This window comes from Charadrius vociferus, unplaced genomic scaffold, assembly GCF_000708025.1.
Source record: "Charadrius vociferus isolate BGI_N301 unplaced genomic scaffold, ASM70802v2 scaffold231, whole genome shotgun sequence".
Taxonomy (NCBI): domain Eukaryota; kingdom Metazoa; phylum Chordata; class Aves; order Charadriiformes; family Charadriidae; genus Charadrius; species Charadrius vociferus.
Genome location: NW_009647211.1, coordinates 2,219,472 through 2,323,029, shown reverse-complemented (window position 1 = coordinate 2,323,029; position 103,558 = coordinate 2,219,472). Strand labels below are relative to the sequence as shown.

The 103,558-nt window shown below is 41.2% G+C and overlaps 1 protein-coding gene across 1 annotated transcript; it reads left to right on the top strand.

Moving 5' to 3' along the window:
• The first annotated feature begins 28,379 nt into the window (after nt 1-28,379).
• Nucleotides 28,380-86,534, top strand: MOB3B (MOB kinase activator 3B). Its single transcript, XM_009895885.1, has 4 exons — nt 28,380-28,803; nt 66,206-66,408; nt 69,927-70,056; nt 86,404-86,534. The coding sequence occupies exons 1-4, from the start codon at nt 28,386-28,388 to the stop codon at nt 86,532-86,534; spliced, it is 882 nt and encodes a 293-aa protein (XP_009894187.1). The 5' UTR covers nt 28,380-28,385.
• The last annotated feature ends 17,024 nt before the right edge of the window (nt 86,535-103,558 follow it).

The following is a 103,558-nucleotide window of genomic DNA, read 5'->3' as shown; positions in this document are numbered from 1 at the left end:
CTGAGCAGCGTTTCGTTCTTTCTGGGAAGAGTGCAAACATCACTACGTTTCTTCAGTCAGATGTGAAAAACCCTTAGGCCTGAATCACAGAAAGCAATAAACATGATAGGGAAAGCTCCACCCAGCCAACTTGTTTACCCCCAACTGCAGAGGAAATGTTTCATGCTGCATGTGTTTTTAGAGATCTTTGTCAGTCAAATTACTCTTGGGAGCAAGCCTCTAATAGGGCACAGATGAAGTTGAGCTTAGGGTGAAATTTTAATACCCAGAGCCAAATTGATCTAATAGTTAGCTCCTACCCAAAGACTTGGCCTGTTTTTGTCCTCTTGGGCCTTTCAACTGTTTCAGCTTGGGAAACTAATGTGGCTGAAAAGCCAATCCCCTTCTCTTTCTCTGAGAGAGGTGGTGGGGCAAAGGACAATTTTTTGCCTGCTTTTCTATCTTGAACTGGCTAATCAGAGTAGAGCTGGTGCTGGCATGTAGGGATAACCAGAAGAACATGGCTATTAGCACGGGAGCAGGACTTGCTTTCATCAGGCAGCCTTCAGATCACTTGACATGGTATGGTTAGGCTTGGATGATCTGATCTTGCTGATTTCCCATGGTAAGGCCTCTGAGGACAAAAAAGATAGTTCCTTATTTTTTTAGGGTGAAGCTGACAAATTTGGATCAGGTCTCTTTGCCTTCAGACCTTTCTAAAAGGTGACGTGCCGCTAAGAGGCTGGAAACCTGGTATTCTGAGTTTAGGAGCCTGTGCTATGTAGAAGGCAACTTGAAGTAGTCACGTGATGTTGTCTCGTCATGACATGCGCAAGTCCCATTTTGCAGGAGAGGGCAGCATTAGCTATATTGCAAAGGCTCTCAGCTCCTCGTTTCTAGTACTTGGTTCTGAGACTGGCTGCAGAGTGTAGGACGGAGCAAAACCATTTAAAACAAAACTAATAAAAAGCTAAGAACCTTACCAATCTTAACCTGACTATTCTGTGTGTGCTACAGACCTCTCTTTTAGGGAGTTGATGTCAGATGCAAATCAGTCTGTGTTGTATGTTAGCCTATATGAGTATTAGAGGCTACAAACGTGTAATAATACTATTCCACTTTACAATAGATATATAGATATATATATACAGTGATTCTTTAGGCTATTCTGTATTATCCTCATAATATCAAATAACAGAGTTATTTGTTTCTAGTCACTTATATTGGGTGGAGGACAACTACTGTTCTGATGTAATGAAAACTTCTTTGTGTTGCTGACAAATCCTTTTTATTTCAGCATGGCCGTTTGCTTGTGAGAAATATCTTGAACAGTGCAGCATGACTGTAGGAAGACTGCTAACTGAGTAGTGATGCAGAATTGCCCAGACATGGTGAGGTGAAGATTTAACTATATGTGCCAGGTGTGTTAATTATTTTTAAAATCTTATTTCATGAGCTAATGGAGCCCAGTTTCTGACCTTCTTTCACTCAATTCTTTAACTCCTTCTCCTTGTGTTCTGTCCAAGCTTTCAGAAGGTAAGAGAGAGGACATATTGTAACTAATTTTCAATTCCACAAGTGCTGAGTGAGTAGGTTTTTCATAGTGAGGTCAGCAGGCTTGTTTTCAACCCTGTCCAGGTGCTAATTTTGTGAACTCCGGAGGACAGTATTTATTTTGACATTTGAACTACTCTCTCAAAGATCATTGAAGCTGGATGATGGTTCAGAATGTTATTGAGGGAAGCAAGATAGACAGTAGGACTGTGTAGCATCTTGTTTCTGGGAAATTGGTTGAGAAGTGTAATAGAGATATAATTACATATTTTCCCTTAAAAAGTTGTTTAAAGCTATTAACACACGTAAATATTATGTCTCTGGAATTAAGCATTATTGTCAACTGTAATTGCAGTGGACTTTTGGTAGCACATGTGAACATGTGAAATAAGGTGAGGACAGAGAGTATTGACATCGACTTGGTTTGACAAGAGGAGTAATAACCATGCCAGCTTCTGCTTTTTTGGGTTTTTTTCTCCCCTGCCGGGCAAATGTTAGTGTTTCAGATTATTTTTTTTTTCCCCTGGGGAGATGGTCACATCATGAAAATGAAAGTCTGTCTGAAAGAGCTAGGTGGGTTTCCTAAGACCTTTCTCAGTCTTTGCTCAATAAGAGTTTTTTGGACTATATGGGAGGAGATTGCTTCTGGAATTAGTGAATTGGCATATGTGCCTTTTAATGCAGTACAGTCAGTAAGTAATCTAGGCTTTTGGCACCAGTGCTTATTTTGAAATCGCTCTGCACACGTGACAGGCAACTGAGCAAGGGTAGTGTGTGACAGATCAGTGATTTGGACAGTCTGTGACCCAGTTCACCATAAAGCTTATTTCAAAGCCTAGTGGAATGACAGCTTTAAAGCCCTTGATAGAATAAAGAGTATAGGTTGCTGGGTTTCTGTATGGATACTTGCATGTTAGGCAAAGAGAGAGACTACGGCAAAGTGCCACAACAGGCTTCAGTGCTATGAACCTACTCATCCCAATTCCACAGTGATTGACACTGAGCAAACAGCTACACCCTCACTCTAGAGGCCTAGCAGTCACCTTCCGTGAACCATGATTCAGATTAACTGTATGGATGTGTATCAGCACACGGTTGGAGTGAATATTGAATGCTGCAAAGAGAAAGCAGTTGTGGACCCCAAACCCCCACCTATTTCTAACAGTGAGGTTAAGTTTCTGGAGAGAGAGATGATTTCCCAGAAAAATTAAAAGTGGACTTAGTGAATGAGTCCCCTTTTAGTCCAGTACTCCTATTGTCTGAAAAATAACCTGACCTGGAGACACCCTGAGAGCTGCAAACTTTCCTGTAGCTTCTTTCCTAAATGCTGCTGTTGCTTTTGTAGAGATTTATAGCAGAATCTTAGCAGTAATGAGGAGAGGAACTCAAACCAGTATCAGTGTTTTATTGTCAGATGTAAAACACACACCTACCATGTATCAATATACTGAAGGGGCTAAAAGTTTTTTTTATTATGAGTGCGCCCTTGGGCTGCTGTTTATGCAGCAGGATTTATCTGCTGTGTGACTGTCGTGGTTTAATCCCATCCAGCAACTAGGCACCACATAGCTGTTCACTCACTCCCCTTCCCCGGTGGGATGGGGGAGAGAATCAGAAGGGTAAAAGTGAGAAAACTCATGGGTTGAGATAAAGACAGTTTAATAGGTAAAGCAAAAGCCTTGCATGCAAGCAAAGCAAACCAAGGAAATAATTCACTACTTAGTGAGCAGGAACTTGTTCAGCCATCTCCAGGAAAGCAGGGTCCATCACGCCTAACTGTTGCTTGGGAAGACAAACACCATCACTCTGAATGTCCTCCCTTCCTTCTTCTTCCCCCAGTTTTATATACTGCGCCTGATGTTGTGTGGTATGGAATATCCTTTTGGTCAGTTGGGATCAGGTGTCCCGGCTGTGTCCCCTCCCACTTCTTGTGCACCCCCAGCCTTCTCGCTGGTGGGATGGTGTGAGCAGCAGAAAAGGCCTTGACGCTGTGTAAGCACAGCTCAGCAATAATGAAAATAGCTCTGTATTATCAATGCTGGTTTCAGCCCCATAGCCCCATGCTAGATACTATAAAGAAAATTAACTCTGTCCCAGCCAAGACCAGCACAGCAACATCTCTATATTGAAAGGGTGAAGCAACTGAAATTTCTCTTGCAGATCCCAAACCACAGGGTGTTCAAGGCGAACCCCTGAGATGCACCACTGTTGTGGCAAGTGTGTCGGTTTTGATTACAAATGATGCTATATCAAGTTAAAATAATAAACTAGAAATGTTCTGTAAGAAAAACTCTTGCAGCAGTGACATCATGCTAGTCTAAGGACGAGGGAAGAGAATTACTTTCATTCAGTAAATACAGTTGAGAAAGTAACAGACAGGCTTTCTGGTGGAGAAGAGCAGAAGGTGTCCATACGACACTCCTTGCTTGTTATGTCATTGCGTAAAATGTAAAAATCATTCTGGCTGACCTGCATTTTTTAACTGAAACAGGCACTTCTGGGTCTGAAAGCCTATATTTGAAATAAAAGTCTTGTCTGCTACTGTGCAGTCATCACAGCTATTTTTCTGTTCACAATTCGGATATTAGAAGAAGAGGTGGAAAGGATGTAACTACTTTTATGAAATAGCAATTTTAACACTTTTTATACCCGTCTGAGCTCAGAACAGGTTTCACTTTAACCTAGTACTGTATGTAGTACACTTCAAGACTGCTTAAGTGTTTTTGTAACAAGAATGGAGTATGATCTTTTTTCAGACTGGATTGACCCTGGTGTAAGCAGAACAGCGTTCTGCTTTGCACTGGAATTCCCCCACAGTTCAAAGTCCTCTTTAGTAACTCTTCGGAGCAAAACTGAATAGGACAATTCTTAAAGATAGTTCCCACTTAGACAGTGCTATTCTATTAGTGATGATAGGCAAGAGGACAGCCCAGTAAGCATGTCATCAGGGAGAGATGAGAGGAGAGAGCAGAATTGGTAGTTGCCTCTCTTCTTTATTTATTTCTTCCTCTGCTGTCACTGCTAGAAAGATGCCTGTATTTTTCACCAGTGTTTAAGTCCCAGGCAACCAGGACAGCTGTATGCTGGACTGACCAGTTTGGGAACTGCTGTTAAGAAATCCTTGACTTGTCAGCTGGGCCCTCCACACTCCGTATCAAAGGAAAACAAGTACTGGCACGATTCTGATTACTGACAATACATTTTCGGTCTACAAACTCTTGTGTCTTGGCAAGGTGATGAAGAGAAGTAACTTCTGGGTAACCTGCATCAAATTTCTGTGGTGCTAAAAGGCTAAGGTTTTCCATGCATTATTTCTCATTTTTTTAAATTAAAGAGTACTTTGCTAAGTAGAAGGAAAGTGCTGTTCTGATGTTACAGCTTTTTCTACCCATCTTGTTTCCTTGTTTTGGGCCACCTTCACTTTGTAGAGATGCTGTTTCATCCACAAAGAGTCCATTTGTTAAATTGGTGAGTGGTTTGTAGTTTGCTTTTTAGTTGGTTGTTGGGGTTTTTTTTCTGTAGCTTATGCAGTAGCTTAATTTAAAATACTCCACGGGAAGGGTGTTGACAACAGCTGTTGCCTACCAAGCAACTAATAATTATATGATGCACCTATTCTCTTCCAGCATGGGGTAAGAAGGAAGGGGAACTCCCAGCACTGACTGCTTAGCATTGACATTCTTCTTTTATGGACAGAATTTGGGCTGAAGGATTAAGTCTTTGCATCTCTGTAAAAAGAGTTGGGATGGGATACTCACATAGACCTTTGGACCTTGAGCAGAGGAGATCAATGGCAAGCTGTTTCTAAGGAGTTTAATTTCTTACAAGGAATGTCCTTATAAGTGGTATATACCCTTATAAGAGATTCTTTATAAATATAAAGCAAGTTAGTTATAATGGGGTGTTGAACAAAGTAATTTCCTGAATGAAAATATTTTTTCCTTTATTTTTTTGTGGTTGTGAGCACCAGAAGTGTTATTAGCAAATGGAGGCCTGATTTCTTCCTTCAAAGGGATAGTGGTAATTCAGCTTGGAGGAGATGCGTTTTGTTCTCCTGATCCAAAGAACTTGATGCCGGAAAACCATTCACTGTGGTACAGTCTGAACCAACACCCAAGTTGGAGTTGTATGGAAATCACTTGAATAAGTTCAAACATACAGAGGCCTTTACTCTAGGTGCCCCAAGGTGAATGAGTAACTGTTCTCTGTTAATCACAGACCGAGGGACAGATGTGCTGTGTTGGAAAAAGACACAGGAATGGGAGAGAGGATGCGGGCCCTTGGAACCTCAAGAAATTTTGCATTTTCTTTCATCAACTAAGTTTGCTCCTTGATACCATTTTTCTTTTGCTTCCTCAGAACTTTCCATTTTCTGACAGCGACCTTAAGGAACACCTTATAAATCTCCTCAGTCTAAACTATTGCTGTTCCTTTGGAAAGTGGTACAGTTTCCAGAGCTAAGAAACAGGATAGTGAAGAAGAGGTGACTATCAAGCAGTTGAAGGACTAGAGTACATGCAGGAGACAAAGGTGAACTCATAAAGTAAATCAAAGTCATCATCTGCTCTTCCATCTGTTCCAAAAAATCTAATAAGTCGTGTCCATACTTTTTCCAATAACTTGAGCTGGTGCCTCCCACTTCTACTATTTTCTGCTCTGCTTTCAGGTTGAACATGCTAGTTTAATAATTATGACCATGCCTATTCTAGTTTAACGACATTGAGACTTTAACAGCAGTGCAATTTCCTAACAGGTCAGGGAAAAAACTTCCTGAGGGATAAGAAGATGTCAAGTTTATGCTACTCGTTTTTCTGACATCTTCAAGTCTAGACATTTCATTTCCAGTGTGAATCTATTAGATCCAGAGGACTCCATTATCCAGTGGAAATTGGGACATATGTTGTTTCATTAAGCAGGTTCAAGCTGAGTTAAACAGAGGTGCCAAAGTCTGCTTCAAGAATGTGTTTGGAGTCTAGCTTTACGAACACATGGCAACTCTGAATGAGGCAACTGTGGTTTTATTACTTGGTGTGCTATTGGCCTGATGTGTGACCTTGGACAAATGATTGCTGTCATGTTTCTTGCTTTCACCTGCTGTTCTCAGAACACTTGAGGAGAAAAATATTGTACACAAGAAACAGTGGGATTGGTTTTGTAAAGAATCTTGTGGTTATATTTTACAGTAGGGAGAGGGGCCATTTGAAAACCAGGTCTTTCACTATTATAATAAAGTAGCTTTTATAATCAGGCTTCTTTTTGGTTTATTGTACTCATAAAGACACCAAATACACTTGATTACATTAATAGCCTTTAAAGAATTATAAAGAAGGAAAATTCCTCTTGGGTTTTACAGCTCATTATGTTTGCAGGTGTAGACCTCCTAGTTTGTCTAGTGCTCTGTGCTAGCAATTTACTGGTTTCTGCAATGTCACCAGTTGTGGCTGATTGCAGGGACAGTGTGCTTCCGTTAGGTATATAGGGGACAAAGAGTCCTAAAATGTAATGTCAAGCATGTAGAACACTGATAGCATTTGTCTGTAGTCCCTGAACAAAATCAATTTGACACTACCTGTAAAACACCTTGTCTTGCAACAAAAATGCTTAGGCTGAAAAGCCCTCTGCTGAAGTATCTTGTCCCTGGTGATGGGACAGAATAGAATGAGCTGCTAAAAAATATGGCTGATCTCTTCAGTGCACTGGGGATGCATGATTTAACTCCTTTGGTGTCCTGAGAGCAGAGGAATTAGCAAAAATAAAATTTTACTTGCAAAATCCTTGGGAATTTTGCATTCCTTCCCGACTGCATATCTAGACAGCTTTTCTCTCTCTTTTATGAGGGATTTGGAGGAAGCAGAAATTTGCTTCTGCTTTTTGCTTTAGACAGTCTTGAGTCCTGCTGTGTGCTGCTGTACAAAATACAATGACCCAAATGCAAGTGCCAGGTCACTTTTTCAGGCAGATTTGCAAGTAATGTTATTAATGATGCATCTCTTACCAGTAAAACTGGAGCATAAGCTGAGAGACACCTGTATAACTCAGCCATCCCACTCAGATAGGTTTGCCATAGGGCCAGTCTCCAAAATTGTCAAGTCTGGCTGCTTTCCATTGAGACAGACTGCAGAATCCACACGAGATGATGGATGAGAGTCTGCTGTGATGACCTTGTTAACTGATGTCCTCTTTTCCAGGTACTTCCTTCTGCATCATACTGTAAACTAACATCATAACAAAACAGAACTTACCATATAAATAAAGGCCTGGAGAGACAGCTGTGCCAGTCATCACCAATAGAAACCAAAAGCCTGGCATAGCACTGTTCTCTTATAGGAACTAGTTAAGTTTAAAAGATGGTCATAGCTTGAGGTTTTCTAAGAGAAAGGAAGGTAGGTATAAAGGGTTAATTTATGCTGTAGTAGAGAGCTTCACACAATAGTAGGGAGTGCATATAATCTATTAGAGGATTTATCCTTGAGAGTCTAAATTCAACTGGTTACAGCCTTTTAATATAATGCCTAGTGCCTCATGGCAACCTGTACAATACAATGCAAATAAAATAAGGTGACTAGAAGGATACTGTATTTGTAAGAGCATGGGTGCAGGCCGTGTTAGACCATTTGAATTTACCAGTCATTTGCCTTGGATAGGTAAGATCAAGAATAGCTTCCAGGGAACTAGCAGGGAGGAGCAAGAAGGATATTAGTATCTGGTGTTTTTCAGCAGGGCCAAATTGTTCAATACATTTCCAACAGTGTTGCTTAAAATTTTTTACCGAGTTCTCACCAGCATGTTTGCACTCAATGGAGTTTCAGGTGTTACACACCTTTGCGAGTAAAATTACTTTAATGAAGACCAGGAGGGATTTCTCTTTGCCGTGGTAGTGGCTAATCTGCTTAAATTTCTGAACTCTTTGTTATTTTATATCTTTGTGTGTTCTGTTGATGGAATTGCTATGTGTTTAAGAGGAATAAGTCTGGAAAGAGGAACTTCGAAGTTCCACTATGTGTAAGGACACCACTGGCTTCATTAAGACCATAAAGCTTCCAATGGGATTAGATAGAAAATGTCAGGGATTAGTTTTGGGTTTTTTTATTGTCCTGTAGGTTGTAAGTTATGTGTGTATGAGAATATTAGGTCTCATAATCTGTTGCAGCAATATCATCTGCCGTGAGAGACACTTCTACACTGCTGTATTAAAATTCATTAGAGAAGTATTACTTTTTGTTGTGAAGAGCCAATACAATATTTACATAATAATTATTCATTTCTCAAAATATCAGAGAATGACACAATGTTTTCCTTGGATGTATTAATGAAACCTTGTTTAACTTAAAAGATTACTGTGCTTCTGTTTAGACAGCAGAAAAAGAATGGGCAAAGGAGCACACTCATAATCTAATGATGTGCTAGTGATGAGAGCATGAAGGGATGTTAAGGGTGGGATCTGCAGCTTCCCGTTTACACTGTAAGACTTGCACGTCTGGGCTCATTACTTTAGGCTCCCTTTATCGTCAGAGGAGACAAATGAGCATTTCGAAGTTTGATGCATCTGAATGCATTTTACTTGTCTAGGATGAGATTAATTGTGTCATAGAAATGCTTTTCTTTTCATTAATGATAATGGGAGTCAAGACAAGAACCAAATGTGTCAAAATCTGCGACAGAAATACCTACATTTGAATAGGTGATTCCCTTCCCAAAGGTTCTACCTGTCTACCCTCTGTATCTTACCACTACCCTGCACCTCATCCCAGAAGAAGTAAATTCCCTGGGGTTATGTACTTTGCTGTGACAATAACCCACATCACTTACCTGAAAGTTTTAACTTTTGCCATGTTCTCAGTGATGGCAGTGGCAGCTGCGCTTGTTCCTGTGGGACTACTGTATTTGTCTGTGCTGGAGCCACTGGTGTTCTGCATTAGGGGAGCATTGATTAGCCTGAGCGTACTGCTGGACCAGTGTGCTCCAAAGGGCCAGAAGGCCTCCCCAGTTTTCATGCTCTGAGGGGTGTGATGTAGCGACACTTTAAGGACCGGGCTGGTAATCACAAAACCAACACATTTCTCTCTCCTGGGTGTGCAGTGACAAAGCATCAGTGCTGGCTCGGTCAGGTGGCTTAGGTGATCAGGCTGTGCTTAGTATGAAATTGTCTCCCTGGCTGGAATTGTGTTGTCCCTGTAAATCATACAGTCAAAATTTTTTCAGTCCTAAGCCCTTTCATAATTTAGCCTGTTTTAGGCAATGTCAGTCCAGAGGCATAGTTGCCTTACTCTCCCTTCCTCAGGCTTCCCACCCCAGTAAGCTACTGATAAATAACTGAGAGTTGCTGGAGTTGCTTGTTGGGAGCTTTGTTCATGCACTTACTTGATTTAGTACGTGTGATTGTTTATTATGCCATATAATCTGACATTTAGTCCAGAAAGGTAGAGTTGCTGTGTTATTACTTGTAATTATTAGATTTCTAAGGCAGGGCCATTAGTTGCTCTTAATACAGGCTTATGCTCAGCAATGCAGTAAATTAAGCTGACAGATATTATATTATTGTGTTGTTCATATCGCCCTGTCACTTGTAAATTGTGGGGTTTAATTATGTCCTGATCACTGTGTTTATATTGCTGCAGTAACACTATCAGGCTCTAGTATTAAATTCAGCACAATCTGTACTGGTTTTAATGATTAAAACTAAGCTTGTTTTATTAGCTAAACTAAAGGAAGGAATGTAGAATGGTTCAGTATATTTCATCTGATGTGAAAGATATTTTTCAAACATATTTAGGACTCTTAAATTCCAAGATTTATTTTCAAAAGCAGTTGATGGGAATCACACAAAAAAATCAGATCCACTAATGGTGTGTTTTTGCTATGATTTTTCATGTTGAAAGCCCAAGTCTTTCTTGGCCCTCCAGACTACTCTTACCACTTATGTTAGGTAAAAAGGAGACAGAATTACCATTAGTGGGCCAGTTTAGTACAATATTATGGAAAGGAGCAATTGTGAGTGCATTTTCTGAAATGTTAAGTCCTCATGACGCCAACGCATTGGCTCTTAAAGCTTCATAGTTTGAAGGTCCTTAACATCCCATTTCATCTCATGGTTGACAGGCATAGTATTTCCAGAGGTGGTTTCTTCCTTTAACAAAAATTATTAAAAGGAACTGTTACTACTTATCTTCCACAGGGTTATCATAATGGTTTTCCTCTGGAACTAAGGTTGTGCACTACTAGCAGATACATGTTTAAGATCTGTAAACATGAGTGAATGTGTATGGGTATATTAGCAGAGAAGGACTGATACTCAGTCTGCAAAAAATGACATGGAAACTGGATTTTAAATTTGAACTTAAGTGGGAACATATTTACCCTCAAAAAGATTGCTTCTTTACTTTAAGAAGGTGTTGATCATGAAGTAAATGTAAGTCTTACAAAACAGGATAGTTTTGTGCTATTCTGTGCTCTTTTTTACCTCCATCTTGGGGAAGAAAACCATGCCTCAGTTCTTTTTCTCTGTTTAGAGCAAGTATAGCTTAAATGAGAATTTTTCTTTATACTGAAAGTTTATTCCTGAAGATCTTTCTGCGTGTATGCTAGTGTTTCAACTCAAGGCAGACAGTAGGATAGCAATAGGGGTTGTTTTAGTTTTCAGGGATATTGAGGCCTGAAACAAGGAGTTGATTCCTTGTATTTCCCATAGATGTCCCCTTTCCTCAGTCCATTTCATTATACTTTCACACACAAAAAGAAGTGCAGCTGAACCTATTCACTTGTTTGGGTTGCTGCCTGCACTTTTGGAATCTGTTCCAGCAAACTCTCATCTTTTAATGCTTATGTGAACAGTAGCACAGCAGTGCACCATCTGCATCCTAGATTAATTGTATTCATCTGATAATGTCTTAGAAACCAAAACATTATGAAGTCTTAAGCAGACAAGAAGCATAGTGCTTGACATAATGTTTCCTGTGTTTTTTCAGTGAAGCTGTTCTGTAACATCTGCCTGATACCAGAATAAACCATGCAATTAATCTAACAGTCCTAATGACAAAGGGACGTGACAGATCAGAAGCGAGCATGTAAGGCTACCCCTTACCCTTTAGCAACCGTATGCTGACATGTCTTTTGTGCAAGGCACAGTTCAGGTATGGAGTATGCAGTTTCACAGTCTGATACAGTATCTCTGCCACACAGATGAAATATGAGTCAGTATATCCAAAGACCGCTGTCAACGGGCAAAAGTTTTATGTGTCCAGCCTACCATAGATGACAACTGTTCTGTGGAGTTTTGCAGGGTATTATGTCATTTGGCTTAAGGGGTGTTGGATAGGTACCTGTGTATTAGAAATTAAGTGTTATGTTCTGCCTCCACTGGCGTGTCTCTTGAAAAACTGGAGGTTACATCAAATGTAGAAGCTTTGAAGGAAATCTGTCTTTGTAGGCCAGAACAGCTACATATTACATCTATGTAATAGATGTAATCTGGTTCACTAAATTACATTGGACTTCAAATAGTAGAGTTTGCACGAGGCCCACACAATTTCAGAAGCACCCTTACATTTTTAGGAAGTTCTCAAGACCTAGCAATGTGTTTATAATAAAGTCAATCTCAGTTAGGCCTTTAGAGAAGTCTGGATAGACTTCTGAAAGTTATCTTTTACCTTGTGTTGAAATATATCGGCATGACCATTTAACTGCCATGAGCTTAATTTAACTCCTTTTGTTCAATCTAGTTATCAAAATGTATTTGAATCTGAATGTATGCTTGTATTGCAAGCTGGCTGTTTATTTTTCCATATTCAGAACATTTCGGCTTTGCCTGTTGTTTTTTCTAGTTACTTTTCTTTTAGTAAAAGTAGTGGAAAATGTAGTGCCAGTGTTCATATTTCTTTTAATATAAAGAAGTTAGAGCTGAAAGAAAGAAGAGTGATGATGCTTAGCAGAATTTGAAAAATCCTGATTTCCTGGCAGTAGTAGATTATCCCATTGTAATTATAACTGGTGTAGTCAGTATTTGAAGTTTTCTCCCATATTTGTCATGTTCCTGTATAGTGATCATGTTCTCTAAATTAATATATTACTTATACCACACTTGTCATGCCAGCTTAAGCAAGTGTATTAAAGAATGAATCATGTAGTAGTAGATTTTATCTTGAATTCCCAGGTATGCCACATCAGTCTGGCTCTGACCTAAATGGAGCTAATCTCGTTTTATTTTATATAACTTGTAGTATGTTGCCCTGTTCTTAAAACAGGAAGTGCGCAAGAAGAATACTTCTCTAATTGCACGTACTCCCACACACCTGCAATAATTTAATAATTGAACCTGTCTGCACATAATGATATAAAAAGCAGCAAACGTAGGTGGTTTACACTGCCTTTGTATATTTGCCTGATTGTTTCCCATAGTTGAACCTAGGGTTAGAAACTCAATAGAGGCAAAATGGGATGTAGCCAGCAGCCTTCGCTTTGCTGCATGCTGTCAGCCTTCTAAATTGGTGTTTAGCTGCCACTTAAACCAAATCCTGTTGCAGTTCCTGGATGTGGCTGTGAGAAACACTAAGTAGAAGACTGAAGAAGGGGAGAAAGAAAAAAAGTGCAAGGAAAATGAAGAGGATATTTTGGAACAAAGAGAGGACTGGGAGAGGTAAAAATTCCTTATAGAGAAAAAACAATAGGGGAAAGCATTTCCGAATCTTTGTCTGATCTTACAGTAATGCCGAGATGTGTGTTTTCAGCATATGAAGCAGTATGAGAGAAGCTGCCTATTAACTGCCATCCAATCTGCTGTAATCATACAGATGCACCTCCAGTGATTTGTACTCTGGTACTCCTTGGGTATTATTGGTGGTTTCTAAAGAAATAGCTGTCTAAGTTTCAAGTCTTGCTGGAGCCAGAGTAGTGGTCTGCACGACAGTAACTCCCTCAAAAAATTGCTTGCTTAGAAACTCAGTTGTGTGGCTTGCCCTCCTGGGTTCTCACTTATTTTTCTAAAGAAAACTTGGACTTCTGTCCCTGCCATGTTAGGATACGGATTCAGTCTTCTCAGTTAGTCACCTGGGTGGCATGCTTTTCAGAGAGCAGATGTATTATTATTTGGGAGTACTCTTGGGATCTGTGGTGATTGCTGCCTCAAAAGTTATGATGGCATCTGCCTCTGTAATAGCAGATATTGTGTGTGATACAGCTGGGTTTACTCAAATAATTTGGGACTGGATCAAAACCATAATATATGGAATGCATGGGTGGCAAAAGAGGTGATTGAAATGGGATAAAGAATAGCAGGGTAGCAATGCAATTTCCTAACCATTTATGTATGTAGCAACCAGAATGATGAAAGCATCCTAAAGGGGAGTAGGTCTAAGGCTGTTTTGGATTGATGCCAATTTAGGAATAAATTATAAGTGCTAAAATTTGTGTGACCATAACCAGCATTCTCAGTATTGTTAAAGATTCTGTAAAGTTCTAATGGATAAATTAAAATGTTAAAATAAGTATAACAAAGTAATGTAGTAGAAGTGCTAAATTCATTATCTTCTGGGTGTTGCAGGATGTGTGTTTCTGGTGGGAAGTAGGAGAAGGAAAGAGATACAGCACCTGAGCATGGAGATACTCAACAATATAACCGATACTCTTGTTTCTATTATGATGTGAACCAGGGTATGTTATCTTGGCCATGATCTGGATGAATGGGTGAAAAGCGTGTTTCTGATTCAAGTTCTTCCCATTTGGAAGAGTGTACAAAAGTGAGGGGAGGGCTGGGGTAGGTTGGAAACCTCAGGTGCTAATCACCACCTAAGACCAAGCAATAAGCAATGTTTTGGGAGGATATTCTTTGGTGTTGTTTTTCTTCAGTTAAATACAACTTACTTAATTTATGTAAGGTTCTCCAAATGATCCGCGAAAATTGTATCTTGCAGCCTTCCTGGTAATACTTTTAAGTCAGTTTTCCATCAGCAGAATAATGGATAATGAAGTGCCATATATTCAGATTCTAAAATTGGGAGTGACCTGTTAAAAGAATAAGATAGAAGGCTCAGAGTCTTGAGTGCAGATAGTGCAGGACTGTTTATCCCAATGACTTCTCCACACATTTTGGTGGCTTTCATGCTTCTGATCTCACAAAGCCTGTTTCCTCTCCTCAGTGATCTGGGTTGTTGGTTTTGGTTTGGTTTGTTGTTTTTTTTTTTTTTTTTTTTTTTTTTTTTTTTTTTGCTATGATTACTCTGAACCAACCTCTGCTTCTGACGTCTTAAGGGTTATGTGAGTGTGCAAGTCTTACGAAATCTTGTTTTGAGGGAATAAGAATCTTACCGGTGCATGGGTTATACGCATGTGTTTAGTGTTAATACTGGAGGTGCTGTGAATTCCTCCACTGCTGTAACCACTGTTGGTTTGGATGCGTCTTTGATAAGACAGCCTCTCCTGCAACATATGTTCCCCAACATCTACAGCCTCTTAGTGAAAAGTGCCAGGACTTAGGTGCCTTTTAGCAGTTCCCTCTGAAGCTCTTCTGTTCAGCTCTGCTTTATATGTGAGGCCATAGGATGAGGTGTGGTGGAAAGTGACCTTAAAATTTCAAAGGTTCATTAAGAAACACCATCACAGGACCTCCCTACTGACATTTTAGTTATACCAGGAAATAAAAGTTTGTAATGGTGTTGTTCTGGTCTCTAAGAGAGACGGACACTTTCCTTTTGAGTCACAGCATGTGCTACACTCAAGTGTACAAGCAGAAACAGGAAGCTATCAGGTTTTCTTTTTTCCTGGTCAGAAATTGTTGGGGAGTTACTGAAATTAGGGTGTGGGAAACATGCTGCATAAGCTAGTTCTGTAGAAGGAGGCTTAGCCACCTTGACAACTCCCACCTTCAGAATGTGCCAGCTTCACAGTCAATTTTTAATTAAAATCAGCAACTGGCTTTTAGTTAGAGCTGAACTGAGCAGTGCCAGGCTGTGGGGAACCACTCTAGTTCAAAGCAGAATCCTTCAAATGGCACCTTCCAGAGATAGTCAACTGTGCTTTCCCTGTTTCCTGGCAGCTATGGCTCCACAGACCACAAGGAGTACTCAATTATTTTGCTTCAGAGTAAACTGCTTGCTGTAATGGTCGTGAAAGAACCTCTCTTAACGGACCCTGCTGGTCATTTTTGCATGTTGTATGAATAATGATTTTTTGTTCCCTTCTTTCTGTAATATTGGGTATTTACTGGCCATAGATGTGGGCAACTTGGTTTGAAAAGCCAGTTCCTTAGCTTGCAGTGAAGGAAGTTTTCCTCTTTTTATACCTTTTAAGAACTTTGTCTTATAGCTCTGTCACAGTATTTTTTTTTTTTTTTGTATGGTTAGAAGCAGAGTACTGCCTAATACAAAATATTTCAGGGGAACACAAAAACCTGATCTCAGAGCCAGTGCTGGATGAGAGTTACTCTGACTACAAACTGGAGAGTAATCAAATACTGTACTTCTGCCTACAAAGTGCTTACCACAAAGACTGATCAAAAAAAACACCCAAACCCTCTTTCCAGGTCAGTTTGTGAGTAGAAGTTTGGTTTGCTGTGTTAAATGCATTTTGTTTCTTACGGCATATTGCTACTGCATTGCTCCTCTAGTGCTGGTGCATTATGGTCTGTGCAGAGCTATCCAGTCAAAATGGTCCTGTCTACTTACTATCTGCTAAACTGCATTAAAGGACAGCACATTTTCTTCTGTCCTGTACTCTCCCCAGGTGAGCAATCCTTGTTACAGCAGCAGTTGTATCATGAGTTGGAGAGGAGGCTGGCGGTCCTCAGAGGAGGTAGTTACTATCCTCAATGTTCTTTCCAATATTTAGTGTTTGACATATCATTTCTCTGGCTTCATTTTCTTGCTTTTGTTACATTTCAGGTATCACAGATGGCAAAGAAAACACTGGGTTTTTTTTCCAAGTGAGTCCTGCAAGAGTGCTGATTTTGAGCTCTGGAGTGTGGATGATTACCTCACCTCTCTTTCTAGCCTGGTGTATGGGGGGTGGTGGTGCATGTATTTAGCAGGTTCTCTGTTTTTCCCCTGTGCATAACAGTAGGCCATTTTGACCAAATGATAAGGTTGAACATGATAAAGTTGCAGGGTGGTGATCAGAGTGGTTCTCTGGAGAAAAATCTCTTCAGCCATCAAGTCAGTGTAGTCCTGCAATTTAAGATGAACATATAAATCAACATGGTGGATAATTTATTTCTCTGAATTTTGAAAGCATAGATCATACAAGAAAACACTTCTGACCCCACCACCAACTGCATAGACTACGCCTTGTGACTGCCCGCTGCAGTGGCACAGTATGGCTTGCCAAGGCGCAGGCTACCAGTACACCAGACCCTTGACCTACAAAATTATCATCATTCTCACATCTGTGAAATCTTTTGTATTCTTCAAAAGGCACATGTACAAATATCTTGACTTTATGCCTCCTTGGTATGAATTTGAAAACGTCTGTAATCAACTGTAGTTGCTGCCACCCTCCCTGTCTGCCATATTGATGAGCACTTTGATGCAAACCATGGGAAACAAAGATTCTTTCTGTTGTTTCATCCACTTAGCTTTTCTGATAACCATGCAGAGCTGTGGTTTAAAGTCAATGGATAGGGTCCTACAGCTGCTGGAGCTCCATTTCAGAAGAAGGTTTCAGATGTATGGTATAAATAATTGAAAGATATTTGCAAGTAAATTATTGCATTTTTTCATATTCTTCCATTTGTAAAGAACTATGCATTTTGTCTTGTTTTGATCAGCTCTGCTTTATAAAGACAAATAAATCCTATCTCCCCTTTATTAACACTAAAGCTACCTTTACTGTCCTCCTACTGGAGTGTTTAGTGACCATAGCAATCCCACTCAGTTTTGAGTTATTGGTAGTCAATTTGAGGGGCTGCATCGGTCAGGCTTGACCTCAATTACTGACTCCCATATGATTTTAGGCAAATTTTGTCTCTCAGCAACATGGAGTTAAGGGTAATTTTTTGTAACTGAAAATCACCGTGCCCATGTTGAGAATTGTCACTGTTTGTTAGTAAGGGTGCAGTGCACCAATTGAAGATGCCATAACCTCCTTGCAGACCTTTGCTTTGGAAAACATTTCTAAAATCCTGAGCTTCTTAGGACAGTTGCTGAGGCACTGCATCACCAACATGCCTCTCCCCTGTCCACCCTCCCAACATTAACTTGAGCTTTGGTGGGAGAAGCCAGACTAAGGCTAAAGGGTCTGAATGGATGGCAGCTGACCTTTTTACGTCTGGTTTTCGGTATCTATGCTTGCAGGAAGCCATCTTTTCTCCATGGAGTGTTAGTTATTTGTCTTCGCCAGCATAGTGTATGTAACATGGCTCTGCCTTTGTATCTCTGTTTCCTTGCATGCTTTCCCTGGAGAAAGAAATGAGTGATTTTAATTGAAACGTCACTGAGATGGAATGTATGATTTAGATTTTTTTCCTCAAAGCAGAACACATACATGGTTTTCTAGGGCTAAGATTTAGACCAAAACTAAAATTTCCTTTTAGCAGATAAGCCATTGTATTAACTTGTGCAGAAAGACCTGCCCTCTGATTGATCTTTACACAGAGGAGAAGATTAAGGCCCTGACATGAGGTCTGAGACCATGTTTTTGTATGTATTTTGCTGTTCCCTATCGCTCATATGCCCTAATGGGCATTTTCTCAACAAACTTCAATGTACTTAGTTTCAGGCTTTTGTGTGGGAATTGTATGGGTGTTCTGAGAGTGTAGGAGTGACCAAGAAATCATATTTTAACTCTCTCGTGGTCTACTCAATTGTGCCAGTGTTTTTAAAAGACAGAATGTGGATTTAGCAGTGAATTAAGCTGAACAGAACAAATTGATTTGTGAAGTTGAACCATAGTTTAATAAGGAGTTCTTGTTGTCTTGTCAAATGAGAGTGTTCAGAGTGTAAAAATAAAATTTTGGCTGTGTTGAAGTCAGTATCAGTCAGTCACTGACTGCGGCATAGTAACAAATTCATCTTCGGAAACAGGTTGGAGTCAGAAATTAAACACGCTGGAGGAGACAAATGTGTATTGTCATGGAGAATGACCATGTGATTTAGTTTGTATCTTTTCTTCTTCAAGGCTGTTAAAATTTTCTTACTCCTTTCACCTGTCCTCTGTATATTTTTTTAAAGGAATGAAGAATAACAGTTCCCAGTTGCAGCAAATGCTGCAATAAGCATGCTACAAAAGTGTAACCACCTTACACTGTTGTGGTGAGGGCTTCATCCACAGGGACTGAAAGATTTTGTCAGAAGCAGGGTTAGCGAGCTGGTTTTATTGCTACTCCTACGGCAGTAAGGAAGCTGAACCACCCAGTCCACCAGTATGGTAACTGTTTACAAGAGTGATGACTGTAACAGCAGCTGGCAAAATGAGGCACGTGCATTCATGAAGGCTTTGTTTTATTAGTGGTAGAAGGACGTAGCCAGTCACAAGGGCTTGATAAATGAAGGCAGAAGCTGTTTGTGTACTTGCAGAGAATGTGGTTTAGTGACTGCTTGCACATGTGCTAGCCACAGCTCAGACCAGTAAAAGCCTGTGAACCAGGGGCAGAACTGGAAGAACCCGGGCGTGTAACAAAAAAACAGCATTCAAAGGGACTGTCAGAACTGCATGCTTCACCGTGATCTGTCACTGTCAGACTTCAGCCTCGGTAGTTGCCTGAGCTAAAGGGAGTTCCCCACCTGCTTTAAAAGGTTTGTTAGGTCTGAAATGATCATGGAGAACACTGATTCACTAAGGTGGCCGTAACTGAAAAAGCACTCCCACAGATTTCCTATTCCATCTGTCTCATACTCTGCCTTCCACACAGACCTTTTCTTATGCCGTCCTCTTCCTTGTGCTGTGTGGCCAAGCAGGGGATGAAATAAACAGATTGGGATGAAAAATAGTTTGTTTAATTACTGTAATTTAAGTGTTAGTCTCATACTGCTCTCTGCAAGGGGATCTATAAACACCTGGGCCAGGTATCGTAGGGAGATGGCAAGAAGGCAAGAACATGAAAGGGGAGGAGGTGAGGCAGGACTGACTTTCTACAAAAAAACTGCAGCCACACATAGCCCTGCATGACTGTAAGTCTGAGAGGGTCGAAGACCTTAAATTCCTCAATGAGAGAGGAACAGAGGCTGAACTTCAGTGTAATCTAAACCAGGCATTTTTTGCAGTTTCTTTACTGTAGTTCTGAGAGATACCTATTTCAGTTCCTTAAACTGTATGCTACAGTGAGGCTGTGTTCTGGATTGACATGGATACTTTTACAATATAAACTTGCAGTGAAGAAGTAAGTGCCAGGGTACTCTCAATATCTTTACAGTGATCGGTGTACCTTTCCAGAACTTCAGATGACGTGTAATTACATTTAACTTTTGTAAATGGCACTAGAATGATACTGGTTGAGAGGCGAGTCCCCTGTTAAAATAAAAACATTTATCCCCATGGTGAAAAGCATGCTTAATTTGGGTTAATAAACAGCACTTATCATCTAAAATTTGAGCAATCATATCTGATTCTGCTGCTGTCAGACAGCTGATGTACTTCATTGTAGAAATGACTGCTGTTTAAGTCAGCTTCTAATTGTTTTGTTTTTCTAAGGATTCTAATTTTCCTAAAAGGGAAGAGAGAGTTCTCCTTTTTGTAGTCTGTATAGAAGGGAAATGTGTTGAAAGAAGTGGAATTATTAAGTGGTTGTTAAAAGCATTAGGATACTGAAATGCACTAGTTCTACCTAACATCGCCTCTGAAATATGCTCATGACAAATATGATGAAAATATCGTTAATGGCATTTGTCTAAAAAGGCCTGCAAACATCATGTTTTATCCCCTGATGTTCACCCAAGCCATTGCTGCTCCTTCGCAACAGAGGGACTGACCCTGTTCTTTAGCCATTTATTATTTTAAAGTTTTATCCCTATGAAAATCTCTGTATTTTAGCAGAATCATAAAGCATCATTTTATTCCCTTTGTCAAATATTGCCATAATATTAGCATAGCTTAGAGATATTCAGGCAGAAGCTGATCCAGTATAGTTACTGTTTGTCACATGTTATATAGCTGTCAATTTTTAAAGCACCCAGTTATCCATTGCATTTAGCTTTCCCTTTCCAGTCTTTTACCTTAGAAATGGGGTGGAGTGGTTATTGGTCTAAACAAGAAAAGAATCAAAGGTCATTTATATTTACTTCATTGAGCCTTTGATTATGAAAATACTAGTTATGCTGTTTTCTGTGTCTTTTACAATTGTGGCCTTCATGAGTGTCATGAAATCACTTGCTCCTTTTTTTCCCCCCTATGCACAGTTAAAACAAAGGCTAGTTATTGCATGTCAAGTAAATGAATGTTGCTATGTATGAGAAATGTTTCTGACTATGGAAAGGCTTCTTTCCAGTCTGTGCTTTCCACCTGGGTACTTTGAGGCTTCAGTGTTGGTTTATGGTTATCATGCAGGGGTTAATGTAAGGTAATCCTAGTAGCTTTAGAGGAAAGGCAGCCATGGTATGCAGAGAGGCTCCTGCTTATACTTATTGCTATAGCAACCAAGGCCAACCAACTTTGTTATTTGCCCTGTTGGAGGGTCGGAAGCGGAAAAGCATAAAGGGGTCCCACCTGCAAGGAGGAGCGGACAGGACAGGTGACCCAAAACTGACCAACGAGGTTGTTCCATCCCATCTGCCTCATGCTCAGTATAAAGGCTGAGGGATCAAAGGGTCAGCTCTCTTCCTTCAATGGCCGACGTCTGAGGAGGACTCTGTTCGTCTGCCTGCGATCCCGATCCTGAGTGCAGATCCGGAATCCAGTTCCCGTCCGTCACTGAGTCCAGCCTGGGACTGCCCCAGTGCCAGCCCGTGTCGTGATTGTCATCTCGGGAGCTTGATACGGTTTTGTATATATCTCATTATTCCTTTTTTATTTTATTATTAATATTTCATTGAAGTAGTTTAGTTCCTTCTAAACTTGTAAGTCTCTTTTTCCTTCTCTGCCCCTCTTTTTGAAGAGGGGTAGAGGGGAGCATCTGTCGGTCCCATCTGGGGTCCCCCAGGTCCCCAGTAGCCAATTTGGCCTAAACCACAACAAAAGGGAAGAACTTGGAGAAACCCCAGGAATCCTTTCCTGGGAAGGACTTTAAGCCAAATTCTGATTATTTTTTTCTGGAGTTTCTGTGACTTCTACCACAATAAACAAAAGCAAATTCTTGTCCTGAAGCATCAGTAAGCTTCCTTGCACTGGTTGCTATCATTTACTATTTTTATTTTGTGTATTAATTGACATGTTCTGGGTTTCATGTAAATAACACAGAAACCATGGACAAAGGCTGCAGCAGGACATTGTTGTCCTTAATAGTGATGGTTCTACCTGAAAACTTTCACTGTAAAAGCTGTGGAGAAGCTATCCAAGCCAGCACCTGGGAAACAGACATTGTTTACACATATCTGTGTATACTTCTTCTAAGTCTTACGGTAATCATCAGACATGCCTAATTCTAGGACCTTAGCCTTTATGGAACGTGCAAGATTGTTGAGGATAGGATGGAATGTAGAAAAAGATACACTGAGTCTCAGAACCTGGTTCCTGTGTTTGTGTACTTTTAAGAGCCATTTTCTCAGTAACCTAAATTTGGTTTGATCCTTTTTGCTTTCTCTTTCAACTCTGGCACAACCATAAGGCAAATCTTAATCTTCTTGTGTACATTATAGGTTAGTAAGGCAAGGGCATTTTGCCCATGAAGGTCTTCTCATATCATGAAGTTTTCACTATGAATACAAATAATTGCACGTTTTCTTTTTCTTTGTGATTTCAGGTAAAACGTAGCTGAACTGCACAAATTTATGTATGTAAATAAGATACATGGCATGTTATTATTCCTACTCACTTGGCTGATTTTTACTTTGTAAATAGGAAAAGTGTTTTCAGATTTCAGGACAGGCCTTTCCTTACTCATTCTTCGTACTTCAGTGTGTTAAACAGGGAACCTGTTCATTGTACAGTATAAAACTGGGTCTCAAACATGAGCCTGGAAGTAGAAAAAGTGTATGTTTCCTCAATCAGAAAGGAGAGTGGTATATGTATGTGCCTCCATATAATGTGTTTGCTGCCCCAGTTGTCTGATGTAGCCATGGTAAAATGGCCCCTTGTAGGGACAGTGAAGTATGAAGCCAAACATGAGAAGTCTACAAAATGTTGGACCTTAACAAGATTGTGTGCTTTCCTACAAGCTTCAGCTGGTTTTGGATCAGACTATGCAAGTGCTCAAAATGGAGACTTACATTTTGGAAAGAAAAATGTAAAGATAGCTGATGCAGAGTTGGTTTTCAGACAGTGTCTTGCTGGATAGACAACTTACTATGTGTTTGATGTCAAATCATGTCTCCTCACTTTCTTGGTCAATAAAATGGGAATTATACCAGCTGCCTTCTCAGCAGCCCTCTAAACCTTGCGTAATGGTTGCTAGAGTGCTGTGATGAAAGGTGTGTGTTTATGAACAGTGTGTCATTTAACGTTCTCATTGCCTGTGATTTAATAGAAAGTATATGATGAAATGATATAGTGTGTTTTTAACTCAGCCATGATGGTGATCGTGGTGTGTAATTTGTTGTGGGCGTTTTTTTTAGTGGTATCTGCATGGGTGAGACTGGTTTATTATTTCCATATATTGACTTGGTATACCTGATATTTAGACTGAGTTGCTGTCTCTATATGTGCATGTTTCTGTATGAGGCTGGGGACAGCAGCATTGATTACTGTGGTGCTGATGCCATGGATGAAGCTTCTGAGGATCTGGTTCTCTGTTCTGAGATTATGTCCAAATCTGCAGTTACCATCCTTAGCCATGGCTCTGCCAGCAAGGGAATTCACCCAACTGCGTTATTGATACTATGAAACAGTCCTTCAGGAAAAGCTGTTGATGGTTGTCACACATTTTCAGAAATACATTGCTCTGAAAAGGAAGAAGAGAACTTGAGGTGTTGGAAGGAGTTGTCTGAGCTGCCCACACCATATATGAAGCACCTAGTTCAGAAGAGCATCCAGAAAAATAGCTTTGTATACCATCAAACCAAACACCATGAGCCACAATGCCACTCTTTATGCCCTGTTGTATAGTTAGGACCTGTCATAAAGGATCAGAAGCCTGTTTCTGTCACTTTGGACACAGGTATATGTCAGGAGCAGTTCTGCTAGCATTACTATGATATAAGAGGAGACTGCAAAATAGCTATTAGCAATAGTAAAATCTAATTTTACATGGAAGGAGGGTGGGTGCAACTGTACCACAGATTTCAAGGAGTTATGATCCAATCTAACCAATACCACAATGTTGTTCATTGTGTTTCATCTCTGAAGTAACTCTCCCAAGGTGAATTGAGATAATGAAACTCATTCTCATCAGATGAAAATTGTTATGGAAGTGAAAGTTACATTCCCAGTACTTTAAAAATCATAGAATCATAGAATGGTTTAGGTTGGACGGGACCTTAAAGATCGTTTCCTTCCAACCCCCCTGCCATGGGCAGGGAGACCTCCCACTAGCCCAGGTTGCTCAAAGCCCTGTTCAACCTGGCCTTAAACACTCCCAGGGATGGGGCATCCGCAACTTCTCTGGGCAACCTGTTCCAGTGTCTCACCACCCTCACAGTAAAGAATTTCTTCCTGATATCTAATCTAAACCTACCCCCTTCCAGTTTAAAACTGTTATCCTTTGTCCTATCACTACACTCCCTGATCAAGAGCCTCTCTCCATCTTTCCTGTAGGCCCCCTTTAAGTGCTGGAAGGCTGCTGTAAGGTCTCCCCAGAGCCTTCCCTTCTCCAGGGTGAATAACCCCAACTCTCTCAGTGTATCTTCATAGCAGAGGGGCTCCATCCTTCTGATCATCCCCATGGCCCTCCTCTGGACCCGCTCCAACAGGTCTATGTCTTTCCTGTGCTAAGCGCTCCAGAGCTGGACACAGTACTGCAGGTGGGGTCTCACAAGAGTGCAGTAGAGGGGCAGAATCACCTCCCTTGACATCTGGCCGCACTTCTTTTCATGCAGCCCAGGGTACAGTTGGCCTTCTGGGCTGCAGGATCACAGTGCCAGCTCGTGTTGAGCTTCTCATCAGTCAGCACCCCCAGGTCCTTCTCAGGGCTGCTCTCCAGCCATTCTCTGCCAAGTCAAAAGGTTTTGCTCACCACTTGTTATCTGATGAGTTTTCCTTTCACTAATGCTATGTGATTTTGAAGCAATAGCTTTACTTTAGAAGTCTAACTACAAAGTTTTAATTGACCATAGGTGATCTGGGATGGAATGACAAGCATCTCATCCCTGACTGTGAATTCAGACACAGTGCAGCAACATGTTGGAAGTCTAATGGTGAATGAGTTCCTGCAATGGCTTAGTGATTCAGTCCAAAGCAGAGGAGTGGCCATCTTACCATTAACTACCGCCACTTTATTGCCTAAGCATTAAAGATGCTTTTAAAGTCCACAGACCGGCTAGAGCTTTCCCATTAACTTCAGCCTCTGAAGGATCCAAACCTAAAGTGTCTGTGTTTAGTCTCTGCTGAAAAACAGGTGAGTCTTGTTCTTTTGTGAGTAAAATGAAAGCTTCTTAATTCCAGGGAAGTAATGGTGATGCTGTTTGTAACTGTTCATAAAAGCCTAACCAAGCTGGTTGCTTGAGTGGGGGAGTAAGGCCAGCTGTGTAACCTACAAGAGACCAGTCTGTTTCAGAAGTGAGGGGGCGAGTCTCAAAATTCTTGTTTATTTCTTTTCATTCATTTCTGTTAGTTTCTGAGTGAAGACAAGGGTTAATTAGATAGCAAATACCCTCAAGAAGCACGATGCAAAAAATAATGTTTCAGAGGGCTGATTCACTGCAATATTTCTGTGAAATTCAGGTCATACGCTGTTCTATTTTGTGTTCTTGCATGTGAAAATGCATGAGAAAGCAAGTCTGTCCATCCCCTGGCTTTGCACAGCCTTCAGTTGCATTTTAAGAGAGAGAAAAAAATCAGCTCTTAGTAGAGCTACGTCTAAGAGAAGTTAAACAGTGAGTTTGACTTCTACAGTCCGTTTTGCGCAGATAGTGTGTAGTTTTGTATTTTGTATAGTGATAGAAAGATGAAAGAAGAAGAACCTTAGCTTTTATTTCAAGGTGCTGAACAGCAAACTTTTCAGATGGAAAATGTCTAGGAAATTCTTGTTCTGATTCTGCCTTGGTGTGTTAAAGAACAGTTTCATCTGGCTGCATAGTAGAGTAGTTTTTTTGGATTGGTTTTTGGGTTGTATTTGACCGTGATGTTATGTGTGCTTCAACACTTAATTTCAACATGTGACTCCTAATACACAGAAGACTTCAGATACTGAGTTGTTTGCTGAATGTTTTGGTTGCTTTTTCTCTGCAATAATTGGTTTTATGCAGACTTACTAAATGTATGGAAAGGAGTGGGAAAAAGTACGTATTTAATATAATTAATTATGCTTGCATATTCAGTAGAAAATAACTTTTAAAATATGCTGTCTTCTGTTTTTCTTGGAAAAGGTTTAACAGCAGTGAGTACTGTGCTTCAGAATGTGTCTTTTGAAGATGAGTTTTATTTGGGGCTCAGCTTGTTGTTTTAATTAAAAACTCCTCGCATGTTCTAGTGAATGTTTACAGGTGAGGAAGGGAGTCAAACCAGCCACATAAGAGTGCCCGGTATATTAAAGTGGGAAAAAATTAGTTACCTGAGCTGTAAAACTCTCCAGCTAACATCCTTATTACTGCAAACTGGGACATTGGCTCTGTGCCACCTCAAAGTGTGTCAGTCACAAGCTCAGTCTGTGCAGCAGTACTCACCTATTCTTTGAAAGGCTTTTAAATAAACAGCTGACTGCCACAGAGCATTTGAGAGTTTATGGGTCTTAGTAACAAACAACAAACTGTAGGGCAAAGTTGTCTCTTTAAAGTACCTTCATTTCCTGCCAATAACACTTCACTAAATTGTTCCAAGGCTAGTTTTGTTTGAAGTCTTCTTTCTCTGACCTCTGTCAGGTTTCAGGATCTCTGGATTTAGACATTCAGGATCTCTGGTTTTGAACATTGCTCCAAGGGTCATGTCAGATACGACAACAGTCTCCTTGGAGTTCATCCCTGAACGTCTTATATTTTGCTGGCACAGAAAGAATAACCGTTTAGGAACTCATGTTTGGAGTATCCATCATGCCATCAGCAAAAAGAAAAACAGGCACTTCTCTGCTGGTTTTGTTTAGCTGCTTCTTGCTGGCGACTTGACTGGATGCTGATCTTTCAGCTAATTGGGAGAGGATTTTTTATGGCACACACATTCTGTTGTGTGGGGACGGGGTCTAGCATGCCAGATTTCTCTTTGCTTAGGTACATGTTGTTTTCTTGTGGTGCTTAAGAAAAAAGAAGCACCTTTTTCTTTTCCTTTCTGCCCCTCAGCAAAGCTTTGGGCAACTGTCTTCAGAAGAATTTAGTGCTTTCCATACACAGCCTATTAAAATTTGCATGGATTTGATTTCTGTTAAGGGAAATAGTGGAGCATACATAATCCCATGATGAGAATTCATCAGCCATTGATAGGGTAGGATTTTTGTAGTGCTGTGCAAATTTAAAATATATTGTGTTATTGAATTTAAATAATGCACAGCATGAAATGTTTAGTCTCTGTCTTTAATCATAATCGAGATAGACCCTATCTAGCCTATCACCTACTAATTGCTTGCATTTACTGATGATAATACTCTTTGCATGTACAAGAACAGACAGGGCTCTAATGCAGTACTACTGTATTTTTTCAATCATACTGGCTGTCAAAACCATTCATTGTTGCCAGACTAGGTTAGATGGAACAACACAAAGTCTATGCTCTTCCTTTTGTAAGAATGACAATGCCAAGTATTCCCCTGTAGAGAAGATGAATAGAGCTATAAAGGAAGTGGCAGCTCCACCATTGCTTTCTACTTATTCTACACAGTCCAATAGAAAATTAAGACCACTACTGAATTCCTGAAGGTGAGTCAAGAAAAATAATCATCTCTGTACATTTCTGTGGGAAACAGGAACAATTTCTGTGCAATTTTGTAGGTTTCACTCTAACTAGGTTCTATGAGGTTTGCAAAAATAAATAGCTCATTAATAAAAAAAAAAAACAAATGTGGAAAAATCTTGCTTGGGGATTTTTCTTCCTACAGAGAAGAGCACTGAAGCTATGGTGAATGCTTAGAGGCACCATGGGTCACTTTAGGAACAGTTAGATAAGACATCGAAATTGTCACATAGTATTTCGTCCACTAAATTTATACATGCATTATGTATGGTATGCAGTCATGGTAAAAATGCAGCAAAATTAAAAGGTTGGTTTAAAACTGATGGGAAGATTATACAAGATTTATTGAATTCCCATCTTTATGGTAATTTAAGAGACTCTATTTGTGTAGATATTTAAAGACGACAGAATTTAATTCCTTAATACTTCAAAAAATTAGGCTTTTTTTTTTCCTTTTAAACATCCATCAAGTTAGGGGGCTACCAGTTTTTAAGGTTAGCTTGTTATGTAGTTGATTTTCAGCTCATAATTACTAGAAAATGATGGTAAAACAGTAACAAACTGATAAGGCCAGACTTGAGTTTACCACTAATGTATATTGTTTCCATATCCTTAGGGACATGAAGCCTTTTGCGGAGGCTTTCAAGAGGAAGAGCTAGTAGACTGCTCTGAAGTTGATAGAAGTTTCTCTGAGAAAAAGAGCCACGTGCCTGGAGGACCTGTGATAGGGAGAAACTGTTTTCAAATACCTGCATTAAATCTCAGCTGTGCTTTTCTGCCAGCAGCTGCAGAGCAGAAGATTAGCAGACATGTCCATAGCGCTCAAGCAAGTCTTTAATAAAGATAAGACTTTCCGCCCAAAACGCAAGTTTGAACCTGGAACGCAGAGGTTTGAACTTCACAAACGAGCACAGGCCTCTCTGAACTCAGGTGTGGACTTGAAAGCGGCTGTGCAGTTGCCCAGTGGAGAAGACCAAAATGACTGGGTGGCTGTCCATGTTGTTGACTTCTTCAATAGAATCAACCTCATTTATGGAACTATCTGTGAGTTCTGCACAGAGAGGACGTGCCCAGTGATGTCTGGAGGCCCTAAGTACGAGTACCGGTGGCAGGACGACATGAAGTACAAGAAGCCCACAGCATTGCCAGCACCCCAATACATGAATCTTCTCATGGACTGGATCGAGGTGCAAATCAACAATGAGGATATATTTCCTACAAGTGTAGGTAAGTGCGAGGAAGAAGTCTTAAAGCATCTTGAAACTGTCTTTCATTGTACTAAGCATGTTCTTGTCCCAACCTCATTTTTAGAGATTGTGAAATTCAAGCCTTTAAACAGCAGATAGAGAAGGGGAGGGTGTCTTGCAGGAATAGTGGGAAACATATGAAATGTTAACTGTGGCTACTAGATATGGTGGGATTTGTTAGCCTAAAATGTTTTTATTCTAGCCATGTGTCCCTGGTAAGCCTCTCAGGTTAATTGCTAGGGGTGGTCAGCATTGCATTATTAGCTTGTTGAAAGCAATCATTTGCATTGCCCACTTTGCATACCCAGTTAGGCAGATACAGAATGGATGGAAAGCAAAGCCTAATTAGAGTGGTATTTTCCATTCCAAGTGTGTACAGCTATGTGCAGTACAAGGCAGTGGAGAATCAGGAATGCAGTGAACTCTGCCTTCCCACCCTCTCTTGACTTCCCATCCAAGACTGATGAATTGGGAAGTGAACTATTCTCCAAATTACTGTTTCTAAGACTATATATATATAACTAACAAGCTTTGCTATGGTTAAACCGGAGGGCCCAGATGAGACAGCTGTCAGGGGCAGCACAATTTTCCTTTTATAATACTATAGTTGGTTTTCCTGAAAAGTAGGGCAAGTAGGTATTCCAGTATCTTTGCTGGAATAGTTCCCTCTGGATGAGGAGGACTTTGCAGAAGAGTGTGTTGTGTAGTGTAGAGAGCCTAAATCTTTAGCTGTGGCTGCAGGTAATAAAAAAAGACAGGATGTTGTAACTTAGAGATGTCAGTGTACATATGTAATTTTTACCAGTTTTAGTTAATAAGTCCTGATTCATTTCTTGCACGTGGGAAAACTGGGAGCTTGCTGTAAGAAATGTGAGGTGTTATATATAAGTACCTGGCATAGAACCATAAGAAATATGAAGAACGCTCTTATGTTAAAATTAGTTCAGCCAAATATTTTGCAGTTTGTATGCAGCTAGGGCCTGTGGCTAATTGATAGGTGATACCTCAAGAGGCTGCATCTATCAGTATTTTCTGACCTTTGAAGTACCTTATTCTTGGCCTCGACAGCTATTTGTCCGGACAAACTTGAGGTTTGTTTCACAGTTGCTATCACCTTTCTTCTCTACACTAATAGATAGAAAGAAAGCAGTTACTATATCTTTTAATCTGGACTTTGCCAGCATAGCAAGAAGGAGGAGGATTTCAAAGGAAACAGTATCATATATTTTGTGTGGTGAAAAATGAGTTTGATTTCTCAAGCATTCTTTGTTTTATGTTTCTTCAGAGTGAATGATTTTTGGAATTGAAGGCGAGTTGAATGTGCAGTGAAGTATGTGATTTTTGCTTCCATTGGTGTTTCTGTATTCTTATTACACCAAGTTTCCATCTTGGAGTATTCCAATAATACTTTGTGCTCTTGCAGTTTGCATTTGGAGAAAACATTGTCTGTCTGCAAGCATGGAGAGCAGGTAACACACTGACATGCTGATGGGCTCTACTGAACCAAAAAATAATCTGTAACACCAAGCTTCCAGCTCTAGATGCTCCCCCCTTATGTTTGCAGTAAGAAACATCAGGAGGAACTTTTATCCTGAAGAACTGAATCAGTAAATACCCTCAGTCTCCTCTTTTTCTCCTCCCAGCAGTTCCTGCTGTTGTAAATTAATCAAATCTGAAGAAACTGAGGAAGGGGGAAGACCTGTGGTCTCTAGAATAGGGCTGGACTCTGGTACAAACAGGAATGTTTGATGTCTGAAAAATCGTCTCACTCTGAATTGACCCAAAGGAAGGAGAACAGTCTGCTTGAGCTTTCATGGAGTGGTGGACTGTGCCATGGTTGTATTACAGACTGAGATGACTGGACAGTCCCATAAAGAGATTTTATAGATATCCTTTGTAGCATTATTCTGTAGAGCAGCACTTGCATCCATATTCTACTTTCCCCTCCTCTTGAGCCTTCATTGCAGATACCATAGTGGCCACAGTGCACAGTTCTCATTATCTTCTTGATTCACTGATTTGTGGTATGAAACTGTTGGTAAAGTTGCTTGGGAGGCCTTCGATCTTACAATTCAGAAACAGATGCACACTGTGTTGAATTTGGCATTCTGAGTAACTCTTCTCTCAGCAAATCCCTACTTAGGCACCTGGAATGGTCAAAGGGAAGTTTTGGTCTGTTCCTGGGTAAGTTACTTTTCTTTCAATGGAATCTTTCTGATTTATTTGCGCATAAATCCCCTATCTGTAAAATGGAGATGATAATGTCAGCCAGCCTGAGTAATGCTTATAAAACTGTTCAATGAAATACAGTCACTCAGGATGTATATTGTTACGTGGTTTGGTTTTCACAATTGGATCAGAGAGAGAAGCTTTGTTACTGTGTTGGGCACTGTTTGTTCCTACACGTTCTGCAGCAGCCTTTGGTTAGATGCACCATAGGCTTAGTATTAATGCAAACCTGTATTTTCATTCAGAGAAACTAATGACGGTGAAAATGATAAGTGTTCATTCTTCAAAGCAGTTGAAATAGATCTTAAAAGATGATACAGTCAGATGTGAAAATACAACAGGCTTAGGTATGTCCTTAGTTATAGTACAACAGGTTTAAAGCATTGGGTGGCTGTAACTTAGAGATTCATTTATTGCTTTGAATCTTTGTAGCATATGGTCTGCAGAGAAGAGTTCTGGAAAAAATGTATGTCCAGTGGATGGGATTTGGGTGACTTTCCCATTAGCAAATTAGTTTGGTGAAAAGATCCAGAGTGGGATTCATAGGAGCTGCATGCAGAAACTTGAACACATTTTTCTCAGCTTAATCCTATTAAACTCGTCCTCTTCCATTTGGCATATCCCATGCAAATTATCTAAAAAGGATTTTCAAGAACCGTGATTAAGCGCAGCTTTCATTTAGGAACTACTTTAAAGGAAAATAATTTCAAGATAGGGATAGCCAGGCTTGGTGGGCTTTTTTTGTGTATTCTTGTTGTTCCTCTTGGTTTAAAAAAAAAAAATAAAAATCCCAAACCGAATGCAGTTGAGTTATAAATAGTTATGTATGTTATATTTAACTCGCTCGGTGTTTACATTGGCACGATGACCTCTGGCCACTTATCAGCCTCTGTACTGCCTGTGGTCTGGTGCTATTTCCTCTCTGCTTTCTCCAGTCATTTTGGTCTATTCATTTGCTGGTAAAAAGCCTCTTCCTCCAGCCACTCTCCTACAAATACTGAACTGGCTGGCAAGAGAAAAGGGAGCTGGTATGGGAATGGAACAGCTGTCAAGAATTGTGTGCAGGTGACAAAAACAGGTGCTGTACATTAGGACCACTTCTTTCTATAGCAAAGCTTTAAGGACTGTCTTTGTAAAATGGCCTTGCAACCTGTAGAGGATTTTAGACATGATTATGTCCTTGTTTTTATTTCCATTTTTCTCAATTTCCTTTATCCATTTTAAGTGGATTTAAGGCACGTAAGATGCTGACAGCTCTGGAAACAAGTTCTGAATGAGACCACAGATATACCCTGACCTGTCTCAGCCCTTGCTGAGTGGCAATGTGGGAACAGAAGGGAGGAGAGTTCACTCTGTATGCCTGCTCAGGCCACTCTGGTGAAGCTATCCATATCGGTCCCCAGCACGGATTTTTGTAGTTTTTTGTAGTTTTAGTTAGCTTTAGGGTAAACTCTTTTTCTTCAGTAAATACTAGTTGCTCTTCCAGGCATCTAGTAGTCTCACTATTTAAACACCTTTCAAGTGCTATATTTCTGATGCTCATATGAACAACTTAAATACTGCATAGCCTCAAAAGTACCTTCACTTCCCCCCCCCCCCCCCTTTTTTTTTTTTTGTCTCAAAGACAAGAAAGCCGCTCTCTATGGCTGTGCTCCCTTCAGGCCCGGATTCCCAAAAAAGACATTCAGTTGCTTTAGGTTTTTCCTCTTCCTCATTGCAGCCTTAAATTGGGAGTAATTCTGTCTTGTTTGCATTTTCAGTGAATGGAATGGCTTTTTCTGTTGTAAGAGTCGCTGGGAAAGATACCCAGATATGTAAGGCCACAGGGGATTATTTAATTTATTCTAATCTGACCTCCAGCCTAACACAGGCCAGAGAACGTCACCACATCAGGTCCATAGTTTGAAATGAGAAGACAATCCGAAGACAGAGTTCTGCTGAAATAAACAAGAACACAAACTTCTTTTCTGACTTGACATAATGAAAAGCTTTTCCCAAAGAGGACAATAAAGCAGTTGAGAGGGGGCCGAGAGAGGTTGTGCTGTCCACATCCTTTGGGGTTTTCAAGACCAGGCTGGATAAAGCCCTGAGCAATCTGATCTGATGGCTATATGAAGCAGAAAACTGGGAAGCAGACCTCCCAAAATCTGTGCCAGGCTGAATTATCCTGTGATTCTTAATTCTAATTTCAGCACTGACAGGCTGCTTCAGGAAGAAGAGCTAAACTGATTAGAAATTAATTAAGCAGTTTAAAAGGCTGCAATTTGGCATTTAATGGAAATACAAAATCACTTTTAAGATACGACAGTTTTTGTAGAGGGGAATTTCAAAGGTTATTGAGTTACTCTAACCAAATAGCCTAGTTATGGCTGATCAAAACGAAAACATACTTCTAAAGAGGTTAAAGCCTAGGGCTTCAGCTGAAAAATTAATGGGTCTTTAGAAATACACCGCTTAACTAGTAAAGTTTGGTAGCTGTCAGCTTCAGTGTTTTTGCACAGAGCGTGCATGTGGCACTACTTCCAAAAGACAAGCCCAATGTGTCACCACAACGCACTTACAAAAGCAGACCAAGACTCTGGAGGGCCCCCGTGGATGTGATTCAAAACAACCACTAAATCAAGAACATTTTCAATTGTCTTTTACTAACATTGTGGTAGAATTTTTCTGGTTCTCTAGCCAGCAATAATAGTTACCACTTAGGACAGTTTTCTGCAAGGAACCAGCTGGCTGGAGGTTGTGAATAGAGACTCCTCAACTGCTTTTACTGAGCAAAAGCCTCTTCACTGTACAGCCCGAAAATAGAAGTGTGGTGAGAATGTTTGACATCATTGACTTTGTCTTACAACTATCCCTGTCTTACTGCTCTTCCAAAGTACCAGGAAGTGCCCATGGTGTGGGCGAAGTGGCATGCGCTGGCATTTGCTGCATATACTTTTTCTTCATTCTTTGCATCCGTTGCAGTTGCATCATCTAGAAACAGCCATTGCTTCATGCATACCTGCTCCGCAATAAAAAATGTACAATCTCTACAGCTGGTTCGTCTCCTTCATTTTAAGACAAAGCTTTGCCAGGGGCTGAAAGGAGGGATCACATTGCAGGCTGCTAACTGGTCATTCAGTCACCCAGTGGTGGATGTGTATGGCTGCAGGCTACCAGCTGAAGACTGTTGTAAACTCCAAGCAGTCCTTTCTGCTTGATCTTTACACCTGTCACACCAATGCTGGATTTGGGCTCAAGAGGAATTTTGTTTTGTAAAGCTTATCTTCTTTTCACTGTTACTGCCCTTCCTTGGACATGAGTGTGCTTGCCAAGAGCTTTGAGTTAATCTCTTGTGCAAATGAAATAAAATTCTGCAAGAAATAGACTATTATATGGCTGTAGCTTTCCTCTAGTCATTAAACTTTATAAATTGTGTGCATATATGTATGTTATAGCAAATTTATAGCAACAGCACAGCTATCATCTTAGAAAGTTTGGTGTCTTGAAGTATATGTGCCTGGAAAGTATCAGGTAAATATTTTACAACTAGATTATATGTCAGAGCTTCCTTCTTCTCTCCACTTTTCCCATGGTTCATGATCTAACAGATGCTTCTACATAAACTAAGCTGGTGGATAAATCAACCCACAAGCCTACTAGGCTTCAAGAGTACCAAAGAAGATTGATAATTTTTTTGTTCGCCCCATCTGCATGGGGAGCAATGCAGTTTACTAGACAGCTATCTGTCTGGCCTTCTTAGCTTTGCATTACTTTCTTGCTGACTGATTATATTTTAGAGCAATTGGATTCCCTAATTTTTGTCTGGTATCTAAAAGGTCTTGATTAGTCCAGGCATTCTGCTTATGCCAAGAATAGGGACTGAAGCTTAGGAGTAGTCTAGGCAATCCTCAAGCCCAGTCAGTGTTGGCTGACAGGTGACTGCTCCCGAAGCTATCCTCCCCAGCTGTCTTCCCCAGTGTACCCTCTTCAGCTGATGCTAGACATGCCATTTGAGGAACACGTAGGTCTGCTTCCGGCTCAGATGTATAAATTAACCCATTCTTTAGTCTAGTTCTGATAATAACAGAAAATATGTGCAGTAGCGAATAAGTGTAAATTCTTTAGCATAATCTGCTTTTCCATGAGAAGGATTTGGCACTGCTGGTATGAAGGAACGCTGCCTCACCTAGAGAATGCATATTAGAAGGCTGATGCCTCATATGCCGGGTTTTTTGTGCTATGACAATTATTACGGGCTAAAAAGCACTTTTATGAACATATGGAAATACAGGTCTCAGCAGATCTCTTCCTCCATTCTCCATGCTACAGAAACTTAAAAAAAAAAAAAAAACAACCAAGAAATAAAACCTGAAGTGGTAACCTGAATGGTGGAGGGAAAGCTCATGGAGAGAAGGATGTGTTAGCTGGCTCTGCAAAGGCTGAAAGGTTTCAGGATCTCTACTTAATCTGATACTGCTTTGGGAGGAAGAAAGAAGTATGGAACACCTGCAAGAAGTGGTGTCCCACATGGGAACTGGAGTGGTGTGTCCTGTAGCTTCCATGTCTCTTGTTCTCAAGCAATTTAGCTTTCCAGCACATTGTGATTGTGTACACTGTGGGACATTACTTGAATTAGTCTCTCAGAGGATCTGCAGCACTGCAATTACATCTTCTACTGTAACTGAACTTCTGACCTTCTCTTCAGCTACCTTCACAGCACAGCTGATGTCTATAGCGTGTTAAGTCTATGGCATACTGGGGCTAAGCTTGTGCCCAACTCAAAAGGGGGGAAATTCAATACCTTGAACATGCTTTGCTTTGGAAAGTGGGTTTGTGTGGACTGAGTAGTCTGCATGCCACAGTGTTGTGTGCATTCCTTTCCCTGACAACAAGGAGAATAGCTCCTTATTTGAAAACTTATAAAACAGACTTTGTCAGATATGCTGCAAAGCAAAACATGTAGGAGTAACATTTACAGATCATAATGACTTTGCTGGTTCATTTTTTGGAACTCAAAGAAAATAAGATTCACAAGTGTCAGCTTTCTTAGTGGCTATTTTTTGCCTATGTTTATTTTGCCAAATTTAAGTTGTTAATTACGCTCAGAAATATTGTAGAAAATTCATGGTAGTCTCTACTCCCACAAAGTATTTTCATCCTTAAGGTCAATCTTTTGAGGACAACACTCGTACTTTTGGGGCATGTTACATGCAGAATCTAGCCAAGGAAAGAGACATATGTCAGTGGGGTCTTCAGCTGCCCCAGACATATGGTAACAATCATCAGAATAAAGTGTGGTCATAGAAGTATAAAATAATTTAGTCCTGTTTAAAGTACAATCTCAGTTTAACTTCACTGTGGAATGGCTGGAGTGCCACAGTAGTGTGGTCCTAAGGGAACTTCTGGAAAGCCTAAAGCAAGGACAAGGTCTTCACTTCAGCCAGAGGAACGGGCAGCAATACTGCCTTTAAGTTTGGCCACTTTCTTTCAAATAGAATTTTGGCCTTCTAGATTCACATAGAGTATGTAAATAGAGCAAAATTAGAAACCTCAACAAGGGAAAACTCATTAGTTTCTTTTCAATTAAGTACTCATGTCTTTTATAAATATATAAATGGGTAGTTAAAAAATACACAGTTAAAAACCCCTTGTGTTGATTAAAGCCCTGTGTGAGCCTTTGTATCAAAATAGTGTGGCCAGCAGGACTAGGGAATTGATTGTCCCTTTGTACTGGGCACTGGTGAGACCACACCTCGAATACTGTGTTCAGTTTTGGGCCCGTCACCATGATAAAGACATTGAGGTCCTGGAGGGTGTCCAAAGAAGGGCAATGAAGCTGGTGAAGAGTATAGAGCACAAATCTTATGGGGACCCACTGAGGGAACTGGGGTTGTTTAGCCTGAAGAAAAGGAGGCTGAGGGGAGACCTTACCACTCTACAACTACCTGAAAGGAGGTTGTAGCGAATTAGGGGTCGATCTTTTCTCCTAAGTAACAAGTGATAGGACAAGAGGAAATGGCTTCAAGTTGCACTAGGAGAAGTTTAGTTTGGATATTAGGAAATATTTCTTCAGTGAAAGGGTTTTCAAGCATTGGAATACACTGCCTGGGGAAGCGGTTGAGTCACTATCCCTGGAGGTATTTAAAAGACGTGTAGACGTGGTGCTTAGAGACATGGTTTAATGCTGGACTTGTCCGTGTTAGATTTACAGTTGGACTCGATGATCTTAAGCATATTTTCCAGCATAAATAGTTTTATGATTCTTTAGTCTTAAAACACAAAAACTAGAGTGACATATTCAGATAATCTGAAACATTTGTAAGCACAGTGTTCATCCTATAATGCTGCGGAGGAAACTGTCAAACCGTCGAACTTTATCAGTATTATTTATAAGTGTGATTAAGGCACTTGTGGGCTCACCATTAAAGACAACTGTCGTAGAACATTTCTGTGCCTAGTTATGCAGAAATTCTGTGCCTTGAGGAGCTTACATGCTTGGAGAAATAAAAGTCAGCTTAAATTATGGGAAGAAAAAATTGTTTGCAGAGAAAAGCTGTTTAGTATGGCTCCTGCTAGAATTGCTTTTTCTGCACCAGATTAATTTGACCACTGTCTTCAGCTGAACTGGTAGTGCTGTAAGTGACATGACTAGCCCTTGTCTACATGGCTGCATCTCATGGTTTATCTTTTCTTCATAATTGTGTTTACATGTGTTTACAGTGAAAAAGGCCATACCAAAAAAGTGAAAGCTGGGGATGGTGATGGTGGTTCTGAAGGGATTTTATTTCAGAGTATTGGAGTGGCTCCCCCTTAACTTTGTGGTTGTTGGGTTCACCATTTTGTGGGCACCAATTGTGTCCAGTTTTGGGCACCTCAATACAAGAGAGATATCAAGGTGCTGGAGCGAGTGCGGAGGAGGGCAACGAAGCTGGTGAAGGGCCTAGCAAACAAATCATATGAAGAGTGGTTGAAGGAGCTGGGACTCCTCCTTTGAGGAGGAGGAGGCTGAGGGGAGACCTCATCACTCTCTACAGCTATTTGAAAGGACACTGTAGAGAGGTTGGTGCTGGTTTCTTCTCACAGGTAATTAACGACAGAACGAGAGGGAATGGCTTCAAGCTCCAACAGGGTAGATTTAGACTGAACATTAGGAAAGAATTTTTCACAGAAAGAGTGGTCGGGCATTGGAATAGGCTGCCCAGGGAGGTGGTTGAGTCACCATCCCTGGATGTGTTTAAGAGCCGTTTAGATGTGGTGTTGGGGGATATGGTGTAGGGGAGAACTTTGTAGAGTAGGGTAGATGGTTGGACTCGATGATCCCAAGGGTCTCTTCCAACCTAGACAGTTCTATGATTCTATGATTTTTGTTGTACATGTTCCACTGTAGTCCCTCATGCAGGAGATCAGTATGAATGCCAGTTATCAGAATTCCTCCTGAATTGTGTTGAAGCCAATACAGTTACTTTGCTTGGTAGTAGTGGTAATATAAGGCATCCTTCTTGTTTTCACCAATATGTGTGTACTGCGGGTCATCAGGATCTTTGATCAGAACATGTATAACAAGAGTAGACCTTGCTTTACCTTGTCTTACCATCACGTAATATACCTCATTGCTTTTTATCTAGTCAAACCAGCCATGTGCTGCTGATGCCAGCTAGCACCCAGCGGTGGTAAAGCAAGAAATACTCCGTTAGATTACTTGGGAGTGCACACAAATATTAATTAGTGACCTCCAGGTGGAGTCTCACCAGAGCACAGTATAGGGACAGAATCACCTCCCTTAACCTGCTGGCCACACTTCTTTTGATGCAGCCCAGGATATGGTTGACCTTCTGGGCTGCAGTTGCACATTGCTGGCTCGTGCTGAGCTTCTCGTCAATCAGCACACCCAGGTCCTTCTCTGCAGGGCTGCTCTCTAGCCATTCTCTGCCGTGCCTGTATTTGTGCTTGGGATTGCCCTGACCTAAATGTAGGACCTTGCACTTGGCCTTGTTGAACTTCATGAGGTTGGTATGGGCCCACCTCTGCAGCCTGTCCAGATCCCTCTGGGTGGCATCCCTTCCCTCCAGTGTGTCTATCTCGCCACACATCTTGGTGTCATTGGTGAACTTGCTAAGGGTGCACTCAATCCCACTGTCCGTGTTGCCAACAAAGATGTTGAACAGCACCGGTCCCAAAACATGTTTCCTGCAACATCCTTGCTAATGGAAACTTCAAAAAGTAAGCAGCACAGAAGAAAGTTTGGAAGTATTTGTGTGTATAGATCCACACTGAGTGGTAGAAAATAAAGTAACTGAAGGCACTTGAACAACAGAACAGAAATGGATACTTTTCAGCTTATGCCCCATGCTTCAGTTGAGTGTATGTGTGCTCCGATTCTAAGACTCCCAGCTGTTACATGCTGGGGGACCGCCTGACTTCAGGAAAACTAAAACAAAAATGTAAAACTTTGGTAGGTTGTTCCTCTCTGTGCTTCTACGGGTCTGTCCAAGCAGGGATGAAGTGCTTTCATACACCTTTGTTAACATCCTGGAGGAATCCAAGCAGAAGTCATTAAGTACCGGCTGGTGGCCTTGCACAGCTACAATGCCAACACCTTTATAAATATGACCAACACAAGGCATGTCTGTAGGTGGTGAGTGAAGGCTTTTTTTTCCTTGATAATTGTGAACTGTGTTTTTCCGTCCACTGGTGCACGCAAGCTTGTATTTCTACATGACTTGCTTGCTTGCTCCTAAAAGAACTGTCCGGTGGCTGTACATGTGACATGTACAACTTTACATGTTCATGGTTTTTAAGCACAGTAGAACTCCATCAAGTCTCCCATCTGCCCTCAAGAAACCTCTGTGCAGTGCTGTTACACCCGCAAAAATCTATGTACTGTTTGACTGTTGGAATTGCACATATATACAACAGAAGCTGGAATTTCATTGATGTTCTCTTTCATTCTCCTCTTAACATATGTAGCTGCTGGCATAATTGTTTGTCTTTTTACCCCATAAGCTGAGCAGTTTTGACTGGAACCCGTCAGCCAATGCAGTCCAAGAACTTATTGCAGTGAAATGAGAAAAAAAAAAATGTGCGTCCTGCATATGCCTTTTGGTGTTTAAAGCCAAAAGATGAAAGCCAGTCTTATCAATGTAGCTGTGACAGGGCAAGCACTTGTCCTGCAAAGAGATCTGATCAGTCACAGAAGTAACATGAAATAGTTATCTTCACTCTTACCTTCTACCAGCCATGTGGGCAGAACTGCATCAGCTGTCTTAATTAAAGCAACAGTTTCCTTCTCTATTGTAGCATCCATGTGCCTAAGCACTATGAGAAGCTGGACAGCTGTTGTTCTGCTGCAACTCACGTTAACAACAGGGCTCCCAGAAAAAGCTCTGCAGCCTGACACTCATTCTCGGGCTGAGTTGTGAGCTCTGTGTCACAGGGATGAACAGCTCTTACAGTAAAAATTCTTTGGTTATAGTAAGCCATTATGCCACAAAACTTACATGTGCAGCATATGGACTCTGGAAATATAAAATAATTTTCAGTGTTTGACACTGTTCATACGAGACCCAAAGTCTTGTGGTTACACATTTAACCTCAAAGAATTGTTTTCAAGTAGAGAAAACCACAAAGCCAAGGTCTAAATTGTTCCGTTTTCCCTGAAGACTGACACAAGACGCTCTCCAACAGATGATGCACCACGGCAGTTGGTGCCTCCACATGCAAATGGATATAGGAATTTCCTAAAACACAGATCTCTGTAGTGTTTCATGAGTCTCCTTTTCAAAAGTTTTGCTTTACTTGGAAAATCCTCTGAGCCGTGCTTGGAATCCTTGGAATAGGGGGTAAATGCACGCTGTGGTACCTGGTGGTGACTGTTTTGTATGACTGAGCAGAAAACCCCACTTACACAAAGTCAAAGATGAGAAAAAACTTGACAAATGCTCAGAGCATCTCAGCAACACGGTGCAGAGGGAACAGGCTTTACCAACAGTGCTGACACACAGAATTCTTTTCTTCTTTCCATCTCACAGTGAGTCACATGTCTGAGGAACACCACAGGGGCTTTCCCCTTTCATATGCTTGAAAATATACAGTGGAAACTTATATGTCCTTCTCATAATGTGAATCAGTGGCACTTTGACTCATGAGAAACAAAAGGAAGGTTGCCGAGACATCTGGAATCAGAAATGATCAAGAAGGGAATAATCAAAGTCTGTTAATAGTTGGAAGGTGAAAGGGAGGACAATGAACAGCTTGTCATTGAAAGACAAAACTCTTCTGGATGTGGAAAGAAGTACCTTTTAAGAAGCAGATGTTCAGATGAACTGAGAAACATTATAGTTTACCAATAAATGTGTAGTGTCAACACTGGCATGGTGAAAAAATAGTAATAGTTGTTTGTACAGCATCAGCTCTAGTCAGCCTTAACAGAAAGAGCTCAGCCCTCTTATAGACAAGTCTCTAAAGCTTGAAGCTGTAGTACGCGGCAATGGAGACATGTCCAAACCACATGCTAGATGACATCAGACCTTTTAGTAAAGTGCCAGTGAATATTTGGACATTAAAACAGTACATCTGTTTAGAATTTAAGTGCTTTAAAATTAGTTACGTACCATGGCTGCCTTTCTTTTGCAGTTTTAGGGCTTAGTTTTGGTATTATTTTTTCAAGAGCTAATTGTTGAAGAGCCCTATAAAACAAGGTCAATGTTAATGTTTCATTTGTCAAATAAGAGACCAAAGCTCAGGTAATCAAAGTAGTTTACATAATGTGTAAGTAGCTATTCAGATAGCTCAGGAGATTCTGAGTAGAAGTTATTTTTCTTGGATTACATGGGGGCTTGTTGGTGGATCCAGAAACAGGTAGTGTCAGTGATTCCAAGAATGCTCTCGGTCTGTTCCTAAACCCCTAGCTTTGTGTATGCATTTGGACTAAAGGAAAAGAAAACTGAAAGGCTTCAGAAAGAGTCCAATCCCATGCATTTCTAGCCCTCCAGGAGAATACTTGACAGAGTTTCTGTAGGAATTAAAACTGCAGATCAGGGAAGGGTTTTCCCTAGGTGTTTGTTTACTCAGGACCCACAAGATTAGTCTTTTGAATATTTGGTTCCAGATCCATGGGTTTTGAGCACGTGATTTGCAGAAGAAAGACTATAAAGGTCAAAGCAAGGGTTCATCCAGCCCAATGGAGAATGTCCATGGGAGTAGAGTATAAGAAAAGGGAAAGGTGCTATTTCCCAGCTTCCAGCAATCCACATGGTAGAGGTTGTCTCAAAGGTGTCAGAACATCCTTTGATCTGGGGGATTCTGGCAAGAATGAAGATCTCACAAATGGCAGTCCCACTGTTTTATCTTCATGGTGACTCCCTGTTCTGCTCATTTCAGTTTGCTACTGGTTTGGGCTGTATTGAGAATTTCTGCCCATAAATTTTCTGGGTGAACAAAAGAGCTGTTGGAAGGTTTGGGATGAAGACGCATACCTCTATTTTCCTTTGAAGTGAAGATAAGGGATCTCAAACTTTATGCCCGTTTAGTCTTTCATTTACACTTGCAGTTCCTTTAAATACTTCATAAATTGTCTTTCGACAGGTGTACTTTAAAAACTCTTCATGCCACAATAACTGCCCCATCCAGACTGAAAATGTTTGAATAAAAATCACTGCTCGTTGTAGTATTCAGGTTGTGCTGCAACTTGAGCTAGTTGATTACCAGTTAACTAACAGTATATATTTTTGCTGCAGAGATCACAAACGTCTCTAACTGTCCTAAGGCACAGCAACAGATTGCAAGAAACTTAAAAAAAAAAAAAAGAAAAAAAAGGAAAAGGTACAGTAATCTAGTTGCCTTCTGAGAAACCTTCATCAGCAAAAGAGAGAAAAATACCCCACAACTGAAGGTTGTTGATGCAAAGAAATGGGGTTATTCACTCGTGTGGACATTTGCCACTGGGATTGTGATAAAGTTTTAGTTTTGCATAGTCCATGCCTCCTGCAGGCAATTGGGTTGCAGGACACTGAGGACTTCAATTTGAAAAGCTGCAGCTGCTTGCACATGGGCTGAGAAGCTTTACAGTAAAGCAAGCGATGATGTAAATATTCAAGATGAAAAAATTGTCACATGGAATGTAGCCTTCAGCTAAAATGAAGGATTTCGTTGTTATCTCTCCTGTCATCTGCCCAAGCTTATCCTAGCATGCCTCCTATTATGAGGGCTCAGCTGTAACACACAAAACTTCTTTTCATTTCATTTACTAACAGTTCCTCTTTAAAGAAAATTTAAAAATCTTTCCATTCTCAAAGACAATGACACCTTCCTTGATTTTTTTGAGCAGGCCTTTCTTTACGTGAGTTTTTATAAGGCTAATTTACAAAAGTTACATTTGTATCAGGATCTTGTTTTGTTGGTAGTGCCATATCCCCTGACATTTTTTATCAACGTGTTGGGTTTTGCAAATATGGAGGGAACAGAGCCAGGCTTTGAAAAATGTCATTGACTTTCAGTGAGATTTCTGAATCTAAAATCTGAATCTTTTGTAAAACCCTTGTAAGGCAGACTGATTCCATATGGTATAACTGGGAGCATTAAGCTAATAACTTCTGTCATTGGAAGTCATTCAGAGTCTATAGGCCAAAACAGAGAAACAGAAAAAAGCCCAGTTCTTTTTACCAGCTGCAGTCTGTATTCACTGCTTAGCCAAAGCTGTCCTAAAGGTCTGGGGAAATTTCTCTAACAGGTGGGTTCTTCAGAAACACACCAGTACCATTGTACTCCACCAAACCCAGTTTAGGGGGGATGTAGTATGGGACAACAAAAATGGGTTTCTGCTTTGGCAAAGAGTTCTGTGTCAGGCAGCTGCAGAGATCCTGCAAAAAATCAGAGCCACCTTTGAAAGCTATTTAATTTCTTGCTTGATCCTGTGATCAAACCCACAAAAGCTCAGCTGAAATAGCAACAGCTGATGAACTATACCTGCCTTTCAGCATCGTGGGAATGTATAGCTATGGAGGTCACACATGGAGCTAGAGATCTCATTAGAGCCCTGTTCCTTCAGAGAATTCAGAGTCCCCAATTTTTCTAATAGTTTGGCTTTGGAGTCTTACATGTTCACATTGAGCACCTCCTTTTCAATCTTACTACATGTTATGCATTGTGATAATGTAAACTGTTACCTGCTAAATTTCTGGCCTCAGACTACTAAGTAGACATTGACAAACTTTTCCTGTGATAACTAACTTCCACTCTTCTTCCATCAGTGAGAAAACAAACTGTCCAGTGGTCAGAGTTATATTCCGTCTTCACTGAGGTACACAAAAACCTTGCTGAGCCTGTACCCAAGTTATCTGCACCCCTGAATCTATTCCCAGTCTCCAGACTGTGGTGTTGGTCTGAAGTGGAAGTGTGTCTGCATTCTTCTCCTGCTGTTGCAGAAGGAATTCCTTTCTGAACCTGTCAAGATGCCTGTATTTAGTACTGTTTGATCTAGGACTGGTACCATAATTTACTCTGGCAAAGTACTCCCGCAGTTGTTGGAGTACAACTCCAGATGGCAGTTGTACAGTATAACCATAGTAGAAGTCCAGGCTGGCAGATGGGAACAGGCCTCTTCAGCTCCTAATGTGGTCATGTTTAAATCGTTCCCTATCAGCTCCACTGTAAAGGTGTTCCTTAAAGGCCATGAGTGCAGCATGGTAAGAGAGTGAGCACGCTGGCCCTGATCCTGATGCTTGGAGCTGTCCTAGGCAGAATTACAGAATCACAGAATAATTTAGGCTGGAAGAGACCTCTTGAGATCATCTAGTCCAACCTCCCTGCTGAAAGCAGTGTTGCATAGTGCAAGTTGTCCAGTCCGTGGATGGAGACTCCGGAACCTTTCTGGGCAACCTGTTGCAGTGTTTGACCACCCTCACAGCAAAAAGTGTTTTCTTGTAGACAGATAGTATTTCATGTCTTTTAATTTGCGTCCGTTGCCTCTTGTCCTGTCAGTGGGCACTACCAGGAAAAGTTTGCCTCCTCATCCTCATTTCCTCCCGTCAGGTATTTATAAGCATAGATAAGATCCCCTGAGTCAAGTCTTCTCCAGAGTGAAGAGTCCTACCTCTCTCATATGAGAGATATTGCAGTCCCTTCGTCATCTTTGTGGCTCTGTGCTGGACTCGGGTCAGTTAAGTCCATGTCTTTCTTCTACTGGGGAGCCTAGAACTAGACCCAGAACTCTACGTGTGGCCTCACCGGGGCTGAGTAGAGGGAAGGATCACCATTTTTGACCTGCTGCCAGTACTTTTTCTAATGCAATCCAGGATACTATTGGCCTTTTTTGCAGTGAGGGTGTATTGCTGGCTCACAGTCAGCTTGGTTTGCCAGAACCCAGTGGTCCTTCTCAACAAAGCTGCTTTCCAGCCGCTCAGCCCCCAGTGTGTACCGGTGCCTGGGTTGTTCCTTCTCAGGGGCAAAACTTCGCATTTACCCTTGTTGAACTCAGTCAGATTCCTCTCTGCCTATTTTTCCACCCTGAGAGGTTTCTCTGAACAGCCGCACACCCATCTGGTGTATCAGCCCTCCTCCCAACTTTGTATCATCTGCAAACTTCCTGAGGGTGTGCTCTGACCTGTTATCCAGATCATTAATGAAAATAGTGAACAGTATTGGCCCCAGTATTGAGCCCTGAGGTACGCAGCTAGTGAATTGCCAGTAGTTCAGCCCATTTTCAATCCACATTATTGTCCACTTATCTGACCTGTACTTTGTCAGCTTGTCTATGTTAACGTTATGGGATACGGTGGCTTCACTAGGGTCAAGGTAAAGAACATCAACTGCTCTCCCCATTATCTGCCTAGCTAGTGACCTCATGGTAAAGGCCATCAGATTGGGCAAGCGTGGTGGTTTCCCCTTATAAAGCCATGCTGACTACTTACAGTCGTCATCTTGTCCTTCATGTATTTGGAATTGCCCTCCAGGAGGATTTTCTCCCAATGCCTTCCCAGGGATTGAGGTGAGGCTGACTGGCCTCACATCTTCTCACTTGCCTTTCTTGAAGACAGGAGTGATACTTGCTTTCTTGTGGCTTCCAGGAACGTTTCCCGATCACCTTGACCTTTCAAAGGTAATCAAGAGTGGCCTTGCAGTGATGGACAGTTCCCTCAGCACTTGTGGGTGCATCCCTTCAGACCCTATGGACTTACGTATGTCCAGTTTGTTTTAACTTTTCCCTAACCTCGTCCTCCTTCACTAAGGGTAATTCTTCTTCTTCCATACTTTCCCTTTGGTCTCAGGGGCCTTGGATTTCTGAAGGCCTATCTTATTAGTAAAGACTGAGCCCAGGAAAGCATTGAGTACCTTGTCCTTTTCTGTATTTCTGTATCATTTATCACCAGTTCCTGTGCCCCATTCAGCAGCAGACCCACATTTTCCCTAGTTTGCCTTTTGCTGTTTATGTGCTTGTAAAATCCTTTATTGTTGCTGTTCACTTACCTTGCCAGATTCAACCCCATGGGATTCTTCCAAGCAGATAGATCTCTGAAGAGGTTGAAAGGTGCTTTCATGTAATCCAAGGTTGTGGTCTTGATTTTTGCCCTCCTGTCTTGTCTTAGGATCCTGACCTCCACCACCTCATGATCACTGCAGCCAGGGCTGGCTCTGACTTTCACGTCCCCCACCTGTTCTTCCTTCTTCATTAAGTATCAGGTCCAGCAGGGCACCTTTCCATGTTGATGTCTCTGCTACCTGTGCAAGAACGCTGCAATGCACTCAAGAAGTCTCCTAGATTGCTGGAGCCCTGCTGGACCGTCCTTCCAGCAGATGTCAGGGGGGTTGAAGTTCCCCTTGAGGACCAGAAGCTGTGACTGTTAAACTTCTTCCACTTGTTTGCAGAAGACCTTATCTACTTCTGTTTCCTGAGCAGGCAGTCTGTAGCAGATACCCGCCACAACAGTGCCCATGTCGGTCTGCCTGCTAATCTCGACACAGAAGCTCTTGACTGACACCCGACCTGTCCAAGGCAGAGCTCTTTGCATTCCTAATGCTCTCACACAGCAGGTTGCTCCCCTCTTTGCCTTCCCTGCCACTGCTTCCTTAAAAGCCCACATACCTCCATTGCAGTCATTCAGTCGTATCCACCAATGTTTATAATGTGGTCACTTAGAAGAAGTGTTACAATTTCTGATGTGCTTAAAACTACCTTCTAAATGCAGTTTTGTGTTATAATCATCGATGGCAAACTAGACTGAAACAGACCCTGCCCAAATGTTCCGTGTTGTAACCGGTGGATGGCAGCCCCCCCTCTTTCGAAACCCCTTGGGGTGGCGTAGCTGACAGCAATTCAGAAGTGCCAGGAGCAGTGCTGGGAGACACAGGCAGGTGACTTTCCTCTCTGGGGAGGGATAACAGAAGGTGTGGCAAACAAAATCAGTTTCTATAAAACCTCCTAGAACGTAGCTTAGGAGCTACTTACTTGTTCAAAAAATATTTCTTGGATGATAGACCAATGTCTTGCAGGCAAAGAGAAAAAGAAACATAGACTATAGAAACATACACCATGAAACAAATCACAGAAAAAGTTTGAATGATTTAAAACTAAAAGAGCCTTCACAGTAGTGTGGCTGATTACAAAAAAAAAAAAAAAAAATAGGCTATTGAAGGTCAGGCTTACTAGATATAGATTAATTTGACTTTTTTTTTCTCCAGTAATTATAATGAAAATTCATATAAAACCACATTTTGGTTTTCATAATGTTTTCTTCTTGCATAAAATGGCAATGAACCACATCTTTCTCTTGTTTATATTTTGGCTCTATTTGGCTGCTATGTGTCCCCAGCATTTTCCTCTATAATGTCTACATTCATCTGGTCTAGATTTAATCACGCAGATAGGAATTCAAAGCTTTGAACTTCCACCACCAATTCTGTTCCCTTGGGATTTAAGTTTTGATTTATAACCTATTTTTCAGAATATGATCCCAAAAAAGCAAGTAGTTTGTCTTCCCCTGTGAATTTCCAATACCCTTTGCTGAGCAAAATGGACACTGCTTTCTTTTTTAAACTTTCTATTGTTAATTCTGGGTGACTGAGACAGACAAAGAAAGGAGCCTGAGGACTCTCAGCTGTAAACTCCAGCTTCTAATTCAACCAGCCAGTCTCTGCTGGCTTTGGCAGATGGTTCTTTCTTAGCACAACATCTTTAATGGCTCACTTCCCCTTGTTGGCCAGGGACAAGCTATAAAATCATCTAATGGTACTTAAAGATACCTATTAAACTTTCCATCTGCGTGCTACGTTTGAACTCCACACACTGCCTTTTTACTAACATTATTTTCCCGAGAGAGACAGCCACAAAGCTTCCAATTTATATTTCAGTTGGTTTTGAACATCTGCGTTTTGAATTTTTTTTTTACTTAAATTTTTTTTTTGAAGCAGAAGCACAAAACTCTCTGAATGTTTACTTTTAGCTTTGATAGTCTCAAGGGAAAAAGAAGAGCTTGGAATAGCTTTTAAAATCTCAGAAATTATTAATGAGTTGAGCGTGTCACTGCGTGTATGCCAGAAATGAGACTCTTTGAAGGAGCCCTGCTTTTTGAATGCTCAGAATGTATAAGAGGCAGCATGTGATTCAGGGCAATGGGAGTCTCTGAATCTAAGGCCATACTTATCATTAGCTTCCAGCAGTGTGGTGAAACTTTATTGCCTGAAAGAATAAAGTAAAGAGCAGTAGGAAAGTTGTAAGTTTTCTGTGATCTAGAGAGTGGGAGGAGCTGTGTACAAAAGTCTTATACACGGAGGGCACCAGATTAGCTCTCAATGACGCCATACACCTGTGCACCAAGTTGAGATAGCAGAAAATTATTACACTGCCATGGTTAACTGGCTATGATTAACTGCATAAGAAAGTCAAGCAGGCCAAGGGATTGTTAGTGGGTGAGCTAACAGAATAAGAGGAGTAACAAGCCAGACAGAGCTAAAGTAGATTGTACTCCAGCTTCAGTGGCAATTGAAATTGGTCTGTTCTTCCGAGAAAGATCTAAGCATTCCTGTTACTGCAGGTAAAGGAACAATTAACTATCCTTTTGTTGCTTTACTTTAGGAACAAGGTATTCAGTGTTATCCTGTTGATCTGCTTTGCTGGTGTTTTGTTTTATCTCTTGAATAAATTGACCCAAACATTTTTATTAGTTAAATCCATCTCCTTGATTACATTTTGTGTATGTATTCATCTCCCTTTCCTCACACCCTGTATTTTTTTCACTTGAGCGTTTCCCAGCTGTATGACTGCATTTTGACAACAGTCTGGATAACTGGTCATGATAACGTGGGTATGGCTGTGGCCAACAGAAAGGGTTTCAAACTATGTCTATTTTCAGTAGGCCCATCATCATAGAGTCATTTTCTTGTGTATATCACTTTCTCAGAAAAAATTGTTCCAGAGTGACTTGATTTGTTTTGACTCACTTTCAGCACCTTGTCACATAAACTGTCTCAGTTCACCTCTATGTATAGGGTTTTTCTGTTTTAAGAAGCAGCGCAATTGAAGAATGCTGTATATGAAGGGTTTTCCCCATCTAGTCCTTGCTCTTTATCTGGTTTTGATTAATCCCCTTGAAGAAAGTGGTTTCTTGATCATGATACAATTATGATATTTGCATACTAAAAGCTACTTTGCAATGTTGAGATTGTAGGTGATAAATGCATAAAACTTTGGCTAGAAAAGGAATCAAAGTGTGGGAGTAAATAGTTGAATTCTTCCACTGTGGAACTGAAGAAACTCAACAGTGGAGTTCTGCAGCCTATACTGGGATTTCAGTTGCTTAACATAGTCACAGGTAAGCTGGAGAAAAGGGTGAGCAATGTGGTGGTAACATTTGCTGATGGTACAAAGTTATTCAAGGTAGCAGGACTGGGACTGACTTAGAAGGAAATACTGTGATAGAGGAACCTCATTGTTTTCCTTTCCAGTTCAGAGCACTGTGTGAGACCACGGTACTCACTTTGAGGAACCAGGTCTGCTGGGGTCTTATGGGGTCCATCTGTCAGAGACGGGACAAAGCATCTTTGGTCATAGGCTTGCCAACCTCATGAAGAGGGCTTTAAACTAAAGTTGTTGGGGAAGGGGAACCTCAATCCGTCTGACTCCTACCAGTTAGATCTCAGTGCCAGTGATGGATGCCCAGAGCTTGGGGAAGGATCACAGGTCAGCAGGAGAGGACTTGGAGTGCAGCACAAAGGAATACCAGCCACTCTGCCCAGTAAGTTAGCCTTATTGGAGGCCCAACTGAAATGCTTGTATGCAAATGTACGTAGCATGGGAAATAAACAAGAGGAGTTAGAGATGTGCACAAGCCTGCAGGGTTATGATCTTATTGGCATCATGCAGATGTGGTGGGATTGGAATGGAAGGACACAGGCTCCTTAGGAAAGACAGATAGGGGAGATGGGGAGGGGATGTCATCCTCTATGTCAGTGACTAGCTGGAGTGCATGGAGCTCTGCCTGTGGGTGGAGGAGGAGCTGACTGAGAGCTTATGGGTCAGAATTAAAGGGAGGGCAGGGACAGGTGACCTTACAGTTGGGGTCTGCTACAGGCTACCTGACCAGGAATACCAAGCAGGTGAAGCCCTCTGTAGGAGCAGCCTCACATTCACAAGCCCTGGTCTTCATGAGGGACTTCAACCACACTGGTATCTGTTGCAGGAACAACACAACCAAGCATAAGCAATGCAGGAGGTTCCTGGAGTGCATACCTTCCTTCTCCAAGTCATAGAGGTGCCAGCAAGGAGAAGTGCCATGCTAGACCTTGTTCTCATCAACAAGGAGGGGCTGGTGGGCACTGTGAAGCTCAAGAGCAGCCTTGGCTGCAGTGACAGTGAAACGGTGGAGCTCAAGATCCTTAGGGCAGTGAGGACAGCAGTCTTGTGAGACCCCACCTGGAGTACTGGTGTAGTAGTGTCCAGCTCTGGAGTCCCCAACATAAGAAGGACATGGACCTGTTGGAACAAGTCCAGAGGACAGGCCTGAAGATGATCAGAAGGATGGAGCCCCTCTGCTATGAAGATACACTGAGAGAGTTGGGGTTATTCACCCTGGAGAAGGGAAGGCTCTGGGGAGACCTTACAGCAGCCTTCCAGCACTTAAAGGGGGCCTACAGGAAAGATGGAGAGGGACTCTTCTTGATCAGGGAGTGTAGTGATAGGACAAGGGATAACAGTTTTAAAATGGAAGAGGGTAGGTTTAGATTAGATGTTAGAAATAAATTTACTTTGAGGGTGGTGAGACACTGGAACAGGTTGCCCAGAGAAGTTGCGGATGCCCCATCCCCGGGAGCATTTAAGGCCAGGTTGGACGGGGCTTTGAGCAACCTGGGCTAGTGGGAGGTCTCCCTGCCCATGGCAAGGTGGTTGAAACTAGATGATCATTAAGGTCCCTTCCAACCCAAAGCATTCTATGATTCTATGATTTTATGATCTACATGGATCACTCAGAAATCAGAAATCATTAGTTTTCAGTATATTGTAGTAGAAGTTAAACTTCATGGCAATTTAAATATGCACTGCTTATTTCTCTCTCATTGTCGGGGTTAGAACAGTAAGGATAACCTCATGAAATGAGTTACAGTTTTGCCAGTCCTCACATGCAAAGTACATAAACCAGACCCAGAAGTGTCTAAGAAAAAATACTGTTTGGGTTTTTTTTCTGAGTTTTCTCCAAATAAGTTGTTCAGCGTTTTCTCGTCTTTCTTACAAGAAAATAATACAAGTTGTGGGCAAAGAAAAATGCTAAGTAAATTTACAGCCATAAGAAAATTCACAAAAATAATCAAGCTAATAAAGAAATTTGGTAAGGCATCAAAACTAAATCAGACTGTTAGGTGAATAATTTGACTCTAGAAAGTTTTCATTTGTACAAGACATCAGGAGGAGGAGAAGCGCCAGCCATAGAGGCTGGCAGAGCTTAAGAGAGCTTTGCTATCCACGACTTGCATGGATCAATGTTTTGGTGTTAACATGAGAAAAATATAAAGGAAGTAGAGCAAAAGAGAGAATGAAAAAGGAAAGAAAGCACAAAGCAGGTGGGATGTGTGTGATTCCACAAAGCTCTGTCTTCTATATCTATATCTATGGGTTTCTAAAGCAATTGCAAATCAGAATGGCAGAAATTGTCCTTCTTTGTCATACAGAGGTTGTGTCAGAAAAAATAAAGACAAAGTTTTAATTGTATGTTGTTTGGACCAGCTTAAATTTAACTGAAAACAGTAATTTAAAGGTAAGTGGATCTGGAAGGTTGATCTGTATGCTGAGTAATGAGGGTACATATTTTGCACTTGGGTTTCTCTCTTTAATATTTTTAGAGCTGCTGCATGTTCTCCTTTTTGCATCAGAAAGTTCAGCAGAGATACTGTAGCTGCTCTTAGTGCTTAGTAGTGCATCCTGAAAACATCTGTGCTGTAAACAGATTTTTTGAATTGGCAGGGTGCCACAAACATCTCAGATTCAGGAACTGATGCAGCCTTTATTCTAACCCAAAGTTTGCTGCTGGGAAGGAAGTGAAAATATTACAGACTGTACATACTGCTTCATGATGCGTACTCAGGGAGAGCTTTATATATATGTATATTCTTCCATTTGCCTGGTTGTTAAGTGATACTCTTCATAGTAATGGCAACACTTCTGTTGGGACTTACGGTGACTCAGTGATGGTCTGGAGAAGCTCTAAAACTGTAGCAAAGTTTTTTGTAAAGGACCATACATAGCAAATTTTGAATGAATAAACACACAATGGTGTCAGTGTGATGCCTCTGTGCGCTCTTCAGTTGTATTGTATGCAAACTGAAACACAACTTAACAGGCATCTTTTGACTGAACCCTCAGTCTGTCTTAATAACTCAAAAAGAAGAGATTTTTTAATGAATTTATTTTGTGTAGTCTTCTGGATTCTGTCTTTAGTGTTCATGTTTCATACTTTTTTCTGCAGAATCAAGAAGTCTCACACCTGGCATTTAATTTTGGGATAGATATTAAAAGATTTTGTGTGTACATGTATATAAAACCAGCCCAGTTTTTCACACAGCCAAATTGTTCCAGGAGCTTAAGTGCTGCAAGAAAAAATGTCCATGTAGGAACACTTGTGATGGTGCCATCAGAGTTCCCCGTACTCGTTAAGGCAGCATGATCTCCTAAGCCCTTGGGGAGGTCTGGGAACAAAGCCAGTGATTTTTTAATGTCTTTCAGCCTTCACAATGGTTGGAATATGTTGACCACACCCCGAGACTGGTACGCACGTTGTCCTGGGATAGTCCCACTGAAAAAGTTTCACTACTGAAAAAGAAGTGCATCCTGGAAACATCTGTGCTGTAAACAGAGCAGTAGTGGAAGACTCTAATTGTGGTAATGCTTTCAGCGGAAAAATAAACAGACTAGCAACGACCTCAGGTCTGCGGAGGGCAATGCAGTTGTATCAGGGTAAACTTAACTCAGTTTCCCTAAGTAGAAATTTAAAAACTGTAGTAGAACGTGTAATAATGGACCATCCATACTGATACAGTGCTGCTGTTGAACATTTTTTCATAATTACTCATTCTTTGTTAATACAAAAGGTCACATTTCTGTGAAACCATGAGTGGATGCCTAACCGTGGTCCAGCCAGAAATGTGACTTGATGAAGAAATTAGTTTGTGAAGTTCTGTGCCCTGTATATTGAAAAACACTACACTGTAGTATCAGTCTGTTATGACCAAATGGAATGTAACAGCTATCTCTTACTTTCTTACTTTTATTCTGTCTAGGTTTAGCATAGACATGTTTGCTGCAGAAGTTTTTTGAACACAGTCTGTAATCATTTTCCTTTTAATGGCCTTGTATTTTCCAGCACAGATTCATGCTGAATCTGAGTGGCGGGCCGTAGAGCCTCCTCCATACTTTCTCTTTTCCTCGGAGTCATGTGTTAATTCTTAAATGTAATAGATGAAACTGCTGGATATCAAGGCATGCACAAATAACTGTTAACCTAAAGAATATATTGTCTAAGTTCACAATTGTTTAGTTAGTGTTTGTAGAAATCTACTTTTGAGGTTCAGGGAGCCTGTATGTATTTGCAGATGAAGGCACTGTATTGAAACTGTAGGCATGTAACAACACATCACCATGCTATTGTTAAAAATTCAATGTTTTGCTGTGTTCTGCTCTTGTCCTGATGGATCTATGTGATCCAAGCAGAGAAAATCAAGTACTTGGTCTTTGCAGACCACCAGTTTTATCTCATTACAGTTACTAGCAATGAACTCCTTGCTGTGAAAATGTTTGAGTTTATTGCCGTTATTCTTTGAACAGTCCACTTCCATGGCCATGTTAAGCTGGTGCTATCAGCAGAATCAGAGGAAAGAAAAAGGTACAATGCCTTAAGCATGTGAACTCTAGAGCCTCTCTGTATCTTCTGTTATAGGTGGGGCTCTCCAGGTATATCATAACAAGTTGCACTCCAATAGGCATTATTTCCGTAACATTCAGCTTCCTGGAACATCACTAAACAGTAAGTTGGCAGGCTGGCCTGGCCTATTCACTCTCGTGAAGATCTAACGTTGTGAGACACACTGAACTGGAAATCCTGAGGGTGAGAGGGGGATTTGAGAGATTAATGCTGTCCTCAGGATTTTAGAAATCAAAAATATAAACAGGTCTCTTGTGAGTAAGCAGGAGGAAATAAGAAATTAGTTTTTTCTGATTTATTAATGTTGGGTTTTTTTCATGGAAGAGCCAACTTGAGCCCAGCACCTACAGATACTCTTCAAAATGCAAGAGTGAACCCCTTTTGAAAGCCTGTCCTTGCCTGCCAGCACACTGACCTGTCAGAACTCTGCTAGTAACCAAGTACCAGAGAAACGGATCTGTAGTAGTTTGAAACTCCTCATCCAGCTCTTGGTAGTCCTTTTTTTCAGTAAGGCACAGCTGACTTCAGTCCAGGTGCTAGTAGTTCATTTGTGTTTGGCAGCACTATCTGAAATGTAGGTGCTCTGCATCTTACACAGTGCATTGATGCTCAGAGCCTAAACACACAGACTTAAAGCCTGCAAGCACTAAAGAAGTGGCAATTAGCACCTGTGCTACTGTGTGCCTCCTTTTTAAGGATGCTTAAGGATAATTGCTGAGCCAAGACAACATTCGCCCATCATCCTGCTTTACAGATAGGAAATTTTAAGTGTCCAGATACATAAAGCTGCCAGCTCTGTGTCAGGTTTTACGCACAAGTTTTGTCTGCCCTTCAGTGTCTTAGCTTTCAGGCTATGTTAGTTAAAGTGTCACCATATACATGCCCATAAACTTAAAAGGTGATTGATGTTATACACCATATGAGCAGTGGCAGAGATCATGTAAACTTAAGTTAAACCTACAGATAAAAACATATAGACATTAAAACATTAAACATGAAGATAAATTAATGTTTGCTCCTCAGATGATTAATGTTAAACATATAGATAAATCAGTCTCTTAAGCAAGAAACTTAAAAGTATATGTTTAACTTTGTTACTGAAGTGGCGTAATCACCCTTGCTAGTATAAGTGCACTTAGTCTTACTGTAGATTACTAAAGCTGTGCTAAAACCAACAAAAAATCCCTTTAACTCCCACCTTCAATTAAATTGTCCCTGAATAATTGTCATGGTTTAACCCCAGCCAGCAACAAGGACCATGCAGCCCCTTGCTCATTACCCCCAGTTGGGATGGGGAATAGAATCTGAAAAGTGAGAAAAAACTCGTGAGTTGAGATAAAGACAGTTTAATAAGTAAAGCAAAAGACATGCACGCAAGCAAAGCAAAAGAAGGAATTAATTCACTGCTTCCCATGGGCAGGCAGGTGTTCAGACATCTCCAGGAAAGCACGGCTACATCATGCATAACAGTTACTTGGGACACTATCACTCCAAATGCCTCCCTCTTCCTTCTGCTTTCCCCAGCTTTGTATGCTGAGTATGACACTGTATGGTATGGAATATCCCTTTGGTCGGTTGGGGTCAGCTGTCCTGACTGTGTCCCCTCCCAACTTCTTGTGCACCCCCTGCCTGCTTGCTGGTGGGGCTGTGTGAGGAGCAGAAAAGGCCTTGACTGCTTAGGAACAACCAAAAACATCCATGCCCCCTCAAAAACAGCTCTCATCCCGAATATGAAACATAGCCCCACAGCAGCTGCTAGCAAGAAAGTTAACTCCAACCCAGGTGAAACCATGACAATAATAAAAACAATGTGGGGATCTGACCAGTATTTCAATTTCAAATATGAGGTGAAAGGAAAGGCAGAAGTATAGATGGTGTCCATTGTGTCTGAGGAATGGGGTGGGGGTATATACTGTTTTTCTGGCATACATAAAAAGTATGTTATTAATTTGTCTAGAAAGCAGGCACCCTAAGGAAACATTTTATGATTCTGTGTTTGAATTTCTATAAGCTTTTCATTTATGAAAATTAAGGCCTAGTGAGTGTTTTCTTGTTCTTCTTGTGAATGAAACAAAAGTAATTCCTGAAGAACTAGCTTCTAGCTTCTAGAAAAACATATTATGCTCAAATAAGCTTCACCTTATTTTCCTTTCAGTTCTGTGGCATTGAGTAAGCATTAAATGGAAAAACAGAAAATGTTTACAGGCAGTATTCAAGACCCAAAGAAGACTTCATGCAGCTGAAGCTCTTGCAATGTAGAAATGTTCTTTAATAATTAAAAGGTCTGTTGATAAGATGATGTTGCCCATGACTAATGAGGTTTGAGGTGTTTATTCTAAAGGCAGTGTTTGAGGCTATCAAAAATCTTTGATTTTCCAAACTTTGGTGAGTGGGAATTGGATGATGGATGCTGAGTTAGGGAAGGATTCAGGGTGTATTAACCCTGTAAAAGATCTGTTAAAGAGAAGATTTTACTCCAGTGAAATCAAGGGGCCTCTCTTTCTCAGCTGAATTTGATAATAAAGCAAATCAACTTATTTTTGGCTAGTTATGTTTTAAAATATTCCTTTTGGTTATTTTCTTTGAAAACTTTTTGTCCTGTAGTGCATTTGATTTTTATTGGCTTATTTTCTTTCAAAAATTTTATTAGCACGTGGTTCTTGCAAAAGTAGTTGGTTAAGGTCAATTTAGTGCAACTTTTGAAATTGTTTCTTTAATTGTCCTTTGCTAGTGACATTAAAATAATATTATGCCGATTAGCTTCATGATGCTTTAAAAGTAACAGGATACTCTCACTCGTTGATTTTCCAGACTCATTTTCAATGAAATTAGTGGTAAAGCCTCTTTTGATTTCCAGGTACCAGATGGAGCCCTAGGCATCTGAAGAGACAGGTCTTATCTATTCATGACGTGTTGGAAGAATCTGTTTAAATGATAGTAGCTCCTTTGTGTGGGCAACAGTAGGTTTTGTGTGCCTTGTAAATCCAAGCGCCATTGGCCTATACTTTAATAGTGAATATAGTCTTATAGGGGCATATGCAATCAAAATACTCAAATCCTGTTGATAGAACTTTAGTTCCTGTTTTGGAATTACACTGGATCCAAAACCTGTCAGTCAATGATAGCTTTTACACAGGCTTCACACTATGACTGTGTGTGGGTGTGTTTGCATGTGTGGATTTGTGTGTGTGCATCTGCCTGCTGACATAACCTGAAATCTCTTGGAAAGTGTTGTCATCTGTGAGCGTAAAGTCCTGTGTACTCTGGTTCCTATTCCAGAATGATTCCTTTCATTAGATGAATATGTTACTGCAAAATGCAGGAGTGCTTCCAAGAGCACGACTTTACCCAGTGGGCTACAGAGGCGTGCTATGTCTTCTGCTGCCTTCTGACATTGCAAGTCTTTTCTTCCTTTCATCACAGTTGCTTCAAGATGGCACAAAGAGTGCAGCTGCCCAGGTTCATCAGCTTCCTGTTAATAAACATACCTCCCTGCAAAACAGTAGAAAGAGATTTGAGTGTCCTTAGCTCTGGAAATGCTGAAAAAAAACCCCACTTGGGTGATATATAAAAGACGGACAACACTAACTTCTCTGGCTCTGCTCTGAGATGAAAACAGTCACCATTGCCTTTGGTACTGAACCTGATGCAACCAGTGCATACCAGGAATCTGCTGAGTGTTCCTCAGAGGAAAACTGGATATCCTGTTTAGTGTATGAACATCAGTTGGTGTTTGCATGGGAAGGAGGGACTGACCTCTTCTATTAAGGCAGTTCTGAGAAAACAAGAGAAGCAAAACTTTGGGTGCCCGGGAGGTCCTCGGATGAGCAAGGGCACAGACTGGCAGCAACTGAAGACAGAGTAGCTTGGATTGCAGTTACAGGCTGCTGAAGAGTGAATCTGGCTTAGCTCTCTCGTGTTTGAGAGTGCTTAAGTGTGCTGGGAGCTGTTTGCTTGGCTCGTTTTTCTTCAGCTGATGAGTTCATTCAATTTTACAACCCTTCAACAGTTGTAAAAACAGACTAGTGAAAAGCATCTGTTGTGTCACCCCCAGATCTGATGTTATAAAAGCAAAAATAGTTAAACATGTAAAAGCAGATCTAAGAGCCCTGACTGGCTCTTGGTTGCCAGCCTGCAGAATTCCTTCTCAGGACACCAGACTTTATTCCAGGCTGCACTGTTGTAAATCAGTATTAACTCAAGCAGAGTCAGGGACCAGGGTTCTATTCTTAGGAGTTTTTGTTCTTAGTTTTCTGGATCAGAACATGCAATCTTCCACTGAACTTCCGTTGCGTGCTGCTATATAATTGTCTTTCCGTATCTTGTGAAAGAGCTACATTTTACTGGAGGGAAAAATAACTTATTTAAAACATCTAAATCACCTCTTCAAGGCACTGTCGATACGCACTGAGGATATTCTCATACATATACAAGACTCTTAAGTCAACACAGATATCAAAGGGCCAGAAAATGACTTGCATTAGGAGACACAAGGCCTGTGATCTGAGGTGTTAGAACTGCCTGAATGTTTCTTCTAAGGGCCCACTGAAAAGGAATTTAGCACAGTAATCATCTCAATAAGGATGTTTCTTTTGTGATATTAACCTTTCAACTACTGTTACTTGTTAATGACGTGCCATGAGTTTTGGCAGAGGTGAGGCGTGTGTTTTTCAGTTAACTGCTGGAACATCTGTGTCTTGGGGACAGGAGGCTGTTTTGTCTGATTCTGAGTGCATCTCCGAGACCATGCTGCTTGCTGCTTCTGATAATGTTTCACATTGCTGCATCTTCCTGCACCAGTAAGCTTGAGAGGGGCCCTTAGAACAGCACATTTCTTGCAGTGTCCCTGTGAAATTAACGGGAAATCGGAATGTTTATTTCCTGAAGACATCAGGAGTTAATAACAAAAATAAAAGCCATGCTGGCCAGTGGTGCACTCAGCATGGAAAGCCAAAACCATGTCATTACTCAGAAATCGTCAGGACATAGTAAGTACTGTAGGAGCAAAGCTATTAACAAACCTCTTCCAGGTGGGGAGGAAAGTTTTTCATTGATATTTTGGCCAGGCTCGAGTGTTCGTACATACTTTTTCCTTACGGTCACTCATAAGGTTAATAACCTCTCTTTTCCCATCCTAAGCTGTTATACTGCCAAACGGCTGCTATATTTTCTGTCCCAGAAGAGGCTGCATTTTGTTCACCTGTACTATACTTTCTGGTAAGGCAGGGAGAGCTCTAAATTATTCTAATGGATCTCCAAGCCTATTTATGCTGTGTATATATTAATGTCATATAAAGTTGTTCAAATGCAATGCTTCAACAAATCTCATTTTGTTGCTATGGTGAAGGTGGATCTTCCAGTGAAGACAAATGTGTTTGATGAATTACACTGTCACACAACCATGGCTCTGCAGCTCTTTATCGCATTCAGTGTTCTCATTGCCTTGGAGACCTACAGATCTGCTCTAATGGGTTTATCAGCCTGATTATTGTCTGGGGTAAAACTAGCCTTGCTTGGTACAGGCAGCAAGAGTATTCTGCTCTATGGCATTGCAGTGTTTCTCCTGTGTTGCTCTGCAGCAGCAGAAGCAGAAGTAATAAGTAACAGGGAGGGGGTCAGGTTGTGGTCAGGAACAGCCATTGTAAATTTGCTTAAAATCCAAGGGATCTGTCTTACACAGCACAAGGGTTTATGTCTCTCTGTCCTCTGATTTCCGGGAGAGGCAATTCAGGTACTTTGCATACTTTGGTGTTTCGCAATATTTGCATTGTAAGACACCTCTTCTGGTGAAGTTGTTAATTCCATGGCAAAATTTAGTGCTATCACCCATTTCTTGATACACAGCAGCAGGGAGAGCTGTTGTGAATGTTCAGGTAGCGCAAAGCCTCAAACAGTTTTCTGATCTGTACCCTGTTCCATTTAGAGGTCTCTCCAGGACAGCACTTGAGTTGTGTTGAAGATCTGTCAGTGGGCTTGCCCGCTAATCTATTCACTCAAGAATAACACTGTTAGAGGTAGTTCTGCTTAAAAAGAGAACACCGTTTTGCTTAGAAAGCCATATAACCTCAAGAGTGTTTTCTTCTGTTCTCTCTGATATAAAAGCAGAAAGGAGGGCAGTATCAAGAGGACGTAGGTACGTGGTGGTCTAGTTTATACCTCATATTTTACAGCTGCCTGTTTATTTATGCGAGGAACAAAGTCCAGCAAAACCGACATTGTTTTCAGTGGCCCTTGGGACAGATGCTTCCTTGACTAACACGCTGAGATAACATTAAACATCTGCTTGGATCAGGATAGGTGTTTATGAAGCAAAGCTTCCAGCAATAGCTGAGGGCATCTTTTGCAAATTTTTGTACTTGGGGCAGGGATAGGAGAAGGAAAACACAGAGGGAGGAGGGGACGAAGGGTTAGCTGCAGGTGCCTTCTCCAAATTGTCAGTTTCTGGTGACGCTTGCTCCTTATTATAAAACTGAAAAAAATTCTTATTTTCCTAGGTTGGTATGTTTTTAAGCTGTGTTTGCAATACTATCATGTGAATCCTTTTGCCAACAGAGAAGGGAGTTTCTCTTTTTTCCCACGTGTTTATTTTTAAAAAAAGAATTAATTACAACTGTGGCCTGTAAAAGGATTTTTGAATGTGCAGCAAAATTTCTGTGCACAATTGCCAAAGGGCTTACCAGCTTCCCTTGAGTAAAACAAGACTTCAAGCCACACAAATAGAGAAGGTCAAAGATGCTCATGCCTCTGGCATCACAGAAGATTTAACTGGGCAGTCTTTTTCAGTGCATGTTACAGGCAGGAATGTCAGACACTCGAGAGACATGTGTAACATTACAGGCAAAAAGTCTGGGTTCTTCTCTCTGGTTCCTCAGGATGGATTTCTGGGACCATATACATTCTGACTCTTGCCTAGAGATAATGAATCAGGCAACAAAAATAAACTGTATCATGACTTTTCTTCTGTTTCCTCTGTAACCTGTGCAACTGACCTACTTCAGGGGAGGCTGTGATACATATTGAAATAAGCACATTTAAGGTTGTTGTATAGCAAATGAGACAGACATTTTGCCTCTTATTCACCCCAGACCTTTAATTACCCTCCTTTATCTCCACCTAATTTAGTTTCTTTATCTTTTAGTCTCTATGTCTTATCCCACCATTTTTTTTGCATCATACAAAGAACAGGTTTTGTACCCAGAGGTCTTAAATAAGGACCTTTATCATGGCATTAAAACTGTGTTTTAAACCAACAGACCATTAACCTACTGCTAGCCACTGCACAAGATGGTCAGCATACTTTTCCATGTTATTGTGACCAGGCTTTTGAGCAGATAGCAGTCGTAATACTGCTTTTGGGGAGCAAGTGTCATGAAAGGAGTGCCATGACACTGTCTGCAGTTGTCATGTATGTGGAATACTCAAAGAAATAGCACAACAGATCAATCACATGGCTTACTTCGTTAGCACTGTGCTATGTGTCTGTTTGAGGATGGATGGATTAGATCTGGATGCTCACTCTGGCACAGGAGCAAATCACTTGATAGCAAATTAAGAACGAGTAAGGAATAAAGTTGATAGCCTACAGAAAGCTGTGGGAATAAAGCTGTTTTTGAAAAGAGGGGGAAAATCTCTTCATTTTCCAATGGGAAAGAACTTGATTAATGGATCAGGTAACTTGAATTTTGGAAGTTGTAGAGAGTCCTGCTCATGTTAGGAGTAGCCTTTTCCAGCACGTCAACAGGAGCAATAAGGTCAAGGGAGTATGAGGAGGTTGGAGCGCAGGGGAAACAATGTGGTTGTTCCCCTAGGCTGCTGTGGTGTATCTGTCAGCAGGGGATATGGGTGCAGCATTTCTGCAGGAGGAGCCCGTGTGTTAGTACAGCAATGGCAAGTGGCAAGTACAGCACACACTACAGAGGGGTACAGGTACAGTCAGGCTGGCCATGTTTGTAACTGGTTATACCATGTCTATCCCCCGCTGAATTGTTTCCCAATTGCATATATAACTCTGAGTTAAATGAGCTTCTCTTGTGTGACTGAGGTGTTTGAAAGCTGCTTGCACATTCTTGGGACATAATGGGGAGCTCTGGGGTTTTGAAAGCCAGGTTAACAAAAAGAACCCATGTGTTACTTTCTTCTCATACAGCAGCACTGGGGCTCAGACTACAGATGAATCAAGGCTGCCAATTCAATCATCCAGAAATACTTTATCAGCAACTAGCAGCTAGCTCAAAAATTTCAGTGCCATCTTTGTATTTCTTTGCCTTTTAATAATCATAACTTAGCAATCTAATTTGGTGGTTTTACATTCTGTCTCTTTACAGTATCACCTTGCAGATTGTAAGACAGTCATCTGTCTTCTTGGAAACATTTTTCACTGTTAAAAAGCATCCAAAATTTAAATAAATACTTGGACTTCCGGTGGGTTTGGGTTTCTTGTTTGGGTTTTTTGTTTTTTTTTCCTCTTGCTCTCTGTTTTTTAACTACAAAGTTCCAGGAAAGGAATTATTAAACCTGGACTCTATGTGAAATGAGGGCTTGTAGAGGGAGAAGGCAAGGGCTACTGTGGCTGAGCTGAAGGACACAGAACAGACAGACTCCTTAACAAGTCAAGGATCTAAATGTAAGCTAGTCCATTCCCAAGAGCCACTCAAAATTATTCTGTTCTGTGGTTGATTTATTTATAACTATAGCTGTTTCAGTGGGAACAAAACATTAGGCCGAATTCTGACCTCAGAATATAAATGTAGAATCATTTCACTCTGATTTTTTAAATTTTTATGTCATTGCTTTGGATTCGTACTACTGTAACTGGAATCAGAATCTGTTCTGTTGTATTAGATTTGTTTGGGTTTTTTTTGCTTCGAGACTGCATTTCTCCTATCCTTTTCTCTAATTCTGAACAAAAAGAGCAGCAGAGTGTATGTTTAAACTAGTGCTGCAGCCACCTCTATATGCTCATCTGTACCTTGAGGCTGACCGGGCTGTGAGCCTCCTCCATACTCCGGGGACAGACTGGCTGGCAGGCTCGCCAAGGCTGAGGAGTCTAGCTCACTGCACAGTTCCCAATTTCATTCAGTGGTACAAGGAGGCACTTTTTAACTGTTTAGGAAACCATGGAGAGCCATTATGGATTCTGCCATACCCAGGTGATAAATCTGTGATAGCAGCAATGTTTCACTCTTTATTTAAGAGCAAATGAAACAGAGATAGCTTTGCAAAATTGGAGAAGTTCCAGAATGGCAAGTGGCACTGCACAGCCTGTCTGAAAACCTAATGCACATGAAGAGCAACAGGAACACTGCATGTTTATTATGCACCCTAGGCTGTTCTGCACCGGCTCTTTTTTTCCTGTGTTATTTACGTGTCCTCAAATTGACTGCCTAACACATCTAAAAAGCTGTCAGATGAAAGTCCTCACTCGCAGCAGAAACAATGTTCTACAGCCTTTGCACTTACTGCCTGTAACTGTTAAGTGGGAATATGGGCTGGAGAGAAGTTGAGGGATTTGTCAGCTTGTTTTACTCAGCTTCTTTTAGTCAGTTAGTACAGAAGTATGAGTTCCTTCATTATGGTAACACTCTTCAGTAACAATCATATGTCACCCCGTGGAAGATAAAAGTAATTATTCTTCATTTTGGGACATGCCTTTTCTGGATCAGAAAATACAGTGCCTTCAAGAATTCATCTCTCAATTCAGTGAATCAGCTTGCAGTGACAAGTGCCAGCTATTCCCCTTCCCCTTTTTTAAGACTTAACATTTTGTTGGGTGTATTTTTAAAAATCTGGTTTGGGTAGCTTTTACAAAAAAAATAAAGCAGGTTGCTGCTGTAATCATTCCTGAATTTAGCCATGCTCTGATGGCTGAAATGTGATCCCCCTGGTTAATATGCAACTAACTGGGTCTTCTGTTATATTTGTTGATAGATTGTATTTCTTTTGCCCTTGGAAATAACAACAATCGTTTGTTATAATCCAGGTGTTTGGCTAATCATGTGGAGTTTTGACTCAAATATTGCCAAGACATCTGTATGTATTGTCATTTCCGTAGCTTAGTATTGTCTCAACTCGTGGCTTGAACATTTAGGCCTCTTCCTCTGTGACCTTAGATATTAGCTTTAGCATTGAGATGAATTGATGTGACAACCAAAACCAAACATTTCTTAAGGAGATAAAGTAGTTCTGCTTTGATAGATACAGCTATTTCTTTGGTCCCCGTTTTGTACATCAGGAATAAGAAGGGCTGCACTGCATCTCTAAAGCTGCTTGGAATTATATCAGCCTCCGCTGAACCCTTTACAGGCCAAAAAAAGCCGAGACATTTTCCCACATTATCTGCACTGCAGCGATGGCAAATGTTAGAGGCAGTTCAGGGATATGCTAAGCAGCACACTTCTGCATGCTGATGTGCTTCCCCACTCACATGCTGACACACATAGCAGTGTTCACATCCACAGTGCATATACCCTGGTACTTCCTTGGCCATGGAGTCCAAAACAAGGCACGTGTTTCTGTCGATGGGACCCAGACTGGTTACAGCCACAGCTGATCATGTGTATAATCTGTAATCAAAAATCTGTTTTCAGTATGGGAAATTCTCACTGTATGTCCTCATGTCCCCCTCAGTGAAACTGGGCAATTTTTCTATTAATTCACCACTCTCATGAGTGCTGAGCAGTATTTAACAGGAGACTAAAATTTGAAAACTAGAAAGCTTGCAACAGTGTTAATTTAATATCTCCATCTTCTTTCTGCAAATAATAAATGTTTTTCTTGTTGAGAGCGTGAGCTGGGCTTTTAGGGAGCAGGGGACTGGTGAGCTGTGAGGGTTTTTTGTGGTTTTTTTTTTTTTTTTAAAGAAGCAATAACTGCAGTTATGTAGTTCAAATCTGACTAAAACATGAACTATAACTAAAAAATCAGGAGGATGTGCAACAAAGCAAAGTAGCAGTAGAGTTTTGAACGTGGCACTAAAGTCATCATGTCTGAAGCACAATCATAGAAGAAGATGAACCCTTCAGCTTTTTGAGGCAGCTGAGTGATACGCAATCTCGTGCAAGATCAGTCTTTAATGAAGCGAGGTTTGGAAGGAATTATTGGTGCCACATTTTGGATGCCTGGCTATTTACTTGCAAGTGTTGCTTTTGCTGCTACTTTGGAGTCTTCAGCTGCAATTTGTTGTGTGACTTCTAAGGTATTTTGGAAGAGCTGTTCCTGTGTCTCTTCAAGAATTTTTCTATTAAAAAAGCAATCAGATTGGTACCCATAAATGGGAAGAAGATGAAAGCAAAAGGGTCTGTCCTTCAGTCAGTTATTTCAAATTCAGTATTAAATCTCATGCTGTGAAATGCCACTGTTGAATAAGATGAGCAGGAGTGTGTCTACCACTTATAGGACAACCCGTGTGTGTATGCGTGCATGTAAGGGAACAGCCCTCTTGGGATGTAAAATCATTTATGTTAATGGGACAGTGTGCACTGCAGTGAAAATCACATTTCTGAATGTTACAATACTGGATGTTCCCCCATTAAATTACTCAGTGAAAAAGGACCAGTACCTGTCAGTCTTGATCCATTCAACTTGCTTAAGTATTTGGTTATCTTTGGGGCTAGCGGTCAGATAAATGTATGCATTAAGTGATCTTCTGGGCCGAAAAGGAGGCCCAGGAAGTCATACCCTAGTTTGTAGTTACAAACTCATGCTTTACTCCAAAGCTATTGTCTCGGGAGGATGACAGGATGGTTATGACAACCCTGCCTTCTCTATTCACAGGTGTTCCCTTTCCAAAGAACTTCCTTCAGATCTGCAAGAAGATACTCTGCCGGCTTTTTCGGGTGTTTGTTCACGTCTACATCCATCACTTTGACCGTATCATCCTTATGGGGGCTGAGGCCCACGTCAATACCTGTTACAAGCATTTTTACTACTTTGTGACAGAGCTCAACCTCATAGACCGCAAAGAACTAGAGCCTTTGGTAAGTGTGGGGTCTGGGGGAAAGCTCTAGGAAATTTTCCTCCTCCCTTCACTGAGCCTTTCTCACACTTGTTGCAGTGTGTTTCCTCAGGGAATAAAGTCCATGGTTGAATACAGGCAATTTAAAGGGATGAACTCTTGCCTCTCCCCATAGACCCATTCTATCTACTGCAGTATTTGTGAGATGCTCAGTAGGCTCAGTAGAAAGAGAAAAGAGCAATGTATTTTATATGGAAAAATGCAAAGTGGGAAGTACTGCTATTTGAAAATAGAAGCTAATTTGTCTTCTGTTTCTTCCTGTACTATATATTTCATATATAATTTTATTCTGTCTTTTTTCATTGGTCAGTGACAGCACGGTACTCAGCAATCACATGAATGCATGTGAAGGGAACAGTGGTCTATATAAAGGTGAATTGTTTTGCTTGGAGTGTTTTTTTTAAAATCTTTAAGTAGGTGTTTGTGAAGGTATTGAGTGTGTTAGATCCAGAGCACACTCTGGATCTAAGTGAGACAGATGAGGTGAGATAGAGGTTCAGACAATTAGCAGCGTAACAAAAGCAGACGCTTCCTTTTGGACTGAAATAGATCAAAATTGAATTTATCGTTTCCAAAAGTAAAGGTCCAGAAATGGAAATGCTTTTGCTCTTGCTTGCAAATGCAAATAAAATAAAAGTGTAAGTAGAGAAGGAAAAGTAAGGCATAATTCAGAAAGCATTTTATACACAAACGTTCACTGTGGGCATTTAGCCAGCTTTAAAAGGGATCAGGGCAACATTTCTCCATGGGTCAGAGTTTGGAAAATACTGTGTCGGACAGCTTATTGATGAAGTGCTAGAACTACTGGGATTTTTCTTCTACAGAATCGCAGAACGGCTGAGGTTGGCTGGCACCTATGGATATCATGTAGTCCAAATCCCTGCTCAAAGCACTGTCACCTAGAGAGGGCTGCCCAGGACCACATCAAGTTTTCAGTTGTTCCACATAAAGGCACATTGCAAGGAGGTGTATAGCTTAGTTGGTATGAAATACTTCTGAAAGTGTGGCAAAGTGATGTTTGCCTGCGTTTCTGCCAGAGTTGGAGCTTTTACAGGTGTGGTACATTTATATGCTTATGTTGACTGAAAGAGAGCCTGTGAAGTGAGACAAAATGGATGGTCTTGTTTTCAGCAGTTCACAAGGCCTGCTGAAAGACACTGCATATGGCACGTGCTGATAACTTGCAAGGTATCTATTGTTTCTTTTTAGGTAGAAAAACTTAATATGCCCTCTAAATTTCTCCTAAGGGATAGAAGGAGGCCCAGCAAAAAGAAGTTCGCTGCCAGACTACTGACCTAGGTTAGCTGTAGCTGTTAAATGTTGAGGGTGTGTTACAAGCAAGATGCAAGGCAGGATACCTCAGAGGTAGGAAGAGAGGCTGTCTTAAGGCCGTTACAAGATCCTTGCTTGCTTTGGAATACAGAGAGCACAAAAATGATTTAACGCTGCAGTTGGTGGTTAGCAATATTCCTGCACTAAGCAGACAGACGAAGGATTGGGGCCAGAGTGGCGCAGAAGGTGGCCCAAGTCCAGCAGCAGAGCAAGCTAGAATGTGCTTCAATTGGTGCGTGCTTTCCCCTTGCATTCCAGCATTCCCTCCCTTCACAAAATTATCCTTAGGATCATCACATGATGTGGTATTATTAACTTTGCTGGGATGGAGGGTCTCCCAGAAAAATGTTTCACCTGCACTGAGGGGGCACCATGTCAGCAAACTGACAAAGCTCCACCTCCTTCCATCTTTCTGTCCTTGACTTGGGTAGGTGTCAGCCTTTTGGAAATGCAGAAAAAACCATATGTCTGTATTTTTGTCTTCAGCTGGGCAGAGAGGAGGGAAGAAGTTGCCAAACAAAAGCAGACATTACAAATAATCTTGAATTTTAATGCAGTATTTGAGGACAACCTGTGCCCTGCCAGGTTCACCGTGGCAGGAAATGAGCCCACATTATCTCCCTTAATTAGAAAATGGTCCAAGAGCTGATTAAATAAACAGACTGCCACATGCTTTAATGAACAGGAAGGCAGCTAATTTATCCACATAACTTGAAGAAGGGAGAAAAATTGGGCAGCAGGCAGTAGATGAATAGTAATATTAGCCTGCAGGACTTAATGCTCTTTGTTTAAAATAGATTTTATCAGCCTTTTGCAACTCAGTACAGCAGTTATAAAATCAAATGAAGCAAATGAGTCAAATAGGTTTCCCCCTCCCATTCGGGAGTTGCGTAACTTGTCCTTTCTGCAGTCAAAGACAGGGCTATAGTTAAAAATGCTGCGTATCTTTTTCCCATCCCTATCACAATGTTAATTTGACAGATTCCCCAGTCTTTTGCAGAGCTGTTTTATGTGGGGACAAAAAAAGAAGCTGGCACAGTCACTGACCCAGCAGGTGGTCCTGAGGGAAAAAAAAACATGTCCAATTGGTTAATTTAGGGGAAAAGAAGAAGTCTGAAAGCATATCTGCCCTTTTCTGCAGCTAACAGGCAGACAAGGCAGTCTGCACCGTGAGAGCTCTCAGAAGACCTTTAAGGCATGTCTCTGTGGGGAGGCTATCAGGAAATAAACTGAGGTTTGAATTTTAAGATGTGGTGTCCACTTTGTGCTAGCTCCCTGTGTAACCAGCTTTATTTTCCACTGGCAGTAGTTCACCTTAAATTCACTTCTGAGCCTCTTCCCAGGGCCAGAACTGTCTAGCAGAGTGGTGCCTATTACCTCCATCCCACCCTCACCCTGTGTAGGTGACTGCTTGTATAGGGTACTTTAAAGAGTTCATCTAAAAGTGCTTTTTGGTGAGAATCTTAATGCAGCTGCCTCAGCACAGTAACTTACTGTTTAAATGACAGCCCAGCTACAGCGAGTAATGCCCCTCTACTTCCTTCCTGTGATCCCTTTTCTGTAACAACAGATTTCATAGTATGTAGGACTTAAGAAATGTGCCAGAGTACTTTATAAGCACATCATGAGCAAAACAGTCTTGCTTCAGGGAATTTTACTTAATTTATCGACAGTTAACAAAACTTTTGATTACAGATGTGGGTATTGAGGCAAAAAAGACAATTAAACAAAACACTTCGTGAAGAAACACCTTTCTTCCTCAGGCTCTACTTCTCTTCTCCCCTTCTTGGTCTCAAGTCCGCTTGGTTTTGCTACATATTGCAGTCAGCTACTCCTGATCCCTTTGGGGAGGTGAGGGGCAATGCAGGAGACCAGGGAAGTGTGTACTGCTTCTTGCTTCTTACTTGTTTTCCTCCACTCCAGCATGGGTTTACTGTGGGACACAGTCCCTCTGTGGTGTCCTTGCTTTGGTGTGGGTTGCCGATGGCCCATAGTCCCCTCAGTGCATCTCCAGCCACAACCTCAGCAGTGCCACCAGCCATGTGTCCTCTCCTCTTAGCAGCTTCTGCTTTTTAAATATCTGTGGGCAGAGGCCCCGTGTGTTTCTCTGACTGGTTGAAGTTTTCGCATGTGGTGGGTTATTTGCAGTGGTTTCATGGAATAAGCTTTGACTGGCCCAGGACAGTTCATGATGACCCACAACAAGTCATCCCTATAGCCCCCAAATACCAAAACCCTGCCAGTTATGCCTGGTACATTGCATTGCATTCTCTGCAAAGTAAGTCATGTGCAATCTGTTGGTTAAAGCCTTGCTTTCTGTTTGCAGTTTTGTTGTGGGTTTCTTGCCTGTCTCTGGGTAATAGCTCCCGTCATGAGTTTTCCCATGTGGAATATCAGAATATTTAGCATTTGACAGAAGTATTGTGAGCCTAAATTCAACAGTGTTTACAAAGTACTCTGATGCCACAAAGTAAGAGTTGTAATCAAGAGTAGAGCTTGCGCCTGGTTCAACTTCCTACCTTCAGCAGCAAGCTGGATCCTTGACACATACAAAAGGAATGGGAAGACCAAAACGTCCTGTGTTCCTTAACTTGGCATTCTCTGGCTTGCTTTGCTGTTGCTTTAGGAGTTCCAGTGGTGAAAATGGGAAGTGTGCAAGCACCACACCATCATGCTTCCTAGCTCAGTAGACATCACATGAAACTAGCAGTCTGTTGGTCTGGGCTCTGAACAACAGATCCAGACCCTTGTTCCCCTTCTGTCCCAGGGGGTAGATTGGATATCTTTAGAACTGCTTCACAGAACACCTTGATGTTATTAAAGTGTTCTCAATATATGCAATCATGTACTCTATCCTCGCTTGCAAAAGGTGTAGCTCTTTTTAGTTAAGATATAACTTGAGACCGTTTTTAATATATTTTGCTGGGACAGGTCACTTGTCAGCTTTTTTTACTTTTAAGGAATACAAGCTGCTGTATGCAAGGCAACATAATCCTTTCCAAATAGTTTTTGATTTCGTTAGCTCAACACAGCATAAATCATCATAAATCTGATTTTCCCTTAAAGAGAGGCTTCCAGTGATGTGGCAGCATCAGAGCACAGCAGTTTCTCTGGCTCAAATAACACCGTTTCAAAGAAAAATAATCCCTCCTTCCATTCCTCTGTGTGAGGGGGTGGGATGTCTTTTTTAGCAGTAGCTGGTGGCCAGCTTCAGATGCCTGGTCTGGCTTGGTCATTGCAGAGCCTGTTTACTGCTGCACTCTAAGCTTAGCTGGAGTGGGCACAGATCCCGTCATGAAACCTGAGGATCAGTGCAGCTACAGCAACATGACCTCTAGAAAGGCTGGGGGGAAGAAAAAACTAAAACCTTATGAAGAGCAATAAAATTAATGCCAGATAGGCATTAAACCACAAAGTGGTTGGGCTTTTTTTTCCCTCTCAGACAGAGAGACAGAGGCAAAGAATCCAGCAGCTATACTTCTTCAGTCATGTAAGAGCCTTCTGATTCAGAGGCCTTAGAGAATCTCAGTGGAAGGCATTTTGTCAAGTAACGGTTGGTGATACAGCCATCTACTCCCAACTTCTCAGCATTGATCTGTATGTATTGCAGTATCTCGTTTTGATTTCTAAATCTGTGTATTTTAATTTTCCTGTTATATCACTGTGCCTTGTGTTTTTCAGAGTTAAAAAAAACCCAAACACCTAAAAACATGATGATATTTCACTGTTAAATTTGGAGGTCTGAGCATCATGTAATTCACTTAAAGGAACAAGGTTCCTAAGATGCAGGTATTTTTGTAAAAACTTGTGGGAGGTGTGGACCCAGCTCTTTTTCTCACTATTGAGACATGACCTTAAATTATATTTCTAAAGAAGAGGGATAGAGGAAAAAAAATATAATTGGTCTTTTTGCTATGCAAATCTGTGCAAGGTCATAGAGGGCCTGAGAATGTGTGGAGGGCTTGTACATTCAATATGTACTCTGAAACTTGTGTTCTAATAAAAAATCTAGGTGGCAAACCCAAGTATATTTCATCTCTCCCTGGCCCCCCAGTTACAGAATTGTGAGCAGGTCAAGCGTTCATATCATGCCAATGAGCAGTGGGAAGTGATGCGCAAGGAGGACCCTGCCAAAAAGGGAGGAATGATTCACATAGTTTAGTGCATTATTTGCTTTTCTTACTGCTATTAGGAATTGACAAATGCACAAATCTGATTGCCAGAGATAGCAGTATATGCCATTTTTGTACATTTTCCCGTTTAACCAACATAGTGTCCTCTTACAGAGCAAAGAGTACCTTTTGTGCTCTTTCAAAAATGTATTGCAAACCAGTCAGATTCCCATTAAACTCCTACATAACTTTGGAAACTATTGATGGCTGTGAAATTTCCCTCTGAGGACAGGGGTAAAAGAGAGCAGAATATGGCCATCTGCTTTGCTCATTCTCCAGAAGTCTTTTTTTTATAAATTCCATCCTGTGAGAACTTTGACCTTCTTCTCAGAAGTCATTTTTTATAAACTTCTTTTTTATGAGAACAGAAAGTAATAATTACACTTTAATGAAGAAAAACAGAGGAGGATATTATTTATGTGTGCCATTCTGATAACTGTTAAAACACTGATTTCATTTAGATGCAGAGACAAACTGTTAAAACACTGATTTCATTTAGATGCAGAGACAATCAGCCATGGTAGCAAGTGGGTAGCGCTGGGGCTGGAAGTGGTGGCAGTCAATGGTGCTGAGTGTATAAAAATGGCGAAGCTGGTAATTGCCTCCATAAGGATGGAGTTCATCTGCAGGATTAGCAAAACCAGTAAGGTTTTCTTCCTTTATTCTCCATTTTTCTCAGTGTAGAAGCTTTACAGCATGATTTGCTTCTGATAACATTTTCATCCAATATTTGGAGCTGCTTAAAAGTACCCATCTAAATGTGGGGGTTTTCCCAACTCTACAGAAAACTGTCTTTCTGAATGGAATTTCTAGTGCTTGTCCAGGCAGTCTGCTAAGTAAAGAGATGAGTGTTTAATACATTAACCTAATTATTAAACTGTTTAGTTGTTTGGGGCTTTCTTCTTTTTTCCCCTCTCCCTTTTTTCCCCCTATGAAGCAATATTATATATTATTTGCAAAAACCTACTATGGTCTGGGTGACAGAAGATTTCAAAGTTAAACGTGTTCAGGAAATTAGAAATTACGCATTGACGTTTGTGTAATGACCATAACTCTACCTTGCTATATTTTGTGATTCAGAGCTGCATTGATGCCCTGATGACCCTGACAGTAATCTGAGGTACTTTCTTTTCAGTCAGTGGAATTGTTCCAGATCTTCCCATAAAATTCAGAGAAAAATCTAGCCCTGCAGTCACAGGTGGTATGTTCATGTGTTGTTTTTCCACCAACACAAGTATTGCACAATATGCTGCTTTGTGTGCTGCCGTAGGGTGCTCTGCACGCCGTAGATGTATTAACTGAGAGGTTCATAGGCATGTTTAGCAGAACAAGAAAAACTACAAGGCGAAAAGGAAGAGTTATTTTTGTACTTACAGCCAGGATGTCAGAAGTGCTGCCATATGTGTGGCATTGTTGGTGAAAAAATTTAAAATAGGTGCAATCTTTCCTATTTTCCAGTCAATGGAGACTTCACCTCACTGCCATGACTTTTCAAATATCATGGAGTGGCTTGGCAACTATATCAGCCAATTCCCTCAGGACTCTGGGATGCATCTCATCAGGTCCCACAGACTTCTGTATGTTCAGGTCCCTCAGGTGGTCACAAATCTGATCTCCTCTTACCATGAGAGGGACTTCACTCCCCCAGTCCCTGCCTTGTGGTCCATCCATTTGAGCGGTGTGGGAAGAGAGGTTGTCAGTGAAAACTGAGGCAAAAAAGTTGTTGAGTACCTCAGCCTTCTCCTCATCTGTTGTTACCAGTTTGCCAGTCTTGCTCATGAGGGGGGATACACTTTCATTGACCTTCCTTTTCTGACTGACATACCTTCTTATTTTTCTTGGTGTCCCTTGCCAAGTTGAGCTCCAGACAAGCCTTGCCCTTCCTGACCCCATCCCTACACAATCAGGCAGTGTCCCTATACTCTTCCCAGGATACCTGTCCCTGATTCCACTGCCTGTGCATTTTGGTCTTGCCCTTTAGTTTGACCAGCAGGTCTCAACTCAGCCATGCCAGTCTCTCACCTTCCTTTCCTGAACTCTTACACCTGGGGATCAAGAGCTCTTGTGCTCTATGGAAAGTGTCCTTAAATATCTGCCAGCTCTGTTCTGCTCCCTTTTCCCTGAGGATGGTTTCCCAGGGGGTCCTGTTGACTGACTGCTTGAGCAGCTGGACGTTTTGCTGAGCAGTTACACATAGCCTAATATTGGCATAAGACAGATGGTGGAAACACCGAGCCGTGGGAAATGTGATGGGGCAACTGTTGCTTTTGTGGTAGCCTGCACTTCTGACGGCACAAACACAGCCAAAAGTGGAGTCCTTCACTGTGTGCTGGATAAGTTAGTGCCCTTACCTTCGTGTGGGAGTTTGGGCTTGCAGCAGTTGCTAGTGCTAGTCCTGCCAGATGGTAAGGGGATCACACAGAAGTCAGGATAACAAATCAAGAAGTCTCCAATTCTCATGAGTTTCTCCATCCTGTTTCTTTCATCCTGTTTCAGGATGAGCTAATTAAAAGTACTGTAGGCAGGTGGTGCTCAGGTGAACACTTAAGACTCTCTTTTTGCTTTGCCAGGGCTACAACAACGATAAATATCAGGCCCCCAGCTCTGTCACTACTGTGCATGAGGCACCAGTAGCTGCTGTTACACATCCAATTTACTACAAACAGCACAGCAGGTCAAAGGAGGTGATTCTGCCCCTCTACTCCACTCTTGTGAGACCCCACCTGGAGTACTGCATCCACCTCTGGAGTCCCCAACATAAGGACATGGACCTGTTGGAGCGTGTCCAGAGGAGAGCCACGAGGATGATCTGAGGGCTGGAGCACCTCTCCTATGAGGAGAGGCTGAGAGAGTTGGGGCTGTTCAGCCTGGAGAAGAGAAGGCTCTGGGGAGATCTTATTGCGGCCTTCCAGTACCTAAAGGGGCCTACAGGAGAGCTGGGGAAGGACTTTTTACTAGGGCATGTAGTGACAGGACAAGGGGGAATGGCTTTAAACTGGAAGAGGGCAGGTTTAGATTAAACATTAGGAAGAAGTTTTTCACTTTGAGGGTGGTGAGGCACTGGCACAGGTTGCCCAGAGAGGTTGTTGAGGCCCCATCCCTGGAGGTGTTCAAGGCCAGGCTGGACGTGGCCTTGGGCAACCTGGTCTAGTGGGAGGTGTCCCTGCAGGGGGGTTGGAACTCGATGATCTTCAAGGTCTTTTCCAACCTAAACCATTCTATGATTCTATGATTTTCACAAAATAATTAGCAGCTTTGCTGTGTCTTTGTCTATACCACAAAAAATGTTTAGTCATCAGGAAATTCTTTGCCAGAGATGCCACAGACATAGTAGAAATACCATAAACATAGCCCATCTGGCACTAGCCCCATCCCTTGCTCACAGCAGAAAAATCAGCAGTAGCAGGCTTAACAAAACATGGCAAGTATTGGCATTTTGACGAGGGTACAGGCAGATGGAACACATCTGAGTTAAACAGGATGATCAAATGAGACTTCTTCGGCAGACAACTTTTTCAAGCATATATTTTAAAATAAAAGTGTAAGTTGGTTAATAATTTGATTATTTCCAAATTTTGGGGGGGGTTGTGCTTAGCTAATATTTAATGTTTATGGTGAAAAACAGAATTTGCACTTTTCCAGTCAATTTTCTCCATATGTCCATTTGCAATCTCTATGAAAGCAGTGATGGTACCCATAAATCAATAGGCTGTGAAATATAAATTATTTGCCAGTCAGCAGAGCACTGTAGAGTACAGTAGAGGAGAAGTAATTTCATTAAAGTCACTGTGTTCTTGTTATCTTTAATAGCTACCCAATTCTATTTTTATATTGCTGCTCATTGCCATCAAAGCACAGCCCTTCAGATCCTTCTGAAGTGTCCTGTATTATTGCACTTAGAGGAAGCAAGACAACAATAATATTAACACACTGTTTTAAAGATATGTCTGGCTTTTTATCCCAGACTTCCCAGTGTGTTCTGTGTGCTGGCTGGCTGGCTTAACCTTTACGCAAGGAGCATGTAAGGTTTAGCCTTGTTCAGAGTCATAGATGCTGTTTATGCTCCAGAAGGATAACTGATCGTTCCCTAATTAATCTGTCATTTACAGACTCTGACCCAAAAATCTATCAGTGAAGCTTCCATATGAAAAGCTTTTCTTTCTGCTTTCCTCATGCCTTCACATTGGGGCATTTGGAGGGAGAGCTGGCTACTCCCTGCCACTCTGATAAGAACAGGCAAGCTCAACCCAAACAGCTCCTTCTGCAGAAGCTGACACCTAGCTTTCCCATCCTTTCTGTTGTTATTTTGTCTGTCCTCCCACGAAATTGCATTCCATGCCCTTTGCTAGGTGGAATCAACTATCAGCCTCTCTTAATGCAAAATTCACTTGCCAAATATTTACCATGTACCTTGTAGAAAACTGTGCCCAACTAATACCCAATATGTGTGTACATACGGATAACTGAGTCAGAGGTCATTTGCCCATGTGTGTCTGTTTGTGTTCAGTGGCTGTCCTTAGGCTTGCAACCTCGGCATACAGCTAGTCTAAAACTGTTCAAAATTCAGGTACTTGTGTGTTCACAAGTATAATTCACAGTATGAATTTACGTAATAATTTAGTTTTTCTACAAGGTTGTTGCTTATAGTTGCTTTAAATTCTGTTATTCATCACAAAGCGATAGAGTGACTTAGTACTTGTTCAGGTATTTTTCGAAATTGTATAAATACTCATTGAGTCAACTTTAAAGTAGGTATAATTTCTTTCTCCCCCACCCCCCCCGGTTGTTTGCTTTAGTAAAAGAGTCCCCATTCAGGCAAGGCTTGTCACTGCTGCCAGCTAGCCAGCAGTACTTTTTTCTTCTTTAAAAAAAAGAAAAAAGAAAGAAAAAGAAACCAAGCATTCTCTGCCCCCAGTCCATTTTTTACACTTCAACAAGATATGGTGATAATATCCAACAGTATTTCTTTAAATTGTACAAATTATGAGGATTTCTCAACAAATGGATCTGATCACTAATTGAACAAGAAACCAGTAGATAGTAAATAAATGCCATCTTTTCCATCTCCTCCATTTCCTGCAAGAAATTAGGGGACGAATGAGAACTCTAGGACTCAACATTGCTGAAAAGTAAGATTCTCAACTTTCGTGCTCAAAGAAAGCAGAGTCATAAGATGCACTGCACTGCCAGAATTTCTGAGTAAATAATTTCTGGCATGCATGTTTTTAAGGATTATTTTTATACATCAGCTGCTTTGCTTGCACTGAACCCAAGCACACTCTGCTGAGAACAGGAGGACAGAAGGACTTTCCTACTAACAATTTTCTGTGTGTCATTGACATATCAGAGGTTTTGGAGTGGCTCTTTTTTGGTGCTCTGGATTAACCACTGTGCCGTCTTGTACTTCAACACATTTATCTCTCATTTGTGGATACATAAGTACAGGCGTCTGTTGCTGGTGAGGAGTACACCACGTAAGTCCTGTTTTAAAGTTTAGCTAATGAACATAAATTATAGCCTGTTGAACAAAAAGGGCTTCTCCAAAGTAATCCACATTTCACAGTTTGTGATAAACAACACCACATTTGTACCTCAAAGAGTTTATTAATACAAGATAAAAAGATTTATAGTTAACAGTCCAGAATAAAGTGAGAACAAGAAACTTTTGAAGCTTATTCCTCCAAATGTCTTCAATTTTGCAAAACATTAAATGAGCAGAAACTAACTGCAAAATAGCACCCATCTGATACTTTTGCACTTCTGTCTTATCTTTTTTTTTTTTACAATGAACTCCTACGAGATTGCTATAATACAAAAGACATGACACGTAAAAAATCTTTTCCATAATTATTTAATTCATTTTGAGCCTCCAGTGAGTTAATGTGAATCTTGCCTAGTCAATAGGTTGTTGTTCTGTGCTGGCTCAGTACGTGTGGGGAGCAGCTAGCTCGGTTACAGCAACAAGGAGAAAAAAAAAAAGTAGAAAAAGGCAATTGTGGTTGCAAAACCACAAAAAATGACATGGGCATTCCAGGTCAGGTGTGATATAAAAAAGGAATTTGAAACTATTTACTTTGTAATGGATGCATAAGTATTTCTTCTGCTGTACTCACATGTGAACTTCCTGCACATGGACTTGCCCGTGTTTAAATTCTGAGCTGGATCAGAGGCAATATTGCTCCATAGTAACCACAACATGATACCTTACTCTGCCTGTTGTAGTAACTTGTAGCCAATGGGAATCAGAGTTGCAGTTCATGCCCCATCAAGGAAAAACCCCGGAGAATAAAGCGAAACCTTTGAGAGTTCAATCAAATAGACTTTTCCATCAGTAATTTGTATGAGTCTATTTACGCTAGTCCTTATACCAGTTAGTAGAAGGGATCCTTGCTGATTGTCTGTGCTCTGCGTGGAAAGCAAATTAACAGCAAGTGGAGACTGGGAAAAGCATTTTCACCAGCACTGTGAAAAGTATGATGGCAACTCCTCCATCATGGTTCCTGTAATGCTTTTGGAAATGCTTTTGTCCTATCTGCACTAGCATCTCAACTGCTGTTACTACTGTGGAGAGAAGTACTGCTCTTCATCCTCTTCGACTTTACATATATCCTGCGCTTCTCTAAATAACATAGATAATCTGCCCTTACTCGACTGCAACAGGGAGACAATCCACTGATTGAAAGTTGTCAATCTTCACAAATAAAAGACTGCTTAAAAAAAAAAAAAAAAGCAGCAAAACTTGAGATTACTTAGAATTCAAAACATTCTGGATAGCTGTTCAAAAAATGTAATTTCCTTTCTGGTAACACTTTATGACTTAATACAGTAGTCTAACTGACATCAGAAGCCAATTGTGAAGACATTATTTAAAACAAGTTTCAGGAAAGCTATTCTACCTAGCTGAGAATACATATTTTTGTAATTTGAACAGTACTTGATGAGTAACTTTATTAGTTTTATTGAGTGTTGGTTTGGGCTGTTATTATGCTTTCTAAACCCACATGAACCAGAAAACTGAGAAACAGCAAGTCCAATTTTTCTAATTGTGAAAAGAAAAAATCTGACTTGGCAGTTTTGTTAAAAAAAAAAGGAAAGATGTATTTGTTGTCCCACTTAAATAGATCTGTTAATGTATAAAACGATGTATGTAAAATAACTACTATATGCAACAAAGTTTGTAGTAGGGATCTAACATGTCTCCTGATAAATTGTCTGTAAAATTTTATACTAGAAATAGTGTTACGGTGTGCTTATTCTCTCTGCATGACCTCAGTGCCAAAAGCAGCACATTTGAAGTTCATTTAATAGGGTAAGATACACTAAAACCAACCACAGAAGGACTTCTATTTTATGGTTACAGAAGACAAAAACATGCAGAAGGTGAAAGTACCTCCTTGGAATATGACACCTTTAAGCAAGTCAGTCATACAAATGCATGTTCTGTGTTATCTACCTGGATCTTACCCTACTGGCAGGTGCATTTCACAGTGTAATCTCCTGATCCTGTTCCTACTTGCAGTCAGGTGATAAAATGCCTTTGTCATCAGTGATAAGGGATTACATTTTCAGAAAGCAGTGTTATCTGTGTCCTGCAAACATCACCATACAAATTCAGGAGTAATCAACTAGGATTATTATCAGGCCATCCTTTGCTTCAAAATAACCACCCTGAAGGTAAACAGATTGTAGGAGAGATTAATTTAGTCCTGTGCATCATGATAATTGAGACTCATTGAAGTGGAAGACATCCTGAAACCTAACAAAGGAAACACCCAAATTATCAATATGCCCATTGGGTTGCAATTACCAATCAGTCGGTCTTTTCTGTCAGTATACAGGGACCGGGGCAACTAAAGAAGTAAAGGAAATTTTTTATAGTAACTTTGGGGAAAACAATTTCTAAATGAAGATTCAAGGCATAACTCAAACTACAAATGCCAGAAAAAAAAAAGAGTTTTGTAAACTGCTACAAATCTGGCTTCGACTTTCCTATCCTGGTCACTTAGCTGTCTGAATATAGATTAGTTGTGCAGCACAGGATCTTAGACCATGTGATCTGTGCTATGCTATAGTAAACAGCCTCTTTTGTGACCAGGGTACAAAGAGCTTTGTCCACATGATGATTATTTGAATTGTTGAAATCTTTTTGAAGAAAACAACAAAAGAGGTCACAGAAGTCACAGCCATTTGTGCTGTGAAGAACAGTATGTAAAATGTTATTTTAAACCTTTTGCTTCTTCATCTACTTGTTCTGTGGTTCTGATTTGAACAACGAAAAGGCTGTGAAGTGGCTCCGTGGGTACAGCACTGAGCCTCTCTGCATATATATGGCACGTCCCATTGGTATGGCTTGCTTTTCTGTCTGTGAGAGTAGGGAGGAGAAAGTATGTCCCAGTGATGGTTCTGTCTGCTCCAGCAGAGCCTTCTGATCATGAACCACAGATCAGAAGCGTTGTTTGTGTATTGCCTTCCTACCCAACATCGTGTATTTATTCACAGGATTGTTACACGGATATTAAGTTCCTTAGCCGTAAGAATATGGTTAAGGCTGGACAATGCATTTTTTGGGTTGCAGTGTTTGAAGACATGAGTACATGACAGGCTACATGCAGAAGGTTGTTTTCTGTAAGTTGGTAACGTGGGAGAAATGAATTGTGCATGGTGTCCATTGCTGGCATCTCCTCGCTGTTGGCTACTTGGTCAGATCTTCCAAGCTGCTGGGTACCTCTGGGCAGGGTGTCCCTGCCCGTCAGGAGGTAATACATTTCCCTAATCACTTCTCTGCTGTGACACTTGTATACACATCTTAAACCCTCACTGTGTTTAAAACAGTTATTAAAGAGCTAAACCAAGCTGTTGTCACATCATCCTTGGCCTTCCCACCTGGCAGTAGGAGGAGGTGAGGAGGGGGAATGCCATGCCCCATGCAGCTGCATTTTAGGGAACTGGAGGTGAAGGTGGGACACAGGCACTGAACAAGAATTCAAATCTTTAAAGCAGTCGTGGGTTTAGTGGAGGTGTTTATTGCATTTATTATTTTTTCTGGTGTTCTTGTGGAATACTATTATTTATACTGTTTACTCATGTCATTCCACCCGCATTCCCATCAGCTTTTACACAAGACAGACTGCAGACCCCTTGCTTCCATTAAATACTGGTAAAAAGGTGATGTCTTTTTTATGCCTTATGTTCTGCCAACTCCATATTTGACTGACGCAAACATAGAAACACCCATTTTCTTAGGAGAACATGATTCTTTATTGAGGAACTCATTCTTCTTGTAACCCATTCAGAGTTGATCAGCATCTCCCCACAGGTAGGTTTGTCCCATTAAAAAGATCTTTCTTCAGCTATTCATGCATGCTGATGTCAGATTTTTTCTGTACTTTTCTTGCTTTATTTGAAAGTGAGCTGAGGAGCAGAAATTAAAATAGCTAGGTGTAGATTTATGTGCTGAATGTATCTGACATGCATGTTGGAGCAGCAGGGAGAGGAGAGCACCAGATATCCATCAGAGAGAGACTGATTACCCTTTTTAAGACTGTGTTGCTTTTCCCTCTTCTTCTGGGAAGCCATTTTGGTACTCCCTGAAAAATATTGAGGAATGCATCCTGCCGTGAAATCACAAATACTAAGGAAAGAGACAGATTTCTGCTCACAAAGTAGCTTGTTAGCGTTAACTCCAGCAAGCGAGTAAGTACTTTGAGGACTTGGCAAAGAATAGCAAATGTTTCTCTTTAAATTACTTAGAAGTTGGTTCTGTGTTAAATTCTCCGCAGTGGCTGGTGTGTGGGCGTATTCAACACACAGATAGGGTCCAGATTTTATTTTCTGTTTTGCATTTTGTCTTTGAAAACAACATTTATTTCTGTCTTCATTTTTTGAGTTAATTGCGTAATCCAAAATTGAGAACAGGAACAAGTCTGAATGCAGCAATACAGAATAATGCTCTGGAATTTCTTGTAATCTGTTTTCAAGAGGAAGCACATCTGGTATCAAAGGGTCTGGTATGGAGTTTCTGTTAATGATGTTTTGGGTGTTTTGTCAGCACAGAAAGACTTTGAAAGTTTTAAATATCTTTAAAAATGTTTGCGTGTGCCTGTCTGTCTCTGTGTCTGATTCTGTAACTTGTCTTGTCTAGTCTGTGTATTTCATTTAATATCCAGCTGGGACTGGGTATCGCAGTACCTTAAGCCAAAGAGTCAGCTTTTCCAGTCTTCCTGCCTTCTTAGAGGAGTCAGTCAACAGCTAGTTGTCGTTTCCCATGTTTGGGAAGTAGCCTTATGTACTTTCAATTGATAATTATTAGTCAAGAACATACCTCTACACCTTTCCCAAATCAACAGTAAAGTTTCAGAGAAGCACAAAACCAGGAAGACTCAGGAAACACTGGAGACAGATTTGAGTTTGTGTTAAAGGCAGTGGTCACCCAACAGCTGTGCACCACCAAAATAACTAAGGAGCCAGATTTCTGTTGAGGTTTGAGGGGGACTTCTCTGCTGAGTTAAGTGGGACTGTGTGCTAAGTTCCTTGGTGCCCATCAGAATCAGTGAGGGATTTTCCAGCAGGCTCTGTGAAGACTGAATGATTAGTTTTTAAAGGTTAAGTATCTCCGAGGGAGCATTTGGCAAATAGGAGCGGTTTTCTCTGTAAAAACCTCGGCAATAGGCTCTGCAGCACACAGCATGCCTCGTGCTGCCGTCCAGCTGAGGCTGGACACTATGGGTATGACCCTTACTCTCATTCTCACCAACATTTTGAGTGAAGCTAACTTTTTCTTTGCCTGCTTCATAATTATATCAATCTCTTTGAGAAACCATTTCCTGTTTGTTTTTCTTCCCTATTGTAAATTCGTCTGAGAAAAAAACAACAAGCAGTAAGTCACTCTTACAAAGCATGTACTAATTCATGTTTTGTTTGAGTCTTTTTTAAAAGCACATCTAATTCATTGTCATTGGCTGAAATCAGTAAAAGCTCATGCATGTATGTGCAGGAACGCAGCGTGATCATATGTCTGTATGTCCATGTCAGTCTTTTACCAATAACAATATAGGTCAATACGGAAAAGTTTCTGTGCATTGGAAATTATGATGTTTTGTAAGTTTTAATATTTTTCTGACTTAAGAACTTTATGGAACAGAAGGACTGTTAAGTAGAAGCAGGGAGAAAACTGCAGAGCCATTTTCAGGCAACATTCTGCTGACAAGGTGGCGAGAATAGGATTTGGGGGGAACACAGTGGATGTAAGAAACTGTGAATGTGACTGTACAACCAAACAAAAATGCAGAAATTAAGGGAGACAGAGGCTTGGGGAAAATTTGTATTACTGTAAAAAATAAATTCTGCCTCAACAGAAAATTTAGGAATGGCGTAGTAGGTTCATGCTTCATGACTCTTGAGCAGTGGAACACTCACAGCTGTGCATAGCTGAAACATTTCAGAAACTCACATGGCAAACTGGTTTAAAGCCCTCGAGTTTACATCTTATGCATAGATTATCTAGGCTCTTACTCTTTCCTTTGCCTGGACACATTTATCCATGTCTAAACTCCTCCCTCTGGTGGTATTTTTTCTTTAATGTAAGAATGGAGATGAATTTTGCTTGTTGAATGTGTTGATCATGATGTTTTATTATATCAGGAGGGAGTTTGTCTCCCACTGCTCCTGAAGGAGGGTGGCCAAGTTTACAATGACTCCGATACTGTCCACATTACCCTCTTTAATGCTTTTCTGACAGGGTAAGATGCTATTGTCTGATTGCAAATAGCTGTTCAGCAGCAGCTGCAGAATGAAGTGGTGGTGTTTTACAGAATCACAGAATGGTCAGGGTTGGAAGGGACCTCTGGAGATCATCCAGTCCACCCCCCCTGCCAGAGCAGGGTCACCTACAGCAGTTGTACAGGACGGCATCCAGGCGGGTTTGGAATGTCTCCAGAGTGGGAGACTCTACAACCTCTCTGGGCAGCCTGTGCCAGTGCTCCACTACCCTCAAAGTAAAGAAGTTCCTCCTCATGTTAAGATAGAACTTCCTGTGTTCAAGTTTGTGCCCTTTACCCCTTGTCATATCACTGGGCACCTCTGGAAGAAGACTGTTCCCATCTGCCTGGCACCCTCCCTTTTAAGCATTAATAAGTTCCCCCCTCAATCTTCTTTTTTCTAGACTAAAAAGACCCACATCCCTCATCCTTTCCTCATAAGAGGGATGTTCCAAGCCCCTAATCATCTTTGTAGCCCTTTGCTGGACCCTCTCCAGCAGTTTCCTGTCCTTCTTGAACTGGGGAGCCCAGAACTGGACACAATCCTCCAGATGCGGCCTCACCAGGGCAGAGTAGAGGGGGAGGATGACCTCCCTCGACCTGCTGGCCACACTCTTCTTGATGCACCTCAGGGTGCCATTGGCCTTCTTGGCCACCAGGGCACATACCTTGCAGACCTATCAGCTGTAGTTATTGCTAGTACAGTATGGACATGCAGACCCTTGAGTATGTGAAATTTAGGGGTCTGCAAAGATCAACACTGCCTCAAGAAGCATTACCACCTAGTTAATCTTCGGATAAGGGAAATAATAATTTAAAATCCGGGATGAAAACAAAGACTTTGGAAACAAGTACTCCTTTTCCGAGCTTTCTACTTGCAGCAGGTGTTGCTGAGGAAGGTGCCTTTTTGCTATGGGCGGAGAGGCACACTCCTTGCAGAGCACCACAAGCCTGGCAGCACCCTGTGGAAGCAGCTGGGAGTGCAGACCGCTGGGGAGCACCTGGCATCCTTGGCTGGGAAAACCAGCTCTGGAAACAGCGTCATGTCCCCTCAGTAAAACTCCTGCGTGGTGTCAAACCACATCAGGGCTTGTGGACCCTGCCCTGCCCTCTCTTCCCTAGGAAGAGCTTCCTGAGGGCTTCAGATCAAACTGAGTGCTGCTGGGTTTTACCCGCTTCTAGATGCCTGCTTTGGTCAGATAGTTATCATGGTGTTGATGTAGTAGTAAATTATATGCTGCTCTTCAGTATTTCCTAGCATAGTTGCTTCTTCTGATCTCTCAAAGAAAGAAGAGGGGGAGGCATTTTGTATCCGCGTATGTATAAAGCAGGAGGAAGCTGTCCAACAGTGGGATGAATTATATTAAGTTCTGCATTTGGTGTTTGTTGCTGTGAAGGAATAAGCCTAATTGCAGCTGTTTAAAAAAGAAAACAACCCCCAAAACCCCACAAAACATTTAAGGAGACAGATTTTTCCATGAACATTCACCTTTGTCACCTTTAACAAATGAAAGAAGAAACAACTACTAGTTCAGATTACTGTATGGATCACTGTGGAGATCACACATTACTGTATAAGTTACTGTACTAATTACCACTGTCTTTATAACTGCTGCAAATGACAATACTCCATTCTATTACATGCGTGACACCAAAATAACAAGTGATGCAGGATAGTTTACAAATCTACAAGAAATGAAAACTAATTAAAGCTCTGGAAGGGGAAAAAAGTCCCACAGTTCTGCATAGGATTCTAGGTGGAGAAATTATCTGTTAAACACAGAGTAAGATACAGTTACAAGTCTGTCAGGAAGCCCTATACATTAGGTATTAATCATCTCATAATTTATAACAAATTATTCAAGCAAGCTAAGAAGTTTTTTAGAAACTTCTGATAACTTGGTAAATCTAAATGGGTTTTCCAAGGGAACTACTGTACAGTCTGCAGATACTATGCAAGAGGAGCTAAAGGGACAACCTGCACAACTATGGTGGCCCTTAGATGTGGCAGCCTTTCCACCTTGACAGCAAACAGCACACATTAGTGCCATGTATGTGGATGGCTGTTAGCCAAACCATCTGATACATCTTTCCAGAAAATCTGGTGACTATCATGAAGACTTTTATAGAATGGGGCAGCCAGTTATCACAGTTTGTATCAGAGTGACTGTAAATCAGATCAAGTAAAATCTTATATGGATCCCAAACCCCAGTTTCTAATGGAGTCTGTGAATGCTCCAGAACCCCATCCTAGAGACAAATGCCGCAGCTCTGGTAATGTCTTAAAGAAGACTTGTGTCCACATGACCACGTGTAGGCAGAAATAACTAGGCAAAGAATGTATCTCCGTATTTCCTGTGGCTGCAGGTTCAATGACAGTAATTGGAATCCTTTTTCTTACATTAAGTTAAAAGGTTTCCTGCTTTTTCAGGAGATTAATTTCTTTTTTGTGGGATACAGTACCATTTACCTGACATGGCTAGGCAATTAGTAGGGTATTAAAGCTGTCAAGGATGACGAAATGCTGCATGCCAGTTATGTTCATTGTCCTTGAAAGTGACAGAGAGGAGCAGAACCATGGTGGCATGTAAAACCACATGAATTTGCAGAGATGCGGAAATGTTACTTGGGAAGAGGTATGCGCACACTTTACAAGAAATGCCATTTCCTTTTTAATCTCCCCTTCTTTTTTTACAGAAAGAGATGACAACCAGGATGTGTCACTAAAAAGCTACCCGCTGAAGAAAAGCAAAGTCCAGTTTTCTTCTTACTGCAGAGTTCAAGAACATGACAGCCCTCGTGGACTAAGCCTGCTTGTTAATGCATGAAAGCAGGAACATTGGGAACCACAGTAACTTTCACAAATGGTTCCCACCACTGTCACTGTTCTTAATCCTGAATATGCTGCTAGGAACCTCTCATCTGAGTGACCTGGATTATTGAGAAAAAGAAGAATCAACTTCATATTAGTTCTAGCTCTTTCACTAGGGATAAGAACCTCTTCAGCCATGAACGATGACAGACTGTGCTCCTGCTGCTAAAGCTTTACTGAAATTCAGATCCCTGGGCTGACCTCCAGATTAGTTGTTTTGAAAAAAAAAAGCATATTGTTAGTTGCAATGTTGTTTTCTTTTTCTTTTGTTTCTTGGTATGTGCTTTGTTTCCCAAGTGAAGCAGAATTTTGAGGTGGTCTGGAATCACAGAAGACTTTTGGCCTTTAATGCCCCCCACCCCTCACCAGGCCACCCAAGGCTTGGCCACCCTTCCCAAATGCCAGTGAGCCTTGTGTTTCCAGGAAGACAGCCACGTCCTTCAGCTGATTGGGCAGTTTTTGCTTCATTGTGACTCATAATTTGGTGACAATGGGACAGTTTCTGATCTCAATTACATAAGATGGGAATCCAGATATAGCTCTGTAGCGTTGAATTATTTTCTTCGAATTCATACTGTGACTGATGGCTAATCTGCTCAGTATGTCCACATTACATAAAGAAGTAGCTATAGTCAACATTTTCCTGAAGTATACTATGAAGTACACCAATCTGTTGTGTAATTTTATATCCTTCCATCCTCTTAGAAAAAGGATCCTTCTCACTCACCTTAAAATCTCATCTTTCCAAGGAAAAAGAAATTTAATCTTAGTAACTGGGAGGAAGATATAGTACAGATGAGTAGCACAAAGGTTAGAACAGGATGGACTAAGTGAAAGTCTCTGTTGCATCTAAACAGCATCCAGCAGTGTGGACTGCTTTCCACACTGGACTAACATAAATTTTTTTTCCAGTACTCAGTCAAACTCAACTAACCCATGTATGGACAGCCTGGAAGGATTCATTGCAGTAAATCAAGTCATCTATGCCAAATATGCCCTGATAAGAGGCTTTCTTCTACAAAAAAAAAATAATTAAAGCAATACTTAACAGAGAGGTCACACATACAGCTGAATAAATGGGAATCAAGTGGAACACAGCTATATATTCTGTGCCTTCTAATGAATTTTGCACATTTGTGTTATTGTGAAAGATTACTCCTTCCTGAGTAAGTGCTGAACTCTGTTGCTGCCTTCCCCTCAAGTGAGTTAGGTATGTTTACATCTTCTGAGACAGTATCAGAAGCAAATCTTGTAAAATGTCCAGTGATTGGAACATTTAAAATAGAGGGGTAGCAGACACTAAAGAATAACAGCAAACCTTTTCTAGCTCATATTGTGGTACATTCTGATTTGCTTGCTTGCTTGTCTAAAATAGGGCTTGTAAATGTTAGCGATCATGTCCTTGCTGGGACAAAGGGCTTTTGTCTGTGAGCATTCAGTGTAGCAACAGTGGAGGCTTTTCTGCATCTTTAGAATTATGCAAGCAGCGTTATCCTTTGCTTTCAAGGGGATGGACTGAAGTGTTCTACCTCCTTTGGTGGTCTTTGCAATCAGGTTAATTCTTTGGGGATTGGAATGAGCACACAGATAATTTCTGGCCTGCTGGCACTTTTGCAGGATAAAACTGACTTGTGGCATTCATTGTCACAGCTACTGCTGAGCTTAGTTGCCTCATTTTAAAGAAGATGAGAAATTTTACATCTTTGGAAGAAGATATGTGGAATGTGTGGATGACAACTGCCTGGAATTACAACATCAATTGCCTACAAAAGGGTTTCTTGTACTCCTCCGAAGTGCCTGGGCTGTTGCAGTGTTGGAGGTGGATCTGCAGCCGATACAGCGCTCTTGAATTTCACTGTGGTCAGTTGCCATCTGGTGTTTTTATGGCTGGGCAGTACTGCAGTGCTACGTTTTAAAGATTAACATGAAGATGCAAATGTTTGGAAGTTTAAGCATAAAGATCAAAGTCACTACATAAATTGGAAAATGTGGTATTTTATGCATAAAATAATGTATTCTTCATTTTATTACGCTACTTACCATTTGCTGTTTTGAGTCTATTCACTGTAGCTCAGTCTGAAGATGAAGCAGAATTTGTTCCCAGTTACTTTGAATTATTTTTTAATAACCCTTTTGCAAATGCATTAATTTTGTGAGCGCAAAACTTACATGTTGGAGTATTTTCCTTTTTCTAAAACTGTTTTTCATAAACTCTTGTGTTTCCTTTTCTACTACAGCACACTGTATGAGGCAAAGGAGGGAAATACAGTTGAGCCCTTGAGGATTTGTGTTTGGCCTGGCCAAAATTCCTGTAATGGGAAAAGCCCATTACAACCCAGGAGCTGAACCAGCCACAAAGATGTGCAAAATATACTTGTTTTGGTTGCTTATTCTGTTGGAGAGAACATGGAGATTGCTAGGTGACGAAATAAACTTTATCCAAATGGCACAGTTTGGCCTTTGGCTGAGTATCTCCCAACAGGTACTCTTGCTTCCACTGCAGAGATAACTCAGGCATGGCCTGGCCACCTCCTGCCATGGGCCGTTTCTCCTTTTCTTGTGCCTGGTATTTGATATCCCTCTAAGAATAATGCCTGGAATGTGGCATCACTACATAAAAGTATCATATTGCCTCTTCCCATATGGAAGAGAGGGGCAGCGTCCTATTGGATCTCATGCTCAAGGATTCCAGCTTTATCAGTAACTTGCTTGGGGCCACATCTGGACAGAATCGTGTTTTGGTTGATAATTGAAGGTCCTGATTTATGTGATTGCTCAGGATGTGTAATGAGAACTGAGTTTAAACGTGGTTGTATGCAGAGACACACATTTCACCTACTGAGAAAAACTTTCTACCTGATCTTAATTATTTATGTTCCTAATCATTCCAGCATTTCATATGGCTCTGGGATTGGGGGTGGGCTTGTTGTTTGTGTTTGTTGGTTTTTTTTTTCTTTTAATCATCTTTCTAGTCTTTCAATCAAGGCTTGTTTTTCTTCCCTAAAATTTTTTTTTTTTAGTCTGGTACTCAAGAGATGCTGTTAGTGTTAAGCTTCAAGGCACTATAAGAGGGATCACTTCAGCTGACTGAGACCACAGTCAGCTTTACTTCAGAATGTGAAAGGTTCCTGTGATACCAAAATTGTCTTCAGTGATTAAAGACTTAGTAGCTTTCATTGATTGTCTCTGTAACAAGAGATTTTGTAATGAACTTCAACTTCGTGTGAACATAGACTCGTGTCACTGTAGGGACAAATGTAACATGGAACAAATCTTAACATAACCTCCCTTACGCTTTATGAAAGATGGAGTCCCAGGGTCTATCAAAGGTTGGGATTTTTTTACTGATACACAGCAGTGAAACTGGTGGTTCCCATCAGATTTGAGAGAAGTCAAGTACTTACAAAAACTTGAGTTTTCTCCAAGAACTCGAGCTCTAAGGAGCAAAACTTATACCACACAAGGTATTTAATTCTCCCAGCCAATGGATTCATTAAGAACAAGGCAGGGAGACAGGAGGAAAACAGTTAACATGTAGCTCTATGGAGACCTACAGACAATTACTGAAGACATGCAGAAAAACCTAAGGGGTAAACATTGTCCCAGTGATCATATGCAAGAAAGTTCGTGGGGCTCTGTGGAAAGGACACAGAGAACAGTACTGTTTGTAGTCAGGGAGCCACTATTACTGAGTCTCTATTAATGATAAACTAAAAGGGTCTTCTAGCACCTTTGTACTTGGGGTTGAATAAATTACACATTCTGGAGCCCTCTCACAAAAAGCCATTCCTTCTTTTAGCTTTTTACCTTTTCTGTGTGTTCTTCAGGTTTCTCACATTTCCCAGGAGTGAGGTCTCAGAGCTGTCCTTCTACCTTTTAACCTTCTCTTTGCTTCTCCAAGGGCAATGTTGTTACAAAAAGCAGCTTTCTCACCTCTCCCTGTGCCTCCAGAAAGGATAGCTCTCACCTACGCCCTCTAAACAGAGACCACCAAGGGTTGGTTTTCCATTATCCCTTCAGAAGAGCAGAAGCAGAGAGCAGGAGGTACCTCCAAGCACTGCAAAACAGATGCACTATGTATAAAACAGGAGTATGTTTGCTATTATATAACATGCTTTAAGTGCTTTAGAAAGGGGATAATGCTGGGGGACCCAGTATAGACAAGTGGTCAGTGTTCAGACATTTTTCCCTATGTATTGGAAGAAATGAAAGACTTTTTTAATAATTATGGAGACTGTTCCAAGGGCAAAGCAAACCAAATCAATACAAGAACCTGGTAGCGGTATACATTTAAATCTAAAATGATCAAACTTGATTTTTCAGGTATTTCATGATAAATAGAGAGGCAATGTTTTTCAAAGTTTAGCCAAATAAGTTGGAGCTATTAAAGTAGTTGTTTCTTTTCTGCTTTAATAATTTTTCCTCTTTTAAAGACAGATATAATATAATGAAGAGTTATAATAATATTCTCCCAGGGAAAAAAATAAATTACTTGTCCAGTCTAATGCGTGCGTCTATGTGTATGTGCACATATGTATGTTTGTGTATATGTTTGGGTGGGGATATGGATGTGGAAGTAGCAGTGTGTGCATGTGCACACTCCCTGCTCTTCCCCACAGAACACACTTTTTATTTTGATAATTTTTAAGGGGGATGCATCTTTCCAAGAAATACGTTATTGATTCCTTTTCCTTCTCCATGCTTCAGCACTGTTTGATATGTTAATATTTTTTAATGATGTCAGCTGTGTCTTAGGCTCTTTTAGTTCTGTTTGTTATTAAATGGTGGTTCGACTGTGTGAGAAGAGAGACCAACACTAACTGTTGTAGTCATTAAAACGAAAGATTACTTTTCAAATCAGTCCTAGTGGATGAAGCAGTGAAATCCAAATACGAATAAAAGAAACATAACCTTGCAGAAGTGTTGTGATGTTGTTTGGGATCTAACTCTTCAGCAAGAAAAATGCATGTGGCTTTCATGCTGCGGGGTAGAATTTCCTGGCAGGTTGACAGGACTTAGAGGTGAGTGAGATCCATCACTGCCGATAAACCAACTTCCTCACAGCCCTCCGGGCACTGATGCGACATCAAGAAAAATCGACCAAACGCCATACTAATGAAAACTGGCCAGTCTCTCACTGACACCTGTGGGATCAAACTAGCTGTGCAAGTAGCCTTTCTTTAGCTGAGCTGGCCTGCTAGTTCTTGTCGGTCAGTTCTTCAAGCTTGGGTAACTCATGGGTTTCATCATGTTCTTCATCTGGTTCCTGATGGGACACTCTAAGACAGGAGGGACATGTAAGTAGCACCAAGCCTGTTCAAGGCAAAGTTTCATCTCCTAGTAACAGAACAAAAGAGCCTTGGTTAAAATTTGGCTGCCACAGAAGGAAATGGGGGTCTAACAGGAAGACAGAAACTTATCTCCAGCATATGGACTTACAGCTCATTGGACTCTTGGCCCTTTGGCCTGATTCCTAAAACATATATAACCATATATATATGCAGTATTATATATAAAGCTACTGTATACTGAATCTGAGTCAGCTGCAGAGCTTGAGAGGAACAGGAGCATAGAGGTTAAGAATGGCTGCCGGCTATGTAGAGACAGCACCCAGGAGAAGAGCTGATGCTGGGCTTTGGGTGTCTCTCTGATGGTGGGGAGGAGCCGAAAATGAGAGATGCTGGGACTAATGGAAAAACGGGAAAAGAGCTGCTGAGGGAAACTGAGGAATTTGGTAGAGCTGAAAGAAGCCCAAAGGCAAGGGTAGCAGTGAGGTCTCAGGTTAGCATGTGCACATCACTACACCAGAGGGCTGTGCCAACATTGGCAATGCCCTCAGTAGGTTGGAGAAAAAAGCCAATGGGAACCTCATGAAGTTTAATAAATGGAAATGCAAAGTCCCTGCACCTGGGGGGAACAGCCCCAGGCATCAGTATATGCAGGTGGCCACCCAGTTGGAAAGCAGCTTGGCAGGGAAGGACCTGGGGGTCCTGGTGGACAGCAAGCTGGCCATGACCCAGCAATCTGCCCTCATGGCAAACAACGTCAACAGCTTCTGGGGCTGCATTAGGAGAAGTGTCACCAAGCAGGTCAAGGGCTGATCCTTCAGCCGTGCTCAGCCTCGCTGACAAATGCCTGGAGTAACTGGGTCCAGTCCTGGCCTCAACTGTACAAGAGACAATACAGACTGAAGCAAGTGCAGAAAAGAGCCATGAAGATGATGAATGGACAGGAGCATCTCTCACGCAAGGAGAGGCTGAAAGAGATGGGACTGTTGAGCCTGAAGAAGGCCCATGGGAGATGTTATCCATATGGATCAATATTTGATGACGTGAGTGAAGAAGACAGTAAGACTCTTCTCAGTGGGATCCAATGACAGAAGCAACTGATGCAAACTGAAGTACAGGAAACACCTACTTAAACGTAAGTAAACCCTTTTTCTCTGTGAAGGTGCTCAAACACTGGAGCAGGTTGCCCAGAGAGGTTGTGGGGTTTCCATCCTTGGAGACATTAAAAAACCCAACTGGACGCAACCCAGAGCAACCTGTTCAAAGTGACCCTGGTCTCATTATGGGGTTGGACTAGCAACCCTCAGCACTGCCTCCAGTCCACTGATGTGGTGGGCCTGTGATTACAGCAGTGTAGAGGCTCTCTAGTGTGCCTAGGTGAGAAGAGGAGAAAGAGCCACAGTAAACTCTTCCCTCTCCCCTCTCCAGCTTTGCTGCACGTCTCCATCTTCTTCCCCAGCCTGACTCCACAAAGCTGAACAGCAAGTGGAAGGCGCCTCCTAGGTCAGCCGGGGAGTGGAGAAGCAGGAGAGAGGTGAGACTAGCTGTTACATCCCACACACCCTGCTGCACTGGAGAAGTTGTCTCAGCTGTGTCATTGTCACTGGAACTGGGATGATGGTTACCTGCTGCTGCACAATATGAAAAGCAGAATTCAGCCTCCCTTTTCTATTCCATACTGCTCTCTGCAGTCCTCAGAGCTGGCATGAAATAAAAGTGAGGCAAACCCAGCAAGCGACACAGTGAAAAAAAACAGATCTGCCTGATTAAAGAAATAGTTCTTGCATAAATAAATAAAACCAGTTCTAAGATACAGCAGATGGACCTCATGATTTGAGCCCTTGGATTGTCTTTAATATGACACAGCAATTAGAGCAATTCAAGTAAATTAGCTGGTCATCTGAAGGTGTCACCCACCTGGTGTATGCATTTTGGTAAGTAGTGCCATTCTGGCACATTTAGTAGCAGAGTAAAAGCCACGAATTACTTGCACTCCTAAAAGCCATACTGTAGGTAATTACTAACCATTCACTAATAAAGGTGGCACAAGGGGCAGCAGTTGTTAGGAGGGGAGGTGGCATCTCATTGCATAAACAGTAAATCAAGACCCTCTCCTGCTGTAAGCCAAATTCTATTGCATTCTAGCAGTTGAACAGAAAAAAAAACCCCACACCACCACCACGAAACAAAAAAGAAACCGTTCTAAAATTTGACATTTATATTGTATCAGCAGGACTTGTGTCACAGAGTCCTCTGAGAGCACTGCAAAATCTTGTCAGGCTAGTCGGCTCTGAGAATCGGCACAATATTTTTTTAGTTCAGTGTTAAGGACCTGTCGTGTTACTTTCTGCCTTAAAATGGCCAACTTCTGTCAGCTGCAGTAGCGGTAGGTGTTGTTGCTGTTCATTGCAAGAGGCTGACTTCCAAGAAATGGTATCACTCTCACCAAGTGAGGGAAGCAGTTTGCTGAATGCACCCACCTTCATGTGGATGGAGCAGCAAAACAGCAAAGTGGCTGGGAAACCACCGAAATCGGATGCTGCTTCTGTCAGCCTCTGGCTCAGTGGTGCTGTCATTTTAGACAAATCATCGAACAATTTGTTTTCTACCCAGTGGTGTCCATATTCATGAGGGAAAAGAGAGTCAGTGGATGCAGTGACAGCAGCAGAATTCAGGCCCAGGTTTGGAACATGTCCTCAGCCTGCAGATAGGTCTAAGTTCAGCTGTGAGTGATTATCCACGCTGTGTGCTGGCATGCTGCACTGGAGTGCATTTCAGTCACAGTCCCGAAGCCTTTCAGGCTCTCCTGGGCTCAAGCTGTAAAAATCATCAGATGTTTCCACAAATTGTTGCGTTCTGCTCCCAACAGACAAGTGCTCAGTAAACTAAGTGCATGTGCACTTCATACTATGTTAACAGAAAAAAACCACAAACCACCACCTGTTTTGGCTTTCTGAGAGTTTTCTCTTAGCAAATTATCAGAGAAATACGCTAACAGTGCAGTCTAGTTACTCTTACACTTATCAGTAGTTTCAGTGGCAGATGTAAGCCTGAACAGCTAAGGCCAAGAATTAAGTCACCTGCCCTCCCAGTTGCTATCATATTAACCATTTAATTATTATGTCCAAATTATCTGCCTACTCCCTTAATTTAAATAGCTATGACATGATCAAGGGTGAGGAGGTAGGTGGTGTATACCAGTTGAGAAACTTTTCAGACATAAAAACCCCAAAATCTTAATCATCTAATACACTGCATTTATCCTTATATCCTGTGGTATACAATACATACACCTCTGAGCTGGTGCATGCAGCCTGAGAGGCAGAGCTGGTTTCCTTAGTAAGCAGGTTTCACTGACAAGACATCCTTCATTAAGCATTCCTGTGCTAGATTTTCCTAGCAGGAAAAAAAAAAATATTAAGTATAAGAAAGAAAATTATACAAACACTGTGTTGTTTTGTCTTAGTGGTGGTGTTTGGAGTCCACCACTCAGCCAACCTACTGGTGAGGTACTTCTGAGCTCATCATCCACGGCAGTGAAATCAGACTTGCCTGGTCTATGTTTCTAGCCCTGAGTTACTTGGACGTGACATATGGTTATAAAAACGTGAGGAAGATTAGGCTAAAGGAAGGGGCTGAGTTGACTCAAAAGACTCAGCTTTTATGTGTCATGTATGTGTTGCCAGTGTATGATCCTGAGCTTTGTGATGTGTGACTGACCCTCAGAAAATCCCCATCTCAAACAACCTGAATGTTCCTGCAGACGAGCAGGACCTGTGGTAAAGCTGCTTCCTTAGCCTGACACAGCATTTTGTTGCTATTAACTGACATTTCACAAGCTGATTTCACTGGATGGACCTATATGAATCATTCTTTATGCCAGCCCATTGGAAAAAGCAATTCCAAAATACAAAACGCAGCAGAGAAGAAACTTACCTTAGCAAAGAAAAACAAACAAAAAACCCCAATCAACAACAAAACAACCTGATAGGTTTACTCTGCAGGCCTGGAGAGCGATGCTGAAGGTAAGCCTGTACTGCTGGTTTTGACACTGCCACTTCAGGTGCTGGGACACACAATGCCTTCAGTTTGCTACTTCTGATTTGTGGGCTCTTGCATTTCCACAAGTTGTCATGATGCAAACTGGTCTCTGAAAAGCTATCAAACTACTGGCACAGGAACACAACAAAACCTGCACCTAAACTCAAACAAAGGTCTGAAAGTTTGACCTCTATGAAGCAAGTGGTGTAAAAGCCTTCCTGCAGCAGCTCAGTCACTCACAAACTAGAATAACAAATGGGACTGCACTTTATTGCCATTCCCTGTTCTTAGTTTGGAGGTGGCTTTGCAGGATCCAAAGTGGACCTGACGTCCATCCAAAACTCTTAATTGTTCTAACAGGCTGGCTGTTCCCTGAGGGTCTGTTCTGGGCCCATTATCAGATGCAGCTAGGATTTGTTACCACCTTTTGTGCCACCTTCAGAAGGATGAAAAAAGCTTCTGCTTTACTCAAAAAGAATGAGAGGTACAGCTAGAGCAACCAGCTGCACTAGCTGAGTAACAAAGAAAGCCTTTTGTTTGAATCAGTAAAGAATAAGAGACCATAAAGAGGAGCTAAGTATGGTCTTTAACTTTTCCTAGTGAAACCACTGGGAAGTGTTACCTATTACTTTTTTCCAATAGAAATTCAGAAATGGTATTTTTTCTATTCTTCTAATTCTTACGTGAATGTATGTATTTCAGCTGTGGCCCATGTACTTTTTCTATTTAAATAACATGAAATCAGAATGTCTCTTCTGTAGCTGTTTTGACTGTCTAGACATGAAACATTTCAGGTTGGGTTTTCTTGTTGTTTTGTTGTTGTTGTCATTGTTGGTTTTGTTGTTGTTGTTTTGTTTTTAAGTGTCTATGCTGCACTGCCTTTGGCCTTCTGTTCTGACCTTACAGTGATGTGAAAAAAATGAGGAAATGCCTAAATCCTGTTATCTTGTTCCTTCTGTAGGCAAAAGTCCATGAGCCGCCTTCTTGGTTGTCAAACCCAAGCTCAGGCAAGTAAATCCCTAAAATCCTGCTCAGAGTAAAACTATGGCGAGGAATCAGCATGCTAGAAATGGCTCTCGAGCTGCCAGTGCTTAAGGCTGCTGTGTAATTACTATATAACTTCTTAATTTTGAGATGGAAAAAGCTGTATTTTCTTTCAAAGTGAAATGCAACATACTGTGCTTGCAGATTTTAACTAAAAATCTAATTCTGTGATTGATGGGCAGAACAAAATAGACTTCAGACTTTTCTGAGTAGAAATTAGTTCATAGGTTTGTATGAAGTTCCTCACATTATATTCTGTTCAGAGTTTTTTGTTCCTTCTTTGGTTTTTGGGCTTTTGGTTGGGAGGGAGGTTTTTTCTGTATGTTTGTGGATTTTTGTGTTAGTATGTCCTCTGGTATTTGTTTTGGGAAAAATCAAATGAGGAAATAATAGAAAAGTACATCATTTGGCCCAAGAACATCCTCCACGGGCAGCAGTTACTATAGTTACTATTAGCTCTGGTGAACACTCAACTGATCCCCTTCTGGAGCACTCAATGAGGGTAAAGACAGGAAGTCCTAAATAGAAGATGTATTTGTGTGAGGAAAGTGATGCACTTCCAAAGGCCATGACAGGAAATTAACAAGATGGATCCCATTAACTTTCATCCTGTAGCAATGCTTATGGATTAAGATGGCAGGCAGTATAATTATTTCTTGAAAAATGAAAATGGAAGAGAATCTGTATCTATGGTAAAAGGAGGAAAGCAAGTAGTAAGACAATTAGGACATTGTAGATCAATTGCAAGACAGCTAAGAACTAGTAGCCTGAAATTAAAACTGTTATAGATTATCTGTATAATACAGATGTACATGTATCTCTTAATTTTCTCTGTATGGAAGCAAAATACCTATATAACAAATCTGGATAATTTCAGTGTCCCGTTGTTAAAGTTGGAAGGTGATTTAGGCCATGCAAACAAACAAATCTCAGTTTTGAAAATAATTTTTGGACATCCCTAATTAAGGGATGATTTAAATCTGTTGTTGTGCTACCTCAAGCAGAGACCTAAATTGTGTGTCTGCTACTTTTGGTATCTGTACCTTCTGAAAATAAAAGGTACCTCAGAATCCACTTTGTGACTACTATGCTGTCACGTGTTGTTTGCCCAGTACTCTGACTTGGCTGGCTCTGATACTCCAACAGCATTACTGCAATAGTAAGTACAAGCTACACTAAGAAGTACCATCCTGTTACTTTAGTTTCAGTTATGGCAGATCAGATGCATGGCAATATCGCCCATGTGGGTTCTCCAGCAGTTCAGTAATTTAAACAGTAGTGAAAATGCTTGGACAGATATTTTACTATGCATTTGAAGGAGATGGTGCACTCCAGACCTTCTTGGCAGCGTTGCTTGGTCCAGGTACTAGTTCAGGGGCTGAACAGGCACCAGCAGTCTCTCCATAATGTACAAGCCCTTGTCACGGAGCAACTCCCCCCTGCAGGAGGCTGGGTCAGCAGATGGGGCACCTCTCCTAGTGGCAGAAAGTCTCTCACGCTTCCTCCTGGTGTTGCTGCACGGCTCAGGCTCTGCTGGCTTGCCTCCTTCATCGGACACAGCTCTGAGCTCCTCTGCTGTTGTTAGGACACTGAACCTGCTGTTATTCTTCTCATCTGCAGTGAGGGATTTATCACCTGAACACAGTCTGCCTCAGACAGAGCTTGAAGCTTTCTTTGTCTCCTGAGAGAAGTGCACTTGTCTCTGATGGTAAAAAAGACATGCCACGTTTTACACCAAAAAGAGTTCAAGTGCTCATGTCTTAAGGCAAGCTTGAGAAAGGAGGGACTGTTACAAGCAAAACCAAATGCCTCTAGGAAGGGTGATGGCTGTAAGATCACAGTTTGCTTTACTGACCCAAAACCCATTTTCCAAAACTGCCAAAAGCTACATACTGGATCGTTGTGTGCCACACCTGAAATGCTTCTCTTTCTTATCTTTGAATTATTCTATCAACCTTAAAATTCTTGCTTATATGAGTAACATGGGTCACCAGTACGTCAGCTTATGTTAGTATTGATTAAATAAGTATTTACAAACTATGGACTTCTGTTCTCCTAGTATAATTATATTGTTCTCAGCCTTCGTTTTTTCTTCATATTTTTGTTCTGCAACACTCCTCTCAGCGCGCATTTTTTCCATTTACCTCTTAAAAGCCTGACTTTTCTTTCTGTAGTCAGCAGAGGGAGCTATGTCACTTACTTATGTAAAGCCTTAGCGCTTTGTACTTTGAATCTTCTTTTTTTGCTCTTTTTTTGAGTTCACATAAACTAGGAAGATTCTCAGACCATAACATTTCTTTAAAAGGCTCTGGCACAGTGACAGTCACACAGGTAGTTTGAACAAATGTTACAGATCAGGAATAGGACACGTTTCCTTGTTTTTTCATTTAAAATGAACCATGGCAGGTATTAGTAGAAGTCTATGTTCTACATTAACTGAACAAAGAACATTGTATTTTGAAGCAATGAAGGCTTTAGAGTTTAGACAAAAACCTTGTAATCAGTTTGAAACAGTTGTAGCTTACAGTCAAGCAAAAATAATAGGTGAGAACTGAAAGTTGTGTTGAATCTTATGCTTGTAGATTGAGTCGTTTTTTTTAAGTAGGATATATTACAACTGACAGTATCAAATGCACCTCCTCCCCTGATAAAACCACAGCACGGTTTGTGGGAGAGCAGCTGTTCAGTCCTACATCTGCAGGGCCCTCTGCAGCTCCATTTGTAAGACTAAAGAAACTAAAGAACAATTGTATTGTCTTAAGTAAATGTCCTCTTTACCTCAGTATAATTTGTGGTGTGGGGTCTTTCCAGACAGGCAGGCTTACCTTCTCCTGGATTTGGGTTTTCACAGAACCCTTTTATTAAGAAGTGCTTATTTTTATTTGCAAATAGCACAGATATAATCCATTTCTACATACATCGATTTGTCCTGTGTGCATACTAGTGGTGCGGTGTGCTTTACTGTTGTAGTGTCGGACAATGCTGATTTGCTTTGAAGGAACACAGCTCAAGAAACCGGACAAGAAGATTCTAAAGTAAATGTAAAGCTGCTTGTGTCATCTGTAACTCTTGCCTGCTTCTTCATATTCGTGATATGCTGGTGCATGGCTTCATCAGGTGCAGAATGGAAAAATGGTAAGTTTTCCAATCATGTGCTGTGCTTTTCTTTATTATTTGGATAGTAAAGTAAGATGCTACTCCAAACATAACATTAAAGACTAAGCAAAAATGTGATAAAAGCTCAGAAAGAATGTGCGTACCTACAGTTAATTTGCTTACTTTTTCTCCTGCAAATGAAAAGTGAAAGCAGAAATTATTAAAAAATTTTAAATTATTAAAAATTACTACCAAGAGTGTATGTACTAAACATTTCTTTGTAAGTTGAGAGGCTTGCTTTTGACAGTTCAAATCTTGAAAAAATAAAAAGGAAATTCAGTAATTTATTATCCATCTTCAGCAGTATCTGTTAAATTTCTGTTGGATTCCTCTGATTAGAATAACATAATGATTTTTGTTCTGTGTTCCTGGATTCTTTCTGGTACATTCCCAGGAATACTCCCGTGAACAATAGAGATGTTTCTGCACCTTACTTTGACCTTCTGAATGAAGTTCCTGATTCGATTTCCTGACGTGCAAAAAGCAGCCAATGGGGTGGGAAAAGGGCATCAAACATACAGAATAAAGGGAAAAGCACAAAATCAGAAACATTACCTATCATAAATGCTATGGTTGATATACCACTGATTTCTCATGCATCGAATCTCAGCAGTATTCCTTCATATGAAGACTTCAATAGAGACCCCAAGTAAATAGACTCTTATTGACAATCACTGACAAGCTCTGTAACTCAGATGCCGGTATATACGCAACTATGTTTATATAAACAGTACTTGTGATTCACTACATTTGTAACTTGGAATTTCATGGCAGGACAGAGTAAAATTTACATTAGATCACAAATGTTTGCAGTCAAACATTAATTGCTTCAGAATCAAGTGCCAGGAGATACAACCGTGGCCATAAGACAGCTCCACATTATTCCTCAAGTTAAAAAGGAACAGCTTAAACACCACTTCCTGAAATGAATTCAAGCAATCCAACATTAGCAGCACACACTGAATAGGAATGTAGCGATTTATCTCTGAACAATATTTACTTATGAAATTAGGATTATTCTGAGCAAAAATTAACTAACCTTTTTTTAAAAAAAATATCCTTTGTTTGGGAAAGTTATGCAGGCATATGTGCATTTTGGAATGTTTATGTATACAACAGCCCTGTATGCTGTTTGTGTGTATGCAGTAACATGCAAGACCAAATAACAGCAAGACAGGTATTTTTAAAAGAAAAAATTATCTCTTGGCAGATATCTTAAGAGAATGTGATTTTTCTATTTCCTCTGCTTTTTACATGCCACCCCAAACCCAGAATACCATACCTGTCTTTGCGACTTCCAGACAGTAACAACAATTCGTCAGTTGACACTACTCCAACGTGGGGGAGGAAAGTGCAACAAGACCCACAGGATCAGAAGTAGAGACTAGTCTATAGAGAAACTTTAAGCAGCAGGGCACAAAAACCTGGGGTTTCCAGATTACATCCAAAATGTATGACCTTCAAGGCAATGCAACAAATTGCCTGGCTATGGTCTTCTGAAGCCAGCTCAAAACCCAGCAATCCTTTCATTAACTTTCATGATCCAGTGCACAGAAGAAGCCATAATGACTTAAGTTCTGAAAGTAACTTGTCCCATAATGCAGAAATATGTGATAGCAATGCCAGATTTTTCTTCACTTTTTCTGATATATTGCTATTTAGTTATTACCTTTTTTGGCACCCAACAGAGTAGGCTTCCTTTTTACAGCCACATCATTGGCCAGAAGTGGACAGTTACATTAACAGCCCATTTTCAGCTAGTTTCTTCATTCTTTTCCCTGTTATCATTTTCATGGTTTCCATGTTTTGAAATTGCCCTTGACTATATGAAAGTAAAGTTTTGCCTTTCGGGGTGGTACTCAACCTCATCCCAGCTGTATGAGTCGACAGCGTAGATGACTCAACCTACTGTAATCAATAGGAAAAGAATGCAGAATGGCATATAAAACATGATGGTGCTGTGCCAGAAACTCCTGGTCAATTAACATTGCGAACATTGAGTGCAATTGTGGACCCTTACACTTACAAGCAAGAGGCAAAACTGGAGAAGTTACAAGGTAGGTTGACAAGGATCATCGGCAGAATGGAGCTGCTTCTACAACAGCAATCATAAAAGTGGGCTAGAAAAGAATTATGTGTTGGGAGGGAGGGGAGAGTCTATTATAAATATCAAGTGCCACAGATAAAAAAGATAGCAACTGACTACCCATTCCAGTAATAAAAGCAAGTAATGAAACCCATAGGAGCAAGGTTCAAAGTACGTAACAGAGGCTGTCCTCGCAGTGAGCACGCTAGACAAGCCATTGCATACTCCTCAACAGGCAAGCTTACCAAACCCTCTACACAGAGGCCTGGAGGGTACTCAGGGGAAGACTTGCATACTCCTGCTCTGTTCCTACAGCTCCCCGGCCACCTGGCTCCTGGCCCCTGAAGGAGGCAGAGCACTGGGACAGATGGACCCATGAAGCAAACACACCCTGACGTCTGTTCTCAGTGGTGGGCTGCGGGCCGTGCTGCTCATTCCAGATGATGTGGATCCACCTGTTACAACCCCCAAAGCCCAGCAGGCCTCTCGGCAGGAGGGTGGGTAGCTCTCCTTCAGCTGGGACAGAACGGCTCTCCAGACCCGAGTGCCCCAAACGGCAGCCCAGACACAAAGCTCACAAACAAACATCTGCAGCGGGGGCACCCCACGCGCTGGACAACACTGCAATTCCCCACAAAGCACCGGCGTCCCCCCAGCGCCACACGCCAGCTTTCCTCAGCAGTGGGGGCTGCAGGGCTGTGAGGCCGCCGATCCACACAGCGCCCCTGGCACCTCCTTCCTTTGCCCTCAGCAGGTGCCCGCTGGAGGTGGTGTGACTGAAATCGGGAATAAACTCCTTAACACCAATGTAGCATTAAGCAGCAGGCATTTGTTGCAGAGCTGGGTGCACGGGGCATCACTCCACCCAGCGAGTGTACCACAGCTTCTAGCCAGACCCTGCTTATTACACTGTAGGCTTTACATATTCATGCCATTTATACATATGAAAATTCTTTCATTAACCCCTGCGAGCTACACGTGCACTTTCTTCCTTAGCAGTGGTCCCGAGAGCCCTTGGTGGTTTCTTTTCTCTTCTTGAAGGGGCCGCCTTGTTATTCTTTGGGCGAGCTTTGTGCTCCATCCCACAGATTCCTCTCTTATCAGCCTCCTAATTGCGCGTTTAACCTCCCAGACCGACTGGTACTGGCCTCCCACTCCGGCCTTGGGTTACAGTCCATGTTGTCGGAGTTCTTTGCAGTTATCTCTTTTTACATTATTTCCATCCTGTCTGCACTTTAACCATTTCAGCACCTGCCTGAAAACCCGATTTTGCATCAGCGGGACACTCGCTCCTCACACCGCTAGCGTGAACGCTGACCGGCGCCTTCACCCCCCGCGCCGAGGCGGCTCCTCACGGGCCGGGCC

What these genes read in the sequence shown, in the direction of transcription:
- MOB3B (XM_009895885.1), top strand. Translation starts at nt 28,386, where the DNA reads ATGTCCATAGCGCTCAAGCAAGTCTTTAATAAAGATAAGACTTTCCGC. An exon ending in GCAAAGAACTAGAGCCTTTG is followed by an intron (nt 66,409 to 69,926) that starts GTAAGTGTGGGG and finishes GGTTATTTGCAG; the next exon opens with TGGTTTCATGGAATAAGCTT. An exon ending in TGCATTGCATTCTCTGCAAA is followed by an intron (nt 70,057 to 86,403) that starts GTAAGTCATGTG and finishes CTTTTTTTACAG; the next exon opens with AAAGAGATGACAACCAGGAT.